This window comes from Anomaloglossus baeobatrachus, chromosome 8 (assembly GCF_048569485.1).
Source record: "Anomaloglossus baeobatrachus isolate aAnoBae1 chromosome 8, aAnoBae1.hap1, whole genome shotgun sequence".
Taxonomy (NCBI): domain Eukaryota; kingdom Metazoa; phylum Chordata; class Amphibia; order Anura; family Aromobatidae; genus Anomaloglossus; species Anomaloglossus baeobatrachus.
This window is the reverse complement of record NC_134360.1, coordinates 59,057,804-59,201,982: the sequence shown is the minus strand read 5'-3', so window position 1 is coordinate 59,201,982 and position 144,179 is coordinate 59,057,804. Positions and strand designations below refer to the sequence as shown.

General features: G+C 52.1%; 2 protein-coding genes across 3 annotated transcripts; one reads left to right on the top strand and one right to left on the bottom strand.

Moving 5' to 3' along the window:
* Positions 1-59,777: 59,777 nt before the first annotated feature.
* Positions 59,778-127,033, bottom strand: LOC142249800 (uncharacterized). The gene is given in 20 exon segments (XM_075321690.1): positions 59,778-59,977; positions 61,090-61,173; positions 62,420-62,543; positions 62,545-62,873; positions 62,960-63,031; positions 63,267-63,359; positions 64,100-64,173; positions 64,298-64,355; positions 64,658-64,703; positions 66,962-67,047; positions 97,623-97,777; positions 98,368-98,556; positions 98,957-99,017; positions 99,097-99,171; positions 110,661-110,734; positions 120,841-120,910; positions 121,401-121,490; positions 122,299-124,255; positions 126,374-126,445; positions 127,009-127,033. Coding segments are annotated over 19 exon segments (3,675 nt in total). The 5' UTR covers positions 126,409-126,445; positions 127,009-127,033; the 3' UTR covers positions 59,778-59,974.
* Positions 127,034-127,132: 99 nt separating this feature from the next.
* On the top strand, positions 127,133-136,190 carry MON1A (MON1 vesicular trafficking associated A). Of its 2 annotated transcripts, none has more exons than XM_075321688.1 (6): positions 127,133-127,240; positions 127,585-127,701; positions 127,774-128,181; positions 128,261-129,026; positions 130,147-130,294; positions 135,418-136,190. In XM_075321688.1, the coding sequence occupies exons 2-6, from the start codon at positions 127,590-127,592 to the stop codon at positions 135,556-135,558; spliced, it is 1,575 nt and encodes a 524-aa protein (XP_075177803.1). In that variant the 5' UTR covers positions 127,133-127,240; positions 127,585-127,589; the 3' UTR covers positions 135,559-136,190. The 2 variants fall into 2 exon arrangements, with proteins under 2 accessions (XP_075177803.1, XP_075177804.1); XM_075321689.1 differs by having other exon boundaries at positions 127,133-127,499.
* The last annotated feature ends 7,989 nt before the right edge of the window (positions 136,191-144,179 follow it).

Sequence of the window (144,179 nt, the reverse complement as noted above, 5' to 3'; positions counted from 1 at the left end):
TGGCAGAATTCAAAGAATCCTTGCAAAAGAATTGCATATGAGAAAGGTCTCCGCACGTTGGGTGCCAAAAATGTTAACCGACGAGCAAAAGAAGAAACGAGTTCACATTTCAATAGCAAATCTCGAAAAGTTCCAAGCAGACAAGGAGAATTTTTTCTCACGTTTTTTGACCATGGACGAGACCTGGATCCACCACTTTGATCCCGAAACTAAACAACAATCGATGACGTGGAAACGAGCCGACAAACCGACGCCGAAGAAATTCAAAGAGTCAAGCTCAGCAGGGAAGGTTATGGCGTCCGTTTTTTGGGACGCTGAAGGAATTATTATGGTGGACTATTTGGAGAAGGGAGCCACTATTACGGGCTCCTACTACGCAGAACAAATAAGAAGATTGCGGGAGACTATCAAGGAGAAAAAGCGCTGCAAACTGCGGGCTGGTGTACTGTTTCACCAAGATAATGCGCCGGCTCACAAAGCTGCAGTTGCCATGGCAACTATTCAAGAAGCGGGCTTTGAACTGGTGGAACACCCCCCCTATTCACCAGATCTAGCTTCCAGTGACTAATTTCTCTTTCCTCGCCTCAAGGAACACCTCCGGGGCAAGAAATTTGCCGACAATAGCGACTTGATAACCGCTGTTGGGGTATTTTTTGCGGGTCAAGATCAAGAATTTTTTTCGAAGGGAATTCTAAGTTTAGGAAAGAGATGGACTAAATGTATAGACTTGTTAGGAGACTATGTAGAAAAATAAATTTTTTTTTCATATATTCATTGTGTTTATTATTGATTATCATTACTTCCGCAGCTAAAAGAAGGGAATTTTGTTTACTTACCGTAAATTCCTTTTCTTCTAGCTCCAATTGGGAGACCCAGACAATTGGGTGTATAGGCTATGCCTCCGGAGGCCGCACAAAGTATTACACTAAAAGTGTAAAGCCCCTCCCCTTCTGCCTATACACCCCCCGTGCTCCCACGGGCTCCTCAGTTTTGGTGCAAAAGCAAGAAGGAGGAAAAAAATTATAAACTGGTTTAAAGTAAATTCAATCCGAAGGAATATCGGAGAACTGAAACCATTCAACATGAACAACATGTGCACACAAAAAAACAGGGGCGGGTGCTGGGTCTCCCAATTGGAGCTAGAAGAAAAGGAATTTACGGTAAGTAAACAAAATTCCCTTCTTCTTTGTCGCTCCATTGGGAGACCCAGACAATTGGGACGTCCAAAAGCAGTCTCTGGGTGGGTAAATAATACCTCATAATAGAGCCGTAATGGCTCCGTCCTACAGGTGGGCAACCGCCGCCTGAAGGACTCGCCTACCTAGGCTGGCATCCGCCGAAGCATAGATATGCACCTGATAGTGTTTCGTGAAAGTGTGCAGGCTCGACCAGGTAGCTGCCTGACACACCTGCTGAGCCGTAGCCTGGTGCCGCAAGGCCCAGGACGCTCCCACGGCCCTGGTAGAATGGGCCTTCAGCCCTGAGGGAACCGGAAGCCCCGAGGAACGATAAGCTTCGAGAATTGGTTCCTTGATCCACCGAGCCAGGGTTGATTTGGAAGCTTGTGTCCCTTTACGCTGGCCAGCGACAAGGACAAAGAGTGCATCCGAGCGGCGCAGGGGCGCCGTACGAGAAATGTAGAATCTGAGTGCTCTCACCAGATCTAACAAGTGCAAATCCTTTTCACATTGGTGAACTGGATGAGGACAAAAAGAGGGTAAGGAGATATCCTGATTGAGATGAAAGGGGGATACCACCTTAGGGAGAAATTCCGGAACCGGACGCAGAACCACCTTGTCCTGGTGAAACACCAGGAAAGGGGCTTTGCATGACAACGCTGCTAGCTCAGACACTCTCCGAAGTGAAGTGACTGCAACTAGGAAAACCACTTTCTGCGAAAAGCGTGCGAGAGAAATATCCCTCATTGGCTCGAACGGTGGTTTCTGAAGAACCATCAGCACCCTGTTCAGATCCCAGGGTTCTAACGGACGTTTGTAAGGAGGGACGATGTGACAAACCCCCTGCAGGAACGTGCGTACCTGTGGAAGTCTGGCCAGGCGCTTCTGAAAAAACACAGAGAGCGCAGAGACTTGTCCCTTAAGGGAGCCGAGCGACAAACCCTTTCCCAATCCGGATTGAAGAAAGGACAGAAAAGTGGGCAAGGCAAATGGCCAGGGAGAAAAACTCTGAGCAGAGCACCACGACAGGAATATTTTCCACGTCCTGTGGTAGATCTTGGCGGACGTTGGTTTCCTAGCCTGTCTCATAGTGGCAATGACCTCTTGAGATAATCCTGAAGACGCTAAGATCCAGGACTCAATGGCCACACAGTCAGGTTGAGGGCCGCAGAATTCAGATGGAAAAACGGCCCTTGAGACAGCAAGTCTGGTCGGTCTGGTAGTGCCCACGGTTGGCCGACCGTGAGATGCCACAGATCCGGGTACCACGACCTCCTCGGCCAGTCTGGAGCGACGAGGATGGCGCGGCGGCAGTCGGCCCTGATCTTGCGTAACACTCTGGGCAACAGTGCCAGAGGAGGAAACACATAAGGGAGTTGAAACTGCGACCAATCCTGAACTAAGGCGTCTGCAGCCAGAGCTCTGTGATCGTGAGATCGTGCCATGAATGCCGTGACCTTGTTGTTGTGCCGGGACGCCATTAGGTCGACGTCCGGCATCCCCCAGCGACAACAGATCTCCTGAAACACGTCCGGGTGCAGGGACCATTCCCCTGCGTCCATGCCCTGGCGACTGAGAAAGTCTGCTTCCCAGTGTTCCACGCCCGGGATGTGAACTGCGGAGATGGTGGAGGCCGTGGCTTCCACCCACATCAAAATCCGCCGGACTTCCTGGAAGGCTTGCCGACTGCGTGTTCCGCCTTGGTGGTTGATGTAAGCCACCGCTGTGGAGTTGTCCGACTGAATTCGGATCTGCTTGCCTTCCAGCCACTGCTGGAACGCTTTTAGGGCAAGATACTCTGCCCTGATCTCCAGAACATTGATCTGAATTGAGGACTCTTGCTGAGTCCACGTACCCTGAGCCCTGTGGTGGAGAAAGACTGCTCCCCACCCTGACAGACTCGCGTCCGTCGTGACCACCACCCAGGATGGGGGTAGGAAGGATTTCCCCTTCGATAATGAAGTGGGAAGAAGACACCACCGAAGGGAAGCTTTGGTTGCCTGAGAGAGGGAGACGTTCCTGTCGAGGGACATCGGCTTCCTGTCCCATTTGCGTAGGATGTCCCATTGAAGAGGACGCAGGTGAAACTGCGCGAAAGGGACTGCCTCCATTGCTGCCACCATCTTCCCCAGGAAGTGCATGAGGCGCCTCAAGGGGTGTGACTGACCCTGAAGGAGAGATTGCACCCCCGTCTGTAGTGAACGCTGCTTGTTCAGCGGAAGCTTCACTATCGCTGAGAGGGTATGAAACTCCATGCCAAGATATGTCAGCGATTGGGCCGGTGTCAGATTTGACTTTGGAAAAATGATGATCCACCCGAAACTCTGGAGAGTCTCCAGAGTAGCGGTGAGGCTGTGCTGGCATGCCTCTTGAGAGGGAGCCTTGACCAGCAGATCGTCTAAGTAAGGGATCACCGAGTGACCCTGAGAGTGGAGGACCGCCACTACTGCAGCCATGACCTTGGTGAAAACCCGTGGGGCTGTCGCCAGGCCGAACGGCAGTGCCACGAACTGAAGGTGTTCGTCTCCTATGGCGAAGCGCTAATGCTCTGGAGCAATCGGTACGTGGAGATAAGCATCTTTGATATCGATCGATGCAAGGAAATCTCCTTGGGACATTGAGGCGATGACGGAGCGGAGGGATTCCATCCGGAACCGCCTGGTCTTTACGTGTTTGTTGAGCAGTTTTAGGTCCAGGACAGGACGGAAAGACCCGTCCTTCTTTGGAACCACAAACAGGTTGGAGTAAAAACCGTGACCCTGTTGCTGAAGAGGAACGGGGACCACCACTCCTTCTGCCTTCAGAGTGCCCAGCGCCTGCCGAAGAGCATCGGCTCGCTCGGGAGGCGGAGATGTTCTGAAAAATCGAGTCGGAGGACGAGAGCTGAACTCTATCCTGTAACCGTGAGACAGGATGTCTCTCACCCAACGGTCTTTTACCTGTGGCAGCCAAATGTCGGAAAAGCGGGAGAGCCTGCCACCGACCGAGGATGCGGTGTGAGTAGGCCGAAAGTCATGAGGAAGCCGCCTTGGTAGCGGCACCTCCAGCGGTCTTTTTAGGGCGTGACTTAGACCGCCATGGATCGGAGTTCCTCTGATCCTTCTGAGGCCTTTTGTACGAGGAGAATTGGGACCTGCCCGCACCCCGAAAGGACCAAAACCTCGACTGACCCCTCCTCTGTTGGGGTATGTTCGGTTTGGCCTGGGGTAAGGATGTTTCCTTTCCCTTGGATTGTTTGATGATCTCATCCAGTCTCTCACCAAACAAACGGTCGCCAGAAAATGGCAAACCGGTTAAGGACTTTTTGGAAGCCGAATCTGCCTTCCATTCCCGTAGCCACAAGGCCCTGCGTATTGCCACCGAATTGTCGGCTGCAACCGCCGTACGGCTCGCAGAGTCCAGGACAGCATTAATAGCGTAGGACGCAAATGCCGACGTTTGAGAAGTTATGGACGCCACTTGCGGCGCAGACGTACGTGTGAGTGCGTCAATTTGCGCTTGACCCGCTGAGATAGCTTGGAGTGCCCATACGGCTGCGAATGCTGGAGCAAAAGACGCGCCGATAGCCTCATAGATGGATTTCAACCAGAGCTCCATCTGTCTGTCAGTGGCATCCTTGAGCGAAGCCCCATCTTCAACTGCAACTAAGGATCTAGCCGCCAGTCTGGAGATTGGAGGATCCACCTTGGGACACTGAGTCCAGCCCTTGACCACGTCAGGGGGGAAGGGATAACGTGTATCCTTAAGGCGCTTGGAAAAACGCTTATCTGGACAAACTCGGTGTTTCTGGACTGCCTCTCTGAAATCGGAGTGATCCAGAAACATACTCGTTGTACGCTTGGGGAACCTGAAACGGAATTTCTCCTGCTGAGAGGCTGACTCCTCCGCTGGAGGAGCCGAGGGAGAAATATCCAGCATTTGATGTATGGACGCGATAAGATCATTCACTATGGCGTCACCATCAGGAGTATCAAGGTTCAGAGCGGCCTCAGGATCAGAATCCTGATCAGCTACCTCCGCTTCATCATACAGAGAGTCATCCCTCTGAGACCCTGAACAATGTGATGAGGTCGAGGGGATTTCCCAGCGAGCTCGCTTAGGCGGTCTGGGACTGCGGTCCGTGTTAGAGACCTCACCCTGGGATCTATGAGACACCCCGGGTGAACATTGTTGTTCCAACTGAGGGGAACCAGGGGGCAGTGATTCCACAGTGCCCATGGTCTGAGATACCGGTCTGGACTGCAAAGCTTCTAGAATCTTAGCCATAGTCTCAGAAAGTCTGTCAGTAAAAACTGCAAACTCCGTCCCTGTCACCTGGACAGTGTTAGCTGGTTGTTCCCCCTGGGCCCCCCTTAGCAGAGGCTCCGGCTGAGTAAGTGCCACAGGGGCCGAGCAGTGCACACAATGAGGGTCAGTGGAACCTGCCGGTAGCGGGGTTGTACATGCGGCGCAGGCAGCATAGTAAGCCTGTGTTTTGGCACCCCTGCTTCTTGTGGGCGCCATGTTGTTGTCTCCTTTGAGCAACACAACAGGGTATATAGCCAGAAATCAACTGTGCACCATACAGTGTAAAGTATAGCCTGTAAACATATAAACTATAATTACACTTCTGCACAAGTGGGGCCAGCACCTCAGGTGCTGCTTACCGCCCACTTAAAGCGGTTGTGTGGCCACCAGAATCCCTGCCTGGGTCCCCCAGAGTTTGTCTCCCCTCTGCAGCGTCCGAGGAGCTGATAGGAATGGCTGCCGGCGTCCTGAGGAGAGGAGGGAGCCGTGGGCGTGACCCAGAAAGTGCGGGAACTGGTGCCCCACTGTGCACAGTGAGGGGGGTGGAGTATGCAAAGCATGCTCCAGCCCTCAGTGCTGCCGTGCTGTACAGCGTCCCGCCCTTCCCCTGACTGGCAGGGCTGGGGGCGGGAAGAAAAAGAGACTAGGCCCAAAAGCCGGGGACTCGAGTTATAAGCGCGGCCGCCGTATAAGCGCGGCCGGCGCAGAGTCCCCGGCGCACTAACAGTCCCAGCCGCGCCTCAGTAATAACAATGGCAGCGGCGGTCAGCGCGGTAGTCCCCATACACAAACACACTCAGCGACGCTGCAGTGTATAATGGCACAAACGCGGTCAGCGCCGCGGTCCCCGGTGCACTAGCACACCCAGCAATGCTGGAGTGTTGCTGTGCGCGGTCCCCACGGGGACACAGAGTACCTCAAAGTAGCAGGGCCATGTCCCTGAACGATACTCGGCTCCTATCCAGCAGGGTCCTCAGGAGCTGTGGATGGAGCACGGTCTCAGTGCCTGGAGACCGTTAGGATCCCACTTCACCCAGAGCCCTAAGGGGGATGGGGAAGGAAAACAGCATGTGGGCTCCAGCCTCCGTACCCGCAATGGATACCTCAACCTTAACAACACCGCCGACAAGAGTGGGGTGAGAAGGGAGCATGCTGGGGGCCCTATATGGGCCCACTTTTCTTCCATCCGACATAGTCAGCAGCTGCTGCTGACTAATCTGTGGAGCTATGCGTGCATGTCTGCCTCCTTCGCACAAAGCAAAAAACTGAGGAGCCCGTGGGAGCACGGGGGGTGTATAGGCAGAAGGGGAGGGGCTTTACACTTTTAGTGTAATACTTTGTGCGGCCTCCGGAGGCATAGCCTATACACCCAATTGTCTGGGTCTCCCAATGGAGCGACAAAGAAATAGCTGCGCATTCCGGCGAGCAGCTGCGGTAAACCTGCGGATATATCTGCAGGTACAAGCTCCCGTGGGCACATAGCCTATGAGATATTTCTAATATGAGGCAACTGGCAGCAGCCTCACTCACCTCCCCAGCTTGTCTCTCGTCCAGCGCCTCCCGGGCATGTGACTGTGCTGCGCTGATTGGTGGCCATCACTAACAGACATGGCCGCACACAGATACTGCTGTAAATACATCACAGGAGAGGCTGGGGACATACACATTATTGAGGAGGGGGGGCATACAGCACTGGGGTGGTGGGACATGTAGCTCGGGGGGGTTATACAGCACTGGGGTGGCGGAACATACAACTCTGGGTATAGTAGTATGCAGCCCCTATATTCCTCCATATAGTATTATGCAGCCCCCATATAGTGTTATGCAGCCCCAATATTCCTCCATATAGTATAATGCACCCAATATTCCTCCATATAATATAATCCTCCACATAATATAATCTAGCCTCATATTACTCCTTATAGTAATATGCATCCCCCATATTCCTCCATATAGTATAATGCACCCCATATTCCTCCATATAGTATAATGCACCCCATAATGCTCCATAGAAAATAATGCAACCCATAATTCTCCACATAATATAATGCAGCCTCATATTACTTCATATAGTACTAAGCAGCCCCCATATTCCTTCATAAAGTATAATGCATCCCATATTGCGCTACATAATATAATGCAGCCTTATATTCCTCCATAAAGTGTTATGAAGCCCCTATAGTCCTCCATGTAGCACTCTTCAGCCCCATGTAGTATTATGAACCCTCATACAGTATACAGCTACCATATCATTCAATGCACCCCCATAGTCCTCTAGCTACCGCGTGATTAAATACATAAATACTCACTTCTCCTCGCTCCCCCGCTGCTCCGGTATCCTCAGCGTGTCCACTGTCCTGCAGCTCTGCACAGCTCAGCACAACAGGCATGTAATAGTGACATCATCACACTGCTGTGCTGGCAGAGCACAGACACAGGGAGAATGATGAGAGAGGGAACGCGCCAGTCTCGCTCATCATTGCTTTCAATTGTATCGGCAACTGCGATGCCGATACAATTGAAAGTGCAATCCTCGACTCACAGGCCCCATACCGGTCGCGTGGTCTGCAATCACTGGCGGTATGCCACCGACTGCGAGTGGGCCCCCTAGGCGGTCCAAGGCCGGCCCTGTCAGTAACAACCCATCCAATCCCCATAGGCAGAGAAATCAAACCATAGCTGTCCAGCAATTAAGTGATGTGCAATAATGAGAAATGACACAAGGAAAAGTATTGAACGTGAAGAAAGAGGTGCAAAAAGCCATAGAAAGGCATGATACCAGCTGAAATCTATCAGTGGTTAGAAAACAATCCTGCCCCTTAGTGAACAATAATATTAGCTGGTTCCACTATTGGTCAAAAAAGGCCTCATTACCAAGGTGCCACACAAGAAACATCTCATGATAGGTACAATCAGTGAGCCGTCTCAACACCTTCACAATCTTATCGTTGCAAAACATTCTGATGGCATAGGATACAGAAGAATTTCTAAACTCCTGAAGACTCCAGTGAGCACTGTTAGAGCCATAATCTGGAAGTGGAAAGAAGAACTTCATTTCACCATAAATCGGTCACAACCAGGTGTTCCCTGCCAGATTCAGACAAAGGAGTAAAGGTAATTATCACAAGAGTTGTCCAGAAGCCAAGGAACACCTTTGGAGAGCTACAGAAGGACCTGGAATTACAAATGTTTCAAATAAAACCGTAAATACCGTATTTTTGGTTTTATAAGGCTGCTTTCACAAATCCGATTTGTGCCTGATGCAATGGATTCGTCGCAGATTGTGTAAAAACTGATGCGACAGATACAGCAAAAAACAGATCTGTTTTTTTTTATGAAAGAGAGAGAGAGAGATCCCATCATCACTGCACACACCTAGGCACTACCGCACCCATCATCACCACACACACCTAGGCACTACCGCACCCATCATCACCGCACACACCTAGGCACTACCGCCCCCATCATCACCACACACATCCTGGCACTACCACCCCCATCATCACCGCACACACACCGGCACTACCGCACCCATCATCACTGCGCACACACAGGCACTACCTGAGTGACGTCACCGCTGATCGCACGGCTCACTTCAGTTGACGAGGTCCGTTTTGTAATCCAGTGGTGTCTTACCAGAGGGGGCAGTAGTGGTGGTGGAGGAGGAGTCACAGGAAGCGGGGGGGGTGGGTGTCCCAGAAGCTGTAGGCTGTGCTGGTGCAGCGGTGGAGGCTTGGATTGCTGTTCTGGGGCAGCTGCTGTGGCGGCAGTGGCTGCGGGCTTCAAAGAAATGGCGCCCGGAGTCCGTGCATATTGAGCTCTAGGCTCAATGGCAAGCAGAGATCTCTTCTGTACAAGTGCCACCTCCGGGTGCCATTTTCCTCAAGTCCGCTGGAGGGAGATCATTGTGCCGGAGGCGGCGCCTACGCAGATAAGAGCTTGAGCCAAGAGCGCCATCTGCGCACGCGCAGACTCCAGGCAGCATTATTTGAAGTCCTCTCACCACCTGACCCGCACGCCAGTCCAGCCGCCGGAGACCCCGCACAGCCACCCCAGATTCCGCACAGCAGCTGCAGGCACCACAAAGCTGCTCAATCACCATCCGTCGCAGACCGCGCAGCATTCCCCCAGCCACCTGCAACCACTCTCCACCACCCCGGTAAGCTACATTCAGATAAGACACACATCTCACTTTCCTCCCAAATTTTTGGGAGGAAAAGTGCATCTTATAATCCAAAATATATAGTAATACACCCCCTCCCTACATGGCATGTATACACGCTCACCACGCAAGACTCCATTGCTGATCAAAAAGCAGATTCATGTGCGTGTATAGTATACTCAGTAAGTTTTAGACAAGTCGGAAATACTGAGAGAATATAGTCTGGTCAGGCCGGTTTCACACATCCGGCTTTTCGCCGGTTTGCCGGATCCGGCGCTCTCCTGTACAGACAATACAGTACAGTGACAGCGCTGTAACTTCCGGGTCACATGCGCCGGTCACATGACAGCACGTGACCGGCGCTTGTTGCGCTGTCACTGTACTGTAGTCACTGTATGGGAGAGCGCCGGCTGTGTGAAACCGGCCTCAGATGAGACCAAAATTTAACTCTTTGGATGCCATAATACAAACATGTTTAGAGGCCAAAAGCCTAATCACCAAAAAACACCCAACAGTGAAGTTTGGAGGTGGGAACATCACGGTGTGTGGCTGTGTCCCTGTGTCTTGGAACAATGCCAGAGTCACGTGAGCGTATGAAAAATTGGTCCGATTTGCATCCAGGAGAGTAGGACGAGTAAAAGCAGTTTTATATTCCATATATTATGCGAGAGACTAGTCACTTACAGGACCATTTACAGTGTTCTGTGCTGCTGTAAAAAAAAAAAAAAAAAAATGATTTTTTTTTCTTGCACCCATTGACTTATTGAAGTTTCATCCGATTTATGCATCCACTCACAGCATGCTGCAACTTTCTTCTCATCCCGCATGTGATAAAAAAAAAAAATAAATCACTGGTCTGCTCTGCCTTATTGACTACATTGGTTACAAAGTTTTTTTATAGACAGCTCACTGATTTTACCCGTCATGAGATGTTTCTTGTGTAGCACCTTAGTAATGAGACACCAATCAATTTAATCAACCATCAATTAAACCAGCTGATATAACCTTTCACGAAGATGCAGGATTGCTAATTACCAATAGATTTCAGCTATTAGGCCAGAATCACACTTGCTAGTGCCTCGCGTGTTTCTCGCGCGAGTCTCTCATGGTAGAACCCGGCATGGCCGCACACTATGCATACAGGAGCGTCTGAGCTGCATAGAGATACATGCAACCGACCCGCTCCTGTCAGGGGAGTGTGCGGCCAAGCCGGGTTCTACCATGAGAGACTCGTGCGAGAAACACGCGAGGCACTAGCAAGTGTGATTCTGGCCTTAACTTTTCACTAGCAGGACCAGTGTGAGGTTATACCCAAGTGACCAGAAGGGGCTGGGGGCCTCAGCCAAGAAGGGAATTTTGTTTACTTACCGTAAATTCCTTTTCTTCTAGCTCCAATTGGGAGACCCAGACAATTGGGTGTATAGGCTATGCCTCCGGAGGCCGCACAAAGTATTACACTAAAAGTGTAAAGCCCCTCCCCTTCTGCCTATACACCCCCCGTGCTCCCACGGGCTCCTCAGTTTTGGTGCAAAAGCAAGAAGGAGGAAAAGAATTATAAACTGGTTTAAAGTAAATTCAATCCGAAGGAATATCGGAGAACTGAAACCATTCAACATGAACAACATGTGTACACACAAAAAAACAGGGGCGGGTGCTGGGTCTCCCAATTGGAGCTAGAAGAAAAGGAATTTACGGTAAGTAAACAAAATTCCCTTCTTCTTTGTCGCTCCATTGGGAGACCCAGACAATTGGGACGTCCAAAAGCAGTCCCTGGGTGGGTAAAATAATACCTCGTGATAGAGCCGTAAAACGGCCCCTTCCTACAGGTGGGCAACCGCCGCCTGAAGGACTCGTCTACCTAGGCTGGCATCCGCCGAAGCATAGGTATGCACCTGATAGTGTTTCGTGAAAGTGTGCAGGCTCGACCAGGTAGCTGCCTGACACACCTGCTGAGCCGTAGCCTGGTGCCTCAAGGCCCAGGACGCGCCCACGGCTCTGGTAGAATGGGCCTTCAGCCCTGAGGGAACCGGAAGCCCAGCAGAACGGTAAGCTTCGAGAATTGGTTCCTTGATCCACCGAGCCAGGGTTGATTTGGAAGCCTGTGACCCTTTACGCTGGCCAGCGACAAGGACAAAGAGTGCATCCGAGCGGCGCAGGGGCGCCGTCCGAGAAATGTAGAGCCTGAGTGCTCTCACCAGATCTAACAAGTGCAAATCCTTTTCACATTGGTGAACTGGATGAGGACAAAAAGAAGGTAAGGAGATATCCTGATTGAGATGAAAGGGGGATACCACCTTAGGGAGAAATTCCGGAACCGGACGCAGAACCACCTTGTCCTGGTGAAACACCAGGAAAGGGGCTTTGCATGACAGCGCTGCTAGCTCAGACACTCTCCGAAGTGAAGTGACTGCTACTAGAAAAACCACTTTCTGCGAAAGGCGTGAGAGAGAAATATCCCTCATTGGCTCGAATGGTGGTTTCTGAAGAACCATCAGCACCCTGTTCAGATCCCAGGGTTCTAACGGCCGCTTGTAAGGAGGAACGATGTGACAAACCCCCTGCAGGAACGTGCGTACCTGTGGAAGTCTGGCTAGGCGCTTCTGGAAAAACACAGAGAGCGCTGAGACTTGTCCCTTAAGGGAGCCGAGCGACAAACCCTTTTCCAGTCCAGATTGAAGGAAGGACAGAAAAGTGGGCAAGGCAAAAGGCCAGGGAGAAAAACCCTGAGCAGAGCACCACGACAGGAAAATTTTCCACGTCCTGTGGTAGATCTTGGCGGACGTTGGTTTCCTAGCCTGTCTCATAGTGGCAATGACGTCTTGAGATAACCCTGAAGACGCTAGGATCCAGGACTCAATGGCCACACAGTCAGGTTGAGGGCCGCAGAATTCAGATGGAAAAACGGCCCTTGAGATAGCAAGTCTGGTCGGTCTGGTAGTGCCCACGGTTGGCCGACCGTGAGATGCCACAGATCCGGGTACCACGACCGCCTCGGCCAGTCTGGAGCGACGAGGATGACGCGGCGGCAGTCGGCCCTGATCTTGCGTAACACTCTGGGCAACAGTGCCAGCGGAGGAAACACATAAGGGAGCTGAAACTGCGACCAATCCTGAACTAAGGCGTCTGCCGCCAGAGCTCTGGGATCTTGAGACCGTGCCATGAACGCCGGTACCTTGTTGTTGTGCCGGGACGCCATTAGGTCGACGTCCGGCACCCCCCAGCGGCAACAGATCTCCTGAAACACGTCCGGGTGAAGGGACCATTCCCCTGCGTCCATGCCCTGGCGACTGAGATAATCTGCTTCCCAGTTTTCCACGCCTGGAATGTGAACTGCAGAGATGGTGGAGGCCGTGGCTTCCACCCACATCAAAATCCGCCGGACTTCCTGGAAGGCTTGCCGACTGCGTGTGCCGCCTTGGTGGTTGATGTATGCCACCGCTGTGGCATTGTCCGACTGAATTCGGATCTGCTTGCCTTCCAGCCACTGCTGGAACGCTTTCAGGGCAAGATACACTGCCCGTATTTCCAGAACATTGATCTGAAGCGAGGACTCTTGCTGGGTCCACGTACCCTGAGCCCTGTGGTGGAGAAAAACCGCTCCCCACCCTGACAGACTCGCGTCCGTCGTGACCACCTCCCAGGATGGGGGTAGGAAGGATTTCCCCTTCGATAATGAAGTGGGAAGAAGCCACCACCGAAGGGAAGCTTTGGTCGCCTGAGAGAGGGAGACGTTCCTGTCGAGGGACGTCGGCTTCCTGTCCCATTTGCGTAGGATGTCCCATTGAAGAGGACGCAGGTGAAACTGCGCGAAAGGAACTGCCTCCATTGCTGCCACCATCTTCCCCAGGAAGTGCATGAGGCGCCTCAAGGTGTGTGACTGACCTTGAAGGAGAGATTGTACCCCTGTCTGTAGTGACCGCTGCTTGATCAGCGGAAGCTTCACTATCGCTGAGAGGGTATGAAACTCCATGCCAAGGTATGTCAGCGATTGGGCCGGTGTCAGATTTGACTTTGGAAAATTGATGATCCACCCGAAACTCTGGAGAGTCTCCAGGGTAGCGTCGAGGCTGTGTTGGCATGCCTCTAGAGAGGGTGCCTTGATCAACAGATCGTCCAAGTACGGGATCACCGAGTGACCCTGAGAGTGGAGGACCGCTACTACAGTAGCCATAACCTTGGTGAAAACTCGTGGGGCCGTTGCCAGGCCGAACGGCAGTGCCACGAACTGCAGGTGTTCGTTTTCTATGGCGAAGCGCAAGAAGCGCTGGTGCTCTGGAGCAATCGGTACGTGGAGATAAGCATCTTTGATATCGATCGATGCAAGGAAATCTCCCTGGGACATTGAGGCGATGACGGAGCGGAGGCATTCCATCCGGAACCGCCTGGTCTTTACGTGTTTGTTGAGAAGTTTCAGGTCCAGGACAGGTCGGAACGACCCGTCCTTCTTTGGGACCACAAACAAGTTGGAGTAAAAACTGTGGCCCTGTTGCTGAAGAGGAACAGGGACCACCACTCCTTCTGCCTTCAGAGTGCCCAGCGCCTGCAGTAGAGCCTCGGCTCGCTCGGGAGGCGGGGTTGACCTGAAGAATCGAGTCGGGGGACGAGAGGTGAACTCTATCTTGTAACCGTGAGACAGAATGTCTCTCACCCAACAGTCTTTTACCCGTGGCAGCCAGGTGTCGCAAAAGCGGGAGAGCCTGCCACCGACCGAGGATGCGGAGTGAGGAGGCCGAAAGTCATGAGGAAGCCGCTTTGCATCAGAGTTCCTTTGATCTTTCTGAGGCCTTTTGGACGAGGAGAATTGGGACCTGCCCGCGCCCCGAAAGGACCGAAACCTCGACTGCCCCTTCCTCTGTTGGGGTATGTTCGGTTTGGGCTGGGGTAAGGATGTATCCTTTCCCTTGGATTGTTTGATGATTTCATCCAAACGCTCGCCAAACAATCGGTTGGCAGAAATTGGCAAACTGGTTAAGCGCTTTTTGGAAACAGAATCTGCCTTCCATTCCCGTAGCCACAAGGCCCTGCGGAGTACCACCGAATTGGCGGCTGCAACCGCCGTACGGCTCGCAGAGTCCAGGACAGCATTAATAGCGTAAGACGCAAATGCCGACGTCTGAGTGGTTATGGACGCCACCTGTGGCGCGGACGTGCGTGTGGCTGCGTCAATTTGCGCTTGACCTGCTGAGATAGCTTGTAGCGCCCATACGGCTGCGAATGCTGGGGCAAAAGAAGCGCCGATAGCTTCATAGATGGATTTCAACCAGAGCTCCATCTGCCTGTCAGTGGCATCTTTGAGTGAAGCCCCATCTTCCACTGCAAGTATGGATCTAGCTGCCAGTCTGGAGATTGGAGGATCCACTTTGGGACACTGAGCCCAACTTTTGACCACGTCAGGGGGAAAGGGATAACGTGTATCCTTAAGGCGCTTAGAAAAACGCTTATCTGGACAAGCATGGTGATTCTGGACTGCCTCTCTGAAATCAGAGTGGTCCAGAAACATACTCGGTGTACGCTTGGGAAACCTGAAACGGAATTTCTCCTGCTGAGAAGCTGACTCCTCCACCGGAGGAGCTGAGGGAGAAATATCCAACATACGATTGATGGACGCAATAAGGTCGTTCACTATGGCGTCCCCGTCCGGAGTATCAAGATTGAGAGCGGCCTCAGGATCAGAATCCTGATCAGCTGTCTCCGCATCATCAACCAGAGATTCCCCCCTCTGAGACCCTGCACAACATGATGATGTCGAGGGAAAATCTAAGCGAGCTCGCTTAGTCGGTCTGGGGCTGGGGTCTGTGTCAGAACCCTCAGCCTGGGATCCATGAGATACCCCGGGAGGACATTGTTGGTCCAGCTGAGGTGGGCCAGGGAACAAAGATTCAACAGAGTCCCTGTGCTGAGATACCGGCCTGGACTGCAAGGCTTCTAGTATCTTAGCCATAGTCTCAGAGAGTTTTGCAAACTCCGTCCCCGTCACCTGAACAGTGTTAGCAGGTGGCTCCCCCTGGGCCCCCCCTAGCAGAGGCTCTGGCTGAGTAAGTGCCACAGGGGCCGAACAGTGCACACAATGAGGGTCAGTGGAACCTGCCGGTAGCGGGGTCGTACATGCGGCGCAGGCAACATAATAAGCCTGTGTTTTGGCACCCCTGCCTTTCGTGGGCGCCATGCTATTATCTTCCCTGAGCAACACAATAGGGTATATAGCCAGAAACCAACTGTGCACCATACAGTGTAAAATAAACATATAATGTTACACTACTGCACAATGGGGCTAGCACCACAGGTGCTGCTTACCACCCGCTTAAAGCGGTTGTGAGGCCACCAGAGTCCCTGCCTGGGTCTCCCAGACTTTGTCCCCCTCTGCAGCGTCCGAGGAGCTGACAGGAATGGCTGCCGGCGTCCTGAGGAGAGGAGGGAGCCGTGGGCGTGACCCAGAAAGTGCGGGAACTGGTGCCCGCACTGTGCACAGTGAGGGGGGTGGAGTATGCAAAGCATGCTCCAGCCCTCAGTGCTGCTCTTTCTGTGCAGCGTCCCGCCCTTCCCCTGCCTGTCAGGGCTGGGGGTGGGAGGAAAGGAAACTAGGCCGCAAAAAGCCGGGGACTCTAGTAATAAACGCGGCCGCCGTAAAAGCGCGGCCGGCGTGGAAGTCCCCGGCGCACTCACAAAGCAAAAAACTGAGGAGGAGCCCGTGGGAGCACGGGGGGAGTATAGGCAGAAGGGGAGGGGCTTAACACTTTTAAGTGTAATACTTTGTGCGGCCTCCGGAGGCATAGCCTATACACCCAATTGTCTGGGTCTCCCAATGGAGCGACAAAGAAAAGAAGGTAAGGAGATATCCTGATTGAGATGAAAGGGGGATACCACTTGTGAGGCAAATCCCGGGATATGAAGATGAATTATGACTCCAGTCATAATCCCTCATCACTCCCTGGCAGTGCCCCCTCCCTTCTTGTTCTCAGTGTTCCACTCACACCTCCATGGCCACGTCCTGTGATATGGAGATGAGGTGGTGTGAGAACAATGGACACAGGATGACTCCCTGCCGTCACCCTGTAACAAGAGTTGTATCTCATTAGCAAGGCTATGGAACTAGCTAGACAGAACGACTCCAGTAAAAAATGGTTCATATCTCGCAAGCCATATTTCCGATAAATATGGCAACCATAAAAATGGTGTCTCCGCATGTGGACGATGCCGGCACCCCCTTTTTATGGGAGCAGGACATTGGGAAATGCCCCAGGCGTGATATCAGCCAATGGGGAACTGGCAGACAGGTCATGAGTCCCCTCGTTCTGTAGCTAAATTCATAACTGTCACAATGAGAGCATTGGCGTCCGCCTACGACGCTCCCAGGCAAAGTTATGGCCCATATTCCATGTTGGGATATTGTCCATAACTCAAGCCAGGGGTGGAGCAGTGCTCCCTGTGAGGTCACTAAGGTAGGAGGGGACCTGGATCTGCCCAGGTTGATAACCCTACTTCGGCCATTTTCCAGGGTTCTTCTCGCTGGGGGCACGTGTAGGAAACATCTGTGGGAAGGATCCTAGAAACCTGGGTACAGCGCCCCCCTGTGGCCAGACGCAACAAGGTAACTGCTGGAACTGTGTATGCCTGTTTGTAACCCATGCTTTGATTGTAACTGTACTCTGACATATGTATATTCTGTAGATTCCCTATTGTATATATTGTAGTTTCTAGTGTGCTTTAGGCTGATTAAATTATATAATTAATCTTGGGCTGTTCTGTTATCTCGATCTTGAATCCCACGTCTGTGTGTTCGGCTAATAGTTACCGTGAAGTGGTTGGTGGCAGCGAGTTTGTGCCAAGGATTATTGTGGGGAGGCCAGTGAGATTCGGGGAGATTTTATATATTCCGCCCGCGGAGGTCGGGGGAATATATACCCTACTCTCACCGGGGACCCTTCAATAATCGGCATAAGTAGTATAGCGGCCTCCTTGCTTATTGTCGGGCAATTCCATAATTGGCCTGCCTATAAGAGGGGCGCTAGAGAGCGCATCACGTGCTCTGTCGGTCGGGAGGTATAAAGGAGGGGTGACCCCCCACTTGTTACCCCCCGATTGTGACGTACTGGTAGCCAGCGCGGGGGATTTCTGAGTGACCCCCCGGTGGTTTGTGACATATTGGTGGCAAGCGGTGGGATCGAGATAATAGTGTGTGTGAGTGTGAGACCCATACTCCCAGACACTAAAGACTGCCTGCAGCAGCTGTGGCTGCTGGGGTCTTCAGACTAGCTCAACACTAGAGTGTCAGAGTGCAGATACTGTAAGGTGTGTGGAGGCATCAGGTGTCAGTTCTGTGTCAGTGACCAAAAGTCTGCAAGAATGGCTGATGGCACCAGGAGCAGAGCTATGCAACTGGCCAATGCTAAGGCAGGAGCCGAAGAGAGGGAGGACGGTGCTGTGGACAGCAATGAGGAGGTTGCCCACGAGTCCTCCAGGAGCTCGACGCCAGAAAACCGTTCTGCCGAGGACATTGCGCAACCTGGCACTGCTGGACAAGATGAGGAGGAGCTCACCCAAGGTTCCTCAACGAGCCAGATGCCAGCCCTCCGCTCTGAAAGGGACAGTGAATCACCAGGCTCCGCAGCGTGCCGCAGATCACCACGTGCCATTCCACCGAGCCTGGGAGGCTCGGATAGCCTTCTTCAAATGGCTATGGCCCTTCTCCAGGCTGGAGACCAGAAGGGCTACAAGGAACTCCTGGCAGAGCGCAGGGCAGAGCGGCACGCAGAGCGTGAGGCTGCGGAGCGAGAGCGGCAGGCAGCGCGTGAAGAGCGAGAGCGACAGGCAGACCGTGACTACCAGCTGCATCTAGCTCAGCTCCGGCCCTCATCAGCCACATGTGACCTTCAAAACACCAAACTTCCAAAGGTCCGTGTTGAGGACTTCCCAGTGCTGGAGAAGGATGGAGACTTGGACTCTTTCCTGACTGCTTTTGAACGGACTTGCTTGCAGCACCATCTGAACAAGGACCAGTGGGCCAAATACCTGACCCCCCGTTTAAGGGGTAAGGCCCTGGATATCCTTGGGGACTTGCCTGCTGAGGCAGATCAGGGCTACGACACCATCAAGCGGGCCCTGATCCAACAGTACAACCTCACTCCAGAGTCCTACCGCAAGAAGTTCCGGAGCCTACAGAAGGGACCAAAGGACTCCTGGGCTGACCACCGGCGGGCACTTGCCCGAGCTGCCGACCACTGGACCCAAGGCCTGCAGCTTTCCACCGGACCGGAGATCCTGGACTTGTTCATCACGGAGCAACTCTTGTGGAACTGCCCTGAGGATCTCCGCCAGTTCATCCGAGACCAGAAGCCAAAGGGGTCCACGGCTACAGCTGCCCTGGCCGATGACTACACCAACAATCGGGCTCCTGAAGCCAGGAGAGCAGCCACCAGCAGCACCTGGAGAGGGGGTAAGATGAATTCTGCGACTGCCCCACCTGCCCCTAGACTGCAGGGGGTGTCCCCCTCAACTCCCCTCTCCAGGCCCGTGGCAGAGCCAAGACGGTGCCACCAGTGCAACCTACCTGGACACTTCAAGGCCATGTGCCCTCAGCGTCCCAAGGCCCCGGCTCCGTCCCCGTCCCAAGGGCCGCCCAAGGTGTATTGTGTGGGTGGGGGTGGTGGTAGGTCCCTGGACAGCTTCCAACCTGTCACCGTCGGCCGGTCTGTGACCATAGGACTGCGAGACAGCGCCTCGGAGGTGACTCTGGTGCGGCCTGAGATGGTGTCCCCCCAAGACTTGATCCCTGGAAAAACCCTCGCTGTCTCCGGGATTGGAGGCACTGACCCGGCGCTGCCTGTTGCTGACATTTATGTGGACTGGGGCGCAGGGCGAGGGGTGAGGGAGGTGGGGGTAACTGATCGGATCCCTGCAAACGTGCTACTTGGGACAGATTTGGGGCAGATAACCTCCCAGTTTGGGCCCCAACCAAGGGCTGAACCTTCAGCCAGTACTGACATGCCTCCGGACAATGTTAATGTGTTATCTATGAATGATGTAAGGGAGGAGGGAGTGAACTCTGATATTTCTGCTTGCATAGACACCATAGACACACACACAGCTGCAGCTGTGACAGGGGAGGGGGTCAGAGAAAGGTGTGACAATGCCTCTACAAGTAACCAGCCTGTGAGCTGGGATCTGTTGCCCTCTGCAGGGATAAGCAGAGAGCAGGGTGCTGCAGGGGGAGGACCAGTGTGTGGGGTGGGGGCTACCACAGCAAGTGTGGGGTCCCCAGAGATTTCACAGCGGGGTTCTGTTGCTGCAGGAGGGGAACAGGCAGGTGAGATTGGGGCCGGTCCAGGAGCGGAAGTGCTCCCAGGTAAGATCTCGGTGCATGGTTCCCCCACAACCGGGGTGTCAGGAAGCCAGGTAGGTCTGCCTGAACCGGCGACTTGGTCAGGAACGGAGGAGGAGCAGGCACGACCCACGGTCGCAGCGGCTGTGGCCGCTGTCACCCGCAGTGGGAGTGCTGGAAGCCAAGGGGCCTCCCGGAGGTCCGATAGCTCTTCCCCTTCTGACCAAGTGGCAGCCGAGTCAGGTGGAGGCCAGGACACAGGTCCCGGGGTACTGACTGAAGATGTGACAGTCTCGTCGATTCTGGCCACATCTAGTCAGGGGTTTCAGGCAGCGTTAGAAGCTGACGACAGCCTGAAAGCTCTTAAGGAGCAGGCGGCACAGCCTCCCTCGGACTCGGACCCGGAGCGAGTGGTCTGGGACCAAGGACGGCTGTACCGGGCCACGGTCCAGCAGGGTTCACCGGAGGCGTGGCCCAGGGACCGACAGTTGGTGGTACCCTATCCGTTCCGGACGGAGTTGTTGCGGATCGCACATGAGATTCCGATGGCCGGACACCTAGGGATCGCTAAGACCAAGGCCAGGTTAAACCAGCATTTCTACTGGCCAAAAATGGGGGCCGATGTGGCTGCCTACTGCCGTTCGTGTGAAACCTGTCAGAGAGTGGGGAAGGCGGGGCCACACCCCAAAGCCCCACTGGTATCTCTGCCAATCATCGATGAGCCTTTCAGGAGGGTGGCTGTGGATCTGGTCGGCCCGCTGGCCATCCCCAGCAGCTCCGGGAAACGCTTCATACTGACGGTAGTGGACTATGCCACCCGGTACCCAGAAGCAGTGGCCTTGTCGTCCATTCGGGCTGACAAGGTGGCCACCGCATTGCTGGAGATTTTCTCCCGAGTGGGTTTTCCCCAGGAAATGCTCACTGACCGGGGGACCCAATTCATGTCCCAGCTGATGGAGGCCCTCTGTAAGCAAGTCCAGGTGCGACATCTGGTGGCCAGCCCGTACCATCCACAGACTAATGGCCTGTGCGAGCGGTTTAATGGCACCTTAAAGCAGATGCTTAAGATGTTGGTCGACTCCCATGGGCGTGACTGGGAGCGGTATCTCCCACACCTGTTATTTGCTTACCGGGAGGTTCCACAGGCCTCAACAGGATTCTCACCGTTTGAGCTCCTGTACGGGCGACGTGTGCGGGGCCCCCTGGCTCTGGTGAAAGAGGCTTGGGAAGGGGATTTGGCCACCCCTGGAGTGTCGGTTATCGGGTATGTCATGCGCTTCCGGGACAAAATGCAGGCCTTGACGCAACTGGTACACGACAATATGGCTCAAGCCCAGGCCGATCAGAAGCGTTGGTACGACCAGAACGCTTGTGAGAGGACCTACCAAGTGGGTCAAGAGGTGTGGGTACTGGTCCCCGTACCACAGGACAAGCTTCAGGCAGCCTGGGAAGGCCCATACCTCGTGTACCAGCAGCTCAACCCTGTGACGTACCTGGTCACCCTGGACCCTGCCCGTGGAAGGCGGAAGCCCTTCCATGTGAACATGATGAAGGCACATCATGAGCGGGAGGCATGTGCGCTCCCCGTGTGCAACCTGCCCGAGGAGGGAGAAGCGGAAACCCTCTTGGATATGCTAGCCCAGGTTAGGGCAGGCGGATCCATTGAGGATGTGGAGGTTGGCCACCAGCTCTTGGAAGACCAACGGTCCCAGCTGTGGGCCACCCTCCTCCCCTTCCGGGGGTTGTTTACCAACCAGCCCGGAAGGACTGACTTGGCTGTCCATCACGTGGACACTGGGGATCATCCCCCGATCCGGCGTTCAGCATATCGGGTCTCCCTGGAGGTGCAGCAACACATGCGCCAGGAGATTGACGAGATGCTGAAGCTGGGGGTGATCCAGGCATCCAACAGCGCTTGGGCCTCGCCTGTAGTCCTCGTCCCTAAGAAGGACCGAACCACTCGGTTCTGCGTGGACTACAGGGGGCTCAATGCTGTCACGGTCGCCGATGCGTACCCAATGCCACGCATCGATGACCTGCTCGATCAGTTGGCCGGGGCTCAGTACCTGACCATCATGGACCTGAGCCGGGGATATTGGCAGATCCCCCTGACTCGCAAGGCCAGGGAACGCTCTGCCTTTATTACCCCATTTGGACTGTACGAGTCCACGGTGATGCCATTCGGGATGAGGAATGCCCCTGCCACTTTCCAGCGGATGGTCAACACCCTGCTCAAGGGACTTGAAGGGTACGCGGCCGCGTACCTGGATGACATTGCCGTCTTCAGTCCCACCTGGGAGGACCACCTAGAGCAGGGGTGGGGAACCTCCGGCCCGCGGGCCGTATGCGGCCCGCCATGACCTTTTCTGCGGCCCCCGGGCACATTCCACAGTCCACAGAGCTCGGGAGGCAGCAGCGTCTTGCTTGCTGCTGGCCCTTTAAACCCTGTATGGCTTACGTCCTCATGCTAGCGTGAGGACGTACTTTGTGGGTGGAGTAAGCGCTCAACTCGCTCTTTTTCCACAGAAGAGAAGCTACTACCTCAGCGTCCGACAGGTGTGTTTGTGCTCCCATGCCTGTGTGTGCCCCTGCACATCCCCACTGCAGCCTGTGCTCCGTGCAGCGTCCCATCCACCTTGCGCATCCCCACTGCAGCCTGTGCTCCGTGCAGCGTCTCATCCTCCTCACTCTCCCCCACGGCAGCCTGTGCTCCTCACTCTCCCCCACGGCAGCCTGTGCTCCTCACTCTCCCCCACGGCAGCCTGTGCTCCTCACTCTCCCCCACGGCAGCCTGTCCCCCTGTGGCCTCCCCACGACAGCCTGTGCCCCTGTCGCCTCCACACTGCTGCCTATGCCCCTGCGGCCTCCACACTGCTGCCTATGCCCCTGCGGCCTCCACACTGCTGCCTATGCCCCTGCGGCCTCCACACTGCTGCCTGTGCCCCCCTGGTATGTCAGAACCCCTAGCAATGTCCTTATATTTCTCCCAGCCCTCCCAAGTGATATATAATCCTCCCCAGTGATATATAATCCTCCCCAGTGATATATAATCCTCCCCAGTGATGTCTAGTCCTCGCAGCCCTCCCCAGTGATGTCTAGTCCTCCCAGCCCTCCCCAGTGATGTCTAGTCCTCCCAGCCCTCCCCAGTGATGTCTAGTCCTCCCAGCCCTCCCCAGTGATGTCTAGTCCTCGCAGCCCTCCCCAGTGATGTCTAGTCCTCGCAGCCCTCCCCAGTGATGTCTAGTCCTCGCAGCCCTCCCCAGTGATGTCTAGTCCTCCCAGCCCTCCCCAGTGATGTCTAGTCCTCGCAGCCCTCCCCAGTGATGTCTAGTCCTCGCAGCCCTCCACAGTGATGTCTAGTCCTCCCAGCCCTCCCCAGTGATGTCTAGTCCTCGCAGCCCTCCCCAGTGATGTCTAGTCCTCCCAGCCCTCCCCAGTGATGTCTAGTCCTCGCAGCCCTCCCCAGTGATGTCTAGTCCTCCCAGCCCTCCCCAGTGATGTCTAGTCCTCGCAGCCCTCCCCAGTGATGTCTAGTCCTCCCAGCCCTCCCCAGTGATGTCTAGTCCTCGCAGCCCTCCCCAGTGATGTCTAGTCCTCCCAGCCCTCCCCAGTGATGTCTAGTCCTCCCAGCCCTCCCCAGTGATGTCTAGTCCTCCCAGCCCTCCCCAGTGATGTCTAGTCCTCCCAGCCCTCCCCAGTGATGTCTAGTCCTCCCAGCCCTCCCCAGTGATGTCTAGTCCTCCCAGCCCTCCCCAGTGATGTCTAGTCCTCCCAGCCCTCCCCAGTGATGTCTAGTCCTCCCAGCCCTCCCCAGTGATGTCTAGTCCTCCCAGCCCTCCCCAGTGATGTCTAGTCCTCCCAGCCCTCCCCAGTGATGTCTAGTCCTCCCAGCCCTCCCCAGTGATGTCTAGTCCTCCCAGCCCTCCCCAGTGATGTCTAGTCCTCCCAGCCCTCCCCAGTGATGTCTAGTCCTCCCAGCCCTCCACAGTGATGTCTAGTCCTCCCAGCCCTCCCCAGTGATGTCTAGTCCTCCCAGCCCTCCCCAGTGATGTCTAGTCCTCCTAGCCCTCCCCAGTGATGTCTAGTCCTCCCAGCCCTCCACACTGCTGCCTGTGCCCCCCTGGTATGTCAGAACCCCTAGCAATGTCCTTATATTTCTCCCAGCCCTCCCAAGTGATATATAATCCTCCCCAGTGATATATAATCCTCCCCAGTGATATATAATCCTCCCCAGTGATGTCTAGTCCTCGCAGCCCTCCCCAGTGATGTCTAGTCCTCGCAGCCCTCCCCAGTGATGTCTAGTCCTCGCAGCCCTCCCCAGTGATGTCTAGTCCTCGCAGCCCTCCCCAGTGATGTCTAGTCCTCCCAGCCCTCCCCAGTGATGTCTAGTCCTCCCAGCCCTCCCCAGTGATGTCTAGTCCTCCCAGCCCTCCCCAGTGATGTCTAGTCCTCCCAGCCCTCCCCAGTGATGTCTAGTCCTCCCAGCCCTCCCCAGTGATGTCTAGTCCTCCCAGCCCTCCCCAGTGATGTCTAGTCCTCCCAGCCCTCCCCAGTGATGTCTAGTCCTCCCAGCCCTCCCCAGTGATGTCTAGTCCTCCCAGCCCTCCCCAGTGATGTCTAGTCCTCCCAGCCCTCCCCAGTGATGTCTAGTCCTCCCAGCCCTCCACAGTGATGTCTAGTCCTCCCAGCCCTCCCCAGTGATGTCTAGTCCTCCTAGCCCTCCCCAGTGATGTCTAGTCCTCCCAGCCCTCCCCAGTGATGTCTAGTCCTCCCAGCCCTCCACACTGCTGCCTGTGCCCCCCTGGTATGTCAGAACCCCTAGCAATGTCCTTATATTTCTCCCAGCCCTCCCAAGTGATATATAATCCTCCCCAGTGATATATAATCCTCCCCAGTGATATATAATCCTCCCCAGTGATGTCTAGTCCTCGCAGCCCTCCCCAGTGATGTCTAGTCCTCGCAGCCCTCCCCAGTGATGTCTAGTCCTCGCAGCCCTCCCCAGTGATGTCTAGTCCTCGCAGCCCTCCCCAGTGATGTCTAGTCCTCCCAGCCCTCCCCAGTGATGTCTAGTCCTCCCAGCCCTCCCCAGTGATGTCTAATCCTCCCAGCCCTCCCCAGTGATGTCTAGTCCTCCCAGCCCTCCCCAGTGATGTCTAGTCCTCCCAGCCCTCCCCAGTGATGTCTAGTCCTCCCAGCCCTCCCCAGTGATGTCTAGTCCTCCCAGCCCTCCCCAGTGATGTCTAGTCCTCCCAGCCCTCCCCAGTGATGTCTAGTCCTCCCAGCCCTCCCCAGTGATGTCTAGTCCTCCCAGCCCTCCCCAGTGATGTCTAGTCCTCCCAGCCCTCCCCAGTGATGTCTAGTCCTCCCAGCCCTCCCCAGTGATGTCTAGTCCTCCCAGCCCTCCCCAGTGATGTCTAGTCCTCCCAGCCCTCCCCAGTGATGTCTAGTCCTCCCAGTCCTCCCCAGTGATGTCTAGTCCTCCCAGCCCTCCACAGTGATGTCTAGTCCTCCCAGCCCTCCCCAGTGATGTCTAGTCCTCCTAGCCCTCCCCAGTGATGTCTAGTCCTCCCAGCCCTCCCCAGTGATGTCTAGTCCTCCCAGCCCTCCCCAGTGATGTCTAGTCCTCCCAGCCCTCCACAGTGATGTCTAGTCCTCCCAGCCCTCCCCAGTGATGTCTAGTCCTCCTAGCCCTCCCCAGTGATGTCTAGTCCTCCCAGCCCTCCACACTGCTGCCTGTGCCCCCCTGGTATGTCAGAACCCCTAGCAATGTCCTTATATTTCTCCCAGCCCTCCCAAGTGATATATAATCCTCCCCAGTGATATATAATCCTCCCCAGTGATATATAATCCTCCCCAGTGATGTCTAGTCCTCGCAGCCCTCCCCAGTGATGTCTAGTCCTCGCAGCCCTCCCCAGTGATGTCTAGTCCTCGCAGCCCTCCCCAGTGATGTCTAGTCCTCGCAGCCCTCCCCAGTGATGTCTAGTCCTCCCAGCCCTCCCCAGTGATGTCTAGTCCTCCCAGCCCTCCCCAGTGATGTCTAGTCCTCCCAGCCCTCCCCAGTGATGTCTAGTCCTCCCAGCCCTCCCCAGTGATGTCTAGTCCTCCCAGCCCTCCCCAGTGATGTCTAGTCCTCCCAGCCCTCCCCAGTGATGTCTAGTCCTCCCAGCCCTCCCCAGTGATGTCTAGTCCTCCCAGCCCTCCCCAGTGATGTCTAGTCCTCCCAGCCCTCCCCAGTGATGTCTAGTCCTCCCAGCCCTCCCCAATGATGTCTAGTCCTCCCAGCCCTCCACAGTGATGTCTAGTCCTCCCAGCCCTCCCCAGTGATGTCTAGTCCTCCTAGCCCTCCCCAGTGATGTCTAGTCCTCCCAGCCCTCCCCAGTGATGTCTAGTCCTCCCAGCCCATCACACTGCTGCCTGTGCCCCCCTGGTATGTCAGAACCCCTAGCAATGTCCTTATATTTCTCCCAGCCCTCCCAAGTGATATATAATCCTCCCCAGTGATATATAATCCTCCCCAGTGATATATAATCCTCCCCAGTGATGTCTAGTCCTCGCAGCCCTCCCCAGTGATGTCTAGTCCTCGCAGCCCTCCCCAGTGATGTCTAGTCCTCGCAGCCCTCCCCAGTGATGTCTAGTCCTCGCAGCCCTCCCCAGTGATGTCTAGTCCTCCCAGCCCTCCCCAGTGATGTCTAGTCCTCCCAGCCCTCCCCAGTGATGTCTAATCCTCCCAGCCCTCCCCAGTGATGTCTAGTCCTCCCAGCCCTCCCCAGTGATGTCTAGTCCTCCCAGCCCTTCCCAGTGATGTCTAGTCCTCCCAGCCCTCCCCAGTGATGTCTAGTCCTCCCAGCCCTCCCCAGTGATGTCTAGTCCTCCCAGCCCTCCCCAGTGATGTCTAGTCCTCCCAGCCCTCCCCAGTGATGTCTAGTCCTCCCAGCCCTCCCCAGTGATGTCTAGTCCTCCCAGCCCTCCCCAGTTATGTCTAGTCCTCCCAGCCCTCCCCAGTGATGTCTAGTCCTCCCAGCCCTCCCCAGTGATGTCTAGTCCTCCCAGCCCTCCCCAGTGATGTCTAGTCCTCCCAGTCCTCCCCAGTGATGTCTAGTCCTCCCAGCCCTCCACAGTGATGTCTAGTCCTCCCAGCCCTCCCCAGTGATGTCTAGTCCTCCTAGCCCTCCCCAGTGATGTCTAGTCCTCCCAGCCCTCCCCAGTGATGTCTAGTCCTCCCAGCCCTCCACACTGCTGCCTGTGCCCCCCTGGTATGTCAGAACCCCTAGCAATGTCCTTATATTTCTCCCAGCCCTCCCAAGTGATATATAATCCTCCCCAGTGATATATAATCCTCCCCAGTGATATATAATCCTCCCCAGTGATGTCTAGTCCTCGCAGCCCTCCCCAGTGATGTCTAGTCCTCCCAGCCCTCCCCAGTGATGTCTAGTCCTCGCAGCCCTCCCCAGTGATGTCTAGTCCTCGCAGCCCTCCCCAGTGATGTCTAGTCCTCCTAGCCCTCCCCAGTGATGTCTAGTCCTCCCAGCCCTCCCCAGTGATGTCTAGTCCTCCCAGCAATGTATATTCCTTCCAGCCCTCCCCAGTGATGTATATGCCCTCAGCATCTCCTGTGATGTATATGCCCTCAGCATCTCCTGTGATGTATATGCCCTCAGCATCTCCTGTGATGTATATGCCCTCAGCATCTCCTGTGATGTATATGCCCTCAGCATCTCCTGTGATGTATATGCCCTCAGCATCTCCTGTGATGTATTTACAGCAGTCCCAGCTGACACAAACGTGGAAAAACAGTTGTGAGAAGCAATAAGATCAATATTGAATAATATAGCCGCACCAAAAACAAGAAGCTTCAGCCGCCACGATGAGTTAATTGTTTGACTAAGTATAGCAGGGTAATTTTAAGTTGATAGTTTTGTGCGGCCCCCGAAGGTTGGTAGAAAATTCCAAATGGCCCTCGGCATTAAAAAGGTTCCCCACCCCTGACCTAGAGCATCTAGCACAGGTGCTCAGGCGGATCCACCGGGCAGGTTTGACCATCAAGCCGGGAAAGTGTCAGCTGGCCATGAGCGAGGTCCAGTACCTCGGTCACCGGGTAGGTGGGAGAACACTGAAGCCCGAGCCTGAGAAAGTGGAGGCCATCGCATCCTGGCCCACCCCCAGGACCAAGAAGCAGGTGATGTCCTTCTTGGGGACCGCTGGGTACTATAGGAGGTTTGTTCCATGCTATAGTAGCCTGGCAAAGCCCTTGACGGACCTCACCAAGAAGAAGCTGCCCTCTGCAGTCGATTGGACAATGGACTGCGAGACAGCCTTCCGGGCCCTACAGGACGCCCTGTCCAGCCCGCCCGTGCTACAGGCAGCCGACTTCACGCGGCCGTTTGTAGTACAGACCGACGCCAGTGACTTCGGCCTCGGTGCGGTGCTCAGCCAGGTGGACTCTGCGAGCCAAGAGCACCCAGTCTTGTACCTGAGCAGGAAGCTGTTACCAAGGGAAGTTGCCTATTCCACGATGGAGAAGGAGTGCCTGGCCATAGTGTGGGCCCTGCAGCGTCTGCAACCCTATCTATACGGGCGCCACTTCATCGTGGAGACGGACCACAATCCCCTCAGCTGGTTGCACACCGTCTCTGGGACGAATGGGCGATTGTTGCGATGGAGCCTTGCGCTCCAGCAATACAACTTCACCATTCGCCACAAAAGGGGCCGTGACCACGGTAACACAGACGGGCTGTCCCGACAAGGAGAGGTCGCGGACGGGCGCACGGGGGAACACCGGAGTGTGCTGCCCCCTAGCGCCCTCAAAAGGGGGGAGGTGTGAGGCAAATCCCGGGATATGAAGATGAATTATGACTCCAGTCATAATCCCTCATCACTCCCTGGCAGTGCCCCCTCCCTTCTTGTTCTCAGTGTTCCACTCACACCTCCATGGCCATGTCCTGTGATATGGAGATGAGGTGGTGTGGGAACAATGGACACAGGATGACTCCCTGCCGTCACCCTGTAACAAGAGTTGTATCTCATTAGCAAGGCTATGGAACTAGCTAGACAGAACGACTCCAGTAAAAAATGGTTCATATCTCGCAAGCCATATTTCCGATAAATATGGCAACCATAAAAATGGTGTCTCCGCATGTGGACGATGCCGGCACCCCCTTTTTATGGGAGCAGGACATTGGGAAATGCCCCAGGCGTGATATCAGCCAATGGGGAACTGGCAGACAGGTCATGAGTCCCCTCGTTCTGTAGCTAAATTCATAACTGTCACAATGAGAGCATTGGCGTCCGCCTACGACGCTCCCAGGCAAAGTTATGGCCCATATTCCATGTTGGGATATTGTCCATAACTCAAGCCAGGGGTGGAGCAGTGCTCCCTGTGAGGTCACTAAGGTAGGAGGGGACCTGGATCTGCCCAGGTTGATAACCCTACTTCGGCCATTTTCCAGGGTTCTTCTCGCTGGGGGCACGTGTAGGAAACATCTGTGGGAAGGATCCTAGAAACCTGGGTACAGCGCCCCCCTGTGGCCAGACGCAACAAGGTAACTGCTGGAACTGTGTATGCCTGTTTGTAACCCATGCTTTGATTGTAACTGTACTCTGACATATGTATATTCTGTAGATTCCCTATTGTATATATTGTAGTTTCTAGTGTGCTTTAGGCTGATTAAATTATATAATTAATCTTGGGCTGTTCTGTTATCTCGATCTTGAATCCCACGTCTGTGTGTTCGGCTAATAGTTACCGTGAAGCGGTTGGTGGCAGCGAGTTTGTGCCAAGGATTATTGTGGGGAGGCCAGTGAGATTCGGGGAGATTTTATATATTCCGCCCGCGGAGGTCGGGGGAATATATACCCTACTCTCACCGGGGACCCTTCAATAATCGGCATAAGTAGTATAGCGGCCTCCTTGCTTATTGTCGGGCAATTCCATAATTGGCCTGCCTATAAGAGGGGCGCTAGAGAGCGCATCACGTGCTCTGTCGGTCGGGAGGTATAAAGGAGGGGTGACCCCCCACTTGTTACCCCCCGATTGTGACGTACTGGTAGCCAGCGCGGGGGATTTCTGAGTGACCCCCCGGTGGTTTGTGACACCACTTTAGGGAGAAATTCCGGAACCGGACGCAGAACCACCTTGTCCTGGTGAAACACCAGGAAAGGGGCTTTGCATGACAGCGCTGCTAGCTCAGACACTCTCCGAAGTGAAGTGACTGCTACTAGAAAAACCACTTTCTGCGAAAGGCGTGAGAGAGAAATATCTCTCATCGGCTCGAATGGTGGTTTCTGAAGAACCATCAGCACCCTGTTCAGATCCCAGGGTTCTAACGGCCGCTTGTAAGGAGGAACGATGTGACAAACCCCCTGCAGGAACGTGCGTACCTGTGGAAGTCTGGCTAGGCGCTTCTGGAAAAACACAGAGAGCGCTGAGACTTGTCCCTTAAGGGAGCCGAGCGACAAACCCTTTTCCAGTCCAGATTGAAGGAAGGACAGAAAAGTGGGCAAGGCAAAAGGCCAGGGAGAAAAACCTTGAGCAGAGCACCACGACAGGAAAATTTTCCACGTCCTGTGGTAGATCTTGGCGGACATTGGTTTCCTAGCCTGTCTCATAGTGGCAATGACGTCTTGAGATAACCCTGAAGACGCTAGGATCCAGGACTCAATGGCCACACAGTCAGGTTGAGGGCCGCAGAATTCAGATGGAAAAACGGCCCTTGAGATAGCAAGTCTGGTCGGTCTGGTAGTGCCCACGGTTGGCCGACCGTGAGATGCCACAGATCCGGGTACCACGACCGCCTCGGCCAGTCTGGAGCGACGAGGATGACGCGGCGGCAGTCGGCCCTGATCTTGCGTAACACTCTGGGCAACAGTGCCAACGGAGGAAACACATAAGGGAGCTGAAACTGCGACCAATCCTGAACTAAGGCGTCTGCCGCCAGAGCTCTGGGATCTTGAGACCGTGCCATGAACGTCGGTACCTTGTTGTTGTGCCGGGACGCCATGAGGTCGACGTCCGGCACCCCCCAGCGGCAACAGATCTCCTGAAACACGTCCGGGTGAAGGGACCATTCCCCTGCGTCCATGCCCTGGCAACTGAGATAATGTGCTTCCCAGTTTTCCACGCCTGGGATGTGAACTGCAGAGATGGTGGAGGCCGTGGCTTCCACCCACATCAAAATCCGCCGGACTTCCTGGAAGGCTTGCCGACTGCGTGTGCCGCCTTGGTGGTTGATGTATGCCACCGCTGTGGAATTGTCCGACTGAATTCGGATCTGCTTGCCTTCCAGCCACTGCTGGAACGCTTTCAGGGCAAGATACACTGCCCGTATTTCCAGAACATTGATCTGAAGCGAGGACTCTTGCTGGGTCCACGTACCCTGAGCCCTGTGGTGGAGAAAAAACGATCCCCACCCTGACAGACTCGCGTCCGTCGTGACCACCTCCCAGGATGGGGGTAGGAAGGATTTCCCCTTCGATAATGAAGTGGGAAGAAGCCACCACCGAAGGGAAGCTTTGGTCGCCTGAGAGAGGGAGACGTACCTGTCGAGGGACGTCGGCTTCCTGTCCCATTTGCGTAGGATGTCCCATTGAAGAGGACGCAGGTGAAACTGCGCGAAAGGGACTGCCTCCATTGCCGCCACCATCTTCCCCAGGAAGTGCATGAGGCGCCTCAAGGGGTGTGACTGGCCTTGAAGGAGAGATTGTACCCCTTTCTGTAGTGACCGCTGCTTGATCAGCGGAAGCTTCACTATCGCTGAGAGGGTATGAAACTCCATGCCAAGGTATGTCAGCGATTGGGCCGGTGTCAGATTTGACTTTGGAAAATTGATGATCCACCCGAAACTCTGGAGAGTCTCCAGGATAGCGTCGAGGCTGTGTTGGCATGCCTCTTGAGAGGGTGCCTTGATCAACAGATCTATGGGGAGATAAGGTATGCACACCAGTGACTATGGAAGGGGAATACATGGAATAGCAGAAACTGCTGTGTGAATACTGACATGAAAAATTCAATAGCTATTTGTAAGAATGAAATGTGAAAAATGGAACCTGCATTACTGCCATGAATATATGAATGAAGAGAAATTTAGCTACTGAATTGATCAATGCAGAAGAGCCCCAACACTACGCCAAAGTATTTCTCTACGTTGGGGTCCCTAGCTTGTGTGTCCTCTCATGCAGTTAAAAAACTTACCGTGTATGGGACGCTGAGACCCAGGCTATATATGCGTATAATGTGGATTGGCAATAGGTGTGTATGGGGAGGGTTCACAAACGAAAAACTACTAACATTAAGGAATAACGTTTGGAACTCCATTCTATGTCTGAACTGGGTGCAAAAAACCTAAAAAACATCACTATGGGGAGATAAGGTATGCACACCAGTGACTATGGAAGGGGAATACATGGAATAGCAGAAACTGCTGTGTGAATACTGACATGAAAAATTCAATAGCTATTTGTAAGAATGAAATGTGAAAAATGGAACCTGCATTACTGCCATGAATATATGAATAAAGAGAAATTTAGCTACTGAATTGATCAATGCAGAAGAGCCCCAACACTACGCCAAAGTATTTCTCTACGTTGGGGTCCCTAGCTTGTGTGTCCTCTCATGCAGTTAAAAAACTTACCGTGTATGGGACGCTGAGACCCAGGCTATATATGCGTATAATGTGGATTGGCAATAGGTGTGTATGGGGAGGGTTCACAAACGAAAAACTACTAACATTAAGGAATAACGTTTGGAACTCCATTCTATGTCTGAACTGGGTGCAAAAAACCTAAAAAACATCACTATGGGGAGATAAGGTATGCACACCAGTGACTATGGAAGGGGAATACATGGAATAGCAGAAACTGCTGTGTGAATACTGACATGAAAAATTCAATAGCTATTTGTAATTCATATATTCATGGCAGTAATGCAGGTTCCATTTTTCACATTTCATTCTTACAAATAGCTATTGAATTTTTCATGTCAGTATTCACACAGCAGTTTCTGCTATTCCATGTATTCCCCTTCCATAGTCACTGGTGTGCATACCTTATCTCCCCATAGTGATGTTTTTTAGGTTTTTTGCACCCAGTTCAGACATAGAATGGAGTTCCAAACGTTATTCCTTAATGTTAGTAGTTTTTCGTTTGTGAACCCTCCCCATACACACCTATTGCCAATCCACATTATACGCATATATAGCCTGGGTCTCAGCGTCCCATACACGGTAAGTTTTTTAACTGCATGAGAGGACACACAAGCTAGGGACCCCAACGTAGAGAAATACTTTGGCGTAGTGTTGGGGCTCTTCTGCATTGATCAATTCAGTAGCTAAATTTCTCTTTATTCATATATTCATGGCAGTAATGCAGGTTCCATTTTTCCCATTTCATTCTTACAAATAGCTATTGAATTTTTCATGTCAGTATTCACACAGCAGTTTCTGCTATTCCATGTATTCCCCTTCCATAGTCACTGGTGTGCATACCTTATCTCCCCATAGTGATGTTTTTTAGGTTTTTTGCACCCAGTTCAGACATAGAATGGAGTTCCAAACGTTATTCCTTAATGTTAGTAGTTTTTCGTTTGTGAACCCTCCCCATACACACCTATTGCCAATCCACATTATACGCATATATAGCCTGGGTCTCAGCGTCCCATACACGGTAAGTTTTTTAACTGCATGAGAGGACACACAAGCTAGGGACCCCAACGTAGAGAAATACTTTGGCGTAGTGTTGGGGCTCTTCTGCATTGATCAATTCAGTAGCTAAATTTCTCTTTATTCATATATTCATGGCAGTAATGCAGGTTCCATTTTTCACATTTCATTCTTACAAATAGCTATTGAATTTTTCATGTCAGTATTCACACAGCAGTTTCTGCTATTCCATGTATTCCCCTTCCATAGTCACTGGTGTGCATACCTTATCTCCCCATAGTGATGTTTTTTAGGTTTTTTGCACCCAGTTCAGACATAGAATGGAGTTCCAAACGTTATTCCTTAATGTTAGTAGTTTTTCGTTTGTGAACCCTCCCCATACACACCTATTGCCAATCCACATTATACGCATATATAGCCTGGGTCTCAGCGTCCCATACACGGTAAGTTTTTTAACTGCATGAGAGGACACACAAGCTAGGGACCCCAACGTAGAGAAATACTTTGGCGTAGTGTTGGGGCTCTTCTGCATTGATCAATTCAGTAGCTAAATTTCTCTTTATTCATATATTCATGGCAGTAATGCAGGTTCCATTTTTCACATTTCATTCTTACAAATAGCTATTGAATTTTTCATGTCAGTATTCACACAGCAGTTTCTGCTATTCCATGTATTCCCCTTCCATAGTCACTGGTGTGCATACCTTATCTCCCCATAGTGATGTTTTTTAGGTTTTTTGCACCCAGTTCAGACATAGAATGGAGTTCCAAACGTTATTCCTTAATGTTAGTAGTTTTTCGTTTGTGAACCCTCCCCATACACACCTATTGCCAATCCACATTATACGCATATATAGCCTGGGTCTCAGCGTCCCATACACGGTAAGTTTTTTAACTGCATGAGAGGACACACAAGCTAGGGACCCCAACGTAGAGAAATACTTTGGCGTAGTGTTGGGGCTCTTCTGCATTGATCAATTCAGTAGCTAAATTTCTCTTTATTCATATATTCATGGCAGTAATGCAGGTTCCATTTTTCACATTTCATTCTTACAAATAGCTATTGAATTTTTCATGTCAGTATTCACACAGCAGTTTCTGCTATTCCATGTATTCCCCTTCCATAGTCACTGGTGTGCATACCTTATCTCCCCATAGTGATGTTTTTTAGGTTTTTTGCACCCAGTTCAGACATAGAATGGAGTTCCAAACGTTATTCCTTAATGTTAGTAGTTTTTCGTTTGTGAACCCTCCCCATACACACCTATTGCCAATCCACATTATACGCATATATAGCCTGGGTCTCAGCGTCCCATACACGGTAAGTTTTTTAACTGCATGAGAGGACACACAAGCTAGGGACCCCAACGTAGAGAAATACTTTGGCGTAGTGTTGGGGCTCTTCTGCATTGATCAATTCAGTAGCTAAATTTCTCTTTATTCATATATTCATGGCAGTAATGCAGGTTCCATTTTTCACATTTCATTCTTACAAATAGCTATTGAATTTTTCATGTCAGTATTCACACAGCAGTTTCTGCTATTCCATGTATTCCCCTTCCATAGTCACTGGTGTGCATACCTTATCTCCCCATAGTGATGTTTTTTAGGTTTTTTGCACCCAGTTCAGACATAGAATGGAGTTCCAAACGTTATTCCTTAATATTGATCAACAGATCGTCCAAGTACGGGATCACCGAGTGACCCTGATAGTGGAGGACCGCTACTACAGTAGCCATAACCTTGGTGAAAACCCGTGGGGCTGTTGCCAGGCCGAACGGCAGTGCCACGAACTGCAGGTGTTCGTTTTCTATGGCGAAGCGCAAGAAGCGCTGGTGCTCTGGAGCAATCGGTATGTGGAGATAAGCATCTTTGATATCGATCGATGCAAGGAAATCTCCTTGGGACATTGAGGCGATGACGGAGCGGAGGGATTCCATCCGGAACCGCCTGGTCTTTACGTGTTTGTTGAGAAGTTTCAGGTCCAGGACAGGACGGAAAGACCCGTCCTTCTTTGGGACCACAAACAAGTTGGAGTAAAAACCGTGGCCCTGTTGCTGAAGAGGAACAGGGACCACCACTCCTTCTGCCTTCAGAGTGCCCAGCGCCTGCAGAAGAGCCTCGGCTCGCTCGGGAGGCGGGGATGACCTGAAGAATCGAGTCGGGGGACGAGAGGTGAACTCTATCTTGTAACCGTGAGACAGAATGTCTCTCACCCAACGGTCTTTTACCCGTGGCAGCCAGGTGTCGCAAAAGCGGGAGAGCCTGCCACCGACCGAGGATGCGGAGTGAGGAGGCCGAAAGTCATGAGGAAGCCGCTTTGGTAGCGGCACCTCCGGTGGTCTTTTTAGGACGTGACTTAGACCGCCATGCATCAGAGTTCCTTTGATCTTTCTGAGGCCTTTTGGACGAGGAGAATTGGGACCTGCCCGCGCCCCGAAAGGACCGAAACCTCGACTGCCCCCTCCTCTGTTGGGGTATGTTCGGTTTGGGCTGGGGTAAGGATGTATCCTTTCCCTTGGATTGTTTGATGATTTCATCCAAACGCTCGCCAAACAATCGGTCGCCAGAAATTGGCAAACTGGTTAAGCGCTTTTTGGAAGCAGAATCTGCCTTCCATTCCCGTAGCCACAAGGCCCTGCGTAGTACCACCGAATTGGCGGCTGCAACCGCCGTACGGCTCGCAGAGTCCAGGACAGCATTAATAGCGTAAGACGCAAATGCTGACGTCTGAGTGGTTATGGACGCCACCTGTGGTGCGGACGTGCGTGTGGCTGCGTCAATTTGCGCTTGACCTGCTGAGATAGCTTGTAGCGCCCATACGGCTGCGAATGCTGGGGCAAAAGAAGCGCCGATAGCTTCATAGATGGATTTCAACCAGAGCTCCATCTGCCTGTCAGTGGCATCTTTGAGTGAAGCCCCATCTTCCACTGCAAGTATGGATCTAGCTGCCAGTCTGGAGATTGGAGGATCCACTTTGGGACACTGAGCCCAACTTTTGACCACGTCAGGGGGAAAGGGATAACGTGTATCCTTAAGGCGCTTAGAAAAACGCTTATCTGGACAAGCATGGTGATTCTGGACTGCCTCTCTGAAATCAGAGTGGTCCAGAAACATACTCTGTGTACGCTTGGGAAACCTGAAACGGAATTTCTCCTGCTGAGAAGCCGACTCCTCCGCCGGAGGAGCTGAGGGAGAAATATCCAGCATTAGATTGATGGACGCAATAAGATCGTTCACTATGGCGTCCCCGTCAGGAGTATCAAGATTGAGAGCGGCCTCAGGATCAGAATCCTGATCAACTGTCTCCGCTTCATCAACCAGAGATTCCCCCCTCTGAGACCCTGCACAATATGATGATGTCGAGGGAAATTCTAAGCGAGCTCGCTTAGTCGGTCTGGGGCTGGGGTCTGTGTCAGAACCCTCAGCCTGGGACCCATGAGATACCCCGGGAGGACATTGTTGGTCCAACTGAGGTGGGCCAGGGAACAAAGATTCAACAGAGTCCCTGTGCTGAGATACCGGCCTGGACTGCAAGGCTTCTAGTATCTTAGCCATAGTCTCAGAGAGTTTTGCAAACTCCGTCCCCGTCACCTGGACAGTGTCAGCAGGTGGCTCCCCCTGGGCCCCTCTTAGCAGAGGCTCTTCAGTGGAACCTGCCGGTAGCGGGGTCGTACATGCGGCGCAGGCAGCATAAAAAGCCTGTGTTTTGGCACCCCTGCCTTTCGTGGGCGCCATGCTATTATCTTCCCTGAGCAACACAATAGGGTATATAGCCAGAAACCAACTGTGCACCATACAGTGTAAAATATATATACCATAAACATATAATGTTACACTACTGCACAATGGGGCTAGCACCACAGGTGCTGCTTACCACCCGCTTAAAGCGGTTGTGAGGCCACCAGAGTCCCTGCCTGGGTCTCCCAGACTTTGTCCCCCTCTGCAGCGTCCGAGGAGCTGACAGGAATGGCTGCCAGCGTCCTGAGGAGAGGAGGGAGCCGTGGGCGTGACCCAGAAAGTGCGGGAACTGGTGCCCGCACTGTGCACAGTGAGGGGGGTGGAGTATGCAAAGCATGCTCCAGCCCTCAGTGCTGCTCGTTCTGTGCAGCGTCCCGCCCTTCCCCTGCCTGTCAGGGCTGGGGGTGGGAAGAAAAGAAACTAGGCCGCAAAAAGCCGGGGACTCTAGTAATAAACGCGGCCGCCGTAAAAGCGCGGCCGGCGTGGAAGTCCCCGGCGCACTACAAGTCCCAGCCGCGCCGCGGTGTTTCCATGGCAGCGGTGGTCAGTGCGGCAGTCCCTATACATAAACACACTCAGCAACGCTGAGTGTGTAATGGCACATATTAACCCGGTCAGCGCCGCGGTCCCCGGTGCACTAGCACACCCAGCAAAGCTGGAGTGTTGCTGTGCGCTGTCCCCACAGGGATACAGAGTACCTCCAAGTAGCAGGGCCATGTCCCTGAACGATACCCGGCTCCTATCCAGCAGGCTCCACAGGAGTTGTGGATGAAGCACGGTCTCAGTGCCTGGAGACCGATAGGATCCCACTTCACCCAGAGCCCTAAGGGGGATGGGGAAGGAAAACAGCATGTGGGCTCCAGCCTCCGTACCCGCAATGGATACCTCAACCTTAACAACACCGCCGACAAGAGTGGGGTGAGAAGGGAGCATGCTGGGGGCCCTATATGGGCCCACTTTTCTTCCATCCGATATAGTCAGCAGCTGCTGCTGACCAATCTGTGGAGCTGTGCGTGCATGTCTGCCTCCTTCGCACAAAGCAAAAAACTGAGGAGCCCGTGGGAGCACGGGGGGTGTATAGGCAGAAGGGGAGGGGCTTTACACTTTTAGTGTAATACTTTGTGCGGCCTCCGGAGGCATAGCCTATACACCCAATTGTCTGGGTCTCCCAATGGAGCGACAAAGAAAAAAGCTGATACCAGGAAGCAACATTTTTCTGTTTGCTGAGGTCCTGCCCCTTCTGGTCACATGGGTATGACCTCACACAGGTCCTGCTAGTAAAAAGTTAAATCGATTGTATAATACTTATGCTAATTCTATCAGTGGTAGGGGATAACTAATACACCCCCCAGATATTATGGGAGGGGAGGGGAGGGGAAGGGAATGGGAAGGGGAGGGGAAGGGAAGAAAGAGCCACCCCCAAGGACCAGATTGGAGGTTGTGCAAGGGTAGAAGCCGCCCTGAGTAACCAGACTTCAGTGTTTGCAGGGTCCCTGAGAGATAGCAAACTAACCACATCCTATGGACACCGCCAATTATTCTCTTCAGTTTTTCTCAGTCTCCTTATGTAAACATTGCATTTTTGACAAAAATGCAACAATTTATTGCCCCAGGAAAGAGTGACTAAGATTTCTGAAGCCTACCACTGCTACTGCCGATTGTTTCATTGCAGATTTCGTTTCATATCTGCAGCGTTTATTCTTTTATAGATTTTCATCAAATATGGAATAAAAATTAAACAAAAGGAATAAAAAAAAGAGCATATTTTATGTATTGCTTTTCTTGCCAACACATACCGACAGTGTGCACAAAGTTCTGTACAACAAAACAATCTACACCTTAAATATACCACGAGATGGGGGGGCGTGGCCAGCAGGCAGCATGAGCGGTCGCATCTGAGAGCAGCTCCGCAGTCCAACGCTGATAAATACTATTAATCCTGCCGAAATTGGTGCCTAAATACACCTCCGGATTACCTGTGGTGCGGTGAGCATTCTGATCGGTACCATGAGCAGAGGTCGCAGCGCAGCGGCGGCTGAAAAGCTGAAGAGGTTTGCTCGGGACTCCCAGCAAGATGGCGCCGGCAAACAGGCAGAGCGGGAAACCAGTGAGGCGGAGGAGGAGGAGAGCATGGAGGACGGATCCAAGGAACCGCAGGAGCTAACCTTGCAGCAAGTTACTTCGCAGTTACTTGCGGCGATCCAGGATTCAAAAGTGTCGCTGACGGGCAAAATCGAGGAGGTTAAGATTGATGTGGGACTCCTCCGGCTGGACCTGCAAAATCTGAGAGAGCGGGTAAAGGAGACGGAGCAGCGGATCTCCACGCTGGAAGACGACGCAAGAGCGACGCCGGGCAGATTGTCCTCTTTGGAGAGCGCGGCAAATAACTGGGCGCAAAGGGCTGACGATCTGGAAAACCGCCTGCGTCGCAATAATTTAAGAATTCTGGGGATGCCGGAGAGGGCAGAAGGGAGCGACCCATGTAAGTTCATGGAAACATGGCTCTCTGAAACTTTCCCTGATGCGACGCTGTCAGCGGCATTCGCTATAGAAAGAGCCCACCGAGTACCGGCCAGACCTCCTCCCCCGGGAGCGCAGCCTAGACCTCTCCTGGCCCGACTGTTGAGCAGCAGGGATAGAGATGCGATCCTTGGTGCGGCGCGACGCAAAGGCCCGATCCTACATAATAATGCTCCCATACTGATTTTTCCTGACTTCTCTGCGTCTCTCCAGAAAACGAGAGCCTCCTTCATTCAGGTGAAAAAACGCCTTAGAGATTACCATATTGCTTATTCCATGATCTTCCCGGCTCGTCTCAGAGTGGTTCATCAAGAGCGATCCTTGTTCTTTACATCTCCTGTGGAGGCGGATGACTGGATCAATACACTGAAGAGGAAGCGCTGATGCGTTACAGCCATGAGCGACGCCGAGAGGATCGCTGTTGTGATGGCATCGTGGTTCTGATTGTTTATTTCATCTCCTTTGGATTGAGGTCGGTGATACGATTCCTTTTCCTGGGACGCCTGAAATCGCTGTTGCGATAGTTTTAGGATCATCCTATGCAGATATTCGGCGTCCCTCGATATTGAAGGCGCGATATATATTTGTTCCTCCATCCCTCCTACCATGCGAGTGGAGCGATGTTCGGGATCGCAGTTGCGTCTGCGTCCTGCTCCTTTGGTTCCAGTTTGTGGAGAAATTGACGATTCCATCAGGATGCGCTGGTGCGCTTGCGTCCCCCGGAAGCATGTGAGTTACTGGATGTGTTTATTATTGGCCTTCCATTGTGCCGGTTTCCAGGTTGGCCCCCCCCTCAAGGCTGGGCAGCTGGAGGTGGTGCCTCTGAGTGGGTCGGGACCTGAGCTCACTGCGATTATTACTAAGCCCTGTTTGAGTTCTGGAATACTCGTCGCTGGTGGGACCGGATTGAACTGTCTTCAGGCGGGACATGTGCCAGAACGCTGCTGCAGCGCCGTGACCACTGTCATGCGATCTTGAATTATCCTGCATCTTGCGATCCAAAAGGGGACTTTACTCCGGGTTTGCAGTATTTGGCAACGCACTTAAGTTCAGGATGCTGAATTCTGTCTTTAGAGCTATACTAAGGTTTTTTGGGGTCACCATACATGATAGTCACTTATAATTTGAGATTGCCTGCAAATTCTCCTTCCATTTCCTTTACATTCCTCTCTCTTCTTCCCCCCTCTCAGTCTCACTTACTTGTTTAATCCCTCAGCCCCTTTATCTCATCCTCATACCCATCTTTGCTATTCTATTCCTATCTACCTCTAAGTCTTCTTTGCTATTTTCTCCAATTTCCCTCCTCAACCTCCCTCTCTCTTCTTCAGTTTCCACCCAGTATGCCCTCCGTTACCTCTCTTCTTCTTATATTTCTATATTCCCTCCTCCTCACACTCTCTCTTCTTCCGCCCATCTTAATTTCTTTCCTCTTTCTTCTCTTCCCTTACCCCTTTCTCTCTTCCTTACCCCCCTTTTTTTTTTTTTCTTTCTCTCTCTTTACTACTCTCCTTTCTCTTCTCTCTTCTCTTTCTCTCATCCCATATTTCTATGCCTACTCACTCTGGGTTCTCTTACCTACGTACGATTAAAGGTTATGTTGCAGGATAACTCAATACGTTGGACTGCAGGAGAAGCTTAAGTCCTTGTTTGAGGACACCCCCGTACCAAGTACACCATCTTGCCACGTTGGTTCACCCTGGTCGTTACTAGGGACACCCTCTCCTGGTCACACTACTGGATCAGTTCTTTCGGCTGTGTGTTTGCAACCGATAGTTTGTATTTAACGGTACGTTTGCCCAAGTTCTACTGTGGGTTAAGTTTTTGACATTTCCCTATTAATTCAGTACGAGATACATTTCAATGGCTTTAAGCTTGATGACATGGAATGTTAGGGGGCTGGGCACATCCAGGAAACGGGCGGCAGTATTTGCACATATCAAAAAATCCAAAGCTCAGATTGTATGTTTACAAGAGACCCATTTGTTGTTGGAAACCACGAGAGTGCTCCAGAAGCCTTGGGTTCAATGGTCAGCTCACTCTGTTCATTCCTCATATTCGAGGGGAGTATCGGTACTAGTCCATAAAGCATTGCGGTGGGACCCGGGTAAGATTATAAAGGATAATGATGGGAGGTATGTGTTTATCCAGGCTCACATCGATGGGATCATGATAGTGATCTTGGCCATATACATCCCCCCTGCGATGGGAATCTCAATTTTGTATGAAGCGGCTAAGTTTGCCTCACAATTCCCACAAGCCTTGGTGCTCTGCATGGGGGACTTCAATTTGATTAGTAACACAGGGCTGGATAGATTCAACACCCGACAGGTCCCGATCTCCCCCACGATGCAAACTAGACTGAGTGCATTCCTACAGGAGGTGGGGTGGTGTGACATGTGGCGGTTTTTTAACCGAGTACTGAGAGAATACACATGTTATACCCCAGGGAAAAACTCATTGTCTAGAATTGATTACATCTGTGGAAATGAAAGAGTCTGTGCCCATATACAATCGGTGTGTCATCTACCCAGATCAGTATCAGACCACTCTCCGGTATTTGTCAGCATTAAGTGGGAGGGTTGTAAGTCTCGTAAAGTGTCACGGAAGATTAACCCTTGGTGGCTGTCACTCTTTGGTACCAATGATAGGATTCCTGATCAGCTCAGGGCATACACCGAGACGAACTCCGTGGAAGAGAATCACTCGGCCTACTGGGACGCGCTTAAGGCGTATTTGAGGGGATGCTGTCACTCTTCTATCTCTTATGTCAAGAAACAGGCGGCCAGAGAGGAGGAGGAATTGGCCACTCAAAATAGAATGCTTGAACATAGATTTACCTCAGACCCTTCTGAAGGAAACAGATTCCAGTGGCTACAGGCTGGGAGGAAATATCTTTTGTTCCTGCAGGATAAGGCTAAGAGGCATGTCTTCTTCATGAACCAGAGATATTTTGAGCAAGGGAACCAATCTAGTAGTTTACTAGCGTTCCTGGTGCGCCAATCCACTAGCTCACCTGCGGTCCTTAAGATCAGAGACTCCGGTGGCGAATCAATCACCTCCGTCACTGGCATCCTGAAGGTGTTTCTGGACTTCTATAGGAACCTATATGAGTCCAGGCTGGCTGTGTCAAGGGAGGAGATCACTGAATACTTGCGGGATCTGGAGCTTCCCAGATTGACTTTGGCCCAGAGGTCGGCCTTGGATGAGCCCATTAGCATGGAAGAGATGGTGGAGGCGATGGGAGCCCTCAATAGGGGTAAGGCGTCTGGCCCAGACGGACTCCCGATTGAGATATTCGACAAGTATAGGGGGGAGCTGGTTCCAGCTCTCCTGGAGACGGCTGAGGCTTCGTTCCGCAGGGGACGGTTGCCTGATTCCTTCTATGAGGCAACCATCGTGCTACTATTGAAACCAGATAAGGATCCACTGGATTGTGGCTCATACAGACCGATCTCTCTGTTGAACTCTGATTACAAAATTCTTACCAAAATTCTAGCAACTAGACTCAATAAAGTGATCTCCTCCATAATACATGAGGATCAGTCTGGATTCATTCCGGGTAGAAGTACCTCGGATAATCTGAGGAGGGCACAGGTGATTCTACAGATGGGCACCAAGTTAGAGGAGGATTGGGCTTTGGTCTCCTTGGATGCGGCCAAGGCCTTTGACTCTATAGAATGGCCATACCTGCTGGAGGTACTGCGGGCATTTGGTTTCGGCAACGATTTTATTAGATGGATTGAGATTATTTATAAAGCCCCAACGGCTAACATTCAGGTGGGAGGCGGAGTATCGGAAACCTTCCATTTGGGGAGGGGAACTAGGCAGGGATGTCCTCTATCCCCTCTTCTGTTCGCCCTCGCCATGGAACCGTTGGCAGTGCGCATTCGGACGGACCCAATCTACCGGGGAGTGAGACATTGTAAGGGAGATGAACGTTTGTCTCTGTATGCAGACGACCTGTTATTGTTTGCTTCTGATCCGGATTCCTCCATTCCTAGAGCCGTAGAGTTAATCGACCGATTCGGGGAGTTCTCGGGCCTGTCAATAAATTGGTCAAAATCGTACCTTCTCTTCCTATCCCGGGACAGGGAGGAAATGATGAATACCCACATCTGTAGAGTTCCAGTGGTGGATCATTTTAAATACCTGGGGATTATATTGACGGGAAACCCTTCGGAGATGATAGCAAGAAACATTGCCCCCTTATTATCACACCTCGGGGAGAAATTTAATAGATGGAGCCAACTCCCGCTCTCAGTGGCGGGAAGGATTAATCTCCTTAAAATGATAGTGCAACCAAAGTGTCTTTACATAACCCAACATGTATTCGTACAGATTCCCCGCTCTTTCTTTCGGTCCCTGGAATCTTTGATGATCCCCTTTGTCTGGGGTCCTTCCAGATCAAGGGTCCAGTTGGCCAAATTGCAGAGACCCAAGGACATGGGGGGTATGGCCCTTCCTGATCTGTACTTATACTATTTGGCCGGACAATTGAAATATTTGGGACATTGGACACTTCCTGGGGTGAGGGGTTCTCCGGAGGGTCTTCTGGCAGAGTTCACAGGTATGGATCTCCTATGGCCATTGTTGACGGACCACAAGAGGGCTCCTGAGGGTCGTGTCCTCCCAATACACAAACTGGGGGCCAGGGTCTGGAGGGAGGCTAAAACCATTTTTGGTTTCCATGATATGCCAACTGAGATACCAATATGGGATAACCTGGACCTTCCACACTTTTGTGGGCTGCCGGGGTTTGGCGAATGCAGGAATCGAGGAATAGTCTCCTTGGGATCACTGGTCCGGGATGGTGATCACCGCCCCTTTGCGCAGCTGCGTGCAGAATTTGATTTGCCGGAATCTCATGGGTTTCAGTATCTCCAGATTAGGCACGCCTTTCGGGCTCAGTTCTCTGGTCGTGGGATTAGATTCTCTTCCTTTCCAGTCATTGGAATTATCAGATCACAGTGCCCTGGAGGCCTCATTTCCAAACTGTATTCCTCCCTTATCCGGGCCAAGGCCATGAACAGTCCTCTTTCTGTCCGGGAGAGGTGGAGTGTCAGGATCCCTGAAATTGATGATGTAGTGTGGGACGACATTGTCGAATCCCACACGCTAGTCTCTCCTGCAGTCAATAATAGACTGATTCAGCTACACATAATACACCAAAGTTATATGACTCCTCAAAGATTGAACAAGATGAAAAAGGCGAAAAATCTGGTGGGGGTGGGTTGTCCAAGATGCGGGAGAGACGGTGCTGATTTCTGGCACATGATATGGGTCATTCTCTCCTATTGGAGCGAGGTTGTAACGACTCTATCCACCATACTTCAGAAAGGAGTTGCTCTGTGCCCAATTCTGTGTCTGTTTGGGGTGGTGGACGTACGCTCCTGGTCCCAAAATGAAAATTTGCTAATAAAAAAGGTATTATTTTTGGCCCGGAAGGGCATTATACTAAACTGGATGGGCATCCACCCTCCAACTAGAGCCTCATGGATTGCGTTGGTAAATGCTATAATTCCGTCAGAACACTATGTTTATAAGATAAGGGGATCATTAAATAAATTTGACAAAATATGGGGTAGATGGATGGGCTCGCCCTTAACCGGAGGATCACCCGGCTCCCTAGCTGATAGCCTACAGTCGGTACTGGCGTGATAGTAACTAATGGTATTCTGATGGGTGGAAAGGAGAAATACGTGGTTTATGATATAATGTATTGGGGATATTACGAGACCTCTGTAATCTGGGTTGCGCTTCTCTTATTGAGGTGGGCTTTTCGCCCCAGAATGGATATGTTTCATGAACTGACACCTCTGCAATGATTAATGTGCTCAGGCCAGATTGAATGTAATAGTTGTGGATTTAATTGATGTTGCTTTATTACTATGCTTATCAAACAGTATACGTGTATACTTGTAAAGTACAAATTGCTGACTTATCCTATAATGTAATGTCTTACTTAACCTTCAATAAAACGAGTTTAAAAAAAAAAATATACCACGAGATATAACATACATACATAAATGGCCATTTATATGGCTACACCTAAATAAAATGGGAATGGTTGGTGATATCAACTTCCTGTTTGTGGCTCATTAGTATATGGGAGGGGGGAAACTTTTCAAGATGGGGGGTGGCCATTTTGAAGTCACCCATTTTGGATCCAACTTTATTTTTTAGAATGGGAAGAGAGTTATGTAACACGTAAAACTTATTGAGAATTTCACAAGAAAAACAATGGTGTGCTTGGTTTAAACGTAAATTTATTAGTTCATTAGTTATTTACAATTTTATGACCACTTGTATAATGTGTTCATTTGATACCCATAATGTGATGGTGCACCACCAGGTCGAGCATTCCTACATGAACAGTGTCCTGGTAAGTGGATTGCTCATCGTGGGCCAGTGGAATGGCCACCAGGGTCTCCTGATCTGTCCCCCCTCCCTTAAGGGTGCTTTACACGCTGCGACATCGCTAGCGATGTAACACGCCAGATCGCACATACGATTTGCCCAGATCGCACATGTGACCGGCGCTAATAAAATGACCTATGTGCAATCTCAGCAAATCTTATCTGCGATCTGGCGTGTCACATCGCTAACGAGATCGCTAGCGAGGTCGCAGTGTGTAAAGCACCCTTTAGACTTATCTTTGGGGTCATCTGAAGGCAATTGCCTATGGTGTGAAAATACAAGATGTGCAGCATCTGAAACAACGGATACTGGAAGCCTGTGCTGGCATTTCTTCTGCGGTGTTGCTATCAGTGGGTCAAGAGTGGGAGAAGAGGGTTGCATTGCCAATCCAACACAATGGGCAGCACTACGAACACATTTTAAGTGGTCATAAAATTGTAAATAACTAATGAATAAAGTTACATTTAAACCAAGCACACCATTGTTTTTCTTGTGAAATTCTCAATAAGTTTGATGGGTTACATGACCCTTTTCCCATTGGAAAAAATAAAGTTGGATCCAAAATGGCAAACTTCATAATGGCCACCATCCATCTTGAAAAGTATCCCCCCTCCCATATACTAATGAGCCACAAACAGGAAATTGATATCACCAACCATTCTCATTTTATTCAGGTGTAGCTATATAAATGGCCCACTATGTAGTAAAAAAAAAGAAGGGAATTTTGTTTACTTACCGTAAATTCCTTTTCTTCTAGCTCTAATTGGGAGACCCAGACAATTGGGTGTATAGGCTATGCCTCCGGAGGCCGCACAAAGTATTACACTCAAAAGTGTTAAGCCCCTCCCCTTCTGCCTATACACCCCCCGTGCTCCCACGGGCTCCTCAGTTTTGGTGCAAAAGCAAGAAGGAGGAAAAAGAATTATAAACTGGTTTAAAGTAACTTCAATCCGAAGGAATATCGGAGAACTGAAAACCATTCAACATGAACAACATGTGTACACAAAAAAACAGGGGCGGGTGCTGGGTCTCCCAATTAGAGCTAGAAGAAAAGGAATTTACGGTAAGTAAACAAAATTCCCTTCTTCTTTGTCGCTCTATTGGGAGACCCAGACAATTGGGACGTCCAAAAGCAGTCCCTGGGTGGGTAAAATAATACCTCGTAAGAGAGCCGTAAACCGGCCCTTTCCTACAGGTGGGCAACCGCCGCCTGAAGGACTCGTCTACCTAGGCTGGCATCCGCCGAAGCATAGGTATGCACCTGATAGTGTTTCGTGAAAGTGTGCAGGCTCGACCAGGTAGCCGCCTGACACACCTGCTGAGCCGCAGCCTGGTGCCTCAAAGCCCAGGACGCGCCCACGGCTCTGGTAGAATGGGCCCTCAGCCCTGATGGAACCGGAAGCCCAGCCGAACGGTAAGCTTCGATAATTGGCTCCTTGATCCACCGAGCCAGGGTTGATTTGGAAGCCTGTGACCCTTTACGCTGGCCAGCGACAAGGACCAAGAGTGCATCCGAGCGGCGCAGGGGCGCCGTACGAGAAATGTGGAGTCTGAGTGCTCTCACCAAATCTAACAAGTGCAAATCCTTTTCACATTGGTGAACTGGATGAGGATAAAAAGAAGGTAAGGAGATATCCTGATTGAGATGAAAGGAGGATACCACCTTAGGGAGAAATTCCGGAACCGGACGTAGAACCACCTTGTCCTGGTGAAACACCAGGAAAGGGGCTTTGCACGACAATGCTGCTAGCTCAGACACTCTCCGAAGAGAAGTGACTGCTACTAGAAAAGAAGGGAATTTTGTTACTTACCGTAAATTCCTTTTCTTCTAGCTCCTATTGGGAGACCCAGACGATTGGGTGTATAGCACTGCCTCCGGAGGCCACACAAAGCAATTACACTAAAAAGTGTAAGGCCCCTCCCCTTCTGGCTATACACCCCCAGTGGGATCACTGGCTCACCAGTTTTAGTGCAAAAGCAAGAAGGAGGAAAGCCAATAACTGGTTTAAACAAATTCACTCCGAAATAACCTCGGAGAACTGAAAACCATTCAACATGAACAACATGTGTACCCGAAAAACAACCAAAAATCCCGAAGGACAACAGGGCGGGTGCTGGGTCTCCCAATAGGAGCTAGAAGAAAAGGAATTTACGGTAAGTAACAAAATTCCCTTCTTCGGCGCTCCATTGGGAGACCCAGACGATTGGGACGTCCAAAAGCTGTCCCTGGGTGGGTAAAGAAATACCTCATGTTAGAGCTGCAAAGACAGTCCTCCCCTACGGGGAGGCAACTGCCGCCTGCAGGACTCTTCTACCTAGGCTGGCGTCCGCCGACGCATAGGTATGCACCTGATAATGTTTGGTGAAAGTGTGCAGACTCGACCAGGTAGCTGCCTGGCACACCTGTTGAGCCGTAGCCTGGTGACGCAATGCCCAGGACGCACCCACGGCTCTGGTAGAATGGGCCTTCAGCCCTGATGGAACCGGAAGCCCAGCAGAACGGTAGGCCTCAAGAATTGGTTCTTTGATCCATCGAGCCAGGGTGGCCTTAGAAGCCTGCGACCCCTTGCGCTTACCAGCGACAAGGACAAAGAGTGCATCCGAACGGCGCAGGGGCGCCGTGCGGGAAATGTAGATTCTGAGTGCTCGCACCAGATCTAACAAATGTAAATCCTTCTCATACCGATGAACTGCATGAGGACAAAAAGAAGGCAAAGAGATATCCTGATTAAGATGAAAAGAGGATACCACCTTCGGGAGAAACTCCTGAATGGGGCGCAGCACTACCTTGTCCTGGTGGAAGACCAGGAAGGGAGCCTTGGATGACAGCGCTGCTAGCTCAGACACTCTCCGAAGAGATGTGATCGCTACCAGAAAAGCCACTTTCTGTGACAGTCTAGAAAGTGAAACCTCCCTCAGAGGCTCGAAGGGCGGCTTCTGGAGGGCAACTAGCACCCTGTTCAGGTCCCATGGATCTAATGGTCGCTTGTACGGGGGTACGATATGACAAACCCCCTGCAGGAACGTGCGCACCTTAGAGAGTCGTGCTAGACGCTTCTGAAAAAAGACGATAGCGCCGAGACTTGCCCCTTAAGGGAGCCGAGCGACAAACCTTTTTCTAACCCAGATTGTAGGAAAGAAAGAAAGGTAGGCAATGCAAATGGCCAGGGAGACACTCCCTGAGCAGAGCACCAGGATAAGAATATCCTCCACGTTCTGTGGTAGATCTTAGCGGACGTGGGCTTCCTAGCCTGTCTCATGGTGGCAACGACCCCTTGGGATAATCCTGAAGACGCTAGGATCCAGGACTCAATGGCCACACAGTCAGGTTCAGGGCCGCGGAATTCCGATGGAAAAACGGCCCTTGGGACAGTAAGTCTGGTCGGTCTGGTAGTGCCCACGGTTGGCCGACCGTGAGACGCCACAGATCCGGATACCACGCCCTCCTTGGCCAGTCTGGGGCGACGAGTATGACGCGGCTGCAGTCGGATCTGATCTTGCGTAGCACCCTGGGCAAGAGTGCCAGAGGTGGAAACACATAAGGGAGCCGGAACTGCGACCAATCTTGCACTAAGGCGTCTGCCGCCAGAGCTCTGTGATCGCGAGACCGTGCCATGAAGGTCGGGACCTTGTTGTTGTGCCGGGACGCCATTAGATCGACGTCCGGCCTTCCCCAGCGGCGACAGATTTCCTGAAACACTTCCGGGTGAAGGGACCATTCCCCTGCGTCCATGCCCTGGCGACTGAGGAAGTCTGCTTCCCAGTTTTCTACGCCGGGGATGTGAACTGCGGATATGGTGGAGGCCGTGGCTTCCACCCACATCAGGATCCGCCGGACGTCCTGGAAGGCTTGCCGACTGCGAGTCCCCCCTTGGTGGTTGATGTATGCCACCGCTGTGGAGTTGTCCGACTGAATTCGGATCTGCTTTCCTTCCAGCCACTGCTGGAAGGCTAGTAGGGCAAGATACACTGCTCTGATCTCCAGAACATTGATCGGAAGGGTGGACTCCTGCTGAGTCCACGTACCCTGAGCCCTGTGGTGGAGAAAATCTTAATTACTCACCGGTAATGGGATTTTCAATAGCCCATGACAGCACCACATGAGAGATAGGTTCCGCCCACATCAGGACAGGAAACCCACTGATAAAAAGGCGGTACCTCTCCTCCACATCAGTAGGTTTTCAGAGCCAGAGAGGACCAACAAAACACAATAAACAGATTAATCACACCACCACCCAAGGAAACCACCAATAACTCTAACACTCCCCGAAGGGTGCCCACAACCAGTGAATAGGGGGGGAACTAAGGGTGCTGTCATGGGCTATTGAAAATCCCATTACCGGTGAGTAATTAAGATTTTTCCCTGCCGCCCATGACAGCACCACATGAGAGATTTATATAGACCAACCACCTTAGGGAGGGACCACCGCTTGTAAGACCCGTCTCCCAAAGGAAAGGTCAGTTGTGGAGGACAAGTCCAGCCTATAGTGCCGAAAGAAAGTCCCAGGAGACGACTGATGTGGAGGAGAGGTACCGCCTTTTTATCAGTGGGTTTCCTGTCCTGATGTGGGCGGAACCTATCTCTCATGTGGTGCTGTCATGGGCGGCAGGGAAAAAACTGCTCCCCACCCTGACAGACTCGCGTCTGTCGTGACCACCGCCCAGGACGGTGGTAGGAAGGATCTTCCCTGTGATAATGAGGTGGGAAGAAGCCACCACTGCAGAGAGTCTTTGGCCGTCTGGGAAAGGGAGACTTTCCTGTCCAGGGATGTTGACTTCCCGTCCCATTGGCGGAGAATGTCCCATTGAAGTGGGCGCAGATGAAACTGCGCAAACGGAACCGCCTCCATTGCCGCCACCATCTTCCCGAGGAAGTGCATGAGGCGTCTTAAGGAGTGCGGCTGACTTTGAAGGAGAGCCTGCACCCCAGTCTGTAGTGACCTCTGCTTGTCCAGCGGAAGCTTCACTATCACTGAGAGAGTATGAAACTCCATGCCAAGATACGTTAGCGATTGGGTCGGTGACAGATTTGACTTTGAGAAGTTGATGATCCACCCGAACGTCTGGAGAGTCTCCAGTGCAACATTCAGGCTGAGTTGGCATGCCTCCTGAGAGGGTGCCTTGACAAGTAGATCGTCCAAGTAAGGGATCACAGAGTGTCCCTGAGAGTGCAAGACTGCTACCACTGCCGCCATGACCTTGGTGAACACCCGTGGGGCTGTCGCCAGACCAAATGGCAGAGCTACGAACTGAAGATGGTCGTCTCCTATCACGAAGCGTAGAAAACGTTGGTGCTCTGTAGCAATCGGCACGTGGAGATAAGCATCTTTGATGTCTATTGATGCTAGGAAATCTCCTTGAGACATTGAGGCAATGACTGAGCGGAGGGATTCCATCCGGAACCACCTGGCGTTCACATGCTTGTTGAGCAGTTTTAGGTCCAGAACAGGACGGAATGAGCCGTCCTTTTTTGGCACCACAAAGAGATTGGAGTAAAAACCTTGTCCTTGTTCCTGAAGAGGAACAGGGACCATCACTCCTTCTGCTCTTAGAGAATTCACCGCCTGCAGAAGGGCATCTGCTCGGTCGGGATGTGGGGAAGTTCTGAAGAACCGAGGCGGAGGACGAGAACTGAACTCTATCCTGTACCCGTGAGACAAAATGTCTGTTACCCACCGGTCTTTGACCTGTGGCAGCCAAATGTCGCAAAAGCGGGAGAGCCTGCCACCGACCGAGGATGCGGAGGGAGGCGGCCGAAAGTCATGAGGCAGCCGCCTTGGAAGCGGTACCTCCGGCTGCTTTCTTGGGGCGTGAGTGAGCCCGCCAGGAATCAGAGCTCCTTTGCTCTTTCTGAGTCCCTTTGGACGAGGCGAACTGGGGCTTGCCCGAGCCTCGAAAGGACCGAAACCTCGACTGCCACTTCCTCTGTTGAGGTTTGCTTGATCTGGGCTGGGGTAAGGAAGAGTCCTTACCTTTGGACTGTTTAATGATTTCCGCCAATTGCTCACCAAACAGTCTGTCTCCAGATAATGGCAAGCTGGTTAAACATTTTTTAGAAGCAGAATCTGCTTTCCATTCCTTTAACCACAAGGCTCTGCGCAAAACTACAGAGTTGGCGGAAGCCATTGCGGTACGGCTCGTAGAGTCCAGTACCGCATTAATAGCGTAGGTCGCAAACGCAGTCATTTGCGTAGTTAAGGACGCCACTTGCGGCACTGCTGGACGTATGAAAGAGTCCACCTGTGCCAAACCAGCTGAAATAGCTTGGAGCGCCCACACGGCCGCGAATGCTGGAGCAAACGACGCGCCAATAGCTTCATAGACAGATTTCAACCAAAGGTCCATCTGTCTGTCATTGGCATCTTTAAGTGAAGCCCCATCCTCCACTGCAACTATGGATCTAGCTGCAAGCCTGGATATTGGAGGGTCCACTTTTGGACACTGGGTCCAGCGTTTGACCACGTCAGGGGGAAAGGGATAACGTGTATCCTTAAGACGTTTGGAAAAACGCTTGTCCGGATAAGCATGGTGTTTCTGGATTGATGCTCTGAAGTCAGAGTGGTCCAGAAAGGTGCTCAATTTACGCTTGGGATACAGGAAATGGAATTTCTCCTGCTGGGCAGCTGCCTCCTCTGCTGAAGGGGCTGGGGGAGAAATATCCAACAGCCTATTGATGGCCGCTATAAGGTCATTTACCATGGCGTCACCATCTGGCGTATCCAAATTGAGTGCGGTGTCAGGGCTAGACTCCTGATCACCCACCTCTGTCTCATCATATAGAGACCCTGACCCGCGTGATGACGTGGAGGGTCTCTCCCAGCGAGCTCGCTTAGGCGGCCTGGGACTGTCATCGGAGTCAGCCCTCAGCCAGTGATGCCTGGGACCCCCGTGAAGTACGGATTAGTTCCAACTGAGGGGGACCGGGGAACATAGGGACAGTAGTGTCCATGGTCTGAGCAACTGGCCTGGACTGCAAGGTCTCCAGGATTTTTGTCATAGTCACAGACATTTTATCAGCAAAGACTGCAAATTCTGTCCCCGTCACCGGGGCAGGGTTCACAGGCGTCTCTGACTGGGCTACTACCACCATAGGCTCTGGCTGACGAAGTGCCACTGGGACTGAACATTGCACACAATGAGAGTCGTTGGAGCCTGCTGGTAGATTAGCCCCACATGCTGTACAAGTAGTGTATACAGCCCGTGCCTTGGCACCCTTGCGTTTTGTGGATGACATGTTGTTGTCTTCCCAGAGCAATATAGGGTATACAGCCAAGAAGCGACCGTACAGTGCAGTATATATATATAGATATCTGGTACAGGAAAAAGTACACCAATACACACTGTGGCACAAGAGGGGCCAGCACTAAAGTGCTGCTTACCGCCCGCTAAACGCGGGTGTGTGGTCGCCAGAAATCCCTAGTCTTGGGTCTCCCAGAGCCTGTGTCCGTCCTCCAGCCAGAACTGCATGCAGGAATGGCTGCCGGCGTCCTGTGGAGGGGGGGGTGGGCCCTGGGCGTGCCAGACCAAAAGCGGGAAACCTGCGTCCCACTGTGCCAAGTGAGAGGGCTGGAGCATGTAAATAAGGCTCCAGCCCTCGGCGCTGAGTAAACGTACAGCGTCTCTCCCCTTCCCTGATTGACAGGGAGGGGGCGGGAACGAAGCGGAGCTAGGCCGCAAAAGCCGGGGACTAAATTTATAAGCGCCGCCGCCGTAAAAGCGCGGTCGGCGCTAAGTCCCCGGCGCACTACAAGTCCCAGCCGCGCCGCCGCTCCGAGAGTGGCCGGCGCGGTAGTTCCCAGCAAATGAAGTCACACAGCTAAGCTGCTGTGACTCAAAACCCCAGCGTTACTGTCCCCGGCGCACTAACACACCCAGCAAGTCTGGCGTGTGCGTGCCTGTCTGTACGGGGACACAGAGTACCTGGAAGTTGCAGGGCCTTGTCCCTGAATGGTACACAGCTCCGTATCCATCAGGTTCACTGGGTCTGTGGATGGAGCCCGGCCTCAGGGCTTGAGGGCCGGTAAGATCCCACTTCCACAGAGCCCCTCAGGGGGATGGGGAAGGAAAGCAGCATGTGGGCTCCAGCCTCCGTACCCGCAATGGGTACCCTCAACCTTACGAACCACAAGTGGGGTAAGAAGGGAGCATGCTGGGGGCCGTATATGGGCCCTCTTTTCTTCCATCCGACATAGTCAGCAGCTACTGCTGACTAAACAGTGGAGCTATGCGTGGATGTCTGACCTCCTTCGCACAAAGCAGAAAACTGGTGAGCCAGTGATCCCACTGGGGGTGTATAGCCAGAAGGGGAGGGGCCTTACACTTTTTAGTGTAATTACTTTGTGTGGCCTCCGGAGGCAGTGCTATACACCCAATCGTCTGGGTCTCCCAATGGAGCGCCGAAGAAAACCACTTTCTGCGAAAGTTGTGAGAGGGAAATATCTCTCATTGGCTCGAATGGTGGTTTCTGAAGAACCATCAGAACCCTGTTTAGATCCCAGGGTTCTAACGGCCGCTTGTAAGGTGGAACGATGTGACAAACCCCCTGCAGGAACGTGCGTACCTGTGGAAGCCTGGCTAGGCGCTTCTGGAAAAACACAGAGAGCGCTGAGACTTGTCCCTTAAGGGAGCCGAGCGACAAACCCTTTTCCAGTCCAGATTGAAAGAAGGACAGAAAAGTGGGAAGGCAAAAGGCCAGGGAGAAAAAACCCTGAGCAGAGCACCACGACAGGAAAATTTTCCACGTCCTGTGGTAGATCTTGGCGGACGTTGGTTTCCTAGCCTGTCTCATAGTGGCAAAGACGTCTTGAGATAACCCTGAAGACGCTAGGGTCCAGGACTCAATGGCCACACAGTCAGGTTGAGGGCCGCAGAATTCAGATGGAAATAACGGCCCTCGAGATAGCAAGTCTGTTTGGTCTGGTAGTGTCCACGGTCGGCCGACCGTGAGATGCCACAGATCCGGGTACCACGACCACCTTGGTCAGTCTGGAGCGACGAGGATGGCGCGGCGGCAGTCGGTCCTGATCTTGCGTAACACTCTGGGCAACAGTGCCAGCGGAGGAAACACATAAGGGAGCTGAAACTGCGACCAATCCTGAACTAAGGCGTCTGCCGCCAGAGCTCTGGGATCTTGAGACCGTGCCATGAACGTCGGTACCTTGTTGTTGTGCCGGGACGCCATGAGGTCGACGTCCGGCACCCCCCAGCAGCAACAGATCTCCTGAAACACGTCCGGGTGAAGGGACCATTCCCCTGCGTCCATGCCCTGGCAACTGAAATAATCTGCTTCCCAGTTTTCCACGCCTGGGATGTGAACTGCGGATATGGTGGATGCCGTGGCTTCCACCCACATCAAAATCCGCCGGACTTCCTGGAAGGCTTGCCGGCTGCGTGTGTCGCCTTGGTGGTTGAAGTATGCCACCGCTGTGGAATTGTCCGACTGAATTCGGATCTGCTTGCCCTCCAGCCACTGCTGGAACGCTTTCTGGGCAAGATACACTGCCCGTATGTCCAGAACGTTGATCTGAAGCGAGGACTCTTGCTGGGTCCACGTACCCTGAGCCCTGTGGTGGAGAAAAAACCGCTCCCCACCCTGACAGACTCGCGTCTGTCGTGACTACTTCCCAGGATGGGGGTAGGAAGGATATCCCCTTCGATAATGAAGTGGGAAGAAGCCACCACCGAAGGAAAGCTTTGGTCGCCTGAGACTTCACTATCGCTGAGAGGGTATGAAACTCCATGCCAAGATATGTCAGCGATTGGGCCGGTGTCAGATTTGACTTTGTAAAATTGATGATCCACCCGACACCCTGGAGAGTCTCCAGGGAAGCGTCGAGGCTGCGTTGGCATGCCTCTTGAGAGGGTGCCTTGATCAGTATCCAAGTACGGGATCACCGAGTGACCCTGAGAGTGGAGGACCGCTACTACAGTAGCCATAACCTTGGTAAAAACCCGTGGGGCTGTTGCCAGGCCGAACGGCCGTGCCACGAATTGCAGGTGTTCATTTCCTATGGCGAAGCGCAAGAAGCGCTGGTGCTCTGGAGCAATCGGTACGTGGAGATAAGCATCTTTGATATCGATCGACGCAAGGAAATCTCCTTGGGACATTGAGGCGATGACGGAGCGGGGGGATTCCATCCTGAACCGTCTGGTTTTTACATGTTTGTTGAGCAGTTTCAGGTCCAGGACCGGGCGGAAAGACCCGTCCTCCTTTGGGACCACAAACAAGTTGGAGTAAAAACCGTGGCTCAGTTGCTGAAGAGGAACCGGGATCACCACTCCTTCTGCCTTCAGAGTGCGCAGCGCCTGCAGAAGAGCCTCGGCTCGCTAGTGAGGCGGGGATGACCTGAAGAATCGAGTCGGGGGACGAGAGGTGAACTCTATCTTGTAACCGTGAGACAGAATGTCTCTCACCCAGCGGTCTTTTATTTGTGGCAGCCAGGTGTCGCAAAAGCGGGAAAGCCTGCCACCGACCGAGGATGCTACTAGGAGGTCGAAAGTCATGAGGAAGCCGCTTTGTTAGCGGCGCCTCCGGTGGCCTTTTAAGGACGTGACTTAGACCGCCATGCATCAGAGTTCCTTTGTACTTTCTGAGACCTTTTGGACGAGGAGAATTGGGACCTGCCCGCGCCCTGAAAGGACCGAAACCTCGACTGCCCTCTCCTCCGATGGGGTATGTCCTGTTTGGACTGGGGTAAGGATGTATCCTTTCCCTTGGATTGTTTGATGATTTCATCCAGACGCTCGCCAAACAGCCTGTCGCCAGAAATTGGCAAACTGGTTAAGCGCTTTTTGGAAGCAGAATCTGCCTTCCATTCCCGTAGCCACAAGACCCTGCGGAGTACCACCGAATTGGCGGCCGCGACCGCCGTACGGCTCGCAGAGTCCAGAACAGCAATAATAGCGTAAGACGCAATTGCCGAGGTCTGGGTGGTAATGGATGCCACTTGTGGCGCGGCCGTGCATGTGGCTGCTTCAATTTGTGCTTGACCTGCTGAGATAGCTTGTAGCGCCCATACAGCTGCGAATGCTGGGGCAAAAGAAGCTCCGATAGCTTCATAGATGGATTTCAACCAGAGCTCCATCTGCCTGTCAGTGGCATTCTTGAGCGAGGCCCCCTCGTCCACTGCAAGTATGGATCTAGCTGCCAGTCTGGAGATTGGAGGATCCCCTTTGGGACACTGAGTCCAACCTTTAACCACGTCAGGGGGAAAAGGATAACGTGTATCCTTAAGGCGCTTAGAAAAAACGCTTATCTGGACAAGCATGATGATTCTGGACTGCCTCTCTGAAATCAGAGTGGTCTAGAAACATACTCGGTGTAAGAGAAGCTGACTCCTCCGCCGGAGGAGCTGAGGGAGAAATATCCAGCATTTGATCGATGGACGCAATAAGAACGTTCAGTATGGCGTCCCCGTCTGGAGTATTTAAGATTGAGAGCGCCCTCAGGATCAGAATCCTGATCAGCTGTCTCCGCATTATCAACCAGAGATTCCCCCCGCTGAGACCCTGAACAATATGATGTCGAGGGAAATTCTAAGCGAGCCCGCTTAGTCAGTCTGGGGCTGGGGTCTAAGTCAGAACCCTCAGCCTGGGAATGTATGAGATACCCCGGGAGGACATTGTTGGTCCAACTGAGGGGGGACAGGGAACAATGATTCAACAGAGTCCCTTTGCTGAGATACCGGCCTGGACTGCAAGGCTTCTAGTATCTTAGCCATAGTCTCAGAGAGTTTGCAAACTCCGTCCCCGTCACTAGGACAGTGTCAACAGGTGGCTCCCCCTGGGCCCCTCTTAGCAGAGGCCCTGGCTGAAGAAGTGTCACAGGGCCCGAACATTGCACACAATGAGGGTCAATGGAACCTGCCGGCAGCTGGGTCGTACAAGCGACGCAGGCAGCATAATAAGCCTGTGTTTTTGGCACCCCTGCCTTTTGTGGGCGCCATGCTATTGTTTTCCCTGAGTAACACACTAGGGTATATAGCCAGAATGAACTGTGCTCATACAGTGTAAAATATATACTAAAAACAAATAATGTATCAGTACACTACAGCACCATGAGGCTAGCACCACAGGTGCTGCTTACCAGCCGCCTAAAGCGGTTATGAGGCCACCAGAGACCGTGTCTGGGTCTCTCAGGGTTTGTCCCTCTCTGCAGCGTCGTAGGAGCTGACAGGAAATGGCTGCGGCGTCCTGACGAGAGGAGGGAGCCGTGGGCGTAGCCGAGGTGCTCACACTGTGCACAGTGAGGGGGGTGGAGTATGGAAATCATACTCCAGCCCTCAGTGCTGCTCTTCCGTGCAGCGTCCCACCCTTCCCCTGCCTGTCAGGGCTGAGGGCGGGAGAAAGGGAAACTAGGCCGCAAGCCAAGCCGGGGACTCTAGTATAAGCGTGGCCGCCGTAAAAGCGCGGCCAACGCCGAAGTCCCCGGCGAACTACAAGTCCCAGCCGCGCCGCAGTTTCCCATGGCAGCGGCGGTTAGCGTGGTAGCCCCTACATATAAACACACTCAGCGACGCTGAGTGTGTAATGGCACAGTTTAACCCGGTCCCCCGGTGCACTAGCACACCCAGCAAAGCTGAGGTGTTGCCGTGCGCGGTCCCCACAGGGATACAGAGTACCTTCACGTAGCAGGGCCATGTCCCTGAATGGTACCCGGCTCCTATCCAGCAGGCTCCACAGGAGTTGTGGATGAAGCACGGTCTCAGTGCCTGGAGACCGATAGGATCCCACTTCACCCAGAGCCCTGAGGGGGATGGGGAAGGAAAGCAGCATGTGGGCTCCAGCCTCCGTACCCGCAATGGATACCTCAACCTTAACAACACCGCCGACAAGAGTGGGGTGAGAAGGGAGCATGCTGGGGGCCCTATATGGGCCCACTTTTCTTCCAACCGACATAGTCAGCAGCTGCTGCTGACTAATCTGTGGAGCTGTGCTGTGCGTGTCTGACCTCCTTCGCACAAAGCAAAAAACTGAGGAGCCCGTGGGAGCACGGGGGGTGTATAGGCAGAAGGGGAGGGGCTTAACACTTAGTGTAATACTTTGTGCGGCCTCCGGAGGCATAGCCTATACACCCAATTGTCTGGGTCTCCCAATAGAGCGACAAAGAAAAAAAAACAAACTTATTATTATTTATTATATATATATATATACATATATATACATATATATATATATATATATATATATATATATATATATATATATATATATATATATATATATATATATATATATATATATATATATATATATATATATATATATATATATATATATATATATATATATATATATATACATATACACACACACACACACACACACACACACACACATATATATACATAGGTACATACATTTATATATTTATTTATTCTTTCAAACACACACAACCCCAATTATACCCGGTCACACACAGACATTACTCCCCCATTGTGTGCAGTGGGGGGAGCCACCGTTCTGGTCCACCCCTGTGCCTAAAGAACAACATTTCACTACAATATTTTTTGCATTTTATTATAAAAACACAACACAGACGGCGGCGGTGCACGCACACGGCAGTGGTGCAAGCAGAGGGCGGTGGTGGAGGCAGAGGCGACGAGGGGGTGGGGGGGGGGCCCGACTCCAGCATCTTGTACTGCTCAAGGATCCACCTTTTCACGTTCTCCCAGTAAGTTTCTCCGGCCGGACGACCTGTTCACTGTAATGGAAGCAAAGTAGACTGTGAGGAGCATCATGCTGCGATAGGTGGGATGAGAGATAAACATTAGAGAGAACAGAGGGGACGCTGTGCCATGACAGCACTGCTCAGAATAGCCATGTCCATGGGCCTCCCCTCCATGCATCACACTGGGATATGCGGCTGATAAAAGTGGACATTAGAGCCTCCAGATAACACGTTCCAGCATGTAGACATCAGAGAAGGGATTTGCCTTGGGCCCCTCCACACCAGCAACCTGACTTCTAGGACATGGATGGGTCCAATCCTCATGCACAGGAAACGCATTAAGGCCCCTTTACACACAGACTTTCTAGCGATCCCACCAGCGATCTGGCCTGGCCGGGATCGCCGGAAAGTCTCTACATGGTCGCTGGTGAGCTGTCAAACAGGCAGATCTCACCAGCGACCAGCCACGCGTGTAACGATGCTGCGCTTGGTAACCAGGGTAAATATCGGGTAACCAAACAAAGCGCTTTGCTTGGTTACCCGATATTTACCCTGGTTACCAGTGTACACCGCTTACAGAGTCGGTGCTCGTTGGTCCCCACTGTCAAATAGAGCGATGCGTGCTGCACAGCAGGAAACAATGGACCAAAAAATGGTCCTGAACAACTTGTAGCGATCAGCGACCTCTCAGCGGGGGCCTGGTCGCTGATGCGTGTCACACACTGCAATGTCGCTGGGGAGGTCGCTATTACATCACAAAACCGGTGACGTTACAGCGATATCGCTAGCGATGTTGCAGTGTGTAAAGGGGCTTTTAGGAGCATTCCCCATTTCCTGACAGTAAGCAGAGGTCTTGATATTGGCAAGACATGCAACCAAAGATGAGAAATTAATCCTTAGAAGTTTTGTGCAGTTCTCAGGAGGCGGTGATGCCATATACCGGACTGCACACAGTGGTGGCGTGTCAGAGATCTGCCTGGATCAAAACCTCTTGCTTTTCTTTTTTCCAGAACTTGCCAGTACGGTCAAGAGTAAAATCAGAAAACAGGTGTCTGTGCGGCAGCACAGGGTGGCACAATGACGGGGGATGAGACATGCAGCCAGAGGGACGAGACATGCAGCCGGAGTGTGCGCAGAGTAGTCACCTGCTGCGCGCTTTCCTCCGCTCGCTCCAGCCTCTCCAGCTCTTTCCTGGCCTGCAGCAGCCTCCTCTGTATGGACTGATCCTCCTGCCGATAACATCCACATTTAATGGGTGGCAGCTCCATGCAGCCCCCAGACATACACAATGGGGTACAGGGGCCACTGGCTACTGGATCCAAAAAGGTCTATGTGTGTACAGGTATCTGTTGTCACTTTTAAACACTAACACGCTGTCATATGTGAAGAAGGAAAAACAGCTCACCGGAGGAAATGCTAGGAGTAGTGATGCACGGATGACCTGATCCGGATCACAGCAAAAACTTAAGATGAAAAATCAAGCATATAAAATTTAGAAATTTATTAGTACAAAATGAAAAAGCCCATAATAAAAATATATTAGGGCGTATACACTGCAAAGAAACGTCAATGCGTTTAAAAAAAAAAATAAAAATAAATAAAATTATACATACATATATACAATACATATACATACATATATACAATACATATACACACATATATACAATACATATACACACATATATACAATACATATATACAATACATATACACATATATATATACACACACACACAAATATATATATATATATATATATATATACACACAATATATATATATACACTATATATATATATATATATATAATGTATGTATGTATGTATGTATGTATGTATGTATGTATGTATGTATGTATGTATAATTTTATTTATTTTTATTTTTTTTTTTAAACGCATTGACGTTTCTTTGCAGTGTATACGCCCTAATATATTTTTATTATGGGCTTTTTCATTTTGTACTAATAAATTTCTATATTTGCTATGCTGGTGCTGTATTTTATTTTTCATCTTTAATTTTTACTAACACATTGTGCAGAGTTTAGATTTGTCATACAGCCTTTGGTGTAGAGAAGGGAGACTTTCATTCTGCTTGCCTTGGATACATGGTCAGCACCACTAAAAAAAACTGCAGAATAACAGGAGCACAACCTCCTCCATAGGTGGAAATACATTCACCAGGGGCTAATGTGGAGGTCATTTCCCCCTCATACACCAGGGGCCAATGTGGGGTGGTGGGTAAAAAAACCTCCTCCAGGGGCAGATGTTGAAAGGAAGAGGGGGGTGGGTACCTCAACTAAGAGCCAATGTGCATGTGTAACCTCCTCCAGAGGTGCGTGTGGGGGTGTGCGTGTGGGGGTGTGCGTGTGGGGGGGTGCGTGTAGAATAACCTTCTAAGATGGAACAGTGAGAAATAACATGAGGGCAGAAGAAGAGTATGTAACAAGCATCCGATGATTTGAGCGCCCCCTACCTCCTGCTCCAGGTATGTCGTATCGTTCTTTGACTTTTTGGCCTTTTCTTGGGCGGCAAGGTTTTTCTGTGGAGAGGGGACAGCATTACACACAGTATTTGGAGGGGTGGGGGTGTTACACTGCTGTGCAGGGTCGTACCTTGTGCAGATCCGAGAACTTCTGATGCCGGATTAATCCCTCCTTATTGGGGAATTGCCGAAAACACAACAGACAAACCAACTTCTTCCAATCAGTTATCACTTCTCGGGTGCCCGAAGTACTGGGTGCTGCGGGCTTCAGGAAAGGTTTTGGAGCAGGTTTAGGAGCAGGTTTAGGAGCAGGTTTAGGAGCAGGTTTAGGAGCAGGTTTAGGAGCAGGTTTAGGAGCAGGTGGCGGAGGCTGCACTTCCTCCTCTTCTTCCTCACTGTCGTCACCATATTCCCCCAGAAGCTTTATCAGAGGGTTGTTCAATGACTGCAGAAAAAGGATGAAGAGAGGATATTTCTTGTAGCTGTTGGTGGAGGCACCACCAGGAATTACACACGTGCAGAAGAAATTACCTCTGGAAGCGGCTCAACCTTCTTTGTCACTGGAGGGGGCAGAGGCATCTTAAAAGGATCGTTATCCAAGTTCTGAAAATAAAAACCAGCAGTGAGGAGACACGCAGACGCGGGTCAGAGGAGGGGATGGCTTGTGGTGTATGAAACTGCAGTATGGAGGGCACGGCGAGACGTGACAGCGGCAGGACAGTGTGACGGAGGTGACGCAAGTTGGGGAAGTGAAGCAAAGTGAGACAGTGTAGTGAAGTGGAGCGTGCGGGAGACGAAGCGGTGGAGGCGAGGGTGTGGTGCTCCATCATCCGCTCACCTTGTCCTCTGTGAAGCCTCTCCTCGGCTGTTTGCTCGCTGGCTCCTTTTTCCTGCTCCCGCCTGGAGTTTGCTTATTATCGTCCTTTCCACCCTGAGGACACATGATACTATCAGAAGCGCAGACATTACAGGGTGTTATAACGCCTGGGTACTGCAGCCAGCACCACTGGAATCCCAGAAATATACAGGGGGAGGGGGGGACAAAAACCACTGAACGCCACCTTCAGCCTGTTTTTTTGCACAGCTGAATGACTGTCGGTATATCCGCCCTTGGGCCATGTACACACTTTCAGTATTTGGTCGGTATTTTACATCAGGATTGAGTCAGAAGCAGGAGTGAACGAAAAATGCAGACGTGGTGCTTGCGTTTCTATGATTGTTCCACTCCTGATTTTGGCTTACAAACACTGACCACATACTGAACATTGAATGTGGCCTTACAGGTTGCCTTAAAATTTCCCAGTATGAAAGGAAGCGGCACAGCCAGGTTCATGTATATTCACTGCAGCTAACAACCAAATCTACATGAGCAGCAGATTAACTGCATTAGAATACTTGACACTTCAGAGCTGCACTCACAATTCTGCTGCCATTGGAAACAGTCAATAAGCTTGTGAACGGACAGCCCCATAAGCAACAAAGCTGATGCACTACAACACCCCCTCAAGTTGCTGTAAGGATGCAAAGACACCATAGACACAATTTCAGATTTGAATTGTGATTGCAGCTCTTGAGGTAGAAGAATATAAACTTTTTTTTTTTTTTTTTTTTTTTAAAGTATGGGATCCAGAGGTGGCATGGTTAGCACAGATGTCGGCTGCAAGAGTTTACCTGTTTTTTGCTGTTACTTGACTGGGAAGTCACATATTTGCCGGATTTGGGATCATAATTTGAACCGTCAGCAGCTGCAGAATAAAACAATAGTGAAAAATTGAAATGAAAATCCCCCCCAAAAGTCAGGACTAAGCACAACACTTCTGCAGGGATCTGCCCAGGATTAGGACCCCCAAACCCCTTCACAAATCTTACAGCCTGATTTGTATCCTGGGTAAGTGACTAATCTCTTCTGTGCACGGCGTTTCCAGCTCTGCAATCAGACAGACAAAAAGGAGTGGTGATGGTGGTCCATTGGAAAGGGGGACAGCAGGAGTAAGGGGGACAGCAGGAGTAAGGGGGGACAGCACGGATAAGGGGGACAGCACGGATAAGGGGGACAGCACGGATAAGGGGGACAGCACGGATAAGGGGGACAGCACGGATAAGGGGGACAGCACGGATAAGGGGGACAGCACGGGTAAGGGGGACAGCACGGGTAAGGGGGACAGCACGGGTAAGGGGGACAGCACGGGTAAAAGGGACAGCACGGGTAAGGGGGTGGCATGAACTCACATTTCTTGGCAAATGTGATAGACTGTCTTTGTTTTGTTGCTTGTTCCTGTGGAAATGTAGAAAGGAGGTGAATATTTACCATTGTGCCGCTCGAGACCAACATGACTTGTACAGTCACAACAGCACCTGACCCATCAATTCCAATATCACCATGGCTTTTTTTTTGCCTCCCTTCATACAATAACTGCCACGATCTTGCAGTTAATCTGCTTGTTCTGGCGTTACATGGCAGGATCAGCTAACATCAGAGCACGGACTTATCTCAATTTTAAAGTTCTCACAAGTTACCATAATTACTCCAGAGCAACGAGAGATAGAGATAGAGATTATATATTATATATATATATATATATATATATATTGTTGTGTGTAGTTACCAAGTGTTTGTGTAGGGCGCTGTAAATGTTCTGGGTGTTGTCTGGGTGTGGCGGGGGGTGAGAGCGGTGTTGTATGTGTGTTGCGCTGTGTGTGTTGCGTTGTTTGTGGAGCGCTGTGTGTCTGCAGCGTTCTGTGTGTGTGGTGCTGTGTGTGTTGCACGGTTTGTATGGGTGTGGAGTGCGTGTGTGTGTTTTGGGGGAGGTATGTTTTGGGAGTGTGTTGCGCAGTATGTGCGTATATTTATGTATGCCGCGGTGTTTGTGTGTTGGGTGTTGTGTGTGTGCGGCGTTGTCTGTGTGTGGGTGTCTGTAGGGCAGTGTTTGTGGTTCCCAGTGTGTGTGTGGTGTGTTGTGCGGTGCGCGTGTGGCTCTGTGTGTGTTTTGGGGGGAGGTGTGCACCCCCCATCGTGCTCCATCCCCCATGCTGCGCACCCCCCATCGTGCTCCATCCCCCATGCTGCGCATCCCCCATGCTGCGCACCCCCCATCATGCTCCATCCCCCATGCTGCGCACCCCCCATCGTGCTCCATCCCCCATGCTGCGCACCCCCCATCGTGCTCCATCCCCCATGCTGCGCACCCCCCATCGTGCTCCATCCCCCATGCTGCGCACTCCCCATCGTGCTCCATCCCCAATGCTGCGCACTCATCGTGCTCCAGAGTCACACATCAGACAGTATACACGCACACATCTGATCGCATACACTCACACCCCACTTCTCCCTGTGCCCTCCGGTGGGCGGTCCAAGCAGCTGTGCTGCACGCCGTGCTCCTCTGCCGACTCTCAGGTCCGATCGCATACACCCGATCGCATACACACTGACGATATCGCACATACGCGCTAACACACTCAACATCCGGAGATACCACATGCTTCCGGCCATATGATCCTCCGGCAGGTCCTGGAAGGTCACTGCACGCACAGTATCGCTGCCGAGAAGTAAGCGATATCACTGGATGTGTGATCTGATGTGTCGTGGTGTCTGTTCTCGTGGTGTCTGTTCTCGTGGTGTCTGTTCTCGTGGTGTCTGTTCTCGTGGTGTCTGTTCTCGTGGTGTCTGTTCTCGTGGTGTCTGTTCTCGTGGTGTCTGTTCTCGTGGTGTCTGTTCTCGTGGTGTCTGTTCTCGTGGTGTCTGTTCTCGTGGTGTCTGTTCTCGTGGTGTCTGTTCTCGTGGTGTCTGTTCTCGTGGTGTCTGTTCTCGTGGTGTCTGTTCTCGTGGTGTCTGTTCTCGTGGTGTCTGTTCTCGTGGTGTCTGTTCTCGTGTCCCGCCGCTGCAGGACCTTGATGCGCTCACCTGCTCCCGGTCAGAGTCTGGTGAGTATGACTGCAGGGTCTTCTTTCTTCTTTCTTCTGGGGGTGCCCGCTGCCTATAATGAAGTGTCTTGCAGTGTCTAACTCTTTCACCGCTGCATGACACTTCATTATTGACCGCAGCGAACACCGGCTCCGTCACGATCCCAGCATCGCAAGGTTATGTCCGCCGGGGGCGGGGCAGAGAGTGCCAACGTGTGGCGGGGGCGAGCGGGCGAGGAGTCAGCGTATGCCGGCTCCCTGCACATGTGTACCGGGAGCCGGTGTACGCTGGAGCGGGCGATGCGTGCGGAGTGCCGGGGCGAGCGGCTAATCTATGCGGGGACGGGGCCAGGCGAGCGGCCAATCCGTGGGGGGGGGGGTGGGGGGGGGGGGGGGGGGGCCAGGCCGATCCGACAGTTGTCACGCTAACGACACTGTCACGGTGACACAATTTTGGTGCAAGACAGACAGAATAAGGCAAATATATATATTATATATATATATATATTTGCTGGAGCACATGATCTAAGACCCATTCAGTTTTAGAAAATGAGAATTAAACAGAATTTCTATCCCAATTGCATGTTCCAGGCGACCGGACGTCCATGACAGGTTAGATGCTTATTAACTCACTTCTCCCCATAAAGCTCCATGGTGACCGTCCTTCCATCAATAGAGAGCTTCTTTTTATTAATCACATTGATGACATCCATGGCTTCCTGCAAGAGAGGAGTGTATTGGTATACATACACATGGGAAAAAAAAAAAAAAAAAAAAAAAAAAAACTTTGTCGCTCCATTGGGAGACCCAGACAATTGGGTGTATAGGCTATGCCTCCGGAGGCCGCACAAAGTACTACACTAAAAGTGTAAAGCCCCTCCCCTTCTGCCTATACACCCCCCGTGCTCCCACGGGCTCCTCAGTTTTTTTGCTTTGTGCGAAGGAGGCAGACATGCACGCACAGCTCCATAGATTAGTCAGCAGCAGCTGCTGACTATGTCGGATGGAAGAAAAGTGGGCCCATATAGGGCCCCCAGCATGCTCCCTTCTCACCCCACTCTTGTCGGCGGTGTTGTTAAAGTTGAGGTATCCATTGCGGGTACGGAGGCTGGAGCCCACATGCTGTTTTCCTTCCCCATCCCCCTTAGGGCTCTGGGTGAAGTGGGATCCTATCGGTCTCCAGGCACTGAGACCGTGCTTCATCCACAACTCCTGAGGAGCCTGCTGGATAGGAGCCGGGTATCGTTCAGGGACATGGCCCTGCTACTTGGAGGTACTCTGTGTCCCCGTGGGGACCAAGCACAGCAACACTCCAGCTTTGCTGGGTGTGCTAGTGCACCGGGGACCGCGGCGCTGACCGGGTTAAATGTGCCATTACACACTCAGCGTCGCTGGGTGTGTTTATGTAGGGGGACTACCGCGCTGACCGCCGCCGCCATGTTTAACACTGAGGCGCGGCTGGGACTTGTGGTGCGCCGGGGACTTCTGCGCGGCCGCGCTTTTACGGCGGCCACGCTTATTACTCGAGTCCCTGGCTTTTGCGGCCTAGTCTTTCTTCCTCCCGCCCACAGCCCTGACAAGCAGGGGAAGGGCGGGACGCTGTACAGACGAGCAGCAATGAGGGCTGGAGAATGCTTTGCATACTCCACCCCCCTCACTGTGCACTGTGGGGCACCAGTTCCCGCACTTTCTGGGTCACGCCCACGGCTCCCTCCTCTCCTCAGGACGCCGGCAGCCATTCCTGTCAGCTCCTCGGACGCTGCAGAGGGGGACAAATTCTGGGAGACCCAGGCAGGGATTCTGGTGGCCTCACAACCGCTTTAAGCGGGTGGTAAGCAGCACCTGTGGTGCTAGCCCCATTGTGCAGAGGTGTAATTATATGTTTATGGTATATACTTTACACTGTATAGTGCACGGTTTAGTTCTGGCTATATACCCTATTGTGTTGCTCAGGGAAGACAATAGCATGGCGCCCACAAAAGGCAGGGGTGCCAAAACACAGGCTTACTATGCTGCCTGCGCCGCATGTACGACGCCGCTACCGGCAGGTTCCACTGACCCTCATTGTGTGCACTGCTCGGCCCCTGCTGCACTTACTCAGCCGGAGCCTCTGCTAAGGGGGGCCCAGGGGGAGCCACCTGCTGACACTCTCCAGGTGACAGGGACGGAGTTTGCAGTCTTTACAGATAAACTCTCTGAAACTATGGCTAAGATACTAGAAGCCTTGCAGTCCAGACCGGTATCTCAGCACAGGGACTCTGTTGAATCTTTGTTCCCTGGCCCCCCACAGTTGGACCAACAATGTCCCCCCGGGGTATCTCATAGATCCCAGGCTGGGGGCTCTGACACGGACCCCAGCCCCAGACCGATTAAGCGAGCTCGCTTGGAAATTCCCTCGACATCATCATGTTGTTCAGGGTCTCAGCGAGGGGAATCTCTGGTTGATGACGCGGAGACAGCTGATCAGGATTCTGATCCTGAGGCCGCTCTCAATCTTGATACTCCGGACGGGGACGCCATAGTGAACGATCTTATTGCGTCCATCAATCGAATGTTGGATATTTCTCCCTCAGCTCCTCCGGTGGAGGAGTCAGCTTCTCAGCAGGAGAAATTCCGTTTCAGGTTTCCCAAGCGTACACCGAGTATGTTTCTGGACCACTCTGATTTCAGAGAGGCAGTCCAGAATCACCATGATTGTCCAGATAAGCGTTTTTCTAAGCGCCTTAAGGATACACGTTATCCCTTTCCCCCTGACGTGGTCAAAGGTTGGACTCAGTGTCCCAAGGTGGATCCTCCAATCTCCAGACTGGCGGCTAGATCCATACTTGCAGTTGAAGATGGGGCTTCACTCAAAGATGCCACTGACAGGCAGATGGAGCTCTGGTTGAAATCCATCTATGAAGCTATCGGCGCTTCTTTTGCCCCAGCATTCGCAGCCGTATGGGCGCTACAAGCTATATCAGCAGGTCAAGCGCAAATTGACGCAGCCACACGCACTTCCGCGCCGCAGGTGGCGTCCATAACCGCTCAGACGTCAGCAATGGCGTCTTACGCTATTAATGCTGTCCTGGACTCTGCGAGCCGTACGGCGGTTGCATCCGCCAATTCGGTGGTACTCCGCAGGGCCTTGTGGCTACGGGAATGGAAGGCAGATTCTGCTTCCAAAAAGCGCTTAACTAGTTTGCCAATTTCTGGCGACCGATTGTTTGGCGAGCGTTTGGATGAAATCATCAAACAATCCAAGGGAAAGGATACATCCTTACCCCAGCCCAAACCGAACATACCACAACAGAGGAGGGGGCAGTCGAGGTTTCGGTCCTTTCGGGGCGCGGGCAGGTCCCAATTCTCCTCGTCCAAAAGGCCTCAGAAAGATCAAAGGAACTCTGATTCATGGCGGTCTAAGTCACGTCCAAAAAAGACCACAGGAGGTGCCGCTACCAAAGCGGCTTCCTCATGACTTTCGGCCTCCGCAATCTGCATCCTCGGTCGGTGGCAGGCTCTCCCGCTTTTGCGACACCTGGCTGCCACGGGTAAAAGACCGCTGGGTGAGAGACATTCTGTCTCACGGTTACAAGATAGAGTTCACCTCTCGTCCCCCGACTCGATTCTTTAGGTCATCCCCGCCTCCCGAGCGAGCCGAGGCTCTTCTGCAGGCGCTGGGCACTCTGAAGGCAGAAGGAGTGGTGGTCCCTGTTCCTCTTCAGCAACAGGGTCACGGTTTTTACTCCAACCTGTTTGTGGTCCCAAAGAAGGACGGGTCTTTCCGTCCTGTCCTGGACCTGAAACTGCTCAACAAACACGTAAAGACCAGGCGGTTCCGGATGGAATCCCTCCGCTCCGTCATCGCCTCAATGTCCCAGGGAGATTTCCTTGCATCGATCGATATCAAAGATGCTTATCTCCACGTACCGATTGCTCCAGAGCACCAGCGCTTCTTGCGCTTCGCCATAGGAGACGAACACCTGCAGTTCGTGGCACTGCCGTTCGGCCTGGCAACAGCCCCACGGGTTTTCACCAAGGTTATGGCTACTGTAGTAGCGGTCCTCCACTCTCAGGGTCACTCGGTGATCCCTTACTTGGACGATCTCCTGATCAAGGCACCCTCTCAAGAGGCATGCCAACACAGCCTCGACGCTACTCTGGAGACTCTCCAGAGTTTCGGGTGGATCATCAATTTTCCAAAGTCAAATCTGACACCGGCCCAATCGCTCACATACCTTGGCATGGAGTTTCATACCCTCTCAGCGATAGTGAAGCTTCCGCTGATCAAGCAGCAGTCGCTACAGAAGGGGGTACAATCTCTCCTTCAAGGTCAGGCACACCACTTGAGGCGCCTCATGCACTTCCTGGGGAAGATGGTGGCAGCAATGGAGGCAGTCCCTTTCGCGCAGTTTCACCTGCGTCCTCTTCAATGGGACATCCTTCGCAAATGGGACAGGAAGCCGACGTCCCTCGACAGGAACGTCTCCCTCTCTCAGGCGACCAAAGCTTCCCTTCGGTGGTGGCTTCTTCCCACTTCATTATCGAAGGGGAAATCCTTCCTACCCCCATCCTGGGAGGTGGTCACGACGGACGCGAGTCTGTCAGGGTGGGGAGCGGTTTTTCTCCACCACAGGGCTCAGGGTACGTGGACCCGGCAAGAGTCCTCACTTCAGATCAATGTTCTGGAAATACGGGCAGTGTACCTTGCCCTGAAAGCGTTCCAGCAGTGGCTGGAAGGCAAGCAGATCCGAATTCAGTCGGACAATTCCACAGCGGTGGCATACATCAACCACCAAGGCGGCACACGCAGTCGGCAAGCCTTCCAGGAAGTCCGGCGGATCTTGATGTGGGTGGAAGCCACGGCCTCCACCATCTCTGCAGTTCACATCCCGGGCGTGGAAAACTGGGAAGCAGATTATCTCAGTCGCCAGGGCATGGACGCAGGGGAATGGTCCCTTCACCCGGACGTGTTTCAGGAGATCTGTTGCCGCTGGGGGGTGCCGGACGTCGACCTCATGGCGTCCCGGCACAACAACAAGGTACCGACGTTCATGGCACGGTCTCAAGATCCCAGAGCTGTGGCGGCAGACGCCTTAGTTCAGGATTGGTCGCAGTTTCAGCTCCCTTATGTGTTTCCCCCGCTGGCACTGTTGCCCAGAGTGTTACGCAAGATCAGGGCCGACTGCCGCCGCGTCATCCTCGTCGCTCCAGACTGGCCGAGGAGGTCGTGGTACCCGGATCTGTGGCATCTCACGGTCGGCCAACCGTGGGCACTACCAGACCGACCAGACTTGCTGTCTCAAGGGCCGTTTTTCCATCTGAATTCTGCGGCCCTCAACCTGACTGTGTGGCCATTGAGTCCTGGATCCTAGCGTCTTCAGGATTATCTCAAGAGGTCATTGCCACTATGAGACAGGCTAGGAAACCAACGTCCGCCAAGATCTACCACAGGACGTGGAAAATTTTCCTCTCATGGCGCTCTGCTCAGGGTTTTTCTCCCTGGCCTTTTGCATTGCCCACTTTTCTGTCCTTCCTTCAATCTGGACTTGAAAAGGGTTTGTCGCTCGGCTCCCTTAAGGGACAAGTCTCAGCGCTCTCTGTGTTTTTCCAGAAGCGCCTAGCCAGACTTCCACAGGTACGCACGTTCCTGCAGGGGGTTTGTCACATCGTTCCTCCTTACAAGCGGCCGTTAGATCCCTGGGATCTGAACAGGGTGCTGGTGGCTCTTCAGAAACCACCATTCGAGCCAATGAGGGATATTTCTCTCTCACGCCTTTCGCAGAAAGTGGTCTTCCTAGTAGCAGTCACCTCTCTTCGGAGAGTGTCTGAGCTAGCAGCGTTGTCGTGCAAAGCCCTTTTCCTGGTGTTTCACCAGGACAAGGTGGTTCTGCGTCCGGTTCCGGAATTTCTCCCCAAGGTGGTATCCCCTTTTCATCTCAATCAGGATATCTCCTTACCCTCTTTTTGTCCTCATCCAGTTCACCAATGTGAAAAGGATTTGCACTTGTTAGATCTGGTGAGAGCACTCAGGCTCTACATTTCTCGTACGGCGCCCCTGCGCCGCTCGGATGCACTCTTTGTCCTTGTCGCTGGCCAGCGTAAAGGGTCACAGGCTTCCAAATCAACCCTGGCTCGGTGGATCAAGGAGCCAATTCTCGAAGCTTACCGTTCTGCTGGGCTTCCGGTTCCCGCAGGGCTGAAGGCCCATTCTACCAGAGCCGTGGGCGCGTCCTGGGCTTTGAGGCACCAGGCTACGGCTCAGCAGGTGTGTCAGGCGGCTACCTGGTCGAGCCTGCACACTTTCACGAAACACTATCAGGTGCATACCTATGCTTCGGCGGATGCCAGCCTAGGTAGACGAGTCCTTCAGGCGGCGGTTGCCCACCTGTAGGAAGGGGCCGTTTTACGGCTCCATTACGAGGTATTATTTTACCCACCCAGGGACTGCTTTTGGACGTCCCAATTGTCTGGGTCTCCCAATGGAGCGACAAAGAAGAAGGGAATTTTGTTTACTTACCGTAAATTCCTTTTCTTCTAGCTCTAATTGGGAGACCCAGCACCCGCCCCTGTTTTTTTGTGTACACATGTTGTTCATGTTGAATGGTTTCAGTTCTCCGATATTCCTTCGGATTGAATTTACTTTAAACCAGTTTATAATTTTTTCCTCCTTCTTGCTTTTGCACCAAAACTGAGGAGCCCGTGGGAGCACGGGGGGTGTATAGGCAGAAGGGGAGGGGCTTTACACTTTTAGTGTAGTACTTTGTGCGGCCTCCGGAGGCATAGCCTATACACCCAATTGTCTGGGTCTCCCAATTGGAGCTAGAAGAAAAGGAATTTACGGTAAGTAAACAAAATTCCCTTCGTTGGTACCTTTTGGTAAAGTAAGAAAACATCACAATGGTCACTGAAATAACCTGAAAATGACAGAAGTCATTTCCAATGTACCGTATTTTTCGAACTATAAGACGCACCTGACCATAAGACGCACCCTGGTGTTAGAGCAGGAAAATAAAATTTTAAGCAAAAAAAATGGGAGTCATGACACACTTATGGGGCGAGGATCTGCTGCTGACACTTATGGGGGTAATGTCCCCAAATTCTCTACCAAGATACTACATCTTGGTAATGATCCTCATGCCTTGTATATACAGTATATACCCCATCCTGCTCATATACCCCCATCCTGCTCATAATATACCCAAATGCTAGTATATGGCCCACATCCTGTGGCACATAAAAAAGAAGGGAATTTTGTTACTTACCGTAAATTCCTTTTCTTCTAGCTCCTATTGGGAGACCCAGACGATTGGGTGTATAGCACTGCCTCCGGAGGCCACACAAAGCAATTACACTAAAAAGTGTAAGGCCCCTCCCCTTCTGGCTATACACCCCCAGTGGGATCACTGGCTCACCAGTTTTAGTGCAAAAGCAAGAAGGAGGAAAGCCAATAACTGGTTTAAACAAATTCACTCCGAAGTAACGTCGGAGAACTGAAAACCATTCAACATGAACAACATGTGTACCCGAAAAACAACCAAAAATCCCGAAGGACAACAGGGCGGGTGCTGGGTCTCCCAATAGGAGCTAGAAGAAAAGGAATTTACGGTAAGTAACAAAATTCCCTTCTTCTTCGGCGCTCCATTGGGAGACCCAGACGATTGGGACGTCCAAAAGCTGTCCCTGGGTGGGTAAAGAAATACCTCATGTTAGAGCTGCAAAGACAGCCCTCCCCTACGGGGAGGCAACTGCCGCCTGCAGGACTCTTCTACCTAGGCTGGCGTCCGCCGAAGCATAGGTATGCACCTGATAATGTTTGGTGAAAGTGTGCAGACTCGACCAGGTAGCTGCCTGGCACACCTGTTGAGCCGTAGCCTGGTGTCGTAATGCCCAGGACGCACCCACGGCTCTGGTAGAATGGGCCTTCAGCCCTGATGGAACCGGAAGCCCAGCAGAACGGTAGGCTTCAAGAATTGGTTCTTTGATCCATCGAGCCAGGGTGGCTTTGGAAGCCTGCGACCCTTTGCGCTTACCAGCGACAAGGACAAAGAGTGCATCCGAGCGGCGCAGGGGCGCCGTGCGGGAAAAGTAGATTCTGAGTGCTCTCACCAGATCCAACAAATGTAAATCCTTTTCATACCGATGAACTGCATGCGGATAAAAGGACGGCAAGGAGATATCCTGATTAAGATGAAAAGAGGATACCACCTTAGGGAGAAACTCCTGAATGGGGCGCAGCACTACCTTGTCCTGGTGGAACACCAGGAAAGGAGCCTTGGATGACAGCGCTGCTAGTTCGGACACTCTCCGAAGAGACGTGATCGCTACCAGAAGAAGGGAATTTTGTTACTTACCGTAAATTCCTTTTCTTCTAGCTCTTATTGGGAGACCCAGACGATTGGGGTATAGCTACTGCCTCCGGAGGCCACACAAAGCACTACACTAAAAAGTGCTAGGCCCCTCCCCTTCTGGCTATACCCCCCCGTGGTATCACGGGTTCTCCAGTTTTAGTGCCAAAGCAAGAAGGAGGAAAGCCAATAACTGGTTTAAACAAATTAACTCCGAGTAACATCGGAGAACTGAAAAACCGTTCAACATGAACAACATGTGTACCCGCAAACAACAAAAAAATCCCGAAGGACAACAGGGCGGGTGCTGGGTCTCCCAATAAGAGCTAGAAGAAAAGGAATTTACGGTAAGTAACAAAATTCCCTTCTTCTTCAGCGCTCTATTGGGAGACCCAGACGATTGGGACGTCCAAAAGCTGTCCCTGGGTGGGTAAAGAAATACCGCATGTTAGAGCTGCAAAACAGCCCTCCCCTACGGGGGTGTCACTGCCGCCTGCAGGACTCTTCTACCTAAGCTGGCGTCCGCCGAAGCATAGGTATGCACCTGATAATGCTTGGTGAAAGTGTGCAGACTGGACCAGGTAGCTGCCTGGCACACTTGTTGAGCCGAAGCCTGGTGTCGTAATGCCTAGGACGCACCCACGGCTCTGGGTGAGTGGGCTTTTAGCCCTGAAGGAACCGGAAGCCCCGCAGAACGGTAGGCCTCTAGAATTGGTTCTTTGATCCATCGAGCCAGGGTGGCTTTAGAAGCCTGCAACCCCTTGCGCGGACCAGCGACAAGGACAAAAAATGCATCGGAACGGCGCATGGGCGCCGTGCGGGAAGAAGGGAATTTTGTACTTACCGTAAATTCCTTTTCTTCTAGCTCTTATTGGGAGACCCAGACAATTGGGTGTATAGCTACTGCCTCCGGAGGTCACACAAAGTATTACACTAAAAAGTGTAAGGCCCCTCCCCTTCTGGCTATACACCCCCCGTGGGATCACGGGCTTACTCAGTTTTAGTGCCAAAGCAAGAAGGAGGAAAGCCAATAACTGGTTTAAACAAATTCACTCCGAATAACATCGGAGAACTGCAAACCGTTCAACATGAATAACATGTGTACCCGCAACAAACCAAGAATCCCGAAGGACAACAGGGCGGGTGCTGGGTCTCCCAATAAGAGCTAGAAGAAAAGGAATTTACGGTAAGTACAAAATTCCCTTCTTCTTCAGCGCTCTATTGGGAGACCCAGACAATTGGGACGTTCAAAAGCTGTCCCTGGGTGGGTAAATAAATACCTCTTGATAGGGCTGCAAGACAGCGCTCCCCTACGGGGAGGCCACTGCCGCCTGCAGTACTCTTCTACCTAGGCCGGCATCCGCCGAAGCATAGGTATGCACCTGATAATGTTTGGTGAAAATGTGCAGACTCGACCAGGTAGCTGCCTGGCACACCTGTTGAGCCGTAGCCTGGTGGCGTAATGCCCAGGACACACCCACGGCTCTGGTTGAATGGGCCTTCAGCCCTGATGGAACCGGAAGCTCAGCAGAACGGTAGGCTTCAAGAATTGGTTCTTTGAGCCATCGAGCCATGTTGGCTTTAGAAGCCTGCAATCCCTTGCGCGTACCAGCGACAAGGACAAACAGTGCATCAGATCGGCGCATAGGCGCCGTGCGGGAAAAGTAGATTCTGAGTCCTCTGACCAGATCTAACAAATGTAAACCCGTTTCAAACCGGTGAGTCGGATGAGGACAAAATGAAGGTAATGATATATCCTGATTAAGCTGAAACGCGGATACTACCTTAGGGAGAAACTCCTGAATGGAGCGCAACACTACCTAGTCCTGGTGAAACACCAGGAAGGGAGCCTGATATGACAGAGCTGCCAGCTCATACACTCGCCGAAGAAACGTGATCGCCCTAGAAAAGCCACTTTCTGTGACAGGCGAGAAAGGGGAAACTCCCATCAGAGGCTCGAAAGGCGGCTCCTGGAGAGCAACGAGTACCTCGTTCAGATCCCATGGATCTAACGGCCGCTCGTACGGGGGCACAATATGACACTCCCTGTAGCAACGTGCGCACCTTAGGAAGACGTGCTAGACGCTTCTGAAACAACACGGATAGTGCCGAGACTTGCCCTTAAAGGGAGCCGAGCGACCAACCGTTTTCCCGACCAGAGTGCAGGAGGGCAGGCAAAGTAGGCAAAGCCGATGGCCAGGGATACACTCCCTGAGCAAAACACCAAGATAAGAATATCTTCCACGAGTTGTGGAATATCTTGGCAAACCGCGGCTGGCGAGCCCGTCTCATTGTGACCCTGACGTAATGCTCACAGTCGACTGACGGTGAGATGCCACAGATCTCGGTACCACAACCTCCTCGGCCAGTCTGGGACGACGAGAATAGTGCGGCAGCAATCGGAAGCTGGAACTGCGACCAATCTTGAGCCAAGGCGCCTGTCGCCAGAGCTCCCACCATGAAAATCGAGACCTTGTAGTTGCCGATACGCCATGATGTCGACGTCCGTCCTCATCCCGCGGCTACCGATTTCTTGAAGCCAACCGGGAGCAGGTCCCATTCCCCTGCGTCCACGTCCTCGCGACTGAGGAAGACTTGCTTCCTAGTGTTGTACGTCCGGAATGTGTACGCCACCGCTGTGGATAGTCCGACTGAATTCGGTTCTGATTGCATTCCAGCCACTGCAGGAAAGCTTGCAGTGCAAGATACACTGCCCAGAGCTCTAGACCACTGAGTTGAAGAGTGGACTCCTCTGAAGACGGTCTTTGACCGTCTGTGAAAGGGGGACGTTACTGTGTAGGAACATCGACTTCCTTCCCCTTAGCGAAGAATCTTCTAATGATGCGGACGCAGATGAAACTGCGTGAAAAGGCTCGCCTCTGGATGAGGCGCCTCCTTGAAGGAGAGACTGCACCCTCGTCTGTAGTGAACGCTGTTTGTCCAGCGGAATTCACTATCACTGAGAGAGTGTGAAAACTCTATGCCAAGATATGCCAGCGATTGGGTTCAACTTAGAAGAAGTCAAAGACCTCCCCGAAACTCTGGGAAGGGTCCAGCGCCATGTTCAGGTTGTGTTGGCATGCTTCTAAAAGAGAGTGCCTTGACAAGTAGATTGTCCAAGAAAGGGATCACAGAGTGACCGTAAGAGCGCGGGACTGCTCCCACTGCTGCCATGAACTTGGTGAAAAACCCGTGGGGCTGTCGCCAGCCGAAGGGTAGGGCTACAAAACGAAATATGCCCGTAGCCAACGCCGGTGCCTTGGAGCAATCGGCACGTGGAGATAAGCATCCTAATGTCTATGGATGTTAGGAAAAACTCTTTGAGACAGTGAGGCAATGACGGAGCGGAGTGATTCCCTCCGGAACCGCCTGGTTGTCACGTGCTTGTTAAGCAGTTTAAATTCCAGAACGGGACGGAAGGAGCCGTCCTATCTTGGCACCACGACCAGGTCGTAGCAAAAGGCGTAACTGGTTCCTGAAGAGGAACGGGGATTACCACTCGTCCTGCCTGCAGAAGAGCCTCGTCTCGGTCGGAGAGGTAGTTTGAGACAAACTGACTCTCTCTCACCGGCCTTTGACCTGTGGTAGGTAAATGTCGCTAAAGCGGGGGAGTCTGCTCCCCGCGGTTGCGGAGTGAGAAGGCTGAAAATTATGAGAAAAAAACGCTTTGGTAGCGATTCCTCCGGCTGCCTTCCCCGGGCGTACTTGAGCCTGCTAGGAATCTATGCCCTTCTGGGCCTTTTGAGTCGTTTTGGACAGTTGAATGAATTCATTCAACCCTTACCAACAGACTATCACTAGATAAAGGCAACCTGGTTAAGCACTTTGTTGGAAGAAGCATCTGATCCAATCTGTTAACCACTAGGCTCTGCGTAAAAAATACGGAGATGGCCGATGCCACCGCCGTCCGGCTCGTAGAGTCTCGGACAGCCTTAACAGCATGGTTCGCCATGCGGCGATTGCGAGATTACAGACGCTGCTGAGACCGAGATGTACCGGTGACAGCGTCCCTCTGCGCAACACTATCTGAAATAGCTTGGAGTGCCTTCACGGCTGCGACTGCCGGAGCAACCGACCTGCCGATAGCTTCATAGACAGATTGCGGCCAGAACCTATCTATCTGTCAATGGCATTTTGACGTGAAGCCCCATCCACCACTACAACTATAGATCCAGCTGCAAGCCTGGAGATCGAGAGATCCACATTTGGACCTGGGCTAGCGCTTGTCCAATCAGGGAGGAGAGTGTCTCATTAATACGGTCGGAGAACGCTTATCGTGAAAAGCGTTGCGTTTCTGGACTGCATCTCTAGGATCAGAGGGCCAGACGAGTACGCAATTGCTTGCGATATTAGAAAAGAGATCTCCCCTGCTGTGAAGCTGACTCTTTCACTGATGGAGTCGAGGACTATTCCCAGCGAGCCTGCTTAGGCCCTCTTGAACTGACGTCCGTGTCGGAGCCTGCCCCCTGGGACGCGTGAAAACCACCCTGGAGCCTTGAGCTGCTCCTCAAATCATGGTGGCCAGGGGCATTGCAACTATATTGCCCAAGGTCTGCGTGGGCTGCCAGACTGTAAGATGTCAGCCATAGTCACAGCCAATATAACAGCGGAAAGAAACTGCAATTTCGTCCCTGTCTCTGGACAGGAAGCACAGGTGGTTCTTTTAACCACATATAGCCGAAAACCCCGGTCAAGCAATTGCCCGCACTGGGGTCCTAGACTCGTATTACATGCAGTACAAGCAACATATAAAGTCCTCATTGGCCTTTTCTTTTTCTGCTGTTGTTGTCTAGCTATCTAAGTGCATAGCCTAGGATAGCGACCGTACAGTAAATAATCATACAAGCATGAAGTACAAATAAACACTTCAGCTCATGTAGTACACGCAGCATTGAAAACTTGTGGCTTGGCACATTAGCTCTTCTGCTGCTGTTGTCTATTTATCCAGGAGCTTGAGACAAGGATAGCGACATACAGTGAATGTATAGCATTCAATAAACCCAATTGCAGCACCTGCAAACGAAGCGGCAATGAAAGCTTGTGCCTTGGCACTTTGCTGTTGCCAAATCTGCCAACAAACACTGCAGACTAATCATTGAACACTTGTCTAGCCATCTAGGAGAGTATGCCCAGAATAGCGACAGTACAGTGCTGCATCGCATATCCGCACACAGTTCAAAAGCCCACTTCAGTATTAGTGGGACCAGTACTGCCTATCGCCCGCCCAGCGCGAGTATGAGGTCGCTCAAAAACCTGTGCCTGGTTCCGTTCTCCCAGAGTGGAAACCATAATGGCTGCCGGCTTCTCTTCCACGTCCTGTGCAGAGGGGCGGGCCGTGGGCGAGCCCCAGCCAAGAGCGGGAACCCGGCATCTCACTGTGTTCAGTGAGAGGGGGCTGGAGAATGCAAAGCAGACTCCAGCTCCCTGCGCTGAGATCTGTACAGCGTCCCGCCCCTCCTCTGACTGGCAGGGCTGGGGGCGGGAACGAAGCGGTGCCAGGCCTCAGAAGCCGGGGACTAAAGTTACAGGCGCCCCCGCCGTAAAAGCGCGGTCGGCGCCAAGTCCCCGGCGCACTACAAGTCACATCAGCGCCGCCGCCGTATGAGCGGTCGGCGCAAGTTCCTAAACATGACCCGTCGCTCAGCCATGGCTGCAGCAACATAAGCCCATCACTAATGTCCCCGGCGCACTATAACGCCCAGCAAGCCCGGAGCGTGCTGTGCTTGCCGGAGACACCGAGTACCTGACCGATGCAGGGCCTTGTCCCTGATAGTACTCGTGCTCCACATCCATCAGGTTCTTCTGGGTCTGTGGATGGAGCCCGGCCTCAGGGCTTGGAGGCCGACAGATCCCACTTCCACAGGGCCCTCCAAGGGGATGTGGAAGGAAAACAGCATGTGGGGCTCCGGCCTCTGTACCAGCAATAGGTACCTCAACCTTGCAACACCATCTGGTGAGAAGGGAGCATGCTGGGGACACTATATGTGTCCTCTTTTCTTCCATCCGAGATAGTCAGCAGCTACTGCTGACTATACAATGTGGAGCTATGCGTGGATGTATGACCTCCTTCGCACACAAAGCTAAAACTGAGTAAGCCCGTGATCCCACGGGGGGTGTATAGCCAGAAGGGGAGGGGCCTTACACTTTTTAGTGTAATACTTTGTGTGACCTCCGGAGGCAGTAGCTATACACCCAATTGTCTGGGTCTCCCAATAGAGCGCTGAAGAAAAGTAGATTCTGAGTGCTCTCACCAGATCTAACAAACGTAAGTCCTTTCCATACCGGTGAACCGGATGAGGACAAAAGGAAGGCAAGGATATATCCTGATTAAGATGAAATGAAGATACGACCTTAGGGAGAAACTCCGGAATGGTGCGCAGCACTACCTTGTCCTGGTGGAACACCAGGAAGGGAGCCTTGGATGACAGAGCTGCCAGCTCAGACACTTGCCGAAGCGATGTGATCGCAACGAGAAACGCCACCTTCTGTGACAGGCGAGAAAATGAAACTTCCTTCAGAGGCTCGAAAGGCGGCTTCTGGAGAGCAACTAGTACCCTGTTGAGATCCCATGGATCTAACGGCCGCTTGTACGGGGGTACGATATGACAGACCCCCTGTAGGAACGTGCGCACCTTAGAAAGACGTGCTAGACGCTTCCGAAAAAAACACGGATAGTGCCGAGACTTGCCCCTTAAGGGAGCCGAGCGACAAGCCCTTTTCTAACCCCGATTGCAGGAAGGAAAGAAAAGTAGGCAATGCAAATGGCCAGGGAGACCCTCCCTGAGCCGAGCACCAGGTTAAGAAAATCTTCCACGTTCTGTGGTAGATCTCAGCAGAAGTGGACTTCCTAGCCTGTTTCATGGTGGCAACGACCCCTTGGGATAATCCTGAAGACGCTAGGATCCAGGACTCAATGGCCACACAGTCAGGTTCAGGGCCGCAGAATTCCGATGGAAAAACGGCCCTTGGGACAGTAAGTCTGGCCGGCCTGGTAGTGACCACGGTCGGCCGACCGTGAGATGCCACAGATCCGGGTACCCCGATCTCCTCGGCCAGTCTGGGGCGACGAGTATGACGCGGCTGCAATCGGATCTGATTTTTGCGCAGTACTCTGGGCAAGATTGCCAGAGGTGGAAACACATATGGGAGCCGGAACTGCGACCAATCTTGCACTAAGGCGTCTGCCGCCAGAGCTCTGTGATCGCGCGATCGTGCCAGAAATGCCGGGACCTTGTTGTTGTGCCGAGACGCCATTAGGTCGACGTCCGGCACCCCCCAGCGGCGACAGATTTCCTGAAACACGTCCGGGTGAAGGGACCATTCCCCTGCGTCCATACCCTGGCGACTGAGGAAGTCTGCTTCCCAGTTTTCTACGCCCGGGATGTGAACTGCGGATATGGTGGATGCTGTGTCCTCCACCCACATGAGGATTCGCCGGACTTCCTGGAAGGCTTGCCGACTGCGCGTCTCTCCTTGGTGGTTGATGTATGCCACCACTGTGGAGTTGTCCGACTGGAGTCGGATCTGCGCTCTTTCTAGCCACTGCTGGAAAGCTAGTAGGGCAAGATACCCTGCCCTGATTTCCAGAACATTGATCTGAAGGGTGGACTCCTGCTGAGTCCTCGTCCCCTGAGCCCTGTGGCGGAGACAAACTGCTCCCCACCCTGACAGACTCGTATCTGTCGTGACTACTGCCCAGGATGGGGGTAGGAAGGATCTTCACTGTGACAATGAGGTGGAAATACGCCACCATTGCAGAGAGTCCTTGGCCGTCTGGGAAAAGGAGACTTTCCTGTCCAGGGAGGTTGACTGCCCGTCCCATTGGCGGAGAATGTCCCATTGAAGTTGGCGCAGATGAAACTGCGCAAAGGGAACTGCCTCCATGGCTGCCACCATCTTCCCTAGGAAGTGCATGAGGCGCCTTAAGGGGTGCGACTGGCCTTGAAGGAGAGACTGCACCTCTGTCTGCAGTGAACGCTGCTTGTTCAGCGGAAGCTTCACTATCGCTGATAGAGTGTGAAACTCCATGCCGAGATACGTTAGTGATTGAGTCGGTGACAGATTTGACCTTGCCAAATTGATGATCCACCCGAAAGTCTGGAGAGTCTCCAGCGTAACATTCAGGCTGCGTTGGCATGCCTCGAGGGAGGGTGCCTTGACGAGTAGATCGTCCAAGTAAGGGATCACCGAGTGTCCCTGAGAGTGCAAGACTGCTACCACTGCTGCCATGATCTTGGTGAACACCCGTGGGGTTGTCGCCAGACCGAATGGCAGAGCTACGAACTGAAGATGGTCGTCTCCTATCACAAAACGTAGAAAACGTTGGTGCTCCGTAGCAATTGGCACGTGGAGATAGGCATCTTTGATGTCTGTTGAGGCAAGGAAGTCTCCTCGAGACATTGAGGTAATGACGGATCGGAGGGATTCCATCCGGAACCGCCTGGCGTGCACATGATTGTTGAGCAGTTTTAGGTCCAGAACAGGACGGAAGGAGCCGTCCTGTTTTGGAGCCACAAAGAGATTGGAGTACAAACCCTCGCCCTCGTTCCTGAGGGGGGACAGGGATCACCACTCCTTCTGCTCTTAGAGCGTCCACCGCCTGCAGCAGGGCATCTGCTCGGTGGGGAGGTGGGGCCGTTCTGAATAATGGAGTCGGAGGACGAGAACAGAACACTGTCCTGTGCACGTGAGCACAATGTCCGTCACCCACCGGTCTGTGACCTGTGGCAGCTAAATGTCGCCAAAGGCGGGGAAGTCTGCCATCAACCGCGGATGCGGAGAGATAGAGAGGGAGCTGAGAGTCATGAGGAGACCGCCTTGGTAGCGGTTCCTCCGGCTGCCTTCCTTGGGCGTGATTGAGCCCGGCCGGAATCTGAGCCCGTCTGAGGTTTTGTAGCCCTTTTGCACGAGGACAATTGGGACCTGCCCGAGCTTGGGAAGGACCGAAACCTCGACTGTACTTTTAGGACAGCTTTAATAGGGTAAGTCGCAGTGCAGACATTGCGGGGTTACGGACGCCTCTGCGGTACAGATGTACATGTGCTCAAGGCCAGCTGCGCAAGAACAGCTGAACAGGTTAGGTTGCCTATACGGCTGTGAATGCCGGAGCAACCGACACGCCGATAGCCTCCTAGACAGATTTCAACCAGAGTCCATCTGTCTGTGAATGGCAACTTTAAGTGAAGCCCCATCTCCAGTGCAACTATGTCTCTAGACGCAAGCCTGGAGATTGGAGAATCCACCTTTGGACCCTGGGTCCAGCGCTTGACCACGTCAGGGGAAAAGGGATAACGTGTATCTTTAAAAAACGTTTGGAGAAAACGCTTATCTGGTAAGCGTGGTGTTTCTGGACTGCTTCTCTGAAGTCAGCGTGGCCAGAAAAATACTCCATATCCGTTTGAGATACTGAAAAGGGACTTCTCCTGCTGTGAAGCTGACTCCTCCACTGGGGGAGCTGAGGGAGAAAGATCCAACCTTCCATTGATGGACGCTATAGGATCATTCCGTATGGCGTTACCATCCGGTGTATCCGGATTGAGAGCGATGTCAGGATCAAAGTCCTGGAGAGCTGCCTTATCATACAGAGAGTCCTCCTGGGACCCCCCCGTTCCAAATGAGGTTGGTCAGGAAGATTGCCCATGGCCTGTCCGGACTGCAAGTCTCTATCTTATGACAATATATCTGTCGAAACTGCAACTCCGTCCCAGTCCTTGGACAGGGTTGACAGGTGGTTTCTTTGGCCACGACTAGTAGAGACCCCGGCAGACGAAGTGCTACAGGGGAGCATGCACACAATGGGACGGTGTCATGAATAGCATCCCATGTAGTAAAAACAGCACTGAAAATCTGTGTTGCTTTTTTGCCGCTGCCGACTAGCCATCTAGAAGTATATAGCCAAGAATGGTGACCGTACAGTGCAATGTATAGCATACAAGCATAAAGTACAAATGAACACTGCAGCACAAGCAATACAAGCAGCATAGAAGCCTATGCCCTGGCACCCCTGCTCTTCTGCTGCTGTAGACTAGTCATCTAGGGGAATATAGCCCAGAAGAGTGACCATACAGTGCGATGCATAGCATACAAGCACAAGTACAAATGCACACTGCAGCCCATGCAATACAAGCAGCATAGAAAAAAACCTGTGCCCCAGCACCCTTGGTTTTCTGCTGCTGTAGTCTAGCCATTCCAGGAGAATATAGCTAAGACTAGCGACTGTACAGTGCAATGTATAGCATACAAGCATAAATACAAATGAACACTTCAGTACGTGCAATACAAGCAGCATAGAAAGCCTGTGCCTTAGCACACCTGCTTTCCTGCTGCTGATGTGTCGCTCTCCAAGCGGGCATATAGCGACCTATGCAGTTAAAATACACATGTACACACTGCAGTATATATTGGGGTCAGCACTATGTGTGCCGCTTACCGCCCGCCTATAAGCGGGTGTATGGTCGCCATAGTCCTGCCTGGTTGCCGAAAGTCCGAGCTCGTACTGCAGTAATGGCTGCCGGCGTCTTCCCCAGCTCGTGTGAGGAGGGGCGGGCCGTGGGCGTGCCCCAAGTCAGAGCGGGAATCCGGCGTCCGACAGTGTGCAGTGAGAGGGCTGGAGCATGTAAATAAGGCTCCAGCCCTCGGCGCTGCTGATTGCTCAGCGCCTGTCCCCTTCCCTGAGTGACAGGGAGGGGGCGGGAACGAAGCGGCACTAGGCCGCAGAAGCCGGGGACTGGATTTATAAGCGCCGCCGCCGTAAAAGCGCGGTCGGCGCCCAGTCCCCGGCGAACTACAAGTCCCAGCCGCGCCGCCGCTCCCGGAGCGTCCGGCGCGGTAGTTCCCAATACACAAAGTCACTCAGCAAAGCTGCAGTGACTGTAACCCTTTACTGTCCCCGGCGCACTAGCACACCCAGCAAGTCTGGAGTGTGCTGTGTCTGTGTGTCCCGGGGACACAGAGTACCTGTAATGGTGCAGGGCCATGTCCCTGAACGGTACTCCAGCTCCGTATCCAGCAGGTTCAAATGGGTCTGTGCATGGAGCCCGGCGTCAGAGCTTTGAGGCCGGCAGGATCCCACTTCCTCAGAGCCCCTCAGGGGGATGTGGAAGGAAAGCAGCATGTGGGCTCCAGCCTCCGTACCAGCAATAGGTACCTCAACCTTACAACACCATTAACGGGTGAGAAGGGAGCATGCTGGGGGCCCTATATGGGCCCTCTTTTCTTCCATCCGAAATAGTCAGCAGCTACTGCTGACTAAAATCTGTGGAGCTATGCATGGATGTCTGACCTCCTTCGCACAAAGCTTGAAAACTGGAGAACCCGTGATACCACGGGGGGGTATAGCCAGAAGGGGAGGGGCCTAGCACTTTTTAGTGTAGTGCTTTGTGTGGCCTCCGGAGGCAGTAGCTATACCCCAATCGTCTGGGTCTCCCAATAGAGCGCTGAAGAAAGGCCACTTTCCGTGATAGTCGAGAGAGTGAAACATCCGTCAGAGACTCGAAAGGCGGCTTCTGGAGAGCAACTAGTACCCTGTTCAGATCCCATGGATCTAACGGCCGCTCGTACGGGGGGACGATATGACAAACCCCCTGCAGGCACGTGCGTACCTGCGGACGTCGTGCTAGACCAGGGGTGGGGAACCTCCGGCCCGCGGGCCGCATGCGGCCCGCCATGACCTTTTATGTGGCCCCCGGGCAGATTCCCGGGGGAGGCAGTGCTGGTGCTGTCACCGCAGTTTGCTGCCGCCGGCCCTTTAAATCCACACATTGCTGTTTGTGCTGCAATGTGTTCTCCCGTCGGCCAGTGCCAATTGTGGGCGGGTCTACAGCAGCCTCAGCTTCCAGCCTTGTGTGTCCGCCCCCTGCCCTCCGGAGATCAGTGCCTGCCTTCTCCTTCTGATGCAGTGTCCGGCTCCTGCACTCCGGTGATGTGAGTGCAATGCTGCTGTGAGTCCAGCGCCGACCCTCTGCTGCTATGTGCCCTGCCCAATGCTTTGTGCCTCCTCACACCAGTTCTGTAAACCCTCACCCCCAGAGTTGCATGAAACTCTCAGCGCAGTGTGGCCCCCAATGTCGTGTGTGCACCCCTCCCCCAGTCCTGTGTGCAGCCCATCACCCAGTAGTCCTGTTTGCACCCCCCCAATCCTGTGTGCACCCCTCCCCCAGTCCTGTGTGCAGCCCCCCAATGTCCTGTGTGCACCCCCACACAATCCTATGTGCAGCCCATCACCCAGTCCTGTGTGCACCCCCCCAGTCCTGTGTGCACCCCCCCAGTCCTGTGTGCACCCCCCCAGTCCTGTGTGCACCCCCCCAGTCCTGTGTGCACCCCCCCAGTCCTGTGTGCACCCCCCCAGTCCTGTGTGCACCCCCCCAGTCCTGTGTGCACCCCCCCAGTCCTGTGTGCACCCCCCCAGTCCTGTGTGCACCCCCCCAGTCCTGTGTGCACCCCCTCCAGTCCTGTGTGCACCCCCTCCAGTCCTGTGTGCACCCCCTCCAGTCCTGTGTGCACCCCCTCCAGTCCTGTGTGCACCCCCCCAGTCCTGTGTGCACCCCCCCAGTCCTGTGTGCACCCCCCCCCCCCAGTCCTGTGTGCACCCCCCCCCAGTCCTGTGTGCACCCCCCCCCCAGTCCTGTGTGCACCCCCCCCCCAGTCCTGTCTGTGCCTCCAGCCCCTCCAGTGGTGTCTGTGCCTCCAGCCCCTCCAGTGGTGTCTGTGCCTCCAGCCCCTCCAGTGGTGTCTGTGCCCCCAGCCCCGCGTGTGGTGTCTGTGCCCCCAGCCCCGCGTGTGGTGTCTGTGCCCCCAGCCCCGCGTGTGGTGTCTGTGCCCCCAGCCCCGCGTGTGGTGTCTGTGCCCCCAGCCCCGCGTGTGGTGTCTGTGCCCCCAGCCCCGCGTGTGGTGTCTGTGCCCCCAGCCCCGCGTGTGGTGTCTGTGCCCCCAGCCCCGCGTGTGGTGTCTGTGCCCCCAGCCCCGCGTGTGGTGTCTGTGCCCCCAGCCCCGCGTGTGGTGTCTGTGCCCCCAGCCCCGCGTGTGGTGTCTGTGCCCCCAGCCCCGCGTGTGGTGTCTGTGCCCCCAGCCCCGCGTGTGGTGTCTGTGCCCCCAGCCCCGCGTGTGGTGTCTGTGCCCCCAGCCCCGCGTGTGGTGTCTGTGCCCCCAGCCCCGCGTGTGGTGTCTGTGCCCCCAGCCCCGCGTGTGGTGTCTGTGCCCCCAGCCCCGCGTGTGGTGTCTGTGCCCCCAGCCCCGCGTGTGGTGTCTGTGCCCCCAGCCCCGCGTGTGGTGTCTGTGCCCCCAGCCCCGCGTGTGGTGTCTGTGCCCCCAGCCCCGCGTGTGGTGTCTGTGCCCCCAGCCCCGCGTGTGGTGTCTGTGCCCCCAGCCCCGCGTGTGGTGTCTGTGCCCCCAGCCCCGCGTGTGGTGTCTGTGCCCCCAGCCCCGCGTGTGGTGTCTGTGCCCCCAGCCCCGCGTGTGGTGTCTGTGCCCCCAGCCCCGCGTGTGGTGTCTGTGCCCCCAGCCCCGCGTGTGGTGTCTGTGCCCCCAGCCCCGCGTGTGGTGTCTGTGCCCCCAGCCCCGCGTGTGGTGTCTGTGCCCCCAGCCCCGCGTGTGGTGTCTGTGCCCCCAGCCCCGCGTGTGGTGTCTGTGCCCCCAGCCCCGCGTGTGGTGTCTGTGCCCCCAGCCCCGCGTGTGGTGTCTGTGCCCCCAGCCCCGCGTGTGGTGTCTGTGCCCCCAGCCCCGCGTGTGGTGTCTGTGCCCCCAGCCCCGCGTGTGGTGTCTGTGCCCCCAGCCCCGCGTGTGGTGTCTGTGCCCCCAGCCCCGCGTGTGGTGTCTGTGCCCCCAGCCCCGCGTGTGGTGTCTGTGCCCCCAGCCCCGCGTGTGGTGTCTGTGCCCCCAGCCCCGCGTGTGGTGTCTGTGCCCCCAGCCCCGCGTGTGGTGTCTGTGCCCCCAGCCCCGCGTGTGGTGTCTGTGCCCCCAGCCCCGCGTGTGGTGTCTGTGCCCCCAGCCCCGCGTGTGGTGTCTGTGCCCCCAGCCCCGCGTGTGGTGTCTGTGCCCCCAGCCCCGCGTGTGGTGTCTGTGCCCCCAGCCCCGCGTGTGGTGTCTGTGCCCCCAGCCCCGCGTGTGGTGTCTGTGCCCCCAGCCCCGCGTGTGGTGTCTGTGCCCCCAGCCCCGCGTGTGGTGTCTGTGCCCCCAGCCCCGCGTGTGGTGTCTGTGCCCCCAGCCCCGCGTGTGGTGTCTGTGCCCCCAGCCCCGCGTGTGGTGTCTGTGCCCCCAGCCCCGCGTGTGGTGTCTGTGCCCCCAGCCCCGCGTGTGGTGTCTGTGCCCCCAGCCCCGCGTGTGGTGTCTGTGCCCCCAGCCCCGCGTGTGGTGTCTGTGCCCCCAGCCCCGCGTGTGGTGTCTGTGCCCCCAGCCCCGCGTGTGGTGTCTGTGCCCCCAGCCCCGCGTGTGGTGTCTGTGCCCCCAGCCCCGCGTGTGGTGTCTGTGCCCCCAGCCCCGCGTGTGGTGTCTGTGCCCCCAGCCCCGCGTGTGGTGTCTGTGCCCCCAGCCCCGCGTGTGGTGTCTGTGCCCCCAGCCCCGCGTGTGGTGTCTGTGCCCCCAGCCCCGCGTGTGGTGTCTGTGCCCCCAGCCCCGCGTGTGGTGTCTGTGCCCCCAGCCCCGCGTGTGGTGTCTGTGCCCCCAGCCCCGCGTGTGGTGTCTGTGCCCCCAGCCCCGCGTGTGGTGTCTGTGCCCCCAGCCCCGCGTGTGGTGTCTGTGCCCCCAGCCCCGCGTGTGGTGTCTGTGCCCCCAGCCCCGCGTGTGGTGTCTGTGCCCCCAGCCCCGCGTGTGGTGTCTGTGCCCCCAGCCCCGCGTGTGGTGTCTGTGCCCCCAGCCCCGCGTGTGGTGTCTGTGCCCCCAGCCCCGCGTGTGGTGTCTGTGCCCCCAGCCCCGCGTGTGGTGTCTGTGCCCCCAGCCCCGCGTGTGGTGTCTGTGCCCCCAGCCCCGCGTGTGGTGTCTGTGCCCCCAGCCCCGCGTGTGGTGTCTGTGCCCCCAGCCCCGCGTGTGGTGTCTGTGCCCCCAGCCCCGCGTGTGGTGTCTGTGCCCCCAGCCCCGCGTGTGGTGTCTGTGCCCCCAGCCCCGCGTGTGGTGTCTGTGCCCCCAGCCCCGCGTGTGGTGTCTGTGCCCCCAGCCCCGCGTGTGGTGTCTGTGCCCCCAGCCCCGCGTGTGGTGTCTGTGCCCCCAGCCCCGCGTGTGGTGTCTGTGCCCCCAGCCCCGCGTGTGGTGTCTGTGCCCCCAGCCCCGCGTGTGGTGTCTGTGCCCCCAGCCCCGCGTGTGGTGTCTGTGCCCCCAGCCCCGCGTGTGGTGTCTGTGCCCCCCAGCCCCGCGTGTGGTGTCTGTGCCCCCCAGCCCCGCGTGTGGTGTCTGTGCCCCCCAGCCCCGCGTGTGGTGTCTGTGCCCCCCAGCCCCGCGTGTGGTGTCTGTGCCCCCCAGCCCCGCGTGTGGTGTCTGTGCCCCCAGCCCCGCGTGTGGTGTCTGTGCCCCCAGCCCCGCGTGTGGTGTCTGTGCCCCCAGCCCCGCGTGTGGTGTCTGTGCCCCCAGCCCCGCGTGTGGTGTCTGTGCCCCCAGCCCCGCGTGTGGTGTCTGTGCCCCCAGCCCCGCGTGTGGTGTCTGTGCCCCCAGCCCCGCGTGTGGTGTCTGTGCCCCCAGCCCCGCGTGTGGTGTCTGTGCCCCCAGCCCCGCGTGTGGTGTCTGTGCCCCCAGCCCCGCGTGTGGTGTCTGTGCCCCCAGCCCCATGCCCCCAGTTAATTAATTGCTTCACCCAATATAGCAGGGTCATTTAAACATTGATAATTTTGTGCGGCCCCCGAAGGTTGGTAGAAATTTCCAAATGGCCCCCAACAGAAAAAAGGTTCCCCACCCCTGTGCTAGACGCTTCTGAAAAAACACCAATAGCGCCGAGACTTGCCCTTTAAGGGAGCCGAGCGACAAGCCCTTTTCCAACCCAGATTGCAGGAAGGAAAGAAAAGTAGGCAATGCCAATGGCCAGGGGGACACTCCTTGTACAGAGCACCAGTAAAAGAAAATCTTCCACTTCCGTGGTAGATCTTAGCAGACGTGGGCTTCATAGCCTGTCTCATGGTGGCAACGACCCCTTGGGATAATCCTGAGGACACTAGGATCTAGGACGCAATGGCCACACAGTAGGTTCAGGGCCGTAGAATTCAGATGGAAAAACGGCCCTTGGGACAGTAAGTCTGTCCGGTCTGGTAGTGCCCACGGTTGACCGACCGTGAGATGCCTGTCGCCAGAGCTCTTTGATCGTCATGAAAACCGGGACCCTGCTGTTGTGCCGATTCGTGAAACCCGTCCGGGTGCAGAGACCATTCTCCTGCGTCCACGCCCTGGTGACTGAGGAAGTCTGCTTCCCAGTTTTCTACGCCCGGGATGTGAACTGCGGATATGGTGTATGCTCTGTCTTCCACCCCTAGCAGAATCCGGCGGACTTCCTGGGAGGCTCGCCGAATGCGTAGGCCGCCTTGGTGGTTGATGTATGCCACCGCTGTGGATTGTCCGACTGAATTCGGATCTGTTTGCCTTCCAGCCACTGCAGGAAGTCTTGCAGGGCAATATACACTGCCCAGAGCTCCAGGCAATTGATCTGAAGAGTGGACTCCTCTGAAGAGAGTCCTTGATCGTCTGAGAAAGGGGGACGTTCCTGTGTAGGGACATCAGCTTCCCCTCCCATTAGCGAAGAATGTTCTATTGAAGTGGACGCAGATGAAACTGCGTGAAAGGGACTGCCTCTGGATGAGGTGTCTCCTTGAAGGAGGGACTGCACCCCCGTCTGTAGTGACCGCTGTTTGTCCAGTGGAAGCTTCACCATCGCTGAGAGAGTGTGAAACCCCAAGCTAAGATATGCCAGCGATTGGGTTTAACTTTGAAAAGTTGAGGACCCACCCGAAACTCTGGGAAGTCTCCAGCGCCATGTTCAGGCTGTGTTGGCATGCCTCTTAAAAGAGTGCCTTGACAAGTAGATGGTCTAAGTAAGGGATCACAGGGTGACCCTGAGAGTGCGGGAGTGGTCCCACTGCTGCCATGAACTTGGTGAAAACCCGTGGGGCTGTCGCCAGACCGAAGGGTAGGGCTACGAACCGAAGATGCTCGTCTTCAATAACGAATCGTAGCAAACGCCGGTGCTCTGGAGCAATCGGCACGTGGAGATAAGCATCCTGATGTCTATTGATGCTAGGAAATCTCCTTGAGACATTGAGGCAATGACGGAGCGGAGGGATTCCATCCGGAACCGCCTGGTTTTCACGTGCTTGTTGAGCAGTTTAAGGTCCAGAACGGAACGGAAGGAGTCGTCCTATTTTGTCACCCCGACCAGATCGGAGTAAAAAGTGTCTCTTGTTCCTGAGGAGGAACCGGGATTACGACTCCTACTGCCTGCAGAAGAGCCTCGGCTCGGCCGGTGAGGAAGTTTTTGCGACAAACTGTCTCTCACCCACCGGCCATTGACCTGTGGCAGTTAAATGTCGCTAAAGCGGGGGGAGTCTGCCACCGACCGCGGACGCGGAGAGAGAGGGCTGAAAGTCATGAGGAAACCGCCTTGGTAGCGGTTCCTCCGGCTGCCTTCTCCGGGCGCGATTGAGCCCGCCAGGAACCTGCGCCCCTCTGAGCCTTTTGAGTCCTGTTGGACGAGGGCAATTGGGACGTGCCCGAGCCTGGGAAGGACCGAAACCTCGACTGTCCCTTCTCCTGATGGGTCTTGTTTGATAGCTGGGGTAAGGAAGAATCCGTACCCTTGGACAGTTGAATGATTTAATCCAACCGCTCACGAAACAGTCTGTCACCAGATGAAGGCTATCTGGTTAAGCACTTTCGTGGAAGCAGCATCTGCTCCAATCCCTTAACACTAGGAGCGTAACAACACGGAGTTGGCGGACGCCACTGACGTACGGCTCGTAGAGTCCAGGACAGCATAAACAGCTTGAGTCGCAATGCCGACATTGCGAGGTGAAGGACGCTACTGCGGCCAAGATGTACATGTGACCGCGTCCCTCTGCGCAATACTAGCTGAAATAGCTTGGAGTGCCTCTATGGCTGCGAATGCCGGGGCAACCGACCCGCCGATAGCCCTCTGGTTGCAATCTGTCTATGAAGCTATCTGTCTGTCAATGGCATCTTTAAGTGAAGTCCCATCTTCCACTGCAACTATAGATCTAGCCGCAAGCCTGGAGATTGGGGGATCCACCCTTGGAGCGCTTGAGCACGTCAGGGGGGGAAGAGACAACGCGTATCCTCAATACGGTTGGAGAAACGCTTATCGGGATAAGCGTGGTGTTCCTGGACTGCTTCTCTGGAGTCAGAGTGACCAGAAAAGTACTCAATATACGCTTGAGATACCGAAATAGGGATTTCTTCTGCTGTGAAGCTGACCCCTCCACTGGAGGAGTTGAGGGAGAAATACCCAACCTTCCATTGATGGACGCTATAAGATTATTCACTATAGCGTCACCATCCGGTGTATCCGGATTGAGAGCGGTCTCAGGATCAGAGTCCTGAACAGCTACGTCTGCATCATCATACAGAGAGTACTGTGATGAAGTCGAGGGCCGTTCTTAGGGAGCTCGCTTAGGCCGTCTGGGACTGTCGTCCGTGTCAGAGCCTGCACCCTGGGATGCATGGGACCCTCCTGGAGCCATGATTTGTTTCGAAATCAGGGTGGCCAGGGGCATTGAATCAACATTGCCCAAGGTCTGTCTGGACTGCAAAGTCTGTAAGATGTCAGTCATAGTCACAGACAATATATCAGCGGAAACTGCAACTCCGTCCCTGTCTCTGGACAGGGATCACAGGTGGTTCTTTTGGCCACCTGTAGCAGAGACCCCGTTGAGTAATTGCACACACTGGGGGTCCTGGAACAGTATCGCATGCAGTACAAGCAGCATAGAAAGCCTGTGCCTTGGCACCCATGCTTTTTTTTTTTTTTTTTTTTTTTTTTTTGCTGTTGCTGTCTAGCCATCTAGGAGCATTAGCCAAGAATAGCGACCGTACAGTGCAATGTATAGCATACAAGCATGAAGTACAATAAACACTTCAGCACATGCAGTACAAGGAGCATAGAAAGCCTGTGCCTTGGCACCTTTGCTTTTCTGCTGCCGTTGTCTAGTTATTCAGGAGCATTAGCCAAGAAAAGCGACATACAGTGAATGTATAGCATACAAGCATGAAAATAACCACTGCAGCACATGCAATCCAAGCAGCATTGAAAGCTTGTGCCTTAGCACCCTTGCTTTTCTGCTGCTGTTGTCTAGTCATCAAGGAGCATTAGCCAAGAATAGCGACATGCAGTGAATGTACAAGCATGAAAATAAACTCTGCAGTACATGCAATCCGAGCAGCATTGAAAGCTTGTGCCTTAGCACCATTGCTGTTTGCTGCCGCTGTCTAGCCATCTAGGCGGGTAGACAGCCAAGAATAGCCCTTACAGTGCAATGTAAAGCATACAAGCATAAAGGACACATGACACTGCAGCACATGCAAGACAAGCAGCATATAGAGTCTGTGCTTTAGCACCCCTGATCTTTTGCTGCTGTTTCTAGGTCTGCATCCTGAATAGCGACCGTACAAAAGTACAACAGGACACTTCGGCATTAGTGGGTCAGCACTTTAGTTGCCGCTTACCGCCCGCACAAAAGCGGGTGTGTGGCGCCGGAATCCTGTGCTGGTAGCTCAGCGCTTGTCTCCGTTTTCCCGCTCTGCGTGCCGGAATGGCTGCCGGCGTCCAGAGGAGAGGGGCGGGCCGAGGGCGTGCCCGAGACAAGAGCGGGAACCCGGCGCCCACTGTGTCTAGTGAAGGGGGCTGGAGAATGCAAATAAGGCTCCAGCCCTCGGCGCTGCTATAGAACAGCGTCTCTCCCTTTCCCTGAGTGACAGGGTGGGGGCGGGAACGAAGCGGCGCTAGGCCGCAAAAGCCGGGGACTAAAGTTAGAAGCGCCGCCGCCGTAAAAGCGCGGTCGGCGCGTCCCCGGCGCACTACAAGTCGCAGCTGCGCCGCCGCTCCAGGGGCGGTCGGCGCGGCGGTCCCCACACGTAAAGTCCCCCAGTAATCTGCAGGGACTATAAGCCCAGCGCACAGCGCTACAGTCCCCGGCGCACTAGCACACCCAGCAAGCCTGGAGTGTGCGTGGCCTGCCATACGGGGACACAGAGTACCTGAAAGTTGCAGGGCCTTGTCCCTGAACGGCACTCCCGCTCCACATCCAGCAGGTTCTATGGGTCTGTGGATGGAGCCCGGCCTCAGGGCTTGGTGGCCGGAAAGATCCCACTTCCTCAGAGCCCCTCAGGGAGATGGGGAAGGAAAACAGCATGTGGGCTCCAGCCTCCGTACCAGCAATAGGTACCTCAACCTTACAAACCGCAAGTGGGGTGAGAAGGGGAGAATGCTGGGGGCCCTAGTATGGGCCCTCTTTTCTTCCATCCGATATAGTCAGCAGCTACTGCTGACTAAACAGTGGAGCTTATGCATGGATGTGTGCCTCCTTCGCACAAAGCTTGAAAACTGGTGAGCCAGTGATCCCACTGGGGGTGTATAGCCAGAAGGGGAGGGGCCTTACACTTTTTAGTGTAATTGCTTTGTGTGGCCTCCGGAGGCAGTGCTATACACCCAATCGTCTGGGTCTCCCAATGGAGCGCCGAAGAAAAAACAAAAAAAAACCACGTTCATACTCACCTTACCTCACCTCTCTCCCTGCAGCATCGCTCCTCCTCCAGTCTGTGTCAGCGACATCGCTGTGCGCACCGCTAGTCACCACTCAGCGGCCGCCGGCACAGACAGGAGGACATCGCGGTGCTGCAGGGGAACGGGGACGGCTCCACTTAGCGGCCGCCGGCAGCCAGGAGGAGATTGCGGTACTGCAGGGGGAACGGTGACAGGTGAGTGTACTGATTCACTGCACCCCGCGCTGATTATGATGCACGGGGGGCAGTGAATACAGCCGCACATGATCACTCCAGGCTGTAGTTGCCAGGGGTGATCATGTGGGCCGGCTGTTTATCCCTCGTCCATCATCCCGCCCACATGTCAGCGCTGAGAGATGATGGGCGGGATGATGGGCATGCATATTAAATGAGCGGGTCCATGTGGTCACAGCAGGCACGGCTGCAGCCTGCTCATGCCCCCGATGACCTGCTCCACCGCAGCACCCTCATTCCGCGCAGCCCTACATTCAGACCATAAGACGCACCCCCACTTTCCCCCAACATTTGGGGGGAAAAAAAAAAGTGTGTCTTATGGTCTGAAAAATACGGTAATTGGATTGTAATTTCCACAATGTCTGCTATTTCAACCTTCTCTGCGCGATTCCTAAAGCTTAACATGGACAAAAACAGAGTTCATTGTCTTTCCCCTTCCTCACTCATCTCCTCCATCACACCTATCCATCAAACTTGATGGCTGCTCACTCTCCCCAGTCTCACAAGCTCGTTGCCTTGGAGTAACCCTCAACTCTGCTCTATCCTTCAAGCCACACATCCAAGCCCTCTTCACCTCATGCAGACTACAACTCAAAAAATATCTCCCGGATCCGTGCTTTCCTTAACCAAGATTCAGCAAAAACATTAGTACATGCCCTCATCATCTCCCGCCTCAACTACTGCAACCTCCTGCTCTCTGGCCTCCCTTCCAACACTCTTGCACTCCTCCAATCTATCCTAAACTCTGCGACCCACTTAATCCACCTCTCCCCTCGCTACTCCCTAGCCTCGCCACTCTGCCAATCCCTTCACTGGCTTCACATCGCCCGATGACTCCAGCTCAGAACATTAACCATGACATACAAAGCCATCCACAACATGTCTCCTCCTTACATCTGTGACCTAGTCTCCCGTTACCTACCTGCACGCAACCTCAGATCCTCACAAGATCTCCTTCTCTACTCTTCTCTTATCTCCTCTTCACACCATCGTGTACAAGATTTCTCCCGTGCCTCCCCCATACTCTGGAACGCTCTACCTCAGCATATCAGACTTTCCCCTACCGTGGAAAGCTTCAAGAGGAACCTCAAGACCCACCTCTTCCAACAAGCCTACAACCTACAATAGCCCTCAGTCCAGTAGACCACTGCGCAACCAGCTCTGTCCTCACCTATTATACCCTCACCCATTCCCTGTAGACTGTGAGCCCTCGCGGGCAGGGTCCTCTCTCCTCCTGTACCAGTCTGTTTTGTACTGTTAATGATTGTTGTACGTATACCCTCTTTCACTTGTAAAGCGCCATGGAATAAATGGCGCTATAATAAATAATAATAATAGCCAGAATAACTAATGTGAATCACACTTTTTTTGCTTGTGAGTATTGATTTGAATGACAATGAATAAACCTGGTCTGGACAAAGTGACACTTTCTTCAATATAATATTTTGTCGCACAATCTGCATACAATTTCGGGGACTCAGATTTCTGCCAACCCCCCCCCCCCCCGGTAGTTTTGCTCTCAATCATTCTTGCATGATTTTAAGCTGTTATTTGGGTTATTATCCTGGAGTAAGACGGAAGCCTTTTCTTACAAAGAAAAACAGCCAAGCTCAGCTACATTTTACCCTAAATCTTCACATCTGTAAATAACAAATGGAAACTTGTTATGTCTGATGAGACAGAGGAGGAAAAACCTTTTGTTCCCAATTCCAAACAGTGTGTTTGGCAAAAAGCTGCAGAGGATTGGTCTGTGTTTTACATATATCGGGGTGCAGTATAGGGCAGTGTGACCATGACCCTGCTTGTGTGTGTAATGAGGTGTGGAATACAAAATTTTGGGTAATTCTGAAGCACATGGCACGTCAGTTGCACCACACACTAGTGCACACATTGTATGAATGCGGCCCACTATGTGTGTCTACACCTATATTAGCACTACTACATTGTGGGAAGATCAGTAGTATAACCAGGATTCACATATAAAATAATAAGAATCTCTCAGTCGTCCGTGTAACGCATTACTGCTGCACTACCTTGTGATTCCGGAGGACAACGAAGCCTAAGCCATACATATAGTTCTTTCTTTTCATGATGCTGACTCTCTGCAGAGGCACATGCACGTATGGCCGCAGCGCTTTCACCACACTCTGCGCTTTAGTCTCTGAAAGGATTCCATCGATAACGACAGCTGTGGATGGGGAAGATGAAGTCTTCAATTAACTACCACCACAGAGGTCAAACTCTCACCCATCATGACACCACATCCCCCTCCCTGTCACTCCCCATCCCCTTGTGACTCCCAGCGCACCCCCATCTCCCCCAGCACTCCCCCATCTCCCCATCCCCTCATCACTCCCAGCACTCCCCCATCCCCTCATCACTCCCAGCACTCCCCCATCCCCTCATCACTCCCCCATCCCCTTGTGACTCCCAGCGCACCCCCCATCCCCTCATCACTCCCAACGCTCCCCCATCTCCCCATCCCCTCATCACTCCCCCATCCCCCATCACTCCCCCATCCCCCCCCCATCTCCCCATCACCCCCCCCATCTCCCCATCATCCCATCACTCCCAGTGCTCCCCCATCTCCTCATCACTCCCATGTCACTCCCCATCACTCCCCAACCCCTCGTCACTCCCAGCGCTCCCCCCATCTCCCCTGCCCCTGTCACTCCCCATCCCCTCGTCACTCCCCATCTCCCCTCCCCGTCACTCCCAGCTCCCCATCTTCCACTGCTTGTCACACCCAGAATTACCCATGCCCTGCCTGTTACTCACTGGACGTCCTAGGCCTGGAAGGCCGCCTTCTTCTTTTCTTGGTAGTAGGCAGGGAGACCTTCTTCCCATCATTAGTATTCTGGTTGGCCTGGCTCTGGTTGGCCTTGCGTTTCTTGGCATTTCGTGAACTAGGGATGGGTGACCCTTTGACATCTTTCTGGGAATCTCGGAGAGGCAAGTGGTCAGACCCTACACAACAGGAATAGGATTTACATTATATTTAGCTACCTCACGGGTTCCTGTGCCCCTCACTTTGGGATTGGAGGCATGGCTGCTGTGACATCTGTCAGTCTGTCAGGTGCCATACATCTACCGGCCACCATGTTAGCGCCCCTCACCACCTGCTATGATACAGTATGAGGTGCCGGATAACCCCTTATACATACTATGGTCCTCTCAGAATGCAGGACCTCAGTGGTCCACTACTTTTTACCCATCACAACATATTGTATGTCCTGCTGTGGTGCAATGTGGAAATGACTGCACTGCGGAACACGAAGACTAAGGCTCTGGATGTTAGAGTATACACCTTCTGTAATAAAAAAATCAGATGGGGATTCTGAGGAGTGTAACCCAGCCCATGACCTACCTGCCCGAAGCGCACTGCACTGCCAACACCTTTCCTTAGATAAGACGTTCACCGCCTTACACTGCGGGAGACAAGATGGAAAGGATTAGAGGAGGTGCGTGGCCCACACATCCCGCCAGCCCCGGGGCCGCACAGCTCACCTGCAGACAGATCCACCGGTCACAGTTGGGCTTATATTTCAGATTTACTTTTTTTCCTTTAAAATGTAGGGTGCCCTAAAAACCGAAACAAACATATAAAACAGCAAACGCCAATGAGGTGGGAAGGGAGGAGAGGACAGACACTGGCAACATATTCCTTGTGCAGAAACTGACGACTGGAAGGCGACAGGAATACTAAGTGACCCCCAACATATACAGTGTACACAGCCCCTCGCTAGAGACACGTACATGCAGGAGCGCCTACCATTTGGCCTCCACCGTTGTGTAATGAGCAGTTCTGCACCTTTCAATTTCTCCCAATATTAAAAGGGAACCTGTCACCACTTTTTTGGTCTATAAGCTGCAGCCATCACCACCGGGCTCTTGTATACAGCATTCTAACATGCTGTATACAAGAGCCCAGGCCGGGGGTATAACAACACACTTTAAAATACTTACCTGACGGTCGCGCGGTGGGCCTTATGGGCGTCTCCATTCTCCGGTGCGGGTGCCGCCAGTTTCGGCCATCTTCGTCCTCTTTCTGAAGCCTGTGTGCCTGATGCGTCTACGTCATACACACTCGCCGATCCTGCGCCGGCGCACTACAATGCTTTGATCTGCCCTGCTCAGGACCTCAATGCCGGCGAGTGTGTATGACGTCGGACCCGTCATGCACCGCGGCTAGAGAATGGGAACAAAGATGGCCAAAAGAGGCGGCGCCGGGACCGGACAACGGAGACACCCATAAGGCCCACAGCGTGACCGTTAGCTAAGTATTATAAAGTGTTTTTTATGTTATACCCCCGGCCTGGGCTCTTATATACATGTTATATGTTAGAATGCTGTATATAAGAGCCCGGTGGTGGTGGCCGCAGCTTATAGGCCGAAAATGTGGTGACAGGTTCACTTTAACATCTCTGCTTTGAGTCAGAGAATAGAAACTTTTTTCTCCTTTACATTCAGAACCTCTGACCTGACCTTGTTACAATGCATCAGTGTAGACAGAAGCCACACACAGCTCTCCCCTCTACACCGATACATTGTAACCACACCCCAGCTGGGCGAGCAGAGACTAGGTGAGGATCAGATTCTTGATGTAAACAATTCCCGACTGCAATCTCAAAGATGGAGACAGACATGAGAAAGGAGCAGAACTAAGCATTACACAGTGAGTGGTAGCCAAAGTTTGGACCGGTTCTTTAAGAAAGAAAAAAAATGGAGCCAAAAGGCATGTTTTATTATTATACACTGGCCGGCGTCACTGGAAATCACATTTTCCAGGTGATTGTAACAGCAAATCTCCCAATGCCGCTCAGCGCCGCTGCTGTCTGGAAGGAGGATGGAAAATCTACGACATCAGCTGAATACACAGGACACGTCCCTTTGGCTGCTGCCCTCCAGGACAAGGAGACGAGGCATCCCGGACACTGGAGACCCTCATCTAAATCAGATCACTCCACTTCTCGCAGGATGGACATCAGCAGCCGCCATTCTCTTATCCACGGCCAGGAGCAAATATGTGACGAGAAGACGCTGCAGGTATAACAACGCGATTGCAAGAGCGTGCGCGGAATCATCTGGTGCAGGCCTATGTAAATGAAGCTTCATCGCTGTGCGATAGGAAGGTCCGACACGTCCAGTCCTCACCAGGTGCCGGATGTCACAGCTGAGTGATGGCACAATTGTATCCAGTCTCCTGTCCTGTAATCATGGAAGTAAAAGGTATAAACTGGGACACGCTGCGACAAACCCTCAGCTGTGAGTGCTAGGAGAGGAGAGAGTCTGGATGAGAGTATAAGGGGGCACGGCGATTGATTTAGCGGAGCAGACGCACCTGGACTGAGCTCCGGCCATCCTGTTGAATATCCTGCAAGTGACCCCTGCAATCCAGACTCACCCGGTCCCAAAGAAAAGCTCCTGGGTAGCGGAGTCGCCCCTGGCTTCTGTGAGGCGATGTGGCAGAGTTCTGGTCCAATGAGACACGCGCACACTTTGGAGGAGAAGTGCCTCTCTGCTTGCTGGGGCCGGCGGCCATTGGCTTGGAGGAATGTGCCAGAGAATCTCCCTTCCCGAATCTACAGGCTTACACTGGAGGGTCCAGCAGCTCTGAACCCTCTAGGATAAGAGGGTAGAAGCACAGTGGTGAGTGCCCTGAAAGGGGGACCCCCGCAGCGTCCTCCAACAAGCCATCACTCGCGCCATCGGCCATCTTCCTTCTCTTAGCCCGGCAGACACCCCAGACACTACTGCAGGTTTGATCCCGCAACTGGGAAGAGGAATCATTCATTAACAGGCCCAGTCTGGTCTTGGGCACACGGATTAATGAAAGTGGGTCCTGGAGGCTGAAGCCCCTGTACTGAGGGTTGGTGGAGCTGGATGCCCTGAGGAATCCAGGATATAACAGGGATTGAGCATCTATTTATGATAGGGCCCACTCATGCCATAGCCCGCCATCCTGTCAGCGACTCATGTCCACATAAAGTCAAAGGATTGAGGAACGTCCCTATCCTACTTCTGTGCCAGTGCTAACTAAGCCCCACATACAAAGATGAGCTGTGCCAAGTATTCCAGGGCAGCTGACAAGCTTAAGGAATTTGCTATGGGGGAACCCCCAGGCACGCCTCGAGCTTCAAGAGGAAATAATCGTAGTACGGCAAATATCAGACCCTTGATATTGAAGAGGAGGAGGAAGGAGAGGAAATAACCCTATAACAGGTCTCTGATCAGCTTCTACAAGCTATATCCGTATGGGAGACCTCTTTAACAGGAAAGATAGAAGAGGTCCACTCCGAGGTGGCACTCCATCTGGACCTACAAGCTCTGAGAGGCCGTGGTCGAGACAAGCGTATAGCAGATTGAAGACAAGATGAACCCTATGACCTCTAAATTAACCAAGGTGGCAGGATCAAAAAGCAGACAACCTTAAAAGAAGGGAATTTTGTTACTTACCGTAAATTCCTTTTCTTCTAGCTCCAATTGGGAGACCCAGACGATTGGGTGTATAGCTACTGCCTCCGGAGGCCACACAAAGTATTACACTAAAAAGTGTAAGGCCCCTCCCCTTCTGCCTATACACCCCCCGTGGGATCACGGGCTGCTTCAGTTTTAGTGCAAAAGCAAGAAGGAGGAAAGCCAATAACTGGTTAAACAAATTCAATCCGAAGGAACATCGGAGAACTGAAACCATTCAACATGAACAACATGTGTACCCGAACAACCAAAAATCCCGAAGGAACAGGGGCGGGTGCTGGGTCTCCCAATTGGAGCTAGAAGAAAAGGAATTTACGGTAAGTAACAAAATTCCCTTCTTCTTCGGCGCTCCATTGGGAGACCCAGACGATTGGGACGTCCAAAAGCAGTCCCTGGGTGGGTAAATTAATACCTCAAGTTTGGACTGTAAAAACAGCCCTTCCCTACATGGAGGCAACCGCCGCCTGCAGGACTCTTCTACTTAGGCTGGCATCCGCCTAAGCGTAGGCATGCACCTGATAACGCTTGGTGAAGGTGTGCAGACTCGCCCAGGTAGCCGCCTGGCACACCTGCTGAGCCGTAGCCTGGTGCCGTAATGCCCAGGACGCACCCACGGCTCTGGTAGAATGGGCCTTCAGCCCTGATGGAACCGGAAGCCCAGCAGAACGGTAGGCTTCAAGGATTGGTTCCTTGATCCATCGAGCCAGGGTGGATTTGGCAGCCTGCGACCCCTTGCGCTGACCAGTGACAAGGACAAAGAGTGCATCCGATCGGCGCAGGGGCGCCGTGCGGGAAATGTAGATTCTGAGTGCTCTTCACCAGATCCAACAATGCAAATCCATTTCATATCGATGAAATGGATAAGAACAAAAGGAAGGTAAGGAGATATCCTGATTGTGATGAAAAGGGGATACCACCTTAGGGAGAAACTCCGGAATCGGGCGCAGCACTACCTTGTCTTGGTGAAACACCAGGAAGGGAGCTTTGGATGACCGCGCTGCTAGCTCGGACACTCTCCGAAGAGACGTGACCACTACCAGAAAGGCCACTTTCTGTGAAAGTCGAGAAAATGAAACATCCCTCAGAGGCTCGAAGGGCGGCTTCTGGAGAGCAATTAGTACCCTGTTCAGATCCCATGGGTCTAACGGCCTCGGTACGGAGGCACAATGTGACAAACCCCCTGCAGGAACGTGCGTACCTGAGGAAGTCGTGCTAGGCGCTTCTGAAAGAATACAGACAGCGCTGGAACTTGTCCTTTAAGGGAGCCGAGCAACAAACCTGTTTCCCAACCCGATTGCAGGAAGGAAAGAAAAGTAGGCAATGCAAATGGCCAGGGAGACACTCCCTGAGCAGAGCCCTAAGGCAAGAATATCTTCCACGTCCAGTGGTAGATCTTGGCAGACGTCGGCTTCCTAGCCCGTCACATGGTGGCAATGACGTCATGAGATAATCCTGAAGACGCTAGGATCCAGGACTCAATGGCCACCCAGTCAGGTTCAGGGCCGTAGGATTCAGATGGAAAACGGCCCTTGGGACAGTAAGTTTGGCCGGTCTGGTAGTGCCCACGGCTGGCCGACTGTGAGATGCCACAGATCTGGGTACCACGACCTCCTCTGCCAGTCTGGGCCGACGAGGATGGCGCGGCGGCAATCGGAGCTGATCTTGCTTAGCACTCTGGGCAACAGTGCCAGAGGGGGAAACACATAGGGTAGCTGGAACTGCGACCCATCCTGAACTAAGGCGCCTGCCGCCAGAGCTCGTTGATCGTAAGACCACACCATGAAACTCGTGACCTTGGTGTTGTGCCTAGACGCCATTAGGTCGACGTCCGGCCTCCCCCGAAGGCCCCAGATTTCCTGAAACCCGTCCGGGTGCAGAGACCATTCCCCTGCGTCCATACCCTGGCGACTGAGGAAGTCTGCTTCCCAGTTTTCTACGCCCGGGATGTGAACTGCGGATATGGTGGATGCTCTGTCTTCCACCCACATCAGAGTCCGCCGGACTTCTTGGGAGGCTTGCCGACTGCGTATTCTGCCTTGGTGGTTGATGTATGCTACCGCTGTGGAGTTGTCCGACTGAACTCGGATCTGTTTGCATTCCAGCCACTGCTGGAAGGCTTGCAGGGCAAGATACACTGCTTAGATTTCCAGAACATTGATCTGAAGGGTGGACTCCTGCTGAGTCCACGTACCCTGAGCCCTGTGGTGGAGAAAGACTATTCTCCACCCTGACAGACTCACGTCTGTCGTGACCACCGTCCAGGATGGGGGTAGGAAGGACCTTCCTTTTGACAATGAGGTGGGAAGAAGTCACCACTGAAGAGAGTCCTTGACCGTCTGAGAAAGGGAGACGTTCCTGTCTAGGGACGTCGACTTCCCATCGCTTTGGCGGAGAATGTCCCATTGAAGTGGACGCAGATGAAACTGCGCGAAAGGGACTGCCTCCATTGCTGCTACCATCTTCGCTAGGAAGTGCATGAGGCGTCTTAAGGGGTGTGACTGGCCTTGAAGGAGAGACTGCACCCCCGTCTGTAGTGAACGCTGTTTGTCCAGCGGAAGCTTCACTATCGCTGAGAGAGTATAGAACTCTATGCCAAGATATGCCAGTGATTGGGTCGGTGTCAGATTTAACTTTGAAAAGTTGATGATCCACCCGAAACTCTGGAGAGTCTCCAGCGCAACGTTCAGGCTGCGTTGGCATGCCTCTTGAGAGGGTGCGTTGACAAGTAGATCGTCCAAGTAAGGAATCACAGAGTGACCCTGAGAGTGCAGGACTGCTACCACTGCTGCCGTGACCTTGGTGAAAACCCGTGGGGCTGTCGCCAGACCTAAGGGCAGGTCTACGAACTGAAGATGATCGTTTTCTATAACGAATCGCAGCAAACGCTGGTGCTCTGGAGCAATCGGCACGTGGAGATAAGCATCCTGATGTCTCTTGATGCTAGGAAATCTCCTTGAGACCTTGAGGCAATGACGGAGCGGAGGGATTCCATCCGGAACCGCCTGGTTTACACGGCTTTTTGAGCAGTTTTAGGTCTAGAACGGAACGGAAGAGCCGTCCTTTTTTGGCACCACAACGAGATTGGAGTAAAAACCGTGACCTTGTTCCTGAAGAGGAACAGGGATTATCACTCCTTCTGCCTGCAGAAGAGCATCGGCTCGGTCGAGAGGTGGGGAAGTTCTGAAGAATCGAGCCGGAGGACGAGAACAAAACTCTATCCTGTACACGTGAGACAAAATGTCTCTCACCCACCGGTCTTTGACCTGTGGCAGCTAAATGCCGCCAAAGCGGGAGAGTCTGCCACCGACCGCGGATGCGGAGAGAGAGGGCTGAAAGTCATGAGGAAACCGCCTTGGTAGCGGTTCCTCCGGCTGCCTTCTTTGGGCGTGATTGAGCCCGCCAGGAGTCTGAGCCCCTCTGAGCCTTTTGAGTCCTTTTGGACTAGGAAAATTGGGACCAGCCCGAGCCTGGAAAGGACCGAAACGTCGACTGTCCTTCCTTGGGTTTTGTTTGATCTGGGCTGGTGTAAGGAAGAATCCTTACCCTTGGCCTGTTTAATGATTTCATCCAATCGCTCAGCCAACAGTCTGTCACCAGATAATGGCAAACTGGTTAAGCCCTTTTTGGAAGCAGGAGCTGCCTTCCATTCCCTTAACCCCAAGGGTCTGCGCAAAACCACGGAGTTGGCGTATGCCACCGGCGTACGGCTCGTAGAGTCCAGGACAGCATGAATAGCGTAAGTCGCAATGCATGCGAGGTTAAGGACGCCACCTGCGGCACAGATGTACGTGTAACAGTGTCTATCTGCGCAAGACCAGCTGAAATAGCTTGGAGTGCCCATACGGCTGCGAATGCCGGAGCAAACGACACGCCGATAGCTTCACAGACAGATTTCAACCAGAGGTCCATCTGTCTGTCAATGGCATCTTTAAGTGAAGTCCCATCTTCCACTGCAACTATGGAGGATGGCGCGGCGGAGAAAAGCTTGTCTGGATAAGCGTAGTGTTTCTGGACTGCTCCTCTGAGTCAGAGAGGCCCAAAAAGTACTGAATTTACGCTTGGGATACCTGAAATGGAATTTCCCCTGCTGAAGCTGCCTCCTCCACTGGAGGAGCTGAGGGAGAAATATCCACCAGTGTATTGATGGGCGCTATGAGATCATTCACCATGGCGTCCCATTAGGAGCATCCAGAATGAAAGCGGTCTCAGGATCAGAAACCTGACCAGCTACCTCATCATACAGAGAATCCTCTCGCTGAGACCCTGACCAGTGTGTGAAGTCGAGGGTCTCTCCCAGCGAGCTCGCTTAGGCTGTCTGGGACTGTCGTCCGTGTCAGAGCCTTCAGTCTGGGATGTATGGGACCCCCTTGGAGCACGGATTAGTTCCAACTGAGGGAGACCGGGGAGCCTTGATTCAACAATGCCCTTGGTCTGAGTCACCGCCCTGGACTGCAAAGTTGCTAGAATTTTGTTCATAGTCCAAGACATTTTATCAGCAAAAAAACTGCAAACTCTGTCCTCTGGACAGTTTCACAGGTGGCCCTCTCTGGGCCACCACTAGCAGAGACTCTACCCATTAGGGGTTAGTGGAACCTGCCGGTAAAACAGCCTCACGTGCGGTACAGACAGCATAGAAAGCCTGTGCCTTGGCCCCCTTGCTTTATGCTGACGACATGCTGTTGTCTCCTCAGAGCTATCTAGGGGTATATCGCCAAGAAGCGACCGTACAGCCACAAGTCTCAGCCGCGCCGCAGCCTCCAGCGCGGCAGTTTCCCACAGATAAACTCACTCAGCTAAGCTGCAGTGAGTATAGTCCAAGCGCGCAGCGCTGTTGTCCTCGGCGCACTAACACGCCCAGCAATGCTGGCGTGTGTCTGTGTATGGTCTTGCAAATATAAGTACAAGGATAAAGTACACAAAAAAAACACTGTGGCAATAGTGGGGTCAGCACCAAGGTGCTGCTTACCGCCCGCATAAGCGGGTAAGTGGTCGCCAGAATCTCTTTGCTGGGTCTCCCAGAGCCTGTGTCCGTTCTCCAGCTTAGATTGCCTGCAGGAATGGCTGCCGGCGTCCTGTGAAGAGGGGCGGGCCGTGGGCGTGCCCTAGACAAGAGCGGGAAACTGGCGTCCCCCTGTGCCCAGTGAGAGGGCTGGAGTATGTAAATAAGACTCCAGCCCTCGGCGCTGATCATTGTACAGCGTCTCGCCCCTTCCCTGACTGGCAGGGTTGGGGGCGGGAACGAAACGTAACTAGGCCGCAAAAGCCGGGGACTAGATTTATAAGCGCTGCCGTTGTAAAAGCGCGGCAGCGCGAAAGTCCCCGGCGCACCACAAGTCTCAGCCGCGCCGCAGCTCCAGCAGCGGCTGGCGCGGTAGTTCCCGACACATAAACTCACTCAGCTAAGCTGCAGTGAGTAAAGCCCAAGCGCGCAGCGCTACTGTCCCCGGCGCACTAACACACCCAGCAACGCTGGAGTGTGTCTGTGCATAGACTGTACGGGGACACAGAGTACCTTAACGTTGCAGGGCCTGTCCCTGACGATACTCCGCTCCATTCCAGCAGGATCTCCGGGTCTGTGGATGGAGCCCGGCCTCAGAGCCTGGAGGCCGGTAAGATCCCACTTCACCAGAGCCCTTCAGGGGGATGGGGAAGGAAAAACAGCATGTGGGCTTCCAGCCTCCGTACCCGCAATGGGTACCTCAACCTTAACAAACACCGCCGACAAAAGTGGGGTGAGAAGGGAGCATGCTGGGGGCCCTAGTATGGGCCCTCTTTTCTTCCATCCGACATAGTCAGCAGCTGCTGCTGACTAAAACAGTGGAGCTATGCGTGGATGTCTGACCTCCTTCGCACAAAGCATAAAACTGAAGCAGCCCGTGATCCCACGGGGGGTGTATAGGCAGAAGGGGAGGGACCTTACACTTTTTAGTGTAATACTTTGTGTGGCCTCCGGAGGCAGTAGCTATACACCCAATCGTCTGGGTCTCCCAATGGAGCGCCGAAGAAATAGGATGTGTTGAAATATCCATGTTATCAGCCTGCCAAAGAGTTCAGAGGGACAACAACCCGAGAAATTCTTGAAAGTCTGGCTCAAAATCACCCTGGGAAATGGCGTCTCCTCGAGTCTTACAGTGGAAAAGTCCATAGAGTGCCAACAAGACCTCTTCCTCCAGGTGCACCCCCCTAGACCATTTTTGGCAAGACTCCAACTGTAAAAAGGGACCTGGAGAAACAGAAAGGAACCGTTTCCATTTTTCCTGATTTCTCTGTGGACCTGCAGAAACAACGGGCCCCGTTCTTAGAGGTCAAAATCACTCAGAGAAATATTCTGTATTCAATGGTTTACTCTGCATGTCTTCGAATTATCTGTGAGGGCAAGTCGCTGTTTTTCTCCACCGCAGATGAGGAGGCGGAGTGGCTTCAGCTGCACCCGGGTAGTAGGGGGAAGTGACTATACCCTACGCGCTAACTTCTCCAACTTGAAAAGTTATATTTCTTCGCTGTGACAGGAGAGATGGAACTCCTTTTCCTCTTTGGTTTTTACCCTCAAGGGGTTTTCCCTTTCTTATGCGTTTCTTAAGACATACTGATGGAGCTCTTGCCCACTGTGGATGCTATAACATCCATACCCAACACTGGAATCAGTTGCGGTATCCCCTTATTGGTGCACGGTTGATTGGTTTAAACTGCTGATTATTGTTTATGGATGAGAGTATGACCAGACAGGACAATGGTGAGGAACTGGAAGAAAGTGCTACAAAGTTACAGAACTTTTCATTATACGATGGCGAAGAGTCAGCCCGCCCGTCCCTAACTTGAAACCTCCTCCGGACCACCAAACAGACAGCACCCTTGGGTCACCACCCTCTCCCCCCCGCCCCATTGGGTCACTATATTTCTCTCGTTTCATGCCCCTATCGGACCAGCCAGCATTCTCGCATAGGATCTTGTGTTCACACACGATCAACCACACGGGCAGTGAGTCCACTAATCCAGGGATGGTGACCCTGCCATTGAGGATGGATTGTGAGATCACCACCTCCGGAGTTCCTGCCCCGTGTACTTTACAGTGCAGACACCCAGTTTACAGCTGCTCATACAGTCACTAATCTGTAAACCAGCTGTGCCTCGGATTACACAGCAGAACGCTGGAGGGGCCAACCTAGAGAAAGGAGGCTAAAAGTGCAGAGCAGTCACAGGAGCGCCAGCTGTGAAACTGGGAAAAGAGAACATTATTGGTGAGTGGCACTATGAAGGCCAAAGGAGCAGCTGTAAGGCACAGTGCCCCACCAGAAACCACCACAAGGCGCTGTGCCCCCCAATATTATAAGGTGTTGTGCCATAAATAGGAAATGCTGGCACAATATGGAGACCTCCGAGGTGACGACTCTTATAGACATATCACAATCTCTACCGGCATACCGGCAGGGGTCACATGCCTGGAAACACCTCTCCTCCCAACCTAAATGTGATGTTGAGTCATTTAATGCAGCAGCTTCTGGCATCCTGCTAAGTGCAGCCCCCCATCATTTGTGGGGTAGATCTCAGCATTCAGTAAAGCAGGAGACTCCTCGGCATGTGCAGCGGCACCACAGTCTCCTTTATCTGCATTATACCTTCAAGGACTATTCCCTCTTTGTCCTATGTTGCAGTGTAGAACGGGGAGGAGGGGGACAGACATGCCGCAGCCAGCCTCGGGTAGCGGCGGACCGACTCGTCGCAACCAATGGGGAGCTGGATCGATTAGACGCAACCATGAGGGGGGGGGGGACGACGACAGATTAGCAGCAACCACGAGGAAGGGGGGGGGGCGATTATCCGCAGCAATGGGGAGGGGGGGTTTGTTTGGGGGATGGATGACGATTAGCCGCAACCATTGGGAAGGGGGGGGGGGGGGAAGACTGATCAGTTGCAGGCATCTTCATGCTAAAGGAATCAGGACAGACTGTAGATCAGCCACCTGCCATACACGGCGCAGTGACATTACTCCTGTGTGTCATGTACACTGCATAACCTGGAGACACTGTGCCCCCACTGTGTTACAAGCACACAACCTCAGCTGGGCTATAAACACACACGTTGTATACCGCGCTCTCCGCTGGACTAATATTATATATACGCATATACACACACACACACACACATATACACACACACACACACACACACACACATACATATACATACACACACACACACAAATGTTGTACACTGCGCTCTCCACACCTCAACATACACAAAGGCTGTATACCACGCTGTCCGATGGGCAATATACACAAAGGCTGTATACCACGCTGTCCGATGGGCTATGAATACACAGGTTGTATAACGCGCTCTTTGTTGGGCTATACACACACACAGATTATATACCACGCTCTTCGCTGGGCTATATACAGACAGGTTAGACCATATACAGACTCTGCATCTTCTGCTGGGCTATATACACCGCACAGATGTTCCCATAGTGTGTCAAGGGCAGGTAAATGGCTGCGCCCCACAAACTAGTGGAACGTCTGCTGCAGCCATAGGAGGCCCTGCGATTCTCCTGTCTCCTCCATCTTTCCAGAGCACCGCTGCACAGGTGGACAAGTAACCTTGTTGGCTTCCATGCATCCGACGGCCTCTTCCACGAGGGAAAACTCCACGCAGACAGAGCCGGAGCTGTAACCTGTGGGACAGCATGTGATAGACGGGATGTCAGTTAGTATTACATCCAGAGAAATGGCATTTCCTTTCAGCCCCCCTCCCCCAAAAACAGATATACACAGCTTTATGGACAACCAGTGCACTTCCCGATATACTGCCTATAGCTGAGTACATCGGGACGTGCAGGAGAAGCAGATATTCAGCCTGTTACAATTTAATGTACAGTCAAGGAAAAGAGCCTCAGGGTCCTCTTCTAATAAACCTAATTAACATGAAGCCCCCGAGGCGCTGTGTCCACAGCATTATCCCCGGCGTTGATGGGGTTACGTGACATGACGTCTCGGAGGCTTGGTCCATACAAATATAAACACATAGATCTCTCTACAGACGACATTATCCTGCAGTCGAGGTGACAGAGGATACACGGATGCTCAGAATCTGCACAAGGAATAATCTTCCTCCCCATAATCACAGTAACACAAGCCGCACACAACAGTGGAGAGAGAGCGCTGGGTGGGACCACAGGATGGGACCCCCACCTCTGAACGATTAATACTCCGGCACCAGGCATCTACACGAGGGACCGCGTATGGAAAGTATGTGGCTCCTGCGGCCTTGGTGAACGGACATTGTATATGAGGGGGTGGGCAACTGCCTGGAAAAGAAAGCCTTATATTCCTTGTCTGCTGTTCTGAAACTGGGCTCTGTCAACTCTGCAGACCTCACACCTCACAGATCTGATGTCCATGGACAGCAAATACACAAGGTATTTCTAAGCAGATTACAGTAGGATCCTGGCCGGACCACTATCTAAAAAGGTACATTGAGGGCCTTGCCCTCCCTAAGGATAGCGATCGGGCAGCTGCTTACCACAAATATGAAAATATATTATATATATATATATATATATATATATATATATATATATATATATATATATATATATATATATATATATATATATATATATATATATACACATACATATATATATATATATATACACATACATATATATATATATATATATATATATATATATATATATATATATATATATATATACACATACATACATATATATATATATATATATATATATATATATATACACATACATATATATATATATATATATATATATATATATATATATATATATATATATATATACATACACATACATACATACATATACACATACATATATATATATATATATACACATACATATATATATATATATATATATATATATATATATATATATATATATATATATATATATACACATACATACATATATATATATATATATATATATATATATATATATACACATACATATATATATATATATATATATATATATATATATATATATATATATATATATATACATACACATACATACATACATATACATATACATATATATATATATATATATATATATATATATATATATATATATATATATATATATATATATATATATATATATATATATATATATATATATATATATATATATATATATATATATATATATATATATATATATATATATATATATATATATATATATATATATATATATAAAAATTTTTGCCTGTATGTATGCATCCAGCAGCGATGGTGTGTGACCATTACAGGCAGCACATCTGCTAATGGTCTGCAAATCTCCCCACTATGGCCAGCACTGAAAGGTACATTCTTGGGGCTCACAATGCAGCTAGTAGAGAGCTGTTCTGTGCCGACCGTTCCCCGAGCAGAAGAAATCACGTGTGGACAGCCCTGAAATCACTGCTGGCGCCCCCCCACCCCACCCCCGATTTACTGATGTGTCATGTCATGACGACACATCTCTTGACCCAGAAAAACGGATACCAGAGAGTACCAGGAGTGAAGTGTTACTACTACTGTCATTTTACATCATTAGAAAACATTTATAAAATAAAGGGTATATACAGGACTTATATATATTTTTATTTTTTTTTTTTAAATAAAATAAAATGCCCAAGCACTAAGTTGCTACCTACCTACCTGTTGTGCGCGGCGCCGTTCTTCTCCAGCACAGAGCAGTCACAGACTGTCTGCTGGTTATGCAGTGGCTTTGTCAACAGAGTGGAGGCTTCTGCTCAGCAGACAGGCAAGACAGCCAAACTCATGCTAACTGAAAGCCAGCTGCCCTAATTAAGTAGTGGGGAGCAGGCTGTCAGTCAGCAGGACGACCGCAGTCACCACTGTTTACAGAACAGAGTGGATGAGAAGCCACTCTGTTGACGCAACGACAGAAGCAGCAGATGATTCGCCAACAGCACCGGTCTGTGATTGCTCTTTGCCAACAAACATCACCACTTGGCACAACAGGCAGGTAGGTAGCAGCTACTGCCTCTGCTTAGGCACATTTTTTTTTTTTTTTTTTTTTAAAGTCCCAGAAATACCCTTTAAACAGGCAGCTGTAGACAGTCATCCAAAATGTCAGCGTTCTATGTAATTGATAAAGCGTACAAGGCAAATTCTGATGGGGGTCCAAAGACCCCTCTGATTACTTAGTATACTGGTCAGATATGTGCTGCCCAGGAGGCAAAGAGCTGACAGCCTGCACGAGCGTGCACCAAGTGGTGTATGAAGAATGAATTTGAAATGGGTACACCAAAATACTACCAATAACAACCATGGGTGCCACATCATGCAGACAAGAGAATACATATTAAGAGAAGGAAAGAAGCTCTGCCTGTAAACATGTGCACACCAGGAATTGGATATACCAATAAACCTTAAAGGGAACCAGTCACCAGAATTTTCGCTATTAAACTAAAAGATTCCCCTTCTGCAGCTCCTAGGCTGCATTCTAGAAAGGTTCATCTTGCTACTGCCCCCCCTGTCAGACCTAAATAACAACTTTATAAAAGATTACCTTTTGCTATGGTAATGAGGTTTGCTGGCCCCGTGGGTGGGCTGTATTTTGTCAGTTATCCCCCCTCCTACCGCTGTTCGCCGTTCCCCAGTGTTCATTTACATAGATGAGGCCACCACCCTCATGTTCCGCAGTGCTTCGGGAGACTCGCACATGCACAGTGGCACTATCGCGGGACTGAGCACTGTTTTCAAATCGTGAGCGCCGGTGATGTTATTGCGCAGGCGCAAGATTATGGGCGGGTACTTGGATGACGCTGGTGATGACATTCCCAGCGACGCCCATAATCTCGCGCCTGCGCAACAACATCACTGGTGCTTACGATTTGAAAACAGTGCTCAGTCCCGCGATAGTGCCACTGCGCATGCGCGATACTCCCGGAGCACTGTGGAAGATCAGGGCGGCGGCCTCATCTATGTGAATGAACACTGGGGGGCGGCGAACAGACAAAATACAGCCCGCCTACAGGACCAGCAAACCTCATTACCATAGCAAAAGGTAATATTTTATAAAGTTGTTATTTAGGTCTGACAGGGGGGGCCAGTAGCAAGAAGAACCTTTCTAGAATGCAGCCTAGGAGCTGCAGAAGAGGATTCTTTTAGTTTAATAGCAATAATTATGGTGACAGGTTCCCTTTAAAATATGAAACTTTATAAAATGCCAAACACAACAAACAAGGTTAAAAACATTTAAAATAAAACAAAATACCCCCCTAAAGCCCCAATGTAGAACATAGTTGCCATAAGTAATAGCCACAATGGACTGTACAATTATACAGTATAGACCCCAACAGCGATAAATGGCAAAATACAGCATCAGAAAACCCACATTATAAAGAAGGGAATTTTGTTTACTTACCGTAAATTCCTTTTCTTCTAGCTCCAATTGGGAGACCCAGACAATTGGGTGTATAGCTTCTGCCTCCGGAGGCCACACAAAGTATTACACTCAAAAGTGTAAACCCCTCCCCTCTGCCTATACACCCTCCCGTGCATCACGGGCTCCTCAGTTTTGGTGCAAAAGCAGTAAGGAGGAAACTTATAAATTGGTCTAAGGTAAATTCAATCCGAAGGATGTTCGGAGAACTGAAACCATGACCAAGAACAATTCAATCTGAACAACATGTGTACACAAAGAATAACAGCCCGAAGGGCACAGGGGCGGGTGCTGGGTCTCCCAATTGGAGCTAGAAGAAAAGGAATTTACGGTAAGTAAACAAAATTCCCTTCTTCTTTGTCGCTCCATTGGGAGACCCAGACAATTGGGACGTCCAAAAGCAGTCCCTGGGTGGGTAAAAGAATACCTCGTAATATAGCCGTAAAACGGCCCCTTCCTACAGGTGGGCAACCGCCGCCTGAAGGACTCGCCTACCTAAGCTGGCATCTGCCGAGCATAGGTATGCACTAGATAGTGCTCCGTGAAGTCGTGCAGACTCAACCAGGTAGTCGCCTGACACACCTGCTGAGCCGTAGCCTGGTGCAGCAACGCCCAGGACGCACCCACGGCTCTGGTAGAATGGGCCTTCAGCCTTGAAGGAACCGGAAGCCCAGCGGAACGGTAGGCTTCGAGAATTGGTTCCTTGATCCACCGAGCCAAGTTGACTTGGGAGCTTGCGACCCTTTACGCTGGTCAGCGACAAGGACAAGAGCGCATCCGAGCGGCGCAGGGGCGCCGTACCAGAAATGTAGAGTCTGAGTGCTCTCACCAGACCTAACAAGCGCAATCCTTTCCACGTTTGTGAACCGGATGAGACAAAAAGAAGGTAAGAAGGTATCCTGATTGAGATGAACAGAGGATACCACCTTCGGGAGAAATTCCAGCACCGAACGCAGAACCAGCTTGTCCTGGTGAAACACCAGGAAGGGGGACTTTACATGACAGCGCTGCTATGTCCGACACTCTGCGGAGTGACGTGACTGCCACTAGGAAGACCACCCTCTGCGAAAGGCGTGAAAGAGAATATCCCTCATTGGCTCGAAGGGTGGATTCTGAAGAGCCGGTATCACCCTGTTCCGATCCCAGGGTTCCAGCCGACGCTTGTAAGGAGGGACTATGTGGCAAACCCCCTGCAAAAACGAGCGTACCTGAGGGAGTTTGGCTAGACGCTTTTGAAACACAAACACAGAAGCGCCGAAACTTGTCCCTTAAGGGAACCGAGAGACAACCCCTTCTCCATTCCGGATTGAAGGAAGGACAGGAGTGGGCAAGGCGAATGGCCAGAGAGAAAAACTCTGATCAGAGCACCAGGATAAGAAGATCTTCCACGTCCTGTGGTAGATCTTTGGTGGACGTTGGTTTCCTGGCCTGTCTCATAGTGGCAATGACCTCTTGAGATAACCCTGAAGACGCTAGGATCCAGTACTCAATGGCTACGCAGTCAGGTTGAGGGCCGCAGAATTCAGAATGCGTCTGCCGCCAGAGCTCTGTGATCTTGAGAACGTGCCATGAATGCCGGGACCTTGTTGATGTGCCGGGACGCCAATAGGTCGACGTCCGGCTTCCCCCAGCGGCAACAATCTCTTGAAACACGTCCGGTCGAAGAGACCATTCCCCTGCGTCCATGCCCTGGCGACTGAGAAAGTCTGCTTCCCAGTTTTCTACGCCCAGGATGTGAACTGCGGAGATGGTGGAGGCTGTGGCTTCCACCCACAGCAGAATCCGCCGGACTTGCTGGAAGGCTTGCCGACTGCTTGTGCCGCCTTGGTGGTTGATGTATGCCACCGCCGTGGCGTTGTCCGAGTGAATTCGGATCTGCCTGCCTTCCAGCCATGGCTGGAACGCTATTAGGGCTAGAACACTGCCCTTCTCTCCAGAACATTGATCTGGAGGGAGGACTCTGCTGAGTCCATGTACCCTGAGCCCTGTGGTGGAGGAAGACTCCCTGACAGACTCGCGTCCGCCGTGACCACAGCCCAGGATGTGGGCAGGAAGGGTTTTTCCTTCGACAAGAGTGGGAAGAAGCCACCACTGAAGGGAGGCCATGGCTGCCCGAGCAGGAGCAACGTTCTTGTCGAGGGACGTCGAATTGCTGTCCCATTTGCGGAGAAAGTCCCATTAAAGTGGGCGCAGATGAATCTGTGCAAACGGAGCTGCCTCCATTGCTGCCACCAACTTCTCTAGGAAGTGCATTAGGCGCCTCACGGGTGTGACTGGGCTCGAAGGAACGATTGCACCCCTGTCTGTAGTGAACGCTGTTTGTCCAGCGGAAGCTTCACTATCTCTGAGAGAGTATGAAACTCCATGCCGAGATGTGTCAGTGATTGGGCCGGTGCCAATTTTGAGTTTAGGAAAAATTGATGAACCACCCGAATCTCTGGAGAGTCTCTAGAGCAATGTTCAGTCTGTGTTGGCATGCCATCCGAGAGGGGGCCTTGACCAGCAGATTGCCTGAGAGAGTAGGACCGCTACCACAGTTGTCATGACCTTGGTGAAGGCCCGTAGGGCTGTCACCAGGCCGAAAGTTAGTGCCACGAACTGAAGGTGTTCGTTCCCTATGGCGAAGCGCAGGAAGCGCTGATATTCTGGTACAATCGGCACGTGGAAATAAGCATCCCTGATGTCGATTGATGCTAGGAAACCTCCTTGGGCCATCAAAGGTGATGGCAAGCGGAGAGATTCCATCCGGAACCGTCAGGTTCTCCGTCCGTTGAGCCGTGTGAAGTCCAGAACGGGGCGGAGTGATCCGTCCTATCTGGTACCACGAACAAGCTGGAGTAAAAAGCCGCGACTACGTTCTTGAAGGGGAACGAGGATCGCAACTGCTCCTGCCTTCGGAGTGTTCACCGACTGGAAACATGCATCGGCTCGCTCGGGGGACGGGGATGCTGTGAATCAACGAGTCGGAGGACGAGAACTGAGCTCTATCCTGTGACCGTAAGACAGAATGTCTCCTACATCTGTCTTGGACATGTGGGGACCACTCCCCTGACCTGGACCGCCATGCAGAAAAGGTTCTCTGTGCACGGCGGAGGATAAAAATACCACCGCCTGAGACGTCAAAGACGCTAATTGCGGAGCACAGGATGACCGCATTGATTGAGATAGCCTGGAGTGCCCACCCCTGCAAAGGCTGGGGCAACGGACGCGCCTATGGCTTCCTAGATGGATCCCATTAGGAGTGCTATCTGTCTGTCCGTGGCATTCTTGAGCGTGGACCCGCCAGCCACTGCTACTACTGATCTAGCCGCCAGTCCGAGACTGGAGGGCACCTTATGACACTGAGCCGAAACCTTAACAACGTCAGAGGGGAAGGGACAACGTGTGTTATAAGGCGTTCAGCAAAACGCTTGCCCGGGAAGGTGTGCTTCTGGACAGAATCTGTGAAGCCTTGAGAGCCACGTCCGGACAGAGTCCTGGGTTGCGACCTCCGCCCCATCCTCTAGAGGGTCCTCAAGCTGAGACCCTAGAAGTCGGGGAAGATTCCAAGCAAGGCTGCTTAGCCGGACTGGGACTCCGGTTCGTGCTGGAGTTTACCGCGTACTAACTAGAGGCCACCCCAGGAACACGCTTCGTCGCAGACCGAGGGAGGCCTGGGGCGATCCCGCAGTGCCCGGGGCCTGTGTAAGGGGCCGGTCTGGACTGCAAACTCCTAGTCTCTTAGCCGACCATTTGTCCATAGCCTGAGACATGGATAGTGAAAATGACCCAGAGAGTTTCTCAGCAAAGCTGTAACTCTGTCCCTGCCGCCTGGACAGGGAACGCCGGCGAAGCTCAACCAGTGAAACTGCATTCAAACATTATATAGCCATATATACAGTGTATCACATATACAGTTCATCACTCTAGGGGGCCCAGCATCGAGAAGAAGCCCCCTGGTGTACCGACCCTGAAGCAGTATGTGCTGCTGAAAACATGGCTGTCGGCGTGTACAGTGGAGGGGGGAGCCGTGGGCGTAACCCCAAAAGTGCAGGAATCTGGTGCCCTGAGCGAAACGTGAGGGAGGCGGAGGACAGCCAAGTGTGCTCCAGCCGTCACTGCTAGCCTCCGACTGACCGTCCCGCCCTTCCCCCTGACTGGCAGGGCCAGGAACGAGAGTTTAAGGCGCTAGGCTGCAAAAGCCGGGAACTAAAAGTTACAGACCGTGGCCGGCAAGCAGGCGCGGTAGTCGCCAAGTCTGAGGCGAAGCTGCTCTCTGCACCGTCCCCAAGGGGACACTGAGTCCTTGAGGGGGATCAGTTCCGTAGCGTGATTAGTGAGGGGGGCGGAGGACAGCGAAGTGTGCTCCGGCCCTCACTGTCGGCGTCAGCCCGACTGTCCCGCCCTTCCTCCTGACTGGCAGGTCCGGGGGTGGTATAATGATTGAACAGTGCCCGGGGCTGGACTGTAAGGCTTCTCTAGGAGTAGCCAAAAAACAACAGTGCGACCATACAACAAGTATATATATATATATATATATATATATATATATATATATATATATATATATATATATATATATATATATATATATATATATATATATATATATATATATATATATATATATATATATATATATATATATATATATATATATATGTACCCTTCGGCACTCAGTGGGGCCAGCACCTCAGGTGCTGCTTACCGACCGCTCACAGCGGTTGTGTGATCACCAGAATCCGTGCCCGGGCCCCCTGATGTTGTCTCTCCTCTCCAGCGTCAGAAGTGCTGACAGTAATGGCTGCCGGCGTTCTGTGGGGAGGAGGGGGCCGTGGGCGTGCCCTAGAAAGTGCGGGGAATCTAGTGCCCCACTGTGCTGAGTGAGGGGGGAGGAGGATACAGAGTATGCTCCAGCCCTCAGTGCTGCCGTCCTGTGCAGCGTCCCGCCCTTCCCCTGACTGGCAGGCCTGTGGGCGGGAATAAGCGAAACTAGGCCGCAAAAGCCGGGGACTAAAGTTATAAGCGCGGCCGGCAAATAAGCACGGTCGGCGCGGTAGTCCCCGGCGCACTAACACACCCAGCAGTGCTGCAGTGTGTATGGCACAAGCGCTCCATGCGTGGTCCCCACGGGGACACAGAGTACCTCACAGTAGCAGGGCCTTGTCCCTGACGATACCCGGCTCCTGTCCAGCAGATTTCCCAGGGGCTGCGGAGGGAGCACGGTCCCAGTGCCTGGAGACCGATTAGGATCCCACTTCACCCAGAGCCCTAAAGGGATGGGGAAGGAAAACAGCATGTGGCTCCTGCCTATGTACCCGCAATGGGTACCTCAACCTTAACAGCACCGCCGACCAGAGTGGGGTGAGAAGGGAGCATGCTGGGGGCCCTGTTATGGGCCCTCTTTTCTTCCATCCGACCTAGTCAGCAGCTGCTGCTGACTAAGATGTGGAGCTATGCGTGGATGTCAGCCTCCTTCGCACAAAGCAAAAAAACTGAGGAGCCCGTGATGCACGGGAGGGTGTATAGGCAGAAGGGGAGGGGCTTTACACTTTTGAGTGTAATACTTTGTGTGGCCTCCGGAGGCAGTAGCTATACACCCAATTGTCTGGGTCTCCCAATGGAGCGACAAAGAAATATATTATATTATAATATAATATATTTTATAATGTGGGTTTTCTGATGCTGTATTTTGCCATTTATCGCTGTAGTGGTCTATACTGTATAATTATACAGTCCATTGTGGCTATTACTTATGGCAACTATGTTCTCCATTGGGGCTTTAGGGGGGTATTTTGTTTTATTTTAAATGTTTTTAACCTTGTTTGTTGTGTTTTGCATTTTATAAAGTTTCATATTTTAAAGTTTATCGGTATATCCAATTCCTGGTGTGCACATATTTACATGCGGAGCTCCCCCCCCAAGTGGTGTATGAACTCGCCACAAGCACATACTCCACTCCGCCAAGAGCTCCTTCTGGGCAGTGCACATCTTACCAATGTTCTAAGGAATTGGACCAGATTCCTAGGAATCTGCAAAGTTGTAATGTAGGCTGACCGGTAAAAATTATGTTCAGGTTAACAGCTTAAAAAAAAACAACAAAAAAAAAAAAAAGTGAAGGCCTCATCTACATTCTTCTGAGGGCAGCTGCAGGGGCCACCAAATAAACTCAGCACAAAATCATCCGGGCACCAAATGTGGATACTATAAAAAAGGAAGTGTAAATGTTGGGCCATAAACGGTCATTTCCTATCGGCCAGAGATCGGAGGCACTTTATCTCTCTTAAGGATCTGTCGGCTGTCAGGAGGCGGAACGTGTGGACCGATCACGAGAAGCAGACGTCACTAACCTGGAATGTATCCGATGAGGTTCACTCCATGCTGGGGCAGTGGTTGCGCACTAGAGAGCGCCGAGAGAATCTGTGGACGAGAGAAACCATGAGGATGGACAGAACCACATCATATGCCTCATCTATAGGGAGCTCCATCATATGACTCAAATATAGTGATACGAGCCTCTGATGTAGAATGTGAAGCAGCAATTGGGCAGAAATGAACAAGGGCTGATGACAACACGCTGCCATAAGTGACCCCAGAAATCCCCAAATGTCCTAGGCACAAGTCACTGCGCCTTCGGGATCATATTCTTTGCTCATTGACGCTGACTTTGGCATTACTGCAGAGCCAGAACATAATCCTAAATTCTGTCCCATCCATTAAGCTTACCTCGTTCTCACTAGTGGGGTCCTGCCGCAGGTATAAGCCATGATGAGCTCCATGAAGGAGAAACACACACACCCCAACCATGGGTCATCATGAACGGGACACGCACCATCTCTGACACTGACTATTTTTAGCAGCACTTGTGCATTACACCCAGCGGACCCCACCACCCATCAGGTAGACTTACTTCTTCTCTAGATGCTCCAGTAGGAAGACCATCCAGCCATATTATCCTGGTGGCACCATCGGGGACAGTCGTCCGCCTGTAGTCTTTATCCTGGAGGAGGGAAACAATATTAGATAAAGCTCCATAGTCAGCCATTACTTATCTATCCACCATGCTGAACCTTTCTACATCGCTCATTATCAAAAACATCAAAGAAAAAGACAGCAGACTTCCTTACCAACAGCAGGTCACAGTAATAATGCCCTGCAGGATGCATCAGTGCCATGCTGAAGGTGGAGGCAGCACTAATGTAAAATACTAAGGATACAGCACTCCGACTCTTCATGGAGGTCCCCTCCATGAACAGTCGGAGTGTGGTTGTGTCATCAGTATTTTGCATTAGTGCTGCCTCCACCTTCAGCTGTCCCATATTAGACATGCACAGAGAAGAAGCTTGTAGAGGGCACCAGTCACACAGTGATGCACAGTCCGGCCTACAGCCTATTAGTGACGCCCATACTATTAGATCAGATGGCCACCCTGCACTATATAGGTGAACCTCACATGGAAAGCCCCCCCCCCCCCCCCACCCCCCCCAATATACACAGCCAGCACCAAAGGGCCCGGATGCATCCTTCAAAAGATGAAGACTTATAAAATATACGAGGGATTGGTCCATATTTTGGCCAAAATATGAAGCTCACACCCAGTCACAGCTTCCCGTTACCACATTAATTTATCGGACTATGCCACAATATTCCAACTGTACAGGACACATCAGCACTTTACACTACTACACCCATCATGCTCTGCACATGTCCATGCCCCTTCCTCTCCCCCCGCGTATATGTCCACGCAGCCTCCTTTCTATGCCTCTTTATAGGGAAATATAGACTCACACTGATCCTTGCGTCCTTACCTTACTTCCAGGCTGTGTGTCCATCCGAGATTTTTTGTTTGCACCATGACCGACCCTTAGGTCAACATCATTGAAGTCTATGTTCCTGTAGTCAGTGTCCTGCCTGCCAAAAAAATCCAGCGTGGAGGAGTGATCTCCTACTGACTTAACGCTGCTTGTCGCTTGCTGAGACGTTCTGGCCAACGGTGGTTTCTGAGGTGGATGAGCGGACGCTTGCCCCTTGGGTGCAGCATTGACAGCTCCTTTCTCTTGCTCCTGCTGTAATTCCTTTGCTGCCAGTATTAGGAATTCATAGAGCAGGGAGTTCTGGAGGACGTTCGCTGAAGTGGAATCTTTCCCAGCTCGGAAGTCCTCGTCCTTCTTCACATATTTACCTGTACGGAAGTCTTGATCTGCTCCCCCCTGAGCAGATGTCTTACTGCGTAAATCTTGGTCACTAGGACCGAGTTCCTTGCTGTCTGCAGATAATCTCATGACTTTGCTCGGCCTTTCTTTGGTTTCTTGGGTTACAGCTTCTGGCTTGGGTTGACCTCTAAAGTCGACGTCCAGTTTCCCAGGGAAGCTACACTTGTTTACCTCGCTCTGCACTTCCATCTTAGTGGCAGACAGCACCCGCTCCTGACCAAGAGCTTCATTTACCTTGGACGGAGGTGGCATCTGTGGTTTTTCATACAACACGAATGGGTTCCTCTGCTCGGTGCTGGACAGAGGCGTTTGCGCTAGGTCTGGAGTGGCCATTACAGTCTGGAGTGCCTTCGGATTTTTTGCAGCCTTGGGCTGGATTTGTGTCTTCATTGGACCGGGGCTCTTTTTTACACTGGGAACGGCCTCCACACACTCTCTGCTCCGATAGTCTGAATCGGCGCTCTTCTTACCTCGATAATCTGAGTCGACAGTCTCTACATCTCTGTAATCTGAATCAGTGTTATCCCGGCCTCGGTAGTCGGAATCGGATTTCTCTGTCTCCCGGTAGTCTGAGTCACTGCTTATCCCTGGGATCTCCAAGCCTCTATTTTTATAGGCGGGCTGCAATGTCACAGTAGTCTCCAGGTTCCTTTGAGCTACACCGGCTGTCTCCTGCAGGATCGGAGCACTCTGTAAATTCTCCCTGGTATAATCCCCCTCCATATATTCTGTCCCAAGGGCCCTCGTCTCATTATGTGAGTAATCTATGACCAATCGCTCTCCAGTGTCAAAACCTTGTCCTTGGTCCATGTAGTTCACATCCCCGTCCAGCTTGTTGAAACGCATGTCCCGGTCTGCAGATTCTTGATAAAGTGAAGGAGTGCCCCTCTGATTGTACTCCATGGCAGACCTCTCCCTCAGTGCAATGTCGGCGGTCTCCCTATCCTGGTGCTCTCGCAGGACCATTTCATTTCTCTCTTGTTGCTTTAGTAAGATGTCCAGCACAGATTCGACTTTCTGCCTGTTTTGTGCCAGCACCTCCTGCTCTCGGAGCACCATCTCTTCCTGCACTCGCCTCTTGTACTCCATGCTCCCTCGCTCTCTACAAAAAGGAGGTGGTGGAAGTCTTTCTCTGTATGCGATGGCATGTCCTGTCTCACATCTGTAATCCACGTCAGGTAGCCCTCTCTGATCCAACATGGATGTTTCCCTATCTCTATAGTCCATATCTGGGGCTAAACGGGCCCTGAACTCATTTTCTGAGGTGCCCATCTCCCTATAGCGTATGTCCATCACCTCCTGGTCTCTGTAAGTCATATCCCTGTAGCTCATGTTAGATCTCGCCCTCCAAGATTGCAGCTCATCTTCAGCCATCGTTGTGTCCTCTTCCCATTGCTCATCCATATCCACGTCTCTGTGCATGAAAGCCGCCCTCGGGCCACCAAATCGGTTATTAGGAAATCTGGGTCCATCCTGAAAATGATGACTGCCCCGCATTCTCGGTTGGGAGCCTGGGGCTATTAGGGGTGGAATGGATTCTCCGTGGTGCCCCCTGTAAAAGAAGGACCAAAACTTACATTAAAAATAGTAGACAGCATTTTAGAGGAGTAGCAGTCGCCTGTATATAAGTGGAGTCCTTTATTATATTAGTGGATTAATAGTGCAGTCATCGTCTCATGACGAGGGCACGGATGTATTTTTTACCTGTAAAGTTTTATGGAGTTCAATATGAAGAGCTCATGAAATCCTCCAGGAGATCTGCTCTACACATTGTGGATCTGCTCTATGGTCTGCAGATTGTGCTGCCAATGGCTTTAATGGGGTTGTCACCTTTCAGTAAACATTTCCCAATGTGTACAGTTTGTTGTAAAAAAAAAAAAAAAAAAAAAAAAAAATAAAAACCTTTGCTTTACTCCCTTTCCTGGTTTCCAGCCCTACTCTGTTACTTGGCTGCAGCGGTCATGTCATATTGATTTTGCTGCCAAGTAACAGAGACTGGGGCAAAGGTTGGACACTGAGCAATAGGACCCTGCAGAGTTAATAAAAGCAGTTTTTTTGAACAAACATTACTCATCAAGAAAAGTTTTTTGAAAGGCACTAATCCCTTAACGCACCACTCCAGCATTATTGTTTGTTTTTTTTAAAATTCAGCACTGGATTGGTATTTGTAAGTCTCCTGCCCCGTCTTATACTCACCTGCTGCCGTCTACATCTTTTTCCAGCGTTTCTCCAGTCGGTCATCGGTGATTTGTGACCTGCCGGTAGCTACAGTGTTTCATGGATCGTGCCGGAGGTCATAACTCAAATCAAGTCTAAGAGAGTCATTCTGGCTATCATAGACTTCGATTGCGCGCTTGTGGCGTAACTTCTGACTTCCGGCCAGTCAAAAATTACGGCCACAAGATGGTGCTGCGGGACCCGAGCAGTGGCGAAAAAGGATGACCCTGCAGGAGGGTTAGCATAATACAGGGGGCGAGAACTTATATATAAAGCGCCACTCCAAGTCTTAAAAAAAAAAAAATTGATAAGAGTGGCGCTTTCAAGGAGTTGTCCCACAAACATTTATTACACATGATGAGGAGAGGCGATATCTTTATGATCACCGAGGGTCTCACTAATAAGAACGGAGGTTGTTCGGTGCCCTGTGTGACTGGAGCCGCCGTGAGCATGTGCGGCCACCTCTTCTATATACCGTGAATAGACGCACATGCTCACTACCGCTCCAATCAGACAGGCCATTGTGACAAACCCCGTACTCTGATCAGTTGCCCCCACCGGTGAACAGACATTTAACAGACTTTTAATGATTGTTGTACGTATACCCTCTTTCACTTGTAAAGCGCCATGGAATAAATGGCGCTATAATAAATAATAATAATATCACATATCCTGTGCAGAAATGAGAAACATATAGCTTGTATGACAACCCATAATATACTGCACCGTTACAGGGGGCTGCTCTTCACATGCCCCTCTGGGCCCCAGCTCAGCGACGCCCCTCCAGGCTTGAGTTCTGCACAGTTGAGGGTGACCAGAGATGTCTGGCTGCACATTTTGATAACTACGCCAGATGATTTCTCAGTCACAGACGATAACTAGAAAGACAGAAGTGACCCAACAACTCCAGGAATGAACAGTCACGAGCCAAAGGTGAAGTTTCTGATCCAGGGCCTGGAGGGGAAATCTGAAGATCGGACCCCGAGGAATCACCGACCATAGTAGACTGGTGGTAAAACAGGTGGTCCACTGAAAGAAGTGACAGGGAAGAAGGCGCCCACCAGCTGACTTGGTGATGGCAGTGCAAGACTCTCCAGTGTAAGCAATGACTCCTTGTTCTTTGGTCACCGGATGGTCACGGTGCCATTGGTCACCTGACCACTGCAGCCAATCACACGTCTCAGTGGTGACCCAAGAGGAGACAGCCATTGCTGCTCCAGAGACCCCCGGAGTGGAGCCAGGAGGAGGCGACATTTTATTAACCACTTCTTCTGGGTAGACGTTGTGTTACTGCCGGACAGCCCCTTTACCTCTGGCTGTTGCTGCCGCAGGACCCCTAGTCGTATTTCACACCAGGGACCGGCGCCGCAATATTATATATATATATTTGGCGTGTGTGTGTGTGTGTGTGTGTGTGTGTGAACCCATACACCTGTTGTATAAACGATCTCACCGGAATCCGGGTGGCTGCCGCGAGTTGTCCCACATCCTCGCCGTCCGAGGGTCGCGTCACCTGAAGAGGAATCTGCGGAGAAAACAGACAGCTCAGCGAGCTTCAATATGCGCTACTGACTAAACCTGTATCACATGGTACATCCAATATGGCCGCCTCTCATCATGTCAGCAGTGATATATCATCCCTGAGATATAACAAGTCAGGCTCCGCCCACAAGCACAGGACAAGAAGGTGGAGCACAATGATCGCCAAGGGGGCGGCACCATAACCAAAGTCACTGCCATTTCCTGTATTCTAGACAAAATGACAGAAAAAAGTCTTAAAAAAAACCCTCAAGAACAAGAGGCAAGAATTCAACAATAGCAGTAGACAGGTGAGGGGAGCCTGGAATAATATGGAATAGGACGAGCACTGCGGGGACAACATTGCCCAGCAACGCCGGGAAAAGAGCTCCCGGCATGCTCTGCTCCCGACCTAAATTATACGAGCGGGCGGCTGCGGGTCTGTGTCCGGTGGAATCACAACCTCCAGGTTCACCTGAGATTATGAGGTAGAACTACAAGCCCCAGCAGCAGCAGGACCCCTCCGAACGGCCCTGTCTCCGTCCACGTCGCGCCGCCTCAGCTCCTCACCGTCTCTCCGTCTCACAAGCGGACAGAAGACACTTCCGCTCTAGAGCGGAAATACGTCTTTGCCCCTCCCCCGCTACGTCACGGGAACTGCAGTCTTCGCGCTTCAAAAACAAGGTAGACAGCGTTGTTGGAACTACAACTCCCGAAAGGCAGCGCGCTACTAGGAGCGGGGAATGTCGGGAAATGTAGTCTACTCTCCGCGGAGGAGAGGCGCGGCGGAAAGCTGGAAATTGTGAGGGCCGTTCACGGCATGCTGGGCGCAGTAGTGCCACTGTTAGGCTCTGAGTGGGCCGTACATTGTATATAATGCTGTTATAAGGGGTCTGTTTGTGGTGAATGCAGGGGTGGCGCCCACTCCCAGCCAACCTCCTAAGTGGCACCAAGACTATGGATGTGCTGGGACTTGTAGTGCTATAGTCAGAGTCTAGAGGCCTTGATTCTGACCCCGCGACTGTAGCCGGGGGAAGCCTTGCTCTGCAGTCACTGCCTATGTGAGTGCTGAATGCTGGGAGTTGTAGTCCAGTACAGGCTAGCAGTGATTTTCTGACCTGCGGTAACTGTTTTTCTCTGGTGCAGAGCTCATGGCTTCAGACGTGAATAAACGCTGGGATGGCGCGATGGCGACGTCTGCAGAGCAAGGCTGTGAGCGTTGTGAGAACCCAGCCCCCGCATTGGTCCAGGGGACGGAGCCGGGTGAGTGTCAGCTCTGCAGCCCGCCATCTGCAGCACAGACAGGCAATCTCTGACCACCGCCGCTCTCCGCAGGGGCCGGCCAGGATGAGGCCATGTTTGTCCACGCTCAGTCCTACGAGGACCTCTCTGGAGAGGTGGAGGTGACGTCCGGGCCTGAGAGAGACACAGAGAGCATGGAGGAGATCACGGAGGACTTCAGTAAGCTGAGCACGCAGCTGAGCGTCAGCTCCACCCACAGCGACGAGTCTGCCGGGGACGAGGACTCTGTGCTGCCCGCTAGCCACGAAGGGGACGGAGGCGGACCGCTACCAGATGACTGGTACCAGCACCAGAAGCACGTGTTTGTGCTGAGCGAAGCAGGGAAGCCAGTGTATTCTCGCTATCGGTCAGAGGAGGCACTGTCCAGCACGGCCGGGGTCATGATGGCGCTCGTATCATTTCTGGAGACTGACAAGAATGCCATCAGGTCCATCCATGCAGGTATCTGGTGTGGGGGGTGCCCCTGACTCCTGGGGGTCTATACGCTCTATCTGTATTATGTGCTGCCTTCCTCTTGCAGATGGCTACACGGTGGTGTTTGTGCGGCGCTCCCCGCTAGTCCTGGTCTCCGTGTCACACACGCGGCAGTCAGAGCAGGAGATGGCGCAGGAGCTGCTGTACGTTTACTACCAGGTTGTCAGCCTGGTTACTGGGACTCAGCTCCACCACCTGTTCCAGCAGCGACCCAGCTACGACCTGCGGCGGCTGCTCTCTGGCTCTGAGCGCATCACGGACAACCTGCTAACCGCCATGGACACGGATCCCAGCTTCCTTCTGGCCGCCGTCCGCTGTCTGCCTCTGACCTCAGCCCTGCGGGACGCAGCCACGTACTGTCTGCAGCAGGCCAAGGCCCGGAGCCTGGTGTTCTCCATCCTGATGTCTCAACAGCAGCTGGTCACCTTGGTCCGGAGGAAGGATCAGTACCTGCATCCCATAGATATCCACCTGCTCTTCAACCTGGTCACCTCCTCCAGCTCCTTCCGGGAGGGTGAGGCATGGACGCCCGTGTGTCTCCCAAAGTTTAACCCGTCTGGCTTCTTCCATACTCACATCTCATACCTGAGCCACAAGCCGGAGCTGCTCCTCCTGATGGTGTCCACCGACCGCGAGGACTTCTTCACTGCCTCTGACTGCAAGAGGAAGATCGTGGAGCGCCTGGAGAAGCGCGGGACCTGGGCGCCACTGAAGGAGGCCCTGACCAACTCACCATACGATGCTGCACAAGTCGGAATCCCGGAACTGAGACATTTCCTCTACAAATCCAAGAGCTCCGGGCTCTTCACCAGGTGAGAATGATGGAGATCAGTGGTGCCCAGTATCAGACGGCAGAAACTGCTGCCGCCTCCGTGCCCTGCGGGATGTTACTACATAAGATTTTCCATTCATTCTCCAACTTTCTGATACACTGATTCAAGAGGTCTTCTTGCTGTGAACCCTGTCCTGACCTAGTTTTCCCTCTGGTGGGGGTTTGTTACAATGTGTTAGTCTAAAGCCTGCTTTACACCTTACGATCCAGCATACGATATCGTATGCGATCGTACCTGCCCCCATCGTATGTGCGGCACGTTCAATTTGTTGAATGTGGCGCACAAACGATTAACCCCCGTCACACGTACTTACCCGTCCATACGACCTCGTTGTGGGTGGCGAACGTCCACTTCCTGGAGTGGGAGGGACGTTCGGCGTCACAGCAACGTCACGCTGCAGCCGGCCAACAGAAGTGGAGGGGCGGAGCTGAGCGGGACGTAAACATCCCGCCTACCTCCTTCCTTCCGCATTGTGGGCCGGGAGCCGCAGGACGTAGATCTGTTCATTGTACCCGGGGTAGCACACATTGTAGTGTGTGACACCCCAGGAACAATCTGATGTGCAATTCTAGAGAAATGAACAATGTGCGTGCGATGAACGTTTTACCGTTCAATCGCACGTACCTGTCACACACTGCAATGTACCTTACAATGCCGGATGTGCATCACTTACGACGTGACCCCGCCGACACATTGTAAGATACATTACAGCGTGTACAGCGGGCTTAAGCTGTCCTCTATGATGGCAAATGACCCAGACTTCTGATTGATACAGGTTACCTGGACTTCTACATTGTGACAAACTCTCGGCAGACTTGTGCCGCTGCTGTGGATGCAGCCTAGCTGTCTGCATTACAAAGTCAGGACAGCCTTTGGCCTATAGATGTAAATACAAATGTTCCAGTTCACTGACAGCAAGCAGAGACTAAAGCACAAAGTCTGTTAGGAATCTGAGACATCCTTCACTCACAGTGATGGAGCGCTGTGTGCAGAAGAGTAGATACTGGCCCTTTTAAGTTGGTCAGACACTCGATATTTAGCATAGATCGCTGGTGATATTAGGGTTAATTTTCCTGATGTTCATGTGATGTCTCCACAGTCCGGCGATGGCCGCTCCCTACAACACGGAGGGAGAACAGAAGCGCCTGGTGTCGCTGTACCAGTACCTGCACGGACGAGCGCACTGCAGCACCCGCCCGCTCACCACCATCTACCATGTCGGGCCCCAAGAGAACATCCTGGCCTGGGTGAGTAGCAGGAGCCCGGAGGGGCCGCTCCCGGCTGGCGTCCACTGCTGCAGCTTCATTGTACATTTCACATCTCCATTTCTCACCATGTTCAAGACCTCTGCTTGCTGTTAGTAAATTTTAGTATTGAGGTTGAGCACAGTGTCCTGGCCAAATCCACCTGATGCGTGGCTCCTTTTTTAAATCAGGTTCATTTTTAATTAACAGCAAAATTATATAACACATAAAAAATAAATTCCCCCATAAAAACATCACAGAGAGGGGGAAAACCTTTAGTCAGTAAGAAAAAACCACACAAATTACATAATAAACAATGCATCTGGAGTCCACGTCTCACTTCAATATGGGTCACAAACTACATATCATTTACAAATATATTCCTCATCGTGTAAGTTACCCAGTATATCTGTGTATGTATGTATATGTGTGTGTAATATAAATATATATATATATATATATATATATATATATATATTATACCGTATTTTTCGCTTTATAAGACGCACCTGATTATAAGACGCACCCCCAAATTTGGTGAAGGAAAAGAGAATTTTTTTTTTTAAATATTAAATGGGGTCCATCTTATAATGCCAGTGTACCTCTAACAAATCATATAGGGTATATGTCCCTCATAGCCCCCCATCCTAAAATTAGCCCCCTTAATCTGGATATGGCCCCCTTATATTGAATATAGCCCACTTGTGATGGCACACGTTCCCCTGTGCTGCCTATGGTCCCCTATGGATTGCACACGTTCCCGTTTTAGATAACGCCCCCATGCTGCTGCCCATGGCCCCTATAGATCGCACAAGTCCCCCTGTGTTAGATATCGCCCCCATAGTGCTGCCCATGGCCCCTATATAGATCGCACAAGTCCCCCTGTGTTAGATATCGCCCCCATAGTGCTGCCCATGGCCCCTATAGATCGCACAAGTCCCCCTGTGTTAGATATCGCCCCCATAGTGCTGCCCATGGCCCCTATATAGATCGCACAAGTCCCCCTGTGTTAGATATCGCCCCCATAGTGCTACCCATGGTCCCTATAGATCGCACAAGTCCCCCTGTGTCAGATATGGCCCCTAGGCTGCTGCCCAAAGTAAAATAAAACCCTCTTTCCTTACCTCCTCCAGCGCTGATCTCCCTCCTGTCTGGCTCCGTGCTTCTGTTCTTCCACTTCCTGGTTCATAGTGCGGTCCTGTGATCGGCACAGCAGGCTGAGCTCTCTGCCTGCCTGATCACAGTGGAAGCAGGGACACGGGGAGAAACGCTGCAGGGGTAAGTAAAGCTTTTTTTATTTTAGAATGAGCAGCAGCCTGGGGGCCAAATCTAACACAGGGGCGGGCATGTGCGATCACACTGGGACGCAGGCTCATATAATATGCACCGCTGCCCCAGCCCCTCACTGCGTGCGATTTCAGCACCATTGGAGATGGACAGCGGCTGTGCATATTATATGAGCGGGTGCAGGAGATCAAAGGCTGCAGCCCACAGCGTTCCCCTGTGCTCCAGAGCTGCTGCCCCCACCTCCCCTGGACGCTGCAGTGTACATATATATACACCCCCCCCCCCCCCGTATATTCGGCTTATAAGATGCACCCCCTACTTTCCCCCAAAATTTGGGGGAACAAAAGTGCGTCTTATAAAGCGAAAAATACGGTATATATATATATATATATATATATATATTATTATTATTATTATTATTTATTATTATAGCGCCATTTATTCCATGGCGCTTTACAAGTGAAAGGGTATACGTACAACAATCATTAACAGTACATAACAGACTGGTACAGGAGGAGAGAGGACCCTGCCCGCGAGGGCTCACAGTCTACAGGGAATGGGTGATGGTACGATAGGTGAGGACAGAGCTGGTTGCGCAGTGGTCTACTGGACTGAGGGCTATTGCAGGTTGTAGGCTTGTTGGAAGAGATGGGTCTTGAGGTTCCTCTTGATATATATATATCAGTGCCTACAAGTAGTATTCAACCCCCTGCAGATTTAGCAGGTTTACACATTCGGAATTAACTTGGCATTGTGACATTTGGACTGTAGATCAGCCTGGAAGTGTGAAATGCACTGCAGCCAAAAAGAATGTTATTTCTTTTTATTTTTTTTTTTTTTAATTGTGAAAAGTTTATTCAGAGGGTCATTTATTATTCAACCCCTCAAACCACCAGAATTCTGTTTGGTTCCCCTAAAGTATTAAGAAGTATTTCAGGCACAAAGAACAATGAGCTTCACATGTTTGGATTAATTATCTCTTTTTCCAGCCTTTTCTGACTAATTAAGACCCTCCCCAAACTTGTGAACAGCACTCATACATGGTCAACATGGGAAAGACAAAGGAGCATTCCAAGGCCATCAGAGACAAGATCGTGGAGGGTCACAAGGCTGGCAAGGGGTACAAAACCCTTTCCAAGGAGTTGGGCCTTCCTGTCTCCACTGTTGGGAGCATCATCCGGAAGTGGAAGGCTTATGGAACTACTGTTAGCCTTCCACAGCCTGGACAGCCTTTGAAAGTTTCCACCCGTGCCGAGGCCAGGCTTGTCCGAAGAGTCGAGGCTAACCCAAGGACAACAAGGAAGGAGCTCCGGGAAGATCTCATGGCAGTGGGGACATTAGTTTTAGTCAATACCATAAGTAACGTACTCCACCGCAATGGTCTCCATTCCAGACGAGCCCGTAAGGTACCTTTCCTTTCAAAGCGTCATGTCAAGGCTCGTCTACAGTTTGCTCATGATCACTTGGAGGACTCTGAGACAGACTGGTTCAAGGTTCTCTGGTCTGATGAGACCAAGATCGAGATCTTTGGTGCCAACCACACACGTGACGTTTGGAGACTGGATGGCACTGCATACGATCCCAAGAATACCATCCCTACAGTCAAGCATGGTGGTGGCAGCATCATGCTGTGGGGCTGTTTCTCAGCCAAGGGGCCTGGCCATCTGGTCCGCATCCATGGGAAGATGGATAGCACGGCCTACCTGGAGATTTTGGTCAAGAACCTCCGCTCCTCCATCAAGGATCTTAAGATGGGTCGTCATTTCATCTTCCAACAAGACAACGACCTAAAGCACACAGCCAAGAAAACCAAGGCCTGGTTCAAGAGGGAAAAAATCAAGGTGTTGCAGTGGCCTAGTCAGTCTCCTGACCTTAACCCAATTGAAAACTTGTGGAAGGAGCTCAAGATTAAAGTCCATATGAGACACCCAAAGAACCTAGATAATTTGGAGAAGATCTGCATGGAGGAGTGGGCCAAGATAACTCCAGAGACCTGTGCCGGCCTGATCAGGTCTTATAAAAGACGATTATTAGCTGTAATTGCAAACAAGGGTTATTCCACAAAATATTAAACCTAGGGGTTGAATAATAATTGACCCACACTTTTATGTTGAAAATGTATTAAAATTTAACTGAGCAACATAACTTGTTGGTTTGTAAGATTTATGCATCTGTTAATAAATCCTGCTCTTGTTTGAAGGTTGCAGGCTCTAACTTATTTGCATCTTATCAAACCTGCTAAATCTGCAGGGGGTTGAAGACTACTTGTAGGCACTGTATATATGTGTGTATATATGTATGTATGTATGTGTGTGTGTGTATATATATGTGTGTATATATATATTTATTCCAGCAATATGCATATCACCCTATTCGAGTAAATTTGCTAACCGGTTAGAAGGACCTGATCACCCGCACTGTCCTGCAGGAACGCCGAGGAGGGAAGGCCTGGGGTATCCAACCATGCACCCCAGATCTTATAGAACTTCTTCAATGTATTCTTTTAAGGTATACTCCTCTTTCCCTAAGATCCCCGATGACCAGAGGTGTAGGGTCCAACCAGTGGTAAGCCAACAATTTAATGGCCTGGTACAAGAAACGTGTAATACCGACCATTACCGGTGAACTCAAGTCCGCCCCCCCCCCCCCCTTCCAGTGGACCCAGGATACATATAATAGGTCTTGGCTGTAGACTGATATTGAAAACTTGTCTAACCAATTCTAGTACCGCCCTCCAGTAATCTTCAATATTCCCACAGGACCACATCATATGCATCAGATTAGCACCCTCCTGCCCGTACCTAGGACACAGATCATCCGTCCAGACCCCTATCTTATGCAATAGACTAGGTGTCCTATATACTCCTCTATGCAACAGGAATAGCTGTGACAGTCGTTGGCTTTCGGCTACAGCAAGGCTTGGAGTGTGAGACAGGACCTCACCCCACTGTTCCTCTGTCATAGTGCCTCAGGCTGCTTTCACACATCCGGTTTTTGCAGTGCAGCACAATCCTGCTCAAAAACCTATGCGGCGAAAAAAACGGATCCGTCACATACGTTTTTCCATGCGGCCCGTCCATTTTTTGACGGATGCGGCTTGATACTGAGCATGCGCAGTTCAAAAAAACGCATCCGGCGTCCATAAGCTTGCATTGTAAATCGCGCCGGATCCGGCGCAATGCGGGGGGGGTTTTTCGCCGCAGACAAAAACGTTCACTTGGACGTTTCATGCGGCATATTTAGCCGATGCGGTAGCCGGATCTGGCAAAAACCGGACGCAACGCAAGGCCATGTGGCACAATCCGGCGCTAATAAGTCTATGTGGAAGAACCGCACCCGGCAGCAAAAAAAAACGGATGCGGTTTTCACGCAAAGCGCCGTATTGTGCCGCACAGCAAAAACCGGATGTGTGAAAGCAGCCTAAGTCCCTCTCCCACTTCTCTCTAGCCTGAAAAGGGAATTTGTCGAGGTATCTTGATAACATTACTGTATATAACCTAAAAATAATACCATAGGAGCGGTCAGATGTTAACAAATGAGTAAGAGTGTGATTCCGCTCTATCCTAGTGTCCATACGACGTTGATACGTGGCTCCTAACGAGACGCTGAGACTCTGGAACAAAGACTGTTTATATTTATTAACTGCAAGCAGAGGTATTGTAAGCTGAAGCCTTCATGATTCATGCAATGGTTGCATAGGCTGCATTGCTCTAACTTGAAGTAACATCTATGGCAGCTGTGTCTCCTGCCACGTGGTACACTGCCCAGTGCTTCCTTGGAGTCCTGCATCAATATGGAGGCAGATGTGCGCAGTGTCTCATACCCACGTTTCTCCGCAGGTGACCGAGGCCTTTGAACTCTACGTCTGCTTCAGCCCTCTGGGGACCAAGTCTTCTGCTGTGAACTGCGTCTCCCGTCTTCTGCGCTGGATCCGGAAAGAGGAGGAGAATCTGTTCATTCTGAGCTCCCCCACATACTGAGGCCATGCCACCCAAAGTGCTACGACCAAAGAAGTGGAGCCTCCACCCTGCGGTATCTCCATGTGCACGGACCACGCACCAAAAATGGAGCAGTGGAGCCTCCGCAGGGATCCCCGTACCAAAAGTGGAGCAGTGGAACCCTCTACAGGGACCCTACACTAAACGCGAGGCAGCAGAGCATCATCAGGGATGTTTATAAACTGTATCTGATCCGTCATCGGGTATTTCTGCTGCGCTGGATGCAGAAACTTTACAGTGAACACTACGTTAAAACTGGAGCAGCGCTCCGTGTTCTGCCATAGTCATTCCCCACCTGTCACTCGCCTATGAACACTGTACACAAGAGGGGCAGAGGCAGTCATTTTGTCTGTAACCCCACCTAATGTTACATGTTCTGTGATCTGACTGGAGTATAAGATGTAAGAGCAGAATAGTGACCGCAGCTCTGGGTGTTACTGGAGTATTGGACAAGATGTAAGAGCAGAATAGTGACCGCAGCTCTGGATGTTACTGGAGTATTAGACAAGATGTGAGAGCAGAATAGTGACCGCAGCTCTGAATGTCACTGTGTCATAAGATAGTGAGGATAGCATGTATCCATAATCATCCATAAATCTAATTAATTTACAAGAGCTCTGCTTGCTGTCCGTTCATAGTAACACTCCAGCTGCGCACTTGTCCTGCACTGATGGCTGTGCCATAATTGTTCATCATCCACATTCGGTGCACATATTTATGGTTCTGGATTTTGCAGGAATGTCACAGGACCGACCTTCCACGCAGCGAGCACTTCCCTGCATGTCCATGTATAGGGCTCCTGTCACCAGCTCCCTGCTGCTGCTCTGCGTAGGGACTGGGTCTGGTGAGGGTGCACTTATTGTTCTTCTGGCAGTTTTCATTAACCATCCTGCATCTGTAGCGGTGCTGTAGTTATGAGTGGCAGCATCAAGATCCCCCGACAATCAGAGCAGCATCTCAAAAGTATGGAAGATAACCAGGGATTATATGAAAATGTCCCCAAAAGAAAGCAAATTACCCCATGCTAGAATCAGAGTCTCTGGCTGCAGGAGACCGTATCATTACCACCAATGTGAACCGAGCATGGAGGCAGCTTCAGGGTTCTGGTGTTCATTTTTGGAGAAACACAGCCTCTTTGGGTTCTGACTTTCAGAGGCCAATACCATACACTGTACGGATGAGGCTGCTTGTGGGGACTGTTAGAGGGGATATAGGGCTGCTGGAGGAGGAGGGCATACCTTGATGCTGGAGGAGACAGAAGTGGGAACACAGGCAGCTGGTGGAGACGGAGGAGGAGGGCATACCTTGCTGCTGGTGGAGACAGAGGAGGAGGGCATACCTTGCTGCTGGTGGAGACAGGAGGAGGGCACACCTTGCTGCTGGTGGAGACAGAGGAGGAGGGCAAACCTTGCTGCTGGTGGAGACAGAGGAGGAGGGCACACCTTGCTGCTGGTGGAGACAGAGGAGGAGGGCATACCTTGCTGCTGGTGGAGACTGAGGTGGGAACACAGGCTGCTGGTGGAGATGGAGGAGGAGGGCACACCTTGCTGCTGGTGGAGACAGAGGAGGAGGGCACACCTTGCTGCTGGTGGAAACCAAGGAGGAGGGCACACCTTGCTGCTGGTGGAGACAGAGGAGGAGGGCATACCTTGCTGCTGGTGGAGACTGAGATGGGAACACAGGCTGCTGGTGGAGATGGAGGAGGAGGGCACACATTGCTGCTGATGGAGGAGGAGGGCACACCTTGCTGCTGGTGGAGACAGAGGAGGAGGGCATACCTTGCTGCTGGTGGAGACTGAGATGGGAACACAGGCTGCTGGTGGAGATGGAGGAGGAGGGCACACATTGCTGCTGATGGAGGAGGAGGGCACACCTTGCTGCTGGTGGAGACAGAGGAGGAGGGCACACCTTGCTGCTGGTGGAGACTGAGGTGGGAACACAGGCTGCTGGTGGAGATGGAGGAGGAGGGCACATCTTGCTGCTGGTGGAGACAGAGGATGGGGGCACACCTTGCTGCTGGTGGAGACTGAGGTGGGAACACGGGCTGCTGGTGGAGATGGAGGAGGAGGGCACACCTTGCTGCTGGTGGAGACAGAGGAGGAGGGCATACCTTGCTGCTGGTGGAGACTGAGGTGGGAACACGGGCTGCTGGTGGAAACGGAGGAGGAGAGGACACGGGCTGCTGGGGGAGGGGACACTGTGCTGCTGGTGGAGGCTAACACGGACTTCATATCAGCGGTATTCTGCAGCAATGCCATATCCGGCACAAACGCGTTTCACTTCAATGCATTTCCTATGGACTCACAGTAAGTTGCGGTTGCGTGCGTCATAAACAACCACATGTGACTGGAACTTGCCGCGAGTCCATAGGAAATGCATTGAAGTGAAACGCATTTGTGCCAGATCTGGCAGAATACCGCTGATGTCAAGCCCCTTCTTAGGAGGAGGGGATACGGTGTTGCTGGTGGAAGCCAAGGAGGAGGGTATATGGGCTGCTGGTGTACACTGAGGAGGAGGGGACACCGGTGGGAATGCTATTGGGGACGGCTGTTTGGTGGGGGTATATCTTGCTTCTGACGATTAGATCCCTCCATGGTCAATAATAAAACATTATAATATAGCCCCAACGTATTCGGCAGCACTTTACGATTCAGAGGGGACATATACAGAGAATATGAGACATTACAGAGTAACACAATTCAGCAGAAACTAAGAGGAGTGAGGATCCTGCCCGAAAGCCACAATCTATGAGGAAATAGGGGAGGCTCAAAGGTAAATGGTAAAGAGTGCGTGTATTGTCTGGTCCAGACATCCATATAACAGGGTATGGTATGACGCCACAAATAATTCACCACTGCTCATTTTCTTACTCAGTTGTTGTGTCACTTTCCCGGGACCTTCTGATGAACCTCCTGTTACTAATGAGTGTGTGGATTGCAAAGATGAAGATGCACAGTGGCACTGCATTTCATGGCACGCTCGAGTTCTGCCTTCATTCAATGTATGTGTAGCAATGTTGGCGTAGATTGGTAAAATATGGCACATTTCTAACCACCATGCTATAAGCGACAGTGAAAAGTATAAAGTCAGTCACCTAGAAAGGCGAATGAAAAGTGTGTGACGTATGCTAACTCTTCCAACTGTACAATGGCAGCTCTATGTTCTTGCCTTATTCATCTACACTGTCACGCCTGCCATGATTCTTTTTTTGCCTTGGTAGCAGCCGTCTGGCAATGGTTGCACACAGCTCAGCAGTATCTCTTTGCGATGTCCCAGTTGGCTGACATTCAGCCATTTATTTCCTGAACCTCAAATGTCTCCAGATCCTTCGTAATGGAATATTGCCCACAGACCTGGATTCTACAAGGTATCTGTGAGGACATAGGGATATATTCCGATCTATTAAGTCATATTCCTATAGCCGCCATCTTGTCAAGGTACGACCATATCTCGTTGTGTGTGACTGGGCCTTAAGGCCTAAGGAGGCTTCAATCAGTATACTAATTAACTTGAGGAAATTGTCTGTTAGCCAGTGGTGTGACAAAAGGCAAACTCCTATGAAATGGAAATTAGATGAGCTGTTTAGGCCTGGGAACAGTAAGGGAAAGGAAGACCCCCTCCCCCTCTGTGACTCTGCAGAAGAAGTGACAACCTAATTAGAGGCATCTTGTACACCTGAGACAGAGGGGCACTAGGAATAAATATTTAATATCTCATGAGCCGTGCTTCCTATAAACATGTCAAGCAGAAATATCGCATCCAGGCATTCCGATGATTCTAGCACATATTTTATATAGGTGTGGGACCTCTGTAGGTATCCCAAACTTGATATTGGCCAGTGGGGTACCAGCAGACTAATCATGTGTCCTATCATTGTAAAGATAAAATCATAACTGTAAATATGAAAGCATTGTCGTCCGCCTACCACAATCCCAGGCAAAATAATGGCCAATAATCACTTTGGGATATTGTTTCAGACCCAGGACAGGGGTGGGGCAGTACTCCCCTGTGAGGTCACTAGGTAGGAGGGGACATGGATAATAGCCAGTTTGATAAAGACAGTGTGGACATTTTTGTTTTTGTCTTTGCTCGGGGGCCATGCGTACTATACACATGTGAGGAAGTCCATGAAACCCTGGTCGAACGGCGCCTTCCCTGTAGCCAGACGCATAAGGTAACTGCTTGATCTGACTCTGTTGTAACCCCGTCTTATCTGTAAATGTACTCTGACCTCTCTCTCTCTCTCTCTATATATATATATATATATATATATATATATATATATATATATATATATGTATATGTATATATATATATATATATATATATATATATATATATATATATATATTACATACACATACAGTGCCTACAAGTAGTATTCAACCCCCTGCAGATTTAGCAGGTTTGATAAGATAAATCTTACAAACCAACAAGTTATGTTGCTCAGTTAAATTTTAATAAATTTTCAACATAAAAGTGTGGGTCAATTATTATTCAACCCCTAGGTTTAATATTTTGTGGAATAACCCTTGTTTGCAATTACAGCTAATAATCGTCTTTTATAAGACCTGATCAGGCCGGCACAGGTCTCTGGAGTTATCTTGGCCCACTCCTCCATGCAGATCTTCTGCAAGTTATCTAGGTTCTTTGGGTGTCTCATGTGGACTTTAATCTTGAGCTCCTTCCACATGTTTTCAATTGGGTTAAGGTCAGGAGACTGACTAGGCCACTGCAACACCTTGATTTTTTCCCTCCTGAACCAGGCCTTGGTTTTCTTGGCTGTGTGCTTTGGGTCGTTGTCTTGTTGGAAGATGAAATGATGACCCATCTTAAGATCCTTGATGGAGGAGCAGAGGTTCTTGGCCAAAATCTCCAGGTAGGCCGTGCTAGCCATCTTCCCATGGATGCGGACCAGATGGCCAGGCCCCTTGGCTGAGAAACAGCCCCACAGCATGATGCTGCCACCACCATGCTTGACTGTAGGGATGGTATTCTTGGGGTCGTATGCAGTGCCATCCAGTCTCCAAACGTCACGTGTGTGGTTGGCACCAAAGATCTCGATCTTGGTCTCATCAGACCAGAGAACCTTGAACCAGTCTGTCTCAGAGTCCTCCAAGTGATCATGAGCAAACTCTAGACGAGCCTTGACATGACGCTTTGAAAGTAAAGGTACCTTACGGGCTCGTCTGGAACGGAGACCATTGCGGTGGAGTACGTTACTTATGGTATTGACTGAAACCAATGTCCCCACTGCCATGAGATCTTCCCGGAGCTCCCTCCTTGTTGTCCTTGGGTTAGCCTTGACTCTTTGGACAAGCCTGGCCTCGGCACGGGTGGAAACTTTCAAAGGCTGTCCAGGCCGTGGAAGGCTAACAGTAGTTCCATAAGCCTTCCACTTCCGGATGCTGCTCCCAACAGTGGAGACAGGTAGGCCCAACTCCTTGGAAAGGGTTTTGTACCCCTTTCCAGCCTTGTGACCCTCCACGATCTTGTCTCTGATGGCCTTGGAATGCTCCTTTGTCTTTCCCATGTTGACCAAGTATGAGTGCCGTTCACAAGTTTGGGGAGGGTCTTAATTAGTCAGAAAAGGCTGGAAAAAGAGATAATTAATCCAAACATGTGAAGCTCATTGTTCTTTGTGCCTGAAATACTTCTTAATACTTTAGGGGAACCAAACAGAATTCTTGTGGTTTGAGGGGTTGAATAATAAATGACCCTCTGAATAAACTTTTCACAATTAAAAAAAAAAAAAATAAAAAGAAATAACATTCTTTTTGGCTGCAGTGCATTTCACACTTCCAGGCTGATCTACAGTCCAAATGTCACAATGCCAAGTTAATTCCGAATGTGTAAACCTGCTAAATCTGCAGGAGGTTGAATACTACTTGTAGGCACTGTATATATATATATATATATATATATATATATATATATATATATATATATATATATAATGTGTATTCTGTAAATTCCATATTGTATATATTCTAGTTTCTAGTGTGCCATTAGGGCGATTAAAATATATAATTTAATCTTGGGTTGTTCTGTTATCTTGATCCTGAATTCCACGTCTGTGTGCTCGGCGTAATAGTTATCGTAATCGATTGGTGGCAGCGAGTTTATGCCAAGGATCATTGTGGGGCAACCAGTGAGATCTGGGGAGGTTTAGATATATTCCGTCCGCAGAGGTCGGGGGAATATATACCTTACTCTCACCGGGAACCCTTCAATCATCAGCATAGTAGAATAGCGGCCTCCTGGCTTATTGTCGGGCAATTCCATAATTGGCCTGACTATATGAGGGGCGCTAGAGAGCGCGTCACGTGCTTGGTCTATCGGGTGGTGGAAAGGAGGGCTGTAACTTCCACTTCCTACCCCCCGTTTCATGACATATTGGTGGCAGCGGTGGGATCGAGATAATAGTGTGTGTGAGTGTGAGACCCATACTCCCAGACACTAAAGACTGCCAGTAGCAGCTGTGGCTGCTGGGGTCTTCAGACCAGACCAACACTAGAGTGTCAGAGTGCAGATACTGTAAGGTGTGTGGAGGCATCAGGTGTCAGTTCTGTGTCAGTGACCAAAGTCTGCAAGAATGGCTAAGAGCACCAGGAGCAAAGCTAAAGAACTGGCCAATGCTATGGCCGGAGCCGAAGAGGTGGAGGACCGTGCTGTGTACAGCGATGATGAGGTTGTCCAGGAGTCCTCCAGGAGCCTGACGCCCGATAACCGCTCTGCAGAGGACATCGCACAACCTGGCAATTATGGACAAGGCGAGGAGGAGCCCTCAGGGAGCCAGTTGCCAGTCCTCCACCCTGCAGTGGACAGTGAATCTCCAGGCTCTGCAGCGGGTCACTCATCACCTGGCTCTATGACGCTACAAATAATTCACCGCTGCTCATTTTCTTACTCATTTGTTGTCACTTTCCCGGGACCTTCGATGAACCTCCTGTTACTAATGAGTGTGTGGATTGGAAAGATGAAGGCAGACAGTGGCACAGCATTGCATGGCACGCTCGAGTTCTGCCTTCATTCAATCTATGTGTAGCAATGTTGGCGTAGATTGGTAAAATGCATCACATTTCTGACCACCATGCTATAAGTGACAGTGCAAAGTATAGTCAGTCACCGAGAAACAGGCGAAAAGCGTGTGACGTGTGTTACCGCAACAGTGTCTGCGAACTCTTCCAACTGTACAATGGCAGCTCTATGTTATTGCCTTATTCATCTACACTGTGATGCTTGCCATGATCCTTTTTGCCTTGGTAGCAGCCGTCTGGCACTGGTTGCACACAGCTCAGCAGTATCGCTTTGCGATGTTCCATTTGGCTGTCATTCAGCCACTTCTTTTCCTGACCCTCAAACATCTCCAGATCCTTCGTAATGGAATATTGCCCACAGACCTGGATTCTGCAAGCTATCCTTCCCACCTCACCCTCATACATGGGGCGGCACGGTGGCTCAGTGGTTAGCACTGCAGTCTTGCAGCTCTGTGGTCCTGGGTTCAAATCCCTCCAAGGACATCATCTGCAAGGAGTTTGTATGTTCTCCCTGTGTTTGCGTGGGTTTCCTCCAGTTTCTTCCCACACTCCAAAAACATACAGATAGGAAGTTTAGATTGTGAGCCCCAATGGGGACAGTGATGATGATGTATGTAAAAAGCTGCGGAATATGTTAGCGCTATATAAAAATAAATATTATTATACAGGGGGCTGGAGCTTACGGCGGGATCTCTTTAGGGCTCAGTGTCAGGTGTGGGATCTGCAGACCAGCGTCATATGATGGGGCTTTGTGTCTGCAGGAATGCTATAGCACCAGCATATTCCGCAGCACTGTACACAACAGAGGAGACGTACAGACAATATCAGATATTATAGAGTAACAGATGGTTCATCACATACCACAAGGAGTAAAGGTCCTGCTCACAAGTTTACAATCTATGAGGAAATGGGAGGGCCCTATAGGAAAAAAAAAAGGACAGATTCTGAGGAGAACAAGGAATAGTACATTAGTGAGGTGATGGCCGGTGTAAAGAAATGTGTTTTAGGGCACACTTGAGAATGCTGAAAATGAACAGAATTTTCTGGGGTAGCGTATTCAATTGAATTGGTGCAACATGAAAGAAGTCCTAAAGACAGGAGTGGGAGGTTCGGATTATAGAGGATGTTAGTCTTAGGACAGTTGCAGAATGGAGAGGATGGATAGGGTGATAGAGATGTATGATGGATGATGCAGCATTGGGCAGAGCTTTGTGTGAAAGAGTGATACGTTTATAGTGTACTCTGTGGCGGAAGGGTAATAAGTGTAATGACTGGAACATGGTGGAGGCATGAGTGTAGCAGCTGGACAGAAATGAGTCAAATATAACCCCAAGAGAGCAGGACTTCTCTTTGGAGATCTGAAACAACCACACACAGAGATGGCAATGCCAGGTATAAGTAAGTTAGTACAGGGGGGATACACAAGGAATTCAGTTTTTGACAGATTCAATGTTAGAGGTGGGACACGAAGTTAGAGATTGCGAACAGACAATCACTGGTATTTTGTAGTTATTCACGGATGATGGCAGGAGAAGTATATAATTGGGTGTCATCAGCATAGAG

What these genes read in the sequence shown, in the direction of transcription:
- MON1A (XM_075321688.1), top strand. Translation starts at nt 127,590, where the DNA reads ATGGCTTCAGACGTGAATAAACGCTGGGATGGCGCGATGGCGACGTCT. An exon ending in GGTCCAGGGGACGGAGCCGG is followed by an intron (nt 127,702 to 127,773) that starts GTGAGTGTCAGC and finishes CGCTCTCCGCAG; the next exon opens with GGGCCGGCCAGGATGAGGCC. An exon ending in AGCTCCGGGCTCTTCACCAG is followed by an intron (nt 129,027 to 130,146) that starts GTGAGAATGATG and finishes ATGTCTCCACAG; the next exon opens with TCCGGCGATGGCCGCTCCCT.